The sequence below is a fragment of the Dama dama genome, chromosome 29 (genome assembly GCF_033118175.1).
Source record: "Dama dama isolate Ldn47 chromosome 29, ASM3311817v1, whole genome shotgun sequence".
NCBI classification, from domain to species: domain Eukaryota; kingdom Metazoa; phylum Chordata; class Mammalia; order Artiodactyla; family Cervidae; genus Dama; species Dama dama.
In genome coordinates this window covers 67823847-67930000 of record NC_083709.1, presented here as the reverse complement: position 1 = coordinate 67930000, position 106154 = coordinate 67823847, and the positions used below count along the sequence as shown (strand labels likewise).

At 46.5% G+C, this 106154-nt stretch overlaps 3 protein-coding genes, 1 long non-coding RNA gene, 1 other non-coding gene and 1 pseudogene across 11 annotated transcripts; 2 read left to right on the top strand and 4 right to left on the bottom strand.

The window, feature by feature from the left end:
* The first annotated feature begins 9419 nt into the window (after positions 1-9419).
* ZBTB5 (zinc finger and BTB domain containing 5) lies at positions 9420-46995 on the top strand. Of its 6 annotated transcripts, XR_009691153.1 has the most exons (4): positions 9420-9619; positions 42093-44307; positions 44700-44764; positions 45043-46995. XR_009691153.1 is itself a non-coding variant. In XM_061132879.1 (2 exons), the coding sequence occupies exon 2, from the start codon at positions 42097-42099 to the stop codon at positions 44125-44127; it is 2031 nt and encodes a 676-aa protein (XP_060988862.1). In that variant the 5' UTR covers positions 9420-9619; positions 42093-42096; the 3' UTR covers positions 44128-46995. The 6 variants fall into 6 exon arrangements, 2 of the variants coding, with proteins under 2 accessions (XP_060988862.1, XP_060988863.1); XR_009691154.1 differs by lacking the exon at positions 44700-44764; XR_009691151.1 differs by having other exon boundaries at positions 44700-46995.
* LOC133049055 (U6 spliceosomal RNA) lies at positions 22945-23049 on the bottom strand. The gene has a single exon (XR_009691211.1). It is a non-coding gene; the product is annotated as a U6 spliceosomal RNA (small nuclear RNA).
* On the bottom strand, positions 26963-30491 carry LOC133048985 (coatomer subunit delta). The gene has a single exon (XM_061132975.1). It carries the CDS (start codon positions 30371-30373, stop codon positions 28838-28840), a length of 1536 nt encoding a protein of 511 aa, XP_060988958.1. The 5' UTR covers positions 30374-30491; the 3' UTR covers positions 26963-28837.
* A 320-nt stretch (positions 46996-47315) lies between the features above and the next one.
* Positions 47316-56222, bottom strand: GRHPR (glyoxylate and hydroxypyruvate reductase). The gene is made up of 9 exons (XM_061132882.1): positions 56092-56222; positions 54072-54202; positions 53639-53711; positions 52974-53090; positions 51850-51938; positions 50701-50805; positions 49782-49917; positions 49137-49267; positions 47316-47654 (listed from the first exon to the last, which is right to left on the bottom strand). Exons 1-9 carry the CDS (start codon positions 56172-56174, stop codon positions 47533-47535), a joined length of 987 nt encoding a protein of 328 aa, XP_060988865.1. The 5' UTR covers positions 56175-56222; the 3' UTR covers positions 47316-47532.
* A 13033-nt stretch (positions 56223-69255) lies between these two features.
* On the bottom strand, positions 69256-75194 carry LOC133048444 (large ribosomal subunit protein uL23-like; annotated as a pseudogene).
* On the top strand, positions 72745-82948 carry LOC133048446 (uncharacterized). 2 transcript variants are annotated; one of them, XR_009691038.1, is made up of 4 exons: positions 72745-72897; positions 80311-80412; positions 80882-81797; positions 81965-82948. It is a non-coding gene; the product is annotated as an uncharacterized LOC133048446 (long non-coding RNA). The 2 variants fall into 2 exon arrangements; XR_009691039.1 differs by having other exon boundaries at positions 72748-72897; positions 80882-82948.
* Positions 82949-106154: the final 23206 nt, after the last annotated feature.

Here is a 106154-nt window from a genome sequence, read left to right as displayed (position 1 = left end):
GTTGCGTCCGACTCTTGTGACCCTGTGGACTGCAGCAAACCAGGCCTCCCTGTCCCTCACCATCCTGTGCAGTTTGCCCAAATTCATGTTCATTGCATCAGTGATGCCACTCTACTTCTCAGCAAGTCCTTCCAGCCCCTCAGCTATTTCCCATACCAGAGTTTCTCTCCTCATCCTGGTCACCACTGCTGGACACACCAATATCTCCGTATCGATCACACTGTGGGGCCCCACACAGATTAATACTTTAGCTCTGGGCTGGGTAACACTGAACAGAAAGGACCCATCACTTCCTTTGTGCTACTTACCATGCCTCTCCTAATGAAACCAATATGTGTTTTTGTTCAAAGCATCTGTACTATTCAGTTAACTTATGTAGGGTTAACAATAAACAAAAATTCTTGACTTTGCTTCTGCTAAGTCACATCATCCCTGCGATTTTTTAAAAACAAAGATACAGACCTTGAATGAAGGACTGTTAAATTTAATTGTGTTAACATTCAGTCTGTTCATTTTTGTTGTTTAGTCGCTAAGTCGTGTCCAACTCCTCGTCACCCCATGGACTGTAGCCCACCAGGCTCCTCTGTCCATGGAATTTCCCAGGCAAGAATACTGGAGTGAGTTGCCATTTCTTTCTCCAGGGGACCTTCTTGAGCCAGCGATTGAGCCCACATGTGCTTAGCAGGCAGATTCTTCACCATTGAGCCAGCCACCTGGGAAGTAATTTTCCCCAATAACATTTGTGAGATTTTAAACAAATTATCAAACCAATATATATTTGATGTCCAGTGTTGAGGAAAACACAAAAAAATATAAAGAATACAATTATAGTGACCCATGGTCCCTTGCCCACCTAGGGTAATATTGTTTGTTAGCTTTGTTTTATTTTTTTCTACATTTTCTCTGTGCATATATATATTTATATAACTGATACAATATTGTATCCAATTTTGTATACTCTTTTTAGAAAAATTTAGCATTATCTTGTAAGCATTTTCTCAAATCTCTCATGATATTACATTGAATGTTCTCACAGAGTTTATATATACAATCCTCTAGATGAACACTTGGGCTGTTCCCAATTTTTCACTTTTTTTTTTTAAACTTTGTTGGTTTTGTTTTGGCTACACTGGATCCTCATTGCTGCGTGTGGGCTTTCTCTAGTTGCAGCGAGTGGAGGCTCCTTTTCCTTGCAGTGGGAGGGCCTCTCATTGCAGTGGCTTCTCTTGTTGCAGAGCCCAGGCTCCAGGCACAAGGGCTTCAGTAGTTGCGGCTACTAAGCTTTAGAGCACAGATTCAGTAGTTGTGGTTCCTGGGCTTAGCTGCCCTTCAGCAGGTGGGATCTTCCTGGAGCAGGGATCAAACCCATGTCCCCTGCACTGGCAGGTGGCTTTTTAACCACTGGACTCCCAGGGAACCACCCCCCTCCCCTGTTTTTCACTCTTATCTAGAACATTTCAGGGAATTTTAAAGCATAAAATTCCTCTTTTGGATGGATTCCTTTGGATAGAGTTTTCAGACTTGCATTAATGAACGAAAGAACATGAACATTTAAAAAAAGATTTCTTGGGTTCAAAGCCCATTTGGAGACCCAGACATTCAGCTTACTGCTTAATTCAACATTAAATTCTATGATTGTTTTGCCCTATAAAAAATAAATAAAAAAGATTGCTAATACACAAATTTTTCTCTAAAAGATTTTTAGATGTTTTAAAAATCCTGTCTCTGTCATCTGACACTACCCAAGGCACTTTGGAAGAAGTAAGAATGAAAATATGCTATACCAGAATTTAACCTATCCTAGAAATTAACTTCCTATAAGGAACACAAAAATGTAAAAAAGCACAGTCAAGGGTACTGTTAAATCTCTAGAGTTTCTACTCTTTTATCATTAGAATTGTCCTCTATCTCTTATAATAGAACTTGTCGTGAAGCCCACCTTAGTTGATAGTCACTCTGGCTTTCTATTGGTTGGTGTTTGCATGATACATCTTTCTCTGTATTTATTATTGTTGTTCATTTGCTCAGTTGTGTCCAACTCTTTGCGACCCTATGGACTGTAGCACACAAGGCTCCCCTGTCCTTCACTATCTTCCGCAGTTTGCTCAAACTCATGTCCATTGAGTTGGTGATGCTATCCAACCATCTCATCCTCTGTCGTCCCCTTCTCCTCCCACCTTCAATCTTTTCCAGCATCAGGGTCTTTTCCAAATGAGTCAGCTCTTTGAGTCAGGTAGCCAAAATATTGGAGCTACAGCTTCAGCATCAGACCTTTCAATGCATATTCAGGGTTGATTTCCTTTAGGATTAACTGGTTTGACTCCTTGCAATCAAGGGACTCTCAAGAGTCTTCTCCAACACCACAGTTCGAAAGCATCAATTCTTCAAGTGCTCAGTCTTCTTCATGGTCCAACTCTCACATCAATACATGACTACTAAAAAAACCATAGCTTTGACTATACAGACCGTTGTTGACAAAGTGATGTCTCTGGCTTTTAATATGCTATTTAGGTTTGTCACAGCTTTCCTTCCAGGAAGCAAGTGTCTACATTTTTCACTCTTAACCTATTTGTGTCTTTATACTTAATAGGTTTCTAATGGATAGCCTGTCCTATGTTTTTTTCTTTTATAGTTTAGTTTTTAAAATATGTTATTTGATTTATTTGATAATACATTTGTGGTAAGAAGTTGGAAAGGTATTCAACATAATATTTTTCCCAAAAGAGTTCCTAGTTTCACCATCTCTTAAAAAAAAAACAAAACCAAAATTCTATTTCTTCCATTGATTTTAAATGACAACTTCTTCATACTTTAAATTCTCTTTTATATTTAGGTCTATTCTGAACCCTCTTGTTTTGAACCACTGATTGGTCTGTCATTCAGTACCAAATAGTTTTTTTTATCGTGGTAAAATACACATTATATAAGAATTTATCATTTAAACTGTTTTTAAGTGTACAGGTTCAGTGGCATTAAATACATTCACAATGCTGTGCAACCGTCCCCACCATCCATCTCCGTAGTCCTTTTCATCTTGTAAAATAATAACTGTTACCTGTTAAATAATAACTCCACTCACAACTCACCCAAGCCTTGGCAACCACCATTCTGTTTTCTGTCTCAGATGAATTTGACCACTCTAAGCACCTCATACAGGTGGAATTATACAGTATTTGTCTTCTTGTGACTGGCTGATTTCACTTAGTATAATGTTTTCGAGGTTCATCCATGTTGTAACCTATGTCAGAATTACCTTCCTTTTAAAGGCTGAATGATATTTCATTGTGATTATAACCACATTTTACTTAGCCATTCATCCATTGATAGACACTTGGGTCAATCATGTTTTAGCCATTATGCACAACGGTGCTATTGTTCGTTGTACAAATCTCTCTTTGAGACACCACTTCAGTCATTTTAGTATATATCCAGATGTGGACTTGCTGGATCATATGGTAATTCCATTTTTAATTTTTTCCAGAACCACTGTACTGTTTTTTCCATAGCAGCTGTACCATATTATATTACTACCAACAGTGGACAAGCGTTCCAATTTCTCCATATTCTTGCCAACACTTGTTATGTTTAATTTTATTGACAAAAGCCATCCTAATGGGTGTGAAGTGGTATCTCAAAGTTTTGCTTTGCATTTTCCTAATGATCAGAGCTTTTGAGCATCTTTTCATGTGTTTATTGGCAATTTGTATATCATCTTTGGAGGAATATCCATTCAGGTTCTTTGCCCACTATTGAGTTATGTCTTTTGGTTTTTTGATTGTTGAGTTTTAGTTCTCTATATATTTTAGATATTAATCTTTTATCAGATATATGATTTGCAAATATTTTCTCCCATCCTATGGGTTGACTTTTCACTCAGTTGATTTTGTCTTTAAAATTTTCAAGTCCAATTTTTCTATTTTTTCTTTTGTTATCTCTGCCTGTGGTGTCATAGCCAAGAAATTATTGCCAATTGTTACAAAGCTTTTGTCCTATGTTTTCTTCTAAGAGTTTTATAGTTTTAGATCTCATATTCAAGTATTTGATCCATTTTGAGTTAATTTTTGTATGAGATGTTATATAAGGGTCCAATTTCATTATTTTGCTTGTGGAAATCCAGTTTTCCCAGCACCAATTGTTGAACAGACTGTTCTTTTCCCATTGAATGGTCTTGGCACCCTTTTCAAAACTCATCGTATATGCAAAGGACCATGTATATACAAAGGTTTCTTTCTGGGCTCCATGTTTATGCTGGTACCACAGTTTTGATTCCTGTGGCTTTCTAGTAAATTTTGAAATCAGGCAATGTGAGTCCTGTAGCTTTGTTCTTTTTCAAGATAGTTTTGTCTGTTTGGGAAAGATTTCATATAAATTTTAGGATGCGTTTTTCTATTTTGGCAAAACACTATTGAGATTCTTCATAGTGATTGCATTGAATCTATAGATTGCTTTGGACAGCATTGACATCCTAATAAAATTAAGTCTTCCAATCCATGAACATGGAATGTATTTCCATGAATTCTTTCTTTCAGTAATATTTTATAATTTTCTTTGTACAAGTCTTTCACTTTTGGTTAATCCCGAAGTATTTTATTCTTTCAGATGCCACTGTAAATGGAATTTTCATAATTTCCTTTTGAGATTGTTCGCTGTTGGTATATAGAAATGTAACTGATTTTTGTGTGTTGACATACTTGTTCAGAATATTCTTGTAATTATTTTTATTTCTACAGAACTGGTAGTCCTCATTTTCATTTCTGATTTTAGTAATTTGCATCTTCTGTTTTTTATTTCTTAGTCCATCTAGCTGATGGATGGTCAATTTTGTTTATCTTTTCAAAAAGCCAACTTTCAGTTTCATTAACTTTATTGTTTCTCTATTCTCTATTTTACCTGTATCTGCTCTTTTACTATTTTTTTCCTTCTGCAGCTTTGAGTCTAATTTGGTTTTTCCCTAGTATTTAAGTTGTAAAGTTAGTCTGTTGATTTGAGATCTTTCTTATTTTTTAATGTAAGCATTTATAACTATAAATTTCCCCCTTAGCACGGCTTTGCTGTGTCCCATAAATTTTGGTCTGCTGTGTTTTCATTTTCAATAATCTCTAAGTAGTCTCTGATTTCCTCTGTAACTTGTAATTTGATCCGTTGGTGTTTTTAAGGGCCTATTGTTTAATTTATACAACTTTGTGAATTTTCCACTTTTGCTTCTGTTACTGCTTTTTAATTTGTACAATATCTTTTAAAATCTTTTGAGACTGAATTTGTGGCCTAAGGTGTGATCTATCCTGGTGTACCAGGTGCACTTAAAAGGTATATGTATACTGTTTTTATTTGATAGAATGTTTTGTATATGTCTCTTAGGTCTAGTTGGTTGTGTTAAGTCCTCTATTTCCTTACTTTCCTTCTGCCTGGTTGTTCTAACCATTATTGAGAATGCAATATTGAAACCTCCAACTATTATTATAGAAGTCTCTATTTCTCTCTTCAATTCTGTCAGTTTTTGCTTGAAAATCCCCAAAAGTCACTTCAGGTGGTGATGACGAGGGGAGTTTGAAACAACGGTGGATAAGGTGGATAATAGATGTCTACCTCTTCATCTGTACCTCTAAGATCAAAAGCAGCAGTCAGTGAACCCTCATATCTGGAGGACGAGGTCCTTTCTGCCCGTCCTGGCTCTAGAAGCGGGTGCAGATTCCTCCAGGCATCTGTGCACAGCTGCCTGCCACACTACTGAGAGGCAGGGAATCAGCATCTCCTACTCAATGGAGAGCTGACTTGGCCAAAATCAACTGCAATTTGCCATCCAAGCCTTCCCCTCAAAGTCACAAACCTTCAATAGACTTCAGAGCTCCAAAATAGTTAAACCAAACAGATTCTGCCAGTGTAGTTATGATCTGGGTAGAAAGACAGATTCTTGGTGCTTTCTACTCTCCCATCTTCCCAGAATCTCCACCTCCCATCTTTTAAAAAAAAATACATAATAAAGAATTATGAAATACACTTGTAACTGTGGGAATACCAGACCACCTAACCTGTCCCCTGAGAAACCTGTATGCAGGTCAAGAAGCAACTGTTAGAACCAGACATGGAACAACCAACTGGTTCAAAATTGGGAAAGGAGTACATTAAGGCTGTATATTGTCACCCTGTTTATTTAACTTATATTAAACTACATCACGTGAAATGCTGGGCTAGATGAATCACAAGCTGGAATCAAGATTGCTGGGAGAAATACCAACAACCTCAGATATGCTGATGATATACCACTTTAATGGCAGAAAGTGAAGAGGAACTAAAAAGCCTCTTGATGAGGGTGAAAAGGGAGAGTGAAAAAACTGACTTAAAGCCCAACATTCAAAGAACTAAGATCATGACATCCAGTCCCATCACTTCATGGCAAATAGATGAGGAAAAACTGGAAAGAGTGGCATATCTTATTTTTTGGGCTCCAAAATCACTGTGGACAGTGACTGCAGCCACAAAATTAAAGATACTTGCTCCTTGGAAGAAAAGCTACAACAAACCTAGATAGCTTATTAAAAAGCAGAGACATCACTTTGCTGACCACGGTCCGTATAGTCAAAACTATGGTTTTTCCAGTAGTCATGTACGGATGTTAAAGTTAGACCATAAAGGCTGAGTGCCAAAGAGTTAATGCTTTCAAACTGTGGTGCTGGAGAAGACTTCTAAAAGTCCCTTGGATAGCAAAGAGATCAAACCAGTCAATCCTAAAGGAAACCAACCCTGACTATTTATTGGAAAGATTGATGCTGAAGCTCCAATCCTTTGGCCACCTGATTCAATGAGCTGACTCATTGGAAAAGACCCTGATGCTGGGAAAGATTGAGGGCAGGAGAAGGGGGGACAGCAGGGGAGACAGAGAAGAAGGGGGAGACAGTGGTTAGATGGCATCACCGACTCAATGGACGTGAGTTTGAGGAAACTCCCGGGAGATGGTGAAGGACAGGGAAGCCTGGTGTGCGGCAGTCCATGGGGTTTCCATGAGTTGGACAGACTAAGTGGCTAAACAACAACAGTGGCTGCCTTGTTAATTTCCCCCAGATTTTTTTTTGGCTATTCTTGTAGTATTAGCATCTCTTATGAATTTAGAATCAATGTCTAGCTTCCAAAAGTATCTTAATTATACTTTTCTTGGGAAATTTACAGCTTAATTTAGGAATAATTTTGTCAATGAGTTGAAAACTCAATCTAAAATTCCTGGTTTTCGTAAGTACTATTAAAATAATAAAGCTCATTTAAAAATTAAATTGATACAGATGTATGAAAAGGCAAAAAATTAATAAGGCCTTCTTAAAATATTTCCTTATCACCTTCCCAACTTCCTTTCATTACCTTGAGGTAATTTTTATGAACAGTTTGATGGTATTTTTTCATACTCATCCATCCATACACAGCTTTTATGTGTACATCCACACACAGGTTTTTACTGGTTTTGTTTTGTATGTATATGAGGTCATTAGTGATAAAGGAGTCAGTTTACATGTACAGTGTATATCCATGTATTATAATCCTCTATAGATGCACATTCACGTTTTCTTGTGTCTGCCACTAATAAAGCTGTGCTCAACAATCTCGTACATACTTTTCCACATTTGTTTATTTAAGGAGAATTTCTAGAAAGGAATTGCCAGCTAGAAGGGAATGAACATACAATTTAAAATTTGAAGATACCACGTTATCTTCAGGAAGTAGCAATGATACTCCCAACTGCAATATAGGATGGGACTTTTTTCTCACACTCTTCTGAGAATTGAACATACGAATCTTTTAAATTTTTTGCCAGTCTGTAAGTTTGAAACAACATTTAGCTGATAATATGTCTCTAAGGATCACACATGTGAAAGGACTGGCTTATTGTCAGCATCCGCCCCCCAGCCCCTTCTTTTCCCTGAAGCTGCCCAATCTGGCAGTAAAATACATGCAAGGGTTATAAAATGTCAGAGAATCTTAACGAATACAATTTACCATCAGATTTCATTTGAGGCCTCAAAGGGGAAAACAAACAAACAAACACCAAAAGCAACATTAAAAACGCATATGGTCTGAAGGGATGGATCAGATGTAATGATAACTGGATGTTAAGTGCTGAAGTGGGATGTTCCCTTTTAAAAATAATACACCCCCCCCCAAAAACAAAACAAAACAAAACAAAACAAAAGAACTGCGTTCCCCAGCCTGCCTTTGTCTCGGGAGACACGGCGCGCTCCCGCGGAGGAAGAGTTTCTTCCTGCCCCAGGGCCCTGCGCCTTCGGAAGCGCCTGGGCCGGTGTCCGTCTGGGCCCGGGCCCTCCATCAGGCCGCCCGGAGCTAGCTCTTTTCTGACAAAATCCCAGCGAAGTCCGCAACCCTTCCCCGTTTCCAATTCTGTTCTCTTGAGGCATGGTTCTGGAGCCTGCAGGCTTATTTGACCTGCACAGTAAAGAATCTGCCTGTAATGCAGGAGACCGGGGTTCGATCCCTGGGTCGGGAAGATCCCTTTGAGAAGGAAATGGCAACCCACTCCAGTATTCTTGCTTGGAGAATCCCATGGACAGAGGAGCCTGGCGGGCTACAGTCCATGGGGTGGCAAGGAGTTGGACACGACTGAGCGACACACACAACACACGGAATGCGGCGCAAAGTGCCAGACTACTTAGGCGCCAGCGCTTCGCGACGTCGCCACCGGGATTGCCTGTGGGACTGTGTCGGACTCAACTGCGGTCAGATGGATCCATCCCATTTTCAGTTCAACGTCTTTAGCCTGGATTTTGGCTTAGTTCAACCTAAACAGTTTCTTGGAACTTATTTTATTCCAATATCTACGAGGTGGGCTCTCAACCTCGGACCCGGTGACTGTGTGAGCCCCGCGAAGGGAATTCGCAGCAGAGAGGGAGCCCGGGATCACCAAAGAGGGAGCCGGGCTCCGTGAGGATGGAGGAATCCTTCGGGTCCAGGCAGCGGTGGGGGACCCCTTACCTCGCGGGCTCTGCTCACACCTGGCTCAGATATCAGGCAGCAGTGGTTGTGATTGGTGGGATTCGGCGGAAAACCTGCTGGCCTCCACCACAACCGTTCTCGATTGGCTTCAGCACACAGTCGCTTTTCCGTAGTCCAAACCTAGGGCCGCTTGGTGATAAATACCGCCTTAAAAGGCGTTTGATAACAGTTCTACGTGTTGTAAGGCAAACGGTTATTGGTCGCAGGGCTCACGGATTCGGTCTGTAGTAAACACAGCGAGGCTCCTGGGGCCCGGGATTGGTCAGCGTTCCAGAGTAAATTCCTCCGGGTTCGGAGCATCGACTGGCTGCTCTTCTACCGCTGCCCCGCCCTCTCCCCTTCTGATTGGTTGCAGCTCGGGCGGAGAGGCGGAGGAAAGCCGCGGAGTAAGCGAGTCGTGTTGCGTCACTTCCGTTTGCTGTGGGCAGCCGCCGCGGCATTCTCAGAGTGCGGTGGCGAACGGGCTGAAGGAGCTGAAGGACTAGAGGCGGGGTGGGCGGAAAAGGGAGGAATCCCATCACGGAGGCGCCAGCCTGGACGTTTCCACCTCCTCCGACACTGTCGGGAGGGATCGGAGAAGGGTCACCGCCTCCTCCTTCAAGAAGGGGGGCGGAGCCCGGCTCAGGTGAGGCGACCCTGTCAACGCGAGCTGTGGTGGCGCGCGTGGGCGCGCTCACGTGGAGACGGTTGATCTCTAGGGGTGCTGGGTGGGCGGCGCGAGCGGGGTCTCGTCCTGGCGTCCAGACGCGCGCAGACGCGTACTGGTTGCCCTCCACACCCCGCCCCCGCCCACCCTGTCTGTCTTTCTGAGGGAGTATTGTTAACCCTCGGAACGGAGGGGCCAGGCTAGTGGGAGGCGTGTTCTGCGCAGGCGTCCCCGGTGTCCCGACGCCAGGCTGTCTGTCCGCAGGGTGGGGCGGGGGTTCTTGCCCACTTGCATCTGCCGCCGGGCGACGTTGGTTGCTGGGCTCGGGTGGGACCGGCTTGCCACCAACAGCCTGGCGAGGTGAATAGATCTGCGGGATGGGGTGGGGTGGCTCCCTTGCCCCCATCCTGGGTCTGTTTGAGCGACGAGATTTCGTTTCATCAGAGCAAGGCCAAGGCGGTCTGGAATCGGGAACCGGAGGCTGACCTGCACGGGTGGAGTTAGTGTTTTGGAATGCCCCAACTTATCGGAGGACTAAAGTGTTTATAGGCATTTATTGGACGGCCTCTGCTTCCAGGCTTCGTGCTAGGAGCTGTGGGGAATTCAGTGGCAAGAACAGCCTTGCCCCCCTCCTCCCCTCGTTTGGAGGACATAAAGATTTATACTACTTAGAGACTAACATTAGGCAGTAAATTAAAGGGGGGTCGAAGGTTAGGTTTTTTCCTTCGAGAGAAAGTCCTTTGTCATTAAGTCAGTCTGCCTTCTGGCATTGTGGAGGGTACTGTGGAAGCTAATTTCTGAATAGGACCCAAATTCTAAATAATTTGGAGGAAAAAAATAAAGGCGCAGCAAAGTCTTGAGTACTAAGTAGTATGCTTGAGTTCTGGTTAATTTTAATGAATGGAAGTAAGAAACCCCTCACCTTCAAGAATTGAAGCAAAAATATTTCCAAAATATGTTCATATACCTTTCAGTTGTAGTAGGTAGAAGATATTACGTACATTGGGATCTTTCTTTAGAGACTGAAGAGAATGCTGTGCCTTAGACATCACTGATGATTTGTTATCCTTGTACTGTCTGTTGTGATTTAGATTAATTTAAAGAAGGTGGGTTAGGTGTCTCATTGTTTTCTGGAGAAACTGCGTTCTGTTTTTGTGATTTCCGTGGTGAGCGTTGTAAGCTAAAAGATTAGCAGAGAGAGAAAGAGACCAGGTGGAGAGAGGAGAGAGAGAGGATTTTAGAAAAAAGCCCCTAAACCAAGGGAAGGTCGCCTCCTACTGCTTTAGTCTGGTCTGGAAATCCCAGGAAATTTGGGAAGACTGGCTTTGCCACCACTGTTGGCTTGGTGACCTGCCAGGTAAGACTTAACTGGTTGAGGGCTTGTTCTGGGCTCTTGTGTTTTGCTAAATAAAACGAACCAGGACTTTTAGAGTCCTGAAATCAACATGTTTTCTTGCTTTCCTTTTTCACTCCTAAAATTTGTGTCAAAACATGGTTAGCTGGGGATACTGGCAGGCTGTATTCTGGCTATTTAAGGTGTCTAGCAAAATTCTGAAAGTGATCAGATTTGGAAGAAAAGCATTTTAGAGTGGGGTGTTTTGCTAAACTTAGGGGGTCAGTGCTCTCAAAAGAGGCTTTGTCTTAAGACTACCACGAGAACTTGAAGTCATTAAAAACTTGGGTACAGAATGCATGCTTAGTATTTAAAGTAGTTAGTATGAATTATGTTGAACTGGAGTTCTTTAGTATGGGCAAGACTTAAAAATATCTTATGTACAGTGAGAAATGACAAAATTTGCTCTAGTGCTGTACAGAATCTTGAATCTGCCTCAGATTCTCTTTGGAATGGGGAAAGAAAAGCCCAAGGTATTGATTCCATGTTAGTCTTCAGGCTTTGTTTTTTAAAATATAAATCTATTGTAAACAAATACTTTTTCTGTCAGTTTTAAGAACATGAGTTCCTTTTTTTTTTTTTTTTTTTTACCATATTTAACATTTCTCAAATATGGATGCTGTCCAGTAGAGCCAGATTTTATGAGTGTAGCAGGTGGGATGGAATGTAACTCTACAAGGCACCTTTTGTCTAAATATAAAGTGAACTCAGGCTAAAAGACCAGCTGTTTCTGAGTTAACTATTGCTCTTACAGTTGTTTTCATCATTTCCATCACTGAATAGTGGCTTTTAATCTCCAGATTCCAATTTTAGGAGGTGCCTTGCATTTGACTAATTATACATCTTTTAAAAGCTTTGAGTTACCTTTCTGACAGCTCAAGTGGATTAGGAATTGTGTTAGAGTACTGACATTTTATTGTAATATAGATAGATTGCTGTTTTAGTATCTAAGATTATTTTATCTGTAGATAATTTTCCTTGTGATATTCTAACATATCTGAATGATATGTTTAAGGTTCCAGTATTTCCTTGATTCTAAACCACATTCTGTTCACATTTTAATATTGATGACCCAGGGGGTGGGGGTGGGGTGCCGTAAGTGAGCATTATGCCATAGTTTAATTGGCAGCGCTTTCCCCCCCAGTGTTACATGAAATAGTGTTGCCCTTTATAAGCACTGGCATCCTAGATTTAATGAAACATGGTACTATTAAAAGACTTTTGTATCCAATTAATTCCATGTTAATTGTAACCAATTAATTTTCCAAATCTGCCTTAGCACTTAGAAGAAAGTTTGTTACTGAAAAGAATCCCATTGGCAGTAATATTTTTCCTTATATAGATGGAAATTAGCAAACTGATTGTTTCTTAGACACATTTTAAAGGATGATTGAGTGCTGGGTCTGCTCTTTGGATATTATGCTTGGTGCTTTGTTACTTTGTGTACTTGATAAAGTTTACAAATGCTTTATTTCCTGCTTAAAAGTTTAAAATAATCAGGATGAATCGCTCCCCCTTTCTTCTGTACAAGATGTTGTTAACTTGGTGTAATTGATTTTTCAATACATCTTAATTAGTGAGTTATAATTTAAAATCCACTCAGCTGTCTTTCTTTAAAAATGCAAGACCTTCAATTTTGTAGTCCTTCCATTTTCATCTCTACTGCAGAGAGGATCTGCGAAAGGAATACGGGAGAAGAAAACACACTGTTTGGGGTTCAGTTTTGAGAAGAATCACAGATAATACAAAAATCTAAGCACATTTAGTAACATACGTATTTTATTTTGAATAGAATGTTAAAAGCAGCTCAGCAGGTGAAGTATCAGTTGCTTGCTGAATACTCTTGATTTGATAAATAATTCAGAAGTGAAGGGATATACTGCTTTGAAAGTAAACTTGGTATAAGAAATGAATTAAATCCATTTTTCATCTTCTTCCTGAAAAGGCACCATCAATAATAGTGTCTCTAGTGCTTCAGAATGGCTTTCTTCTTGATAAAAGTTTAGTTTTTTTTCTTAAGAAATATGTATCTTGATCTGTCAGGGGTAAAAGGCAATAAAGGCTGTTTGTAAAAATTGCTGAAAAGGTGTGTGTGGCAAGGGCAACTCAAATGGGCGTCAGGCAACATTTTCTAAATAATAGAAAATATGTTTAGACTTCTTAAAAATGTTAAAATATAGTCTCAAATATACAAGCAGCTAAAAGAAGCCACTGATGAATGGTTTCTATAGATATTTGCATACCTTTGTGAAGTTTGTACCATCGTTTGAGTGTTAAGTGGCTACAGATGTTCTTTTATCTGGATAATCAGTTGGCTGGCTAGTCATTGTAAGTTTTAGGAAAATGTAGCACCTGAGAAAGGAACATTTCTGGGACAATACAGTGCAGGTGTAAAGTTCTGAACAGGATAAAGCAGCGAAGTTTGTTGTAAATTATTTTGAAGTTGAAGTGCAATACTATCAGACTCTGTCCTGTCTTGGGCATGCCCGTCTTTCAGACAACATCCTGCTGGTGGGCCACCATCTTGGCTGACCATCTCCCTGACAGGTTTAGGCAGATCAAGATCTTCCCCTTTTAGCAGGTGTTCCTGCCACGAGGAATGCATTCTATCACTCAGCCCCCCTTCCCCCCAAAGCTAATGCTCTCTGATTCTTGTTTGGCACCAGCCTCTTGGAGGGCAGGGTTGGGAGGAGCCAGAGGCAAGGAGCAGTGGAAGGAGAAGAAAAAGCTTGTCTTGCATCCCGCTGACCTTCCAGACGAGGGTCTCTTGGCAGTGGTGAAGGCTTGGCACTGTGGTCTTTGGTGCTGGCAGTGTGTAGTATTGGCATTAAAGGAGGATTTGAGGAAAAGAAGAGCAGCCCAGGCTCCCAGCTATTTCAGAACCCTTACTCTAATTTTCACTCCTTAGCTGTTATTTTACACACCTTTCTTTTCACTCAACTTCCAATTCTTGACTCTGACCTTGCTTTTCAGCTTCATCCCTCCAATCTCCTAATCCTTATTCCTAGCCTTTGCTCACAGTCAATTCAGTTCAGTTCAGTTGCTCAGTTGCGTTCAACTCTTTGCGACCCCATGAACTGCAGCACGCTAGACCTCCCTGTCCATCACCAACTCCCAGAGTCTACTCAAACTCATGTCCATTTAGTCGGTGATGCCATCCAACCATCTCATCCTCTGTCGTCCCCTTCTCCTCCCACCTTCAGTCTTTCCCAGCATCAGAGTCTTTTCAAATAAGTCATTTCTTCGCATCAGGTGGCCAAGGTATTGGAGTTTCAGCTGCAACATCAGTCCTTCCAGTGAACACCCAGTACTGATTTCCTTTAGGATGGACTGGTTGGATCTCCTTGCAGTCCAGGGGACTCTCAAGAGTCTTCTCCAACGCTGCAACTCAAAAGCATTAATTCTTCAGCACTTAGCTTTCTTTACAATCCAACTCTCACATCCATACATGACTACTGAAAAACCATAACCTTGACTAGATGGACCTTTGTTGGCAAAGTACTGTCTCTGCTTTTTAATATGCTGTCTAGGTTGGTCATAACTTTTCTTCCAAGGAGCAAGTATCTTTTCATTTCATGGCTGCAGTCACCATCTACAGTGATTTTGGAGCCCAAAAAAATAAAGGCTGTTACTGTTCCACTATTTCCCCATCTATTTGCAATGAAGTGATGGGACCAGATGCTGTGATCTTAGTTTTGTGAACACTGAGCGTTAAGCCAACTTTTTCACTCTACTCTAGCACTTTCATCAAGAGGCTCTTTAGTTCTTCTTTGCTTTCTGCTGTAAGGGTGGTGTCATCTGAGTATCTGGGGTTATTGATATATCTCTTGGCAATCTTGGTTCTAGCTTGTGCTTCATCCAGCCCAGCATTTCTCATGGTGTACTCTGCATATAAGTTAAATAAGCAGGGTGAAAATATACAACCTTGACATACTCCTTTCCTGATTTGGAACCAGTCTGTTGTTCCATGTCCAGTTCTAACTGTTGCTTCCTGACCTGCATATAGGTTTCTCAAGAGGCAGCTCAGGTGGTCTGGTATTCCCATCTCCTTCAGAATTTTCCATAGTTTGTCGTGATCCAGGCAGTCAAAGGATTTAGCATAGTCAATAAAGCAGAAGTAGATGTTTTTCTGGAACTCTCTTGCTTTTTCGATGATTCAGCAGTTGTTGGCAATTTGATGTCTGGTTCCTCTGCCTTTTCTAAAACCAGCTTGAACATCTGGAAGTTCACGGTTCACGTACTGTTGAAGCCTGGCTTGGAGAATTTTGAGCATTACTTTACTAGTGTGTCACACTAGTATTAATAATTGCGTACTCTCTCTCCTCTGGATATTCTCTTATCAGCCACCGTGTCTTCCTGGGGGCTGAAGTTTTGTGGTTGGACCGAGGTTCATACCTCTTTTCCTTCACTTACTGCACTAGTCAGGTGATGTTGGCCCTAGACATGGGGATGACAGTCACTGCTTGACCACCCATTCATAAGAGAGAATATATGTGAAGCACCTCCAGGACCTGCTCTTAGTAGGCATTCTGCCCTTTCATCCAGCTGACTGAAGTGTAGTGGTAAGTGTGGTGCAGTGTTACTTAATTTGCACAGGTGCTTTGACTGTTTGCTACCATCGTAACAGGTTAAAAGGCATACTTCATGAGTGATCTTGGAAGGTAATATTGCTGAGAAAATGCTAAGTGATTTATTTTGTAAATTTGAGTAGCACACTGTATGTATAAATTGAAGGCTACCTTTACACTAAAGTTCCATTTATCCTATTTTTTAAAGTGAGATTCCACATACATGCATTTTCCATATATGTGAAACTTAACCTTTTTCAGTGATATTTCAAACTTTTTGAATTCCTTAGAATTCCTCTACGCGTTTAAAAAGTGTTGATGACTCCAAAGAGTTTGTGAGTTATAGCTATGATATTTAACATAGTAGAAAGTAATATTGAGGGGAAATTTTAAGTATTCATTAAAAATAATAAACCCATTACATGTTAACATAAATAACATATTTTTATGAAAACTATTTTCCAAAACAAATATCTAGTGAAAAGAGTGGCATTTAAAAAAAAATAAATTTTATTTTTTAGAACAGTTTTTGATGTATAGAATGTGAAGATAGTGCAGAGTCCCCATAAATATAAACCCACACCCTGTTTCCCTATTATTAACATCTGACATTAGTATGGTACATTGGTTATAATTAATGAACCACTATCAATACATTATTATTAATTAAAGTCCATTCTTCATTCAAGCTTTCTTAGTTGTTTACCTCCTGTCAATTTTCTGTTACAAGATCTCTTTACTAAATATAATGACATTACATTTAGTCATGTTGTCACCTTAAGCTTCTGGCTGGGACAGTTTCTCATACTTTCTTTGTTTTCAGTGACTCTAATAGTTTTGAGGAGTACCAGTCAGATACTTTGTAGGATATCCCTCAGTTGGGATTTGTCTGATTTTTCTTACAATTAGACGGAGGTTATGGGTGTCTTTGGGGAAGACCATCCTCATCATGGAACATATGGTACATACCAAGATGCAGACTATCAGCATGATTTATCACCGTTGATGTTGCCTTTGGTCACCTGGCTGAGACAGTGTTGGTCAGATTTCTCCACTGTTAACGTTATTCCCTTCCCCTCCCCTCCCTTCCCATCCCTTACCCTGGGAGGAAGTCACTATGACCTGCTCACACTAAGGAGTGGAGAGTTATGTTCCAGCCGCTTTAAGGGCAGAGTAGCTACATAAATTATTTGTAATTTGTCTGCACAGCAGATTTATCTCTTCTCTCTCATTTGTTTAATCATTTATATCAATATTGACCTATGGATATTTATATTTTGGGTTATAATCCAGTACTATTTATCTTTTTGTTCAATTGTTCCAACTTTGGTCTTTGAGAGCTCTCACTCCTATTGGGTAAGAGCTTTCACCTACTTCCATTATCATGTTTGTTTGTTTGAAGCACTTTCTTACACTAGAACTGTGAGATGCTACAGGCCTATTTTGTGTATTTCCTGCCCCAGTCCTAGAACTATCCACTTCTTCAAGGAGCCCTGGTTTCTTTTTTTAGAGAATTGTATTTGAAACCAAGTTGTAGGCACCAAGAATGCTTGGAATGGCAGTGTTTTACATTTTTTGCAAATCTCTTTAATGTCTAATAGAAGACAGGTGGATTCTCATACTTGCTTCTAATATTCTATTTGTTACAATATATTCTTTTTTATTTTTATTTTTGGCTGCACTGTGCGGCATGCAGGATCTTAGTTCCCCAGTCAGGGATCAAACTTGTGCCCCCTGCCTTGGGAGTGCAGAGTGTTTACCACTGGACTGTCAAGGAAGTCCCTTGTGTTATGCTCTTGATTAAAGCCTAAAAGAAAAATCCAGCATCTCAAAATGTGTAGTTGGAAGGAAGAGTATTTTAGTAGCTTTTTCAGATAAATTTGGATATTCTTTTATGATACTGTAGCAAACTTGACAGATGTAATTTTCTTAAGTGCTTAGTTGCTGTGGGATATGAAGCTGTATCATATTGTTGCATTAAAATATATTAGTTTATATCTTGCACTTTGAATTTTTTTACCCATATGTTATTTTGTAATATGATTACAACATTGAATGTTTGGAAAATATTGTTTCACTGAGTTATGCAGATCTTTCAAATGTTGACACACTTGTTATACGGTATTTTATTTTATTTTATTTTTTATACAGCATTTTAAAAATCACATGACATTAACATTACCAATGATCTTGCCAGAAGACTTTGAGTTTTGGGATGCTTTGAAGCCTATGGTGGCAAACACAAATTTTCCAAAAGGTTTGTATTCACCTGAAAGCTCAAATTTTATCATAGGCAGCAAATACTGTAGATGGTTTTAGTTGAAATGACAGGCTCATTTCATTTTCAAGAAAATGTCTGGCAGATACTCAAGCCTGAATAACCATAGTTTGTCTGTTGTTTGTTCTTCCAAGTAAAAATGGTGTTTGATGAAAATAGTTCAGCTTATGACTCAAAAACTATGCAAGTAGTTTTCCTTGAGACAACATATTTCAGTATGCAGTACAATTACTTAAAGTGCACTTCACATTTCATCTCATGTATTCTTAAAAAAAACCTGTTCAAGAATAAAAATTAGTGATAACGAAGGGAAAGGGAGATCAGATACCCTGTAGAGTCAGCTTCCTTGCACTGGTGGCTTGTCCAGCACAGAGACTGCGTTCTGGCCAGATGGTTCCTACTGCCCAATTCAAGCTTAGACGCCCAGCCTTCCCATCAGTTCTATGAGCAAACCAGTAACCTCTCAGCAACTTACCCTTATGCTGCAACCCAGAACCCTGACATACTGTGAACAGTACATAAAAAAAATTAGTAAAGTGCTTTTTACAAAAGTTATCTGAAAAAAAAAATGATGATAGTCTTCAGTTCAATATTGTATGCCTCTCATGGTTCGCTTTTCTGATGACTCACAGTAATCATTAATATCAGTTATGAGCATTCACTCTCCAGTACCTATCTTTCTAGCCTTACCTAGTTTCCAGCCAGAGTGAATACATTGCTTCCCCCACCTCAAACCTCTCCCTGCCTTTACCTCTGTCTAGAATGTACTTTACATCTACAGTTTATCCAAATCCAAACCAATAATTCCTAGCTCTGTTTTCAGTATCACCATGAAACTGAAAATACCCTTTGCCTTCTCTGAGCTACTGAGTACCATCATCTCTTAGGTGGCACTTAATGCTTTTCTCTTTGAGCCATGGTTATCTGTGTATGTCTTGTTGCCAGTAAGCCCCTGTGACAGTAAAGACTGACTATGCCTTAGAAATTGTCTGTTCCACTGCGCTTAAAGTAGGAGTTTTAAAATGTTAGATGAATGAATCTGTAAATCATATTCACAAGCACCTTCCTTGGCTTTTAAGATCTTCAGGTTTAACAGCCCCTCCAGTACCTGCTGCGGGGCCCCTTTCCCCCTTAGTGGGGCAGCTGTCCCTTTTTGCAGCTGTCAGCATGCAGCCGCCTCTGCTCCTCATTCTAGAATTGCTTGTGCCCGTCTTCAGTTAGTTAGAAAACTAGAAAAACTTGAATTTTGTTTGTTTGAAACAAAAGACTGTTGAGGGGCTTCAGGGACTTTCCTATGAGGAAATCTTTCATATATGTGTAGGCTTTGATCTTTGTTTTGGATTTCTGAGATTTCTTCTTTCTGACTTCTGGCTGATTTTAGGGATAGTTGTGACTCTCAGGAAAATGACTTGTTGGGTAATATGGTGTTACATTTCATCTATATACAAAATTCCAGTGGTTAAAATGCCTTGCGTCCAATGCAGGGGGCACAGGTTTGATCCCTAGTCGGGGAAGTAAGATCCCACATGCTGCCCTAGTGGCCAATAAAATATCTAAAATTACTTTACAAATACTTCCTTGAGTTTATATCAGGTACTTTGGGAGAGAGAGAGGAAATATAGTCCCTGGCCTCAACAGGAGGTTTTAGTAGAAGCATTTTGACTTTGCACTGGAGTATAAGTAGGGCGCTAATAACTTATTCAGACTGAATTATAAAGTTCTAGGTCAGCTAGTCCCTAGGGATTTTTCACTGGAAAGCAAGGTGGTGAAGTGGGAGCACTGAAGAGTAGGGTGAGATGGTCAGGGCTTCTGGCATTAGCTGGACATCCTCAGTCATGCTCATGTTCAGTCATTGATGGACTTCCATTTTAATAGACTTAATCTGTCCAATTTCGGCTTCCCAGGTGGTGCTAGTGGTGAAGAATCCACCTGCCAATGCAGGAGACATAAGAGACGCAGGTTTGGGTTGGAAAGATACCCTGGTTGAGGGCATGGCAACCCATTCCAATATTCTTGCCTAGAGCATCCCATAGACAGAGGAGCCTGGCAGGCTACAATCCATAGGGTCACAAAGAGTCAGACATGACTGAAAAGTCTTAGCACACAAGTCCAATTTCTGAACGAGCCCTGACACAACAGAACCAGAGATACCGTGAAATTAGTCATATCCAGTGGTTAAGAACCAGCCTGCTAATGCAGGAGACATGGGTTTGATCCCTGATCCAGGGAGATCCCACATGCTGTGGCACAATTGAGCCCTTGCAACATGACTGCTGAGCCAACATGCTGGGCTGCACGCCTGAAGCCTGCGTGCAGGCTAGAGAATCCTGCATGCCTAGAGCTCGTGCTCTGCAACAAGAGAAGACGCCACAATGAGAAATTTGATTGCTGCAACTAGAGAAAACTCATGCCCAGCAACAAAGACCCAGCACAGCCAAAAAGAAAGAAAGAAATAAGGCTGATGGATGTGGTGTCTGAAGCTAACCCTGGGCACCTGCGTGCCTAGCTAGTCTCACTTAGTTGGTCAGATCAGAATATGGATGAATTTTAGGATTCCAGGACTTGGAACCCCATCAAAATCCTAGCCTGCTTGACTGGGACCTTGCCTAGTTTTGTACTCTTATATATTTATTTTCACTTTTGTCATCTCTACAAGTAGAGGGAAAGTTCTATTTGTATTTCTGCTAGGGTTTTATCTAGATTAGGGATATTGAACATAAGAGTTCTTAGAATGTTAAGATGCTTCTTAGTGGTGTAGCCTTGCAGGTCCTCCCTGGCAGATGGGCAGCAGATCGCTTGCTATGTGGTAGATGATGTTTGAGTATGGCTTTACTTTTCTTTACCAACTAAGTATATTGTTGAGAAGCATGTGGGTAGGTCAGTATATATCAGTTTAAAATGTGCTATTAACTGGCTTGTTCTCCTAGAACACAAATGAACTTTTTTTATTAGTCTAAGTAAAGTGAATCTGTTGAGAAAACAGTTAGCTCTTGATCATGTTAATGTAATAAGCAGAGGTATAAGTGTATTTTCTTAATTATATTTAGTTTGGAGGTTACTAACAGTCTGTTCCTACAGATAAATATTGTAGTGTACACTTGCTTCAGGTCAAACACAGTTCAGTTCAGTCGCTCAGTTGTGTCCGACTCTTTGCAACCCCATGGACTGCAGCACGCCAGATTTCCCTGTCCATCACCAACTCCTGGGGTTTACTCAAACTCATGTCCATCGAGTCGGTGATATCATCCAATCATCCCATCCTCTGTTGTCCCCTTCTCCTCCCTCCTTCAGTCTTAGAAATTGGTAAATTATTTGAGGTATCTCCTGCCATATAGTCACATTTTGAAATCTTTTAAAAAGACATGAAGCTTTTTTCCTTGGTTGGAAGGCTTCAGACAGGCAGCTTTTCATAGAACACTTATCTTCTTAGCATGAGCTCCTTTATAGCTTTTAGACTGGATCTCTGAGTTTGCTAGAGATGCTTGTGAGTTTTGAATAAGCATGATCTTGATTCATGACTCCCTTCCATCACATTTCCTACCTCCCAAAGTGACTGAAGTTTTAAAATACTCTTTTTAGATCCCAAAATGTTTCAAGATAGCCATGTTATTTATATTTTTTATTAAGATTATGATTTGAGCTTTACTGTGTGACAGAGATACAACCTGAACCTGGTGAAGGTAAAAGGGGAGTTTGTTGGCTCATGAAACAGAAAGTCCCCGGATCATGCCGATGAGTCACGGCTGGTCCCAGGGTCTCGGTGTCGTCAGCGCGTTGCCTTTGCAACTGTTTCCTCCTGTGTGGGCTTCACTCTCAACAGGCAAAACTCGACACCCTCAGTGTCAGACTTACATCTCCCTCACAGCTTGCAATCTGAGTGAAGAGAAGATCTCTTTCTTTTCCTTTCTCTTTCTCACTCGTTTTTTTTTGTTTTTTGTTTTTTTTTTTGACATAGTCCTTCCTTTTTCTCTTCTCTAACATTGGTTCCAAACAGGAAAAGGAATACATCAAGGCTGTATATTGTCACCCTGCTTATTTAACTTATGTGCAGAGTACATCATGAGAAACGCTGGGCTGGAGGAAGCACAAGCTGGAATCAAGGTTGCTGGGAGAAATATCAATAACCTCAGATATGCAGAAGACACCACTCTTATGCCAGAAAGTGAAGAGGAACTAAAAAGCCTCTTGATGAAAGTGAAAGAGGAGAGTGAAAAAGTTGGCTTAAAGCTTAACATTCAGAAAACTAACATCATGGCATCTGGTCCCATCACTTCATGGCAAATAGATGGGGAAACAGTGGAAACAGTGTCAGACTTTATTTTTTTGGGCTCCAAAATCACTGAAGATGGTGATTGCAGCCATGAAATTAAAAGACGCTTACTCCTTGGAAAGAAAGTTTTGACCAACCTAGATAGCATATTAAAAAGCAGAGACATTACTTTGCCAACAAAGGTCTGTCTAGTCAAGGCTATGGTTTTTCCAGTGGTCATGTATGGATGTGAGAGTTGGACTGTAAAGAAAGCTGAGTGCCGAAGAATTGATGCTTTTGAACTGTGGTGTTGGAGAAGACTCTTGAGAGTCCCTTGGACTGCAAGGAGATCCAATCAGTCCATCCTGAAGGAGATCAGTCCTGGGTGTTCATTGGAAGGACTGACGGTGAAACTGAAACTCCAATACTTTGGCCACCTCGTGTGAAGAGTTGACTCATTGGAGAAGACCCTGATGCTGGGAGGGATTGGGGGCAGGAGGAGAAGGGGACGACAGAGGATGAGATGGCTGGATGGCATCACTGACTCGATGGACATGAGTTTGAGTGAACTCTGGGAGTTGGTGATGGACAGGGAGGCCTGGCCTGCTGTGATTCATGGGGTCGCAAAGAGTTGGACACGACTGAGCTACTGAACTGAACATTGGCATTGGTAAGGATCTCAGTGAGGGACTTCCCCGGAGATCCAGTGGTTAACCCACTCTGAGAGCAGGGAGTGTGGGTTTGACCCCTTGTTTGAGAACTAAGATCCTGAATGCCATGCGGCACAGCCCCCCCCAAAAAGGATCCCAGTGAGTGAAAGATATGAAATGCTTTATGAATCTGTGTCATCCTTGCACAGGGCCCATGCTAATCTTCTCTGTATGGTTGCAGTTTTAGTATGTGTGCTGCCAAAGCAAGCACAAGAATATCTCTTTTTTAATGGTACCAGCAGAAGTCCCTGGGGCAGACTCTAACTCTGGTATGGCTTGGGTCACATATCCATCTCTGAAACAATCACTGTAATCAAGGGAGGTGGTTACCAAATTAGCCAGGCCTCCCTGGATCTTCTGGAACTCAGAGGTTTGGGGGCATTCATCAGTTCCATGTGGACTAAGAATGGTTTAAAAGTGATTTTCCCCAAAGATATTAATAGACAGACACCCCTCCCCCCAAATATTAATAAAAAAATAAAAGTATCCCTTGGGGATTGTATTTGAATATTGATTTGTTGGGAGATGCAAAGTTTCACATTGTTTCAGTTATTTATTACTGTGTAACAAAGACCATCCCAAGAAAAAGAAATGCAAAAAGGCAAAATGGCTGTCTGAGGAGGCCTTACTAATAGCTGTGAAAAGAAGAGAAGTGAAAAGCAAAGGATAAAAGGGAAGATATACCCATTTGAATGCAGAGTTCCAAAGAATAGCCAGGATCACTAGAAAGCCTTCCTCAGCTATCAATGCAAAGACATAGAGGTAAACAATAGAATGGGAAAGACTAGAGATCTCTTCAAGAAAGTTAGAGAGACCAAGGGAACATTTCATGCAATGATGGGCTCAGTAAAGGACAGAAATGGTATGGACCTGACAGAAGCAGAAGCTACAAAGAAGAGGTGGCAAGAATACACAGAACTGTACAAAAAAGGTCTTCACGACCCAGATAATCACAATGGTGTGATCACTCGCCTAGAGCCAGACATCCTGGAATGTGAAGTCAAGTGGGCCCTAGGAAGCATCACTATGAAAAAAGCTAGTGGAGGTGATGGAATTCCAGTTGAGCTGTTTCAGATCCTAAAAGAGGATGCTGTGAAAGTGCTGCACTCAGTATGCCAGCAAATTTGGAAAACTCGGCAGTGGCCACAGGACTGGAAAAGGTCAGTTTTCATTCCAATCCCAAAGAAAGATAATGCCAAAGAATGCTCAACCTACCACACAATTGCACTCATCTCACACGCTAGTAAAGTAATGCGCAAATTCTCCAAGCCAGGCTTCAGCAATACGTGAACCGTGAACTTCCAGATGTTCAAGCTGGATTTAGAAAAGGCAGAGGAACCAGACATCAGATTGCCAACATCCACTGGATCATCAAAAAAGCAAGAGAGTTCCAGAAAAACATCTGTTTTATTGACTGTGCCAAAGCCTTCGACTGTGTGGATCACATTAAACTGTGGAAAATTCTGAAAGAGATGGGAATACCAGACTACCTGAGCTGCCTCTTGAGAAACCTGTATGCAGGTCAGGAAGCAACAGTTAGCACTGGACATGGAACAACAGACTGGTTCCAAATAGGAAAAGGAGTATGTCAAGGTTGTATCTTGTCACCCTGCTTATTTAACTTATATGCAGAGTACATCATGAGAAACGCTGGGCTGGAGGAAGCACAAGCTGGAATCAAGATTGCCAGGAGAAATATGAATAATCTCAGATATGCAGATGACACCACCCTTATGGCAGAAAGTGAAGAACTAAAAAGCCTCTTGATGAAAGTGAAAGAGGAGAGTGAAAAAGTTAGCTTACAACTCAACATTCAGAAAACGAAGATGATGGCATCTGGTCCCATCACGTCATGGCAAATAAGTGGGGAAAGAGTGGAAACAGTGGCTGACTTTATTTGGGGGGGGGGGGGGGCTCCAAAATCACTGCAGATGGTGACTGCAGCCATGAAATTAAAAGACGCTCCTTGGAAGGAAAGTTTTGACCAACCTAGATAGCATATTAAAAAGCAGAGACATTACTTTGCCAAGAAAGGTCCGTCTAGTCAAGGCTATGGTTTTTCCAGGCTATGGTCCTGTATGGATGTGAGAGTTGGACTATAAAGAAAGCTGAGTGCTGAAGAATTGATGCTTTTTGAACGTGGTTTTGGAGAAGACTCTTGAGAGTCCGTTGGACTGCAAGGAGATCCAACCACTCCATCCTAAAGGAGATCAGTCCTGGGTGTTCATTGAAAGGACTGATGTTGAAGCTGAAACTCCAGTACTTTGACCACCTGATGCAAAGAAATGACTCATTGAAAAGGCCCTGATGCTGGGAAATATTGAGGGCAGGAGGAGAAGGGGACGACAGAGGATGAGATGGTTGGATGGCATCACTGGCTCAATGGACATGAGTTTGGATAAACTCCGGGAGTTGGTGATGAACAGGGATGCCTGGTGTGCTGCGATTCATGGGGTCGCAAAGAGTCAGACACGACTGAGTGAACTGAACGGAACTGAACAAATCACTTGAAAGCTTAATAGCTTAAAACAACAACAACAAAAACATCTGAGTTCTCGGGGTTGACTAGGCCTCAGTTAGCTAATTCTCTCTTGGAGTCTGTTACGGGGTTGTGGTTGTGTTGTAACTGAGGCTGAAGTCATACTCATGTCTGGAGGCAGGTATTGACTGTCAACTAGATTTCAGCTGTGCTTTGTCACAGGATGGTGGTTGGATTCTAGGAGCAAACCAAAAAGACCAGGTAAAAGCTGTGTCACCTTTTATGACCTAGCTCACAGGTAGTCACATGGTGTAACGGTTGCCATGATCATAGACTTGCCTGGCTCCAAGGAGAGTAGGCATATTGTTGATGTCAGATTGTAAGAAAGCATGCAGAATGAGAAATCTTTATGTGGCCAGCCAACTGGGAAAATGCAATCTACTATTCATATTGTCTTTTATAAAGAACATGTAATATAAAGTAGGCTGTACCAGTTCTTGGATTGTTTGGATTGTCCTTATGCTGACCAGTTTCTTTGTGGCCTAGTGTATCATACAGTATCATTAAAAAGCTCACCAGCATTCTTTCTCCCTTCCTAATAGCACTTGGATTTCCTAGTTGTGAATTATTTCTATCAGCTTCACGTGTAATCTTGTTAGCTGGATAAATCAGCAGCCAGCTTTCTGTTAACAGAAGGAAAACTAGAAAGATCTTCCTCTTTGCTTCCCCCAGCACAGTCACTGTTGGGATGGGTGGGTCCCTAAGCTCAGCTATGTGGATCTTTGAATCTTGAGCCTGTGATGGTCCATACTGAGGGAACTGTTGGGAGTCCATTTATTGCAGGGGCAGTAGCCCAAGGCCACTCTTTCTCCTGTACCAGTGTGATTGTGGATTTTGCTTCTTAGCCTTTACAAGCTCACTCTCTGGTTCTTCAGACTCCCAAGTCTTTGAGCTCTCAGATGGCTTTCACTCAATAAACCAGAATTGGGTTCTGTTGGTTATATATAGGGCCTTAAAACTGATAGGCCATCATAACTACAGTTAGCTATGGTTTTTTGGGGTTTTTTTTTTTTTGCCTCCGTGTGGCATGTGGGATCTTAGTTCCTGACCAGGGATTGAACCTGTGTCCCCTGTGATGAAAGGGCAGATTCTTAACGAGTAGACCACCAGGTAAGTCCTAGTTTTGTTTTAATACTCAAATTAATTAAATTTTTTTAGTTGTCCTGAAAAGCTCAGTTGAGAAAGTACAAATGATAAATATTTTGTTAATGATTTTTGTTAAAACAGTGATTACTAACTTTTACTACAGTACGGTCTCCTAATGCTAAGTGGCCTCTTAGAATCAAAGAAAGGAATTGGGATTTCTCGTTTACTTAATAATAGTTTGGGGACAGCAGTGGGGGATTGAGAATAAAACATATTAAGTATATTTACAATAATATCCTTTACTAACAGTATGATCTGTTTATCCATATGGTTTCACATCACTTTATTCTTTAGTATCATCATCAGGTGTAACATATGCTGTCTGTGCTCTAATCAGATCATCTTGATCCGTGTTACCAATTCTGTGCACCAGTTATGCAGCTTTGAGTGAAGCTTTGCTTCTTAATGGCTTGTGTCTGTGACTCTTTTGAGGAACATCTTTTTTTTTTTTTTTCATTTTATAATACTCTTTATTTGATTAAAGAATCTGTCTTCTGTGTGTACACTGGAATGTTATATTCCCTATGTATTTTACAGGGTTACAAAATGTCTCTCATTTTAAATATTACCCCAAAAGTAATTTCAGAAAAAAAAGTTTTTGTGAAACTAAATCTCACTTTTAAAAAATCATATGGACAAGCAACTCTCAAACAAAACTGAATTAATAAGATTCCTTGTCTACGTAACTACACGACAGATTTCTTGTCCCAGTCCCCTTCCTCAAAAAACCTTATGTGGAAACCAAGCTAGAAATAAGGATTCTTCCCTGATGTGATTAAGGGGAAGGGAAAGGCCAGAAATTTCTTTGGCAAACAATTCCATCCATGGCCATTTGTGTGTGACTGCTTTCTTCAAGTACAGTACACTCTTTGCAGGGAAGGCCAAATGTTCAGAGTGGAGTGGTACTCTCCAACCAGCTGAGAGTGCAGGAGGGCGTCTACTGTCATCCATCTCTCCCACCCACCCACCCCCGCCCGTGGCTGCAGCCTGGCAACAACTCTACTGATCCCCAGTGCAATACTAGATTAAAAGACAACGCAAGGCTGGCTGATGCAGTCTTCTCCACTGAAGAAATAATGGATGGGGGGCTGAGAAACCACCGCTACATGATGACACTCAACAGAAAAGGCTTAGGGGAGAAAAAGGAAGGATTTCAGAGATGGGAAGGATAGGCTGCTGAAAAAAATGTTGAGGAGGCTAGAAAGGAGTATTATCAACAATTCCTATACAGCAATATAATCAGCTGCATCTTCAAAGGCTAAAAATCTGATGGTGAAACTGGAGTCTTCTTGACAGTTTAGGGCCAACGGCACTGGCAAAAAGACTCACTGAGGGTTCAGCCTCCAAAATCATAACCTTATTTCAGATGGAAAGGAAAAAACTGATGACATATAGAGAACATTCAGGAAGAGGGAGGTGGTGAATCTCAGGAATGTGAATGGATTACAAAGACCATGAGCTATCATGTATTAGCTGAAGTACCCAAAATGTGGAGAACGGAAGGCTGGGTAGCACCAGCAGCAGACATGATTACCTGCGGGTGTGAAATCCCTAACTGGACATGACCGTTCTCCTCCAGGACACTTTGAAGTGGGGGGCTATGCCATCTGAAAGCTGCTTCTCAGCTGTCTTTATTATTGACACAATAGGATTCACAGTAGTGTTCTAAAGCAGAGCGACAAACCTGAAAGGAAAATGGCTTGGCAAAGGAATGGAGGGATGACTAGATATAGGAAGAGGATATAAGACAACCTCATCTTTTAATGTGCAGACCTCATACCCCTCAAGCAGTTCACTTGTATAGTCCAAAAATCAAGACTGGATTAGATCAACCTGTTACGGGAGTGCCAGATACAATGCCTATATGCAGATGACCCCAGGGCTTGACTGGATATACAAAAGAAAAAAACTGAAGGTAAAGAAGTGTGAAAGATTAAAATCTTCTGCAGAGAATACTTTTTAAAAACAAAGTATGAAATATAATATATTTAAGGATTCAAATAAAAGAACAACTTAGGCAAAGGGAAAGAACGATTAACTGGGGGCATTCTCTGGAGAGCTTGCTTTCCTGCTGGCCAGGAAATCTGCCAAAGAAATCAGCAGCCTTTCCCTGTATGGTGTGCCACTGCTTTGCCAAAGAATGTCTCTGTGACACTGAAACACTGAGGGGGAGCTGAGGGTCCTTGCGCTCAGAGAATCGTGCACTGTATTTGGAAAAAAAAGGGTCTCCAATGGCTTGTGGGTTTGGAAAAAACTCTTCAGCCACTGCTGGCTTCTTCATTTGAAAATTTTCCTTTTCGGTTCCTTCTTGGTATTACAGAATTTCATACTTATCCACTAGGAAAGTGGTCTCTGTGGAAAATCTTACAGGGCTGTTTCCATCTACCTGGGTCACTTTGGTAACCTGTATGTTACAGTAATTTTTTTTGGAGATGAAGGAAACTTGAACAGGGAAGAAGTCATTGGGCTGCCCAGCAATGCTGAACTCAAGGCTGCCACTCTTATTTTTGGCATCAATCACTGGCAGGCACCACTCCAAGGTATTTCGTCGACTGTCATGTCGATACTCGCCATCAATCTCACCGATCACTGGAGCACCAACACCAGATGGGAGTGGAATGGTGATCACCACATCATTCAGTTCTAAATTATCTTCTTGTAGCTCATATTCTATGTTGACATCACAACCATTTCCACTTTCTGAGGGCCAGCAATTAATTGTCAGTGGAATAAAAGATTCTTCTGTGGTCTGTAGTCTCCACTTTAGCACCCCTACATCACTGTTGACTGGAAATGACTTCTCTGGATTCTTCAAACCAATTAGAGATTCTGCAGTGAAAAGTTTTTTATCCACATTTGGATGGGTCTGTAGCTGTACTCCTTTCTTGTCTTCATTTTCCACATGAAGACGAATTCGACCAAACTTATCATCTGAGATTCTAAGCATGATCATGCCGTGCAGCTCCATGTTCTGTAATCCTCCATCTCGGCCACAGGTTAATGTGATCTTTTCCTCAATCTTCATGTGCACACTCTCCATATTAATGGGTGGAGCATGCACTTTGGTTGCTTCAGAGGTACGCTTGCCCATATTGGAGGATATGATGTTTTCACCTTCAGATTTCAATTTGTCAACGAAGTTATCTACTTCCTTTCCTTTAGCTCCCAGTTTCAGAGCCTTGCTAGGGCCTGAAGGTCTGGCTGGTGCGGGTGCCACTTTTGGTTTATCAGTTTCAATGATGGTCTCTGTAATCATAGAAGTCGTGCTGCCTCCAGACACTGTGGAGCTTCCAAAGCCCCCAAATCCTGGTGCTTTTTTGCCCTGTCTCTCTGCATCTCTTCGGGCCTGCTGTAATTCCTTTGCTTTACGCCGCATCTCAGCCTTGGCTTCACGCTCTTGAGTCTCTCTGACTGCTCTGAACACCTTCTCCTCATGGGAATCCATTTCTGTGAAGGTTCTGATCTGTGCCAGGTTAACATTCTCCCGGTATCCCAAGGCAACAATTTCATCAAATGCAAAAATCAAATCAAAACAGTGCTCAGATATTTCATTCTCTTCTAAGGCTCGGCAATATTCAGGAATCACTCTTGAGAAGAGCCTTAGGGTCTCCAGATCTTCTAAGATGTTGCTGTTTTTGGTAGTGATCAGTACCATGTACAATTTCTCCATAGGCTGGTAAACATATCTGACACTCTCTGTTTCCACAAATGTATGCTGTTTTCCAGTGTTCATGAGCTTTGGAAAAGCTGCTAACAAGCCCTCAATCCGAGTTCGAGTCATCTCTACAAACTGTCGAGAAACAATAGCTTTTCCCGCTTTTGTACAGACTGCTGCTGCCAACAGCACCATGGTGACGGCGGTGGTGGGGCGCACCCACGCGCTCCGGCTCCACTGCGGCTAGGGCTGGGGTCGGGGGAAGGGGAGGACCAGCCGCTCCGGACCTGCTGCCCCCTGACAGGAGCGCCGCCGACTCCTGAGGAACATCTTTGAATGACTGGCTTCACTCTGTGCATAGGCCCGGAGAACCTGAACTACCTGGCTGTTTCCTTTTCCCTAAAGAAGCTCTTAGCTGTTGACTGACTAATGAGGGGCTATGAGAGACCAGTTTCCTTGCCTTGAGATGGCTCAAACTCAGTTACTTATACTCCAGAGTTCCTCTGCTGGACTAAGCAAGTTGTTTGCTTCCTTGGCTGCTGCTGCTTCTCTTTATTGCTTCCCATTCCCATTTCTCTTGGGAGCACTTCCTTGGTAAGTCACTTGCATTTGAATCCTTCTCTTAGGGTCTACTCGTGGGAAACCCTACCTGAGACAGTAAGACTGTAAGTCTTCTTCATACTCATAGTCTTTGGAATCACTTTGGGGCATCATAGTAATGCCCTGCTATTTCCAGCTCTTTCTTGGAATACTGACTTGTGGCACTTTGGAATGGCCAGAACATATACTAACAATGACATTAGTGAGCCAGCTGTAGTTCTCATTTTGTTTTAACTCATGGCTCCATTTGTACCTTAATTGAGTTATACATGTGTTACTGGATATTAAATAACTTAAAGTCAGTACACTCACAGTGGTAGGTTACCCTTCACTATATGTAGCTCATCCTCACCAATCCATTCAGAAAGATTGGTCAGTATTTACTATATTTAATTGCATTGCCTGGCATGTGATATATTAGCTGTTTAATTTATAATTGCATCATAGGAAGCTTTCTGTCCTAAAACAGTTTAAATAATGTAGGAATTATCTTTTCCATAGCATTCAATAGATAGTTCCTATAAAATTACTTGGTGGTAATGCTTTTTTAGGGGGAAGTAATTTTTTTGCATTTCTTTTTCTTGGGAATGGTCTTGATCACTGCCCCCTGTACAATGTCATGAACCATCCCCAAGAAAAAGAAATGCAAAAAGGCAAAATGGTTGTCTGAGGAGGCCTTACAAATAGCTGAGAAAAGAAGAGAAGCAAAAGGCAAAGGAGAAAAGGAAAGATATTTGAATGCAGATGATTCTAATCCAAAGAATAGCAATGAGAGATAAGAAGGCCTTCCTCAGTGGTCAGTGCAAAGAAATAGAGGGAAACAATAGAATGGGAAAAACTATAGAGATCTCTTCAAGAAAATTTGAGATACGAAGGGAACATTTCATGCAGAGATGGGCACAATAAAGGTGTCCATAAATAAAGGACAGAAATGGTATGGACCTAAACAGAAGGAGAAGATATTAAGAGGTGGCAAGAATACACAGAAGAGCTATACAAAAAAGATCACTAGAGCCAGACATCCTGGAATTCGAAGTCACATGGGCCTTAGGAAGCATCACTACAAACAAAGCTAGTAGAGGTGATGGAATTCCAGTTGAGCTATTTCAAATCCTAAAAGATGATGCTGTGAAAGTGCTGCATTCAGTATGCCAGCAAATTTGGAAAACTCGGCAGTGGCCACAGGACTGGAAAAGGTCAGTTTTCATTCCAATCCCAAAGAAAGCTCTAACTACTGCACGATTGCACTCATCTCATTTTGAGTAATGCTCAAAATTCTCCAAGCCAGGCTTCAACAGTATGTGAACCGTGAACTTCCAGATGTTCAAGCTGGATTTAGAAAAGGCAGAGGAACCAGAGCTCAAATTGCCAACATCCGCTGGATCATCAAAAAAGCAAGAGAGTTCCAGAAAAACATCTGCTTTATTGACTACGCAAAAGCCTTTGACTGTGTGGATCACAACAAACTGTGGAAAATTCTGAAAGAGACGGGAATACCAGACCACCTGACCTGACTCCTGAGAAATCTGTGTGCAGGTCAGGAAACAGCAGTTAGCACTGGACATGGAACAACAGACTGGTTCCAAGTCAGGAAAGGAGTATGTCAAGGCTGTATCTTGTCACCCTGCTTGTTTAACTTATATGCAGAGTACATCATGAGAAACGCTGGGCTGGAGGAAGCACAAGCTGGTATCAAGGTTGCTGGGAGAAATATCAGTAACCTCAGATATGCAGATGACACCACCCTTATGGCAGAAAGTGAAGAAGAACCAAAGAGCCTCTTGATGAACGTGAAAGAGAAGAGCAAAAAAGTTGGCTTACAACTCAACATTCAGAAAACTAAGATGATGGCATCTGGTCCCATCACTTCATGGCAAATAGATGGGGAAACAATGGAAACAGTGAGAGACTATTTTTGGGCGCTCCAGAATCACTGCAGATGGTGATTGCAGCCATGAAATTAAAAGATGCTTGCTCCTTGGAAGAAAAGTTATGACCAACATAGACAGCAATTTAAAAAGAAGAGACATTACTTTGCCAACAAAGGTTTGTCTAGTCAAAGCTATGGTTTTTCCAGTAGTCAATGTTTGGATGTGAGAGTTGGACTATAAAGAAAGCTGAGTGCCGAAGAATTGGTGCTTATGAACTGTGGTGTTGGAGAAGACTGGAGAGTCCGTTGGGACTGCAAGGAGATCCAACCAGTCCATCCTAAAGGAGATCAGTCCTGGGTGTTCATTGGAAGGACTGATGTTGAAGCCGAAACTCCAATAGTTAGGCCACTTGATGGGAAGAAGTGACTCATTTAAAAAGACCCTGATGCTGGGAAAGATTGAAGGCAGGAGGCAAAGGGGACAACAGGGGATGAGATGGTTGGATGGTATCACTGACTCAATGAACATGAGTTTGAGTAAGCTCCAGGAATTGGTGATGGACAGGGAGTCCTGACGTGCTGCAGTCCATGGGATTGCAAAGAGTTGAACTCGACTGAGTGACTGAACTGAAGTGAATTCTTTTGCAACTTTTTCTAATTGTGTATTTTAGGGTGGGAGTGATTATGGTCTCTTCAGGCTCTTTTTATAGTTTTAAAAATAAATTTTACCATAGATACATAAATGTCTCAGTAATTTGCTAAGTATACACACTTAAGAAGTCAAATAATCCAACAAGATTTGTTAAGATAAGCCCTGGCTCCCCTGCTTCCCATTTCCTCTTCCTCGAGACTCCCATTTTCAACTCTTAGTTAATTCTTTTGATATTTACATACATGTATGAAAAGCTATGCTTGGAGCTACTTAATTTTTCAGTTTAAACATAGTCTATTGACTTCCCCTGGTTAGAGATAGGAATTTTTTATGAGTCTGTTAATTTCTCCTTATAATTCTACTAGTTTTGCCCTGTGCATTTCAGTGCTCACTCCCCATTCCTCCGTCCCCCAATATACTTAGAATTTTCATTAGATCAGCAGTTCTCAAAGTATAGTCCAAGGACCAATAGGGGCCCCTGACAGTTTTTCAAGGAGTCTATGAGGTTAAAACTATTTTCATAATGATACAAAAACTTACTTTTTTCACTGTCATTCTTTCATGAATGTACACTTGTGTGTGATACTGCAAAAGCCTGATTGCAGAAGCAATATGAGAATCCAGCTGTCTTCAGTTAATGCAAAAATGTAAAACAATGCCTCTCTCATCATTATTATTTAATTTACTAGGTATTTTATCTTTTAAAAGTTTATATTTGGTATTGGGGTATAGCTGATAACAATATTGTGATAGTTTCAGGTGAACGGCGAAGGAACTCAGCCATACATATAATTGTATCCATTCTCCCCAAAGCCCCCTCTCATCCAGGCTGCAGTGTAACAGCTGTGTGTGATATTGCAAAAGTCTGAATGCAAAAGCAAATATGAGAATCCATCCAGCTGTCTTCTGTTAATGCAAAAATGTAAAGCAATTCCTCTCATTTTTTTGGTGGGAGATACTATTTTTCATAAATTAGTATGAATTATATACTGTTAATTTAAAATTAATTTATAAATATGTGTTTTTAAGTGGCCTCAGTTTTAAATTCCCTAGAGCTTTATTTCCTCATCATGGCCTGTGGAATGGCTCAAGAAATGCTGGTTGGACTACCCTGGTGGCCCAATGTTTGGGTCTCTGTGCTCCCAGGGGGTTTGACCCCTAGCTGGGGATCTAGATCCCGAATGCTGCAACTAATACCCAGGGCAGCAATATAAAAAGATAATGCTAGTTAAAGGTGTCTGCACTGTCTGTGCATGAGTGCTGTGACACCAGCTCTTTGACTTTCTGTTACTTTTCTTCTCTCTCTCTCTCTCTCTCTCTCTCTCTCTCTCTCTCTCTCTCTCTCTCTCTCTCTCTCTCTCTCTCTCTCTCGTTTTCAGGCTGATCCCCTCTCACCCCATTGCATGTACAGCAATGTATTACAAAGTCATCTGCACCCGACACACAGGGATAGGGGCTCAAATTGTCAGAGGAATGGTACAGTAGCTGTTTGTCAGTTGCAGCTGTCCAGAGTCTTTTGAACACACCAACCTTTACATCTGGATAGGCTGTAAATTGTGAGCACCATTTTTCAAGGTAGAAGAATAGCTACAGTGCAGATAGGAGAAGTGGGTTCCCTTGGTCACAGGTACCTGAGTGGGGTCTGGATGCAAATGTGAGCCATATGGAATGATTTGAGCACTTAGAATTACTCTGGCCAATCCAGTAGGCATTTGATTAGTTAAATAAAATTAAAAGCTCATTTCCTCAGTCACACTAGCCACATTTCAAGCGCTCTGTAGCTGCCAGTGACTAGTGGACAGCACAGCGACTATGCTGGCGGTTTCCGTCCCTGTAGAAAGTTCTGTTGGATAGTGCTAGTCTAGACGGTGCCATGACAGCTACTCTTCTGAGCGGCTAATCCAGAGCAGGGTCCATGCAAAGTTCCAGTGGCCGTGGCAATGATGATTTCCATAATGTGGTTGGATGCTCTGCTTCATTCCAGTATCACTTTTGCACCCTCCTGGAGATTTTGTGAGCTTCCTGACATCCTTTAATCATAAATCCCCTTCTCCTTAAATCAGTTGAATGAACTTCTTGTATTCAGTTAAGAGCTCTGAGTTATCCTAAAGTGCTTTCTGACACTCTAGATATTGGAAAGAACAGTTGAATAATCTAATTGGCCAGTTTTATGGCTAAAATTAGCTTTTATTGTAGTGGATTTGATTTCTATTGCTAATCTAAATGATCATAAATTGACTGATTACATGATATTGAGCTAAAAGAATATTATCATTAAGGAGAAATTAGTTTGGAGTTATCTCTAAATGGGTAATTCAACACAGTTATTAATTTATAGAGAATAAGTGTTTCTCCAGGTTTTGATCATCTCTAATGTCACAATTTAGTTTCACAACTTCTAGAGCCCCTTAAGAAGATAGGAGTCCTGGGACTTCCCTGGTGGTCTGGTGGTTAAGACTCTGCCTTCCAGTGCAGGGGTTGCAGGTTCGATCCTTGGTTGGGGAGCTAAGATTCCACATGCCTCTTGACCAAAAAATGAAACAGAAGCAATATTGTAACAAATTCAATAAAGACTTTAAAAATGGTTCACATCCAAAAAAAAAAAAAAAAAAAATCTTACTTTGAAGAAGAGGAGGAGGAAGAAAGGAATCCTGTACTGCCCTGACAGTAAGGCACCGCAGAACATTATAGTTCTGTCCCTAAGGTGCTTCGAGAAGAGCCTGGAGTGCTCAGGTTGATTTCAAGGACTGTTTGTCGGGGCATCTAGTGTAGGACTGACAATCTCTAAGTGATATCAAGTTATATGGACTGTTTACCTATTTTCCAACATTATTTAAATCTCTTGGTTTTTTTCCAGGGCATGTTTAGCCACCTCAGTAGTCATAGGTTTCTGAGCCCTGGGAATTTCCTCAGAATGGTACTTTTGAGACTACAATTTCCTTCCTACTTATGCCATTTCTATAGAAATGGGGTTGAACATTAAGTGTTTGACATTTTAGTGAATGACCTTTTGTGGAAAAGAGTGGTGGTTTCTTATACTCAAGATAACTGACATTTCAAAAAGTAAGGAGGCTATTTTTCCTCAGATAGTCATATTTCTGTTGCTTGTTGAAAAGAAAGGCATTGAACAGAATATCGTTATTATTTCAAACTGATATGTTGTATCTAAATACCACTTACTTGGGGAATTAGTCTTTTATGTTCCGCTCACCTGTTAAGTCAGATTAATAAGCTGTACCTGGCAGGGTGGTTTTGAAGATTAGAGATAAATAAGTGAAAAGCACATAAGATGGCACTTAAACAGTCACTACAGCATTGGTTCCGGTCTCCACATAGGAGAGAACGCAGTAAGCTCAGTGTCTGCTGCCGCCTGCTCTCACCTAACAGGCCCCAGCTGACATGGTCTCGCAGTTCTCAGAGTGACTCTGAGGCCAGTACAGCTTCCTGAGACAATTCCCTGTTTTATTTCTTTTGAATAAACTTGAACCAGAATGTTTCTTCCCTGTTACTTCTATAAAATAATCACCTCCTTGGAACTTGACACTTATATGTGTTTACTTTCCAAGTCAGGGGGCTGTCGACTTGTGAGCAGTGATTGCCTTTTGTCTAACTAATCTCCCCAAAGCCTTGAGCTCTTTGGTCCTGATTGATTGAGTAGCGGTCGGGGCACGTGTGCTGCTGCTTGCCATCGTTGACCCTTCACTCAACAATGAATATGGCCAACACATGGCCACTGCTTTGAGGCATTTTACCATCTGCAACTTTCAAGGTACAGCAAAGGCCTGTGGCTTAACACCCTCATGGCACTGTAGACGCTTGATTTTGCTGGATTTAGCGTTTGTCGTTTTTGTTACTTCCCAGGATCTGAAGGTGTGTGTTCTCTGTTACTGGTCATTTCACTCAGTCAAGGCTTGGCCTGCTCTGGGGTGGGCCTGCCATGAGAGCAGGTGGGCAAGCCTGGTGTGCAGCATGGCATCCATGCTGCCTTCTGCTTGCCGTAATCCTTGCGAAGTGCCATAGCGGTATCTGTGAATTTGGAGATATGCAAAGATCTCAGGGTGTGTGCCTTTAGAATGTCAAGGATCTATCATGTTTTTTAAAATTTCATTTTATATTGGGAATTCCTGGGTGGTCCAGTAGACAGGACTCCACACTTTTGCTGCCAAGGGCCCAGGTTCAATCCTTGGTTGGCCAAAAAAAAAAAAAAAAGCATTTAAGCATTTTATAAAAGTTAATGTGTGTGTGTATTTATATTTTAAAAGGCACATAGTTCCATAAAGTTTAGAGCTAAAAATAGCAGTCTTCCATCCCTTCCTTTTCCCCTCCAAATTCCCCCTCCTCAGAGGCAACCACTTTCACTTGTTTTAGTTTGTTTTTCCACTACTGACTTACTTATTTCCAAATAACATTCTCATATTACTGTTTCTTGAGGTAGTATTTCAGGTATTATTTCTTGACTGACAGGGAAGGTGGCAGTTTAACGTTCTTACGCCTCTCCTCTGCCCTGCCCCACAGTGCACACTGGCCTCCTCTCCTGCTTCCAGTATCTCACATGTGGCTCTGTGTTCGCATCGTTATGACTCTGTAAACAGACTACACAGGACATTGCAACTAGACAACCATTAAGGTTATAATTGTCCCATTTGAAATTCTTGTTTTACATGATGCCGTCACCTTTTCGCAGAACTGTTCACTTGTTAGCGCTCTCAGCCATGTGATGTGGTCTGCCTGTTCCTTCTTCCCTCTCGGGGGACTCTGTGGAGTCAGGCCCTCAGCTCCCTGCTCCAGTCTGCTCCCCTGCCCCGCTGCCTAGCTGTCCCCTTGGGCTTCAGCAGCATCTTTAAAAATTCTCTTTGCCTGTTTTCTAGGATAGGTCTCAACTTTCTGTATTGTCTTCCTTTTCTTGGTTTATTCTCAGCTTCCTTAAGCACAACCTTTAATAGCTTCCGGAGAAAAGGTATGTGGGAGGTAAACTTTTTTGGGTTCCTGTTTGTCTGAATATGCCTTAGCCTACCTTCATAATTGATTGATATGTTTGACTGGGTATGGTCTAAGTTGGAAATAATTTTCTTGGAGAATTTTAATGGAACTGTCACGTTTTACCTTCCAACATTGCTTTTGAAAAGTCTGATGCCAGTTTTATTCCTGATTCTTTGTTAATTCCCCCACTCCAAACTTTCCAGATCTTTATCCCAAGTGTTTTAAAATGTCACTGTGATGCACCAAACGTGGGGATTTGTCCATTGTGCTGATATTGCTGAGTACCTGGTGGAACTTTCTAGTTTGAATAAGTAACTTACTCAGTTCTGGGAATTATTCTTTATTGTTTATCATTCTCCTCACTTTCTGTCTTTTCCCTTTTTGTATTCAGACATTGGACTTCATTAATTCTTTTTTTTCCCTTGTTCATTCACTTTTATTTCTCCTTTGCCTTGTCTGCCACGTTTCTCCAGCCATATAATCTTCCAGCCCTTCTAGTAACAACAACAAAAATTTTTTTTGCAACTTTAAATTTCCAATAATTTTGTTTCTGGAATATTTCTTAAAAAAAAAAAAAAAAGTAAAAACAGGGGCTTCCCTTGTGATCCAATGGCTAGGACTCCATATTCCCAATGAAGGGGGGCCGGTTTTGATCCCTGGTCAGGAAACTAGATCCCACATGCCACAATTAAAGATCCCACAACTAAGACCCAGCACAGCTAAATAAATGTTTTTTTAAAAAATTAAAAACTTTCTCTTCTTGTTTTGTGGATATGGTATCTTAGCTCTCTGAGGATGTTAATTATAGGTGCTTTTCTTTCTTAGTTCTGTTTCTTCCAAATGCATTTCTGTTTGTTTAGAACTTTGTTGTTCATGTTAGAAGTTTTCCCCCTCCAGTTTCTGGTGTTCTTGAGTAACTGGAAGCTGAGTTAATAGGCCTTGAGGACTGGGGGCTTCACTGTGGAGAAGTTTGATGGGGTCCCAAGTGTTCTTCTGTTGGAGGGACTTCCCGGGCATATGAACCCAGCTGCTAGTCTTCTATTGGTGGGGAGTGGGGTGAGGGGAAGCGGCTCGCCCTCTGATGCTGACTTTAACTTCACGCTCCACTTGTGGGTGTACCAGCTCGTCCCAGCCTTGCAAGCACACGTTGTCCTGAGTACAGTTTCCGTGGTTCAGCCACCCAAGCCCAGCAGGAGTCTGCAGGCTTCTTCCCTGCCTATGCCTTCCCACACCCCCTATCAGAGGCAGGGGCCTCTTCATCCTTTCTACCTTAGCACTTGCAGTACTTTATTGTATTTGAACATTGATTAGTCTGTTCCCCCTGAGGGTAGAGATCTGATCTGTTTTGTTGATCATTTTATCTCTAGTACCAGGCACACTAGATGCTCTGTCTGCATGTGTTTGTAACCTGGAGTTTAACCACTAGACTGTGCTTCACCCCCTCCCAGAAGACCAGAGGGTCCTTCTTTGGAGAGGATGAAACAGGGTTTTATTTTTATTTTTTTTCCATTTATTTTTATTAGTTGGAGGCTAATTACTTTACAATATTGTAGTGGTTTTTGCCATACACTGACATGAATCAGCCATGGATTTACATGTGTTCCCCATCCCGATCCCCCCTCCCACCTCCCTCTTCATCCCATCCCTCTGGGTCTTCCCAGTGCACCAGTCCTGAGCACTTGTCTCATGCATCCAACCTGGGCTGGTGATCTGTTTCACCCTTGATAGTATACTTGTGAAACAGGGTTTTAAACTTTGTGGCTCCTTCAGCTTCTACAGAGTCTGTGGGCAGAGGGCACAGAGCCATGCCACTTGACCCTGTTTTCTAACCACACAAGTGTGTGTCCTGAGCACTAGTCAGGGACACAGACTTTGAATCAGCAGACACGTAGTTCCTGGGAAGTACAGCAGTTTCTTAGGAGAGGAAGCAAATTCTTGTTTCTAATGAGTCCAGGAGATGAAAATGTCTAGATATTTAATGATTCCAAACTCAGCTCTGGAAATTTTTCTACTTGGTGATGTGATCTCTTTTTTCCCTTTTTTAACATTTATGAAAAGTTTCCAATGTACGAAAAATAAACTTTGAAACAAATGCCAGACATCATGTCATTTCATCTGTAAATATTCTAGTGTTTTCGTTTTAAAAACTGTTCCTTCGGGGGAAAAAATCAGAATGCCATTATCACATGTAAGGGGTAAAAAAAAACCCAAACACTGGGTTTTTACAGTTTTCTGGGTGTAATTCCATAGTATTATCAAAGATATATGTGATGTTCTAAGCAGTCTGTTTGGTTTTATTTTTGTCTTTTTAAAATATATATATATAAAGGGGTAAAAAAAAAAAACCCAAACACTGGGTTTTTACAGTTTTCTGGGTGTAATTCCATAGTATTATCAAAGATATATGTGATGTTCTAAGCAGTCTGTTTGGTTTTATTTTTGTCTTTTTAATATATATATATTTGGCTGCCCTGGGTCTTAGTTGTGGCATGTGGGATCTAGTTCCCTGACCTGAGGGTGAACCCAGGCCTCCTATATTGGGAGCACAGACCACCTGGACCACCAGGGAAGCCCCTGGTTGGTTTTATAGAAGCCCTAAAGTTCAAAATGTAGTCTGAAATGGTGGTTTTAGAGTTTGCTCATCTCCTGTTTCCGCCCCCACCCCCACCCCCCGCCTTTTTTTTGAAGTTTAATTGAGTTTTACTTTGGTATAATGTACATACCATAAAATTCCTCATTTTAAGTGTACAGATCAAGTATTTTTAGAAAATTTAATGAGTAATCATCATATTAGAACATTTCCATCATGTCCCTGAAAGTCCCTTATTGCAGTCTTGCCCTGAGCCCAGCCCCAGAGAGCCATTAATCTGTTCTCTGTCTCTATAGGTTTACCTTTTCTGTCTCAAGTGTGGAACCTCCGTTTTTTTTGTTTGTTTGTTTTTTTGAGTAGACTTCCAGCCAGTCCTTTTATCTTGGCATCATCTTTGCTCCACTTCCTCTGGCACCCTGGCAGCCAGTTCTGAGCCTCTGGGTGGATGGGGACTTATATATAAGTCAGATTGTTTTAACCACTGCCAGTTTTATTTGTTGTTGTTTAGTCTCTAAGTCATGTCCAACTCTTTTGCGACTCCATGGACTGTAACTTGGGGTTCAGTTTTCTGGGTGCGCTAAGTCAGCACACATTTGTTTACCTGCTCATCAGTTTCCAAAATGCCCTTGATACCTCTTTCCCATTCTTTTTTCCCTTGTGGGTTTTTACCTTTAAAACAAAAAACCAAGAAACACTGCTGTCTTTTTAATGGGATTTCGGGAGTGTGTATGGGGTGGAGTGGGCAAACACGTGTGTCAGTCTACTACCATCTGGAACTGGACATCTTCCCAATAATGTCCATTTGCATTTTTCATCATTTAAGGTTGCCAAAAGTCTCAGTTTAGAGTTTCTTGGAGTTTGTTGTTCTCAGGAATGCAGAACTCTCGACTTCTCAGGTATAGATGTTGCATCACCCACATGTTGGTCTTTTCTAACAATGGCCCCAAGTGTTAAAAGTGGGTCATTTAAGAGTGAAGGGAAGCCTGTAAACAGCCAGTTGCTGATCTGTGTGTGCCCATGTAGATTTTCGAGGCTGTTAGCTGAGTCACCATTTGTTCCTTATTGGACAGGTGTTTCATCTGTGTGCCCCCTATCAGAAACACCACAAGCTTTGAAAGGTCCAGGCTTGGCCGTTCCTGCCTCTCGGGTCAGTGCCCGCTCTGTGCTCTGACTTTGACTTAAGCTGTTCTGCATGTTAATTCATTCATTCTTTGTATTGTAGGATCATGGATTTTCCTGGTCACTTTGAACAGATCTTCCAGCAGCTGAACTATCAGAGACTTCACGGCCAGCTCTGTGACTGTGTCATTGTAGTGGGGAATAGACATTTCAAAGCCCACCGCTCGGTACTAGCAGCGTGCAGCACGCATTTCCGAGCCCTGTTCTCAGTGGCAGAGGGAGATCAGACCATGAACATGATCCAGCTGGATAGCGAAGTGGTGACGGCAGAGGCCTTCGCCGCGCTGATTGACATGATGTACACCTCCACGCTCATGCTGGGGGAGAGCAATGTCATGGATGTCTTACTGGCAGCCTCTCACCTGCACCTGAACTCTGTTGTTAAGGCATGTAAACATTACCTGACGACACGGACGCTGCCCATGTCTCCCCCCAGCGAGCGTGTTCAGGAGCAGAGCGCCCGCATGCAGCGCTCCTTTATGCTGCAGCAGCTGGGACTGAGCATCGTGAGCTCCGCCCTCAGTTCCAGCCAGAGCGGTGAGGAGCAGCCAGCCCCCATGAGCTCCTCGATGCGCGGTAACCTGGACCAGCGGACGCCCTTCCCCATGCGCCGCCTGCATAAGCGCAAGCAGTCTGCGGAGGAGCGGGCCAGACAGCGCCTCCGACCCACCCTGGACGAGTCTGCCATTTCTGACGTGACGCCAGAGAATGGGCCGGGGGTTCATTCCCGGGAGGAGTTCTTTTCTCCAGATTCTCTGAAAATCGTGGACAATCCTAAGGCCGATGGAATGGCCGACAACCCGGATGACAGCACCATCATGTTTGACCAGTCTTTCGGCACTCAGGAAGATGCCCAGGTGCCCAGCCAGTCCGACAACAGTGCCGGCAACATAGCCCAGCTCTCCATGGCCTCCCGTGCCACTCAGGTGGAGACTGGCTTTGAGCAGGAAGCCACAACCGAGAAGAGTGGCTTCCAGTGTGAAAACGGGGAGGTGGGCCTTGGTGAGAAGGAGCACATGAGAGTTGTGGTGAAATCTGAGCCCCTGAGCTCCCCGGAGCCGCAGGACGAAGTCAGCGACGTGACCTCCCAGGCGGAAGGCAGCGAGTCGGTGGAGGTGGAGGGGGTGGTGGTCAGTGCCGAGAAGATAGACCTCAGCCCAGAGAGCAGCGACCGGAGTTTTTCAGATCCCCAGTCTAGCACTGACCGGGTAGGGGACATCCACATTTTGGAAGTCACCAATAACCTCGAACATAAATCCACCTTTAGTATTTCAAATTTTCTGAACAAGAGCAGAGGAAGTAACTTTAGTACCAATCAGAACAATGACGATAATCTCCCAAACACAACTAGTGATTGCAGGCTGGAGGGGGAGGCCCCTTATTTGTTGAGTCCGGAGGCCGGGCCTGCGAGTGGGCCCTCCTCGGCCCCTGGTGCCCATGTGGAGAACCCATTCAGCGAGCCTGCAGACTCCCACTTTGTCAGGCCCATGCAGGATGTGATGGGCCTCCCATGTGTGCAAACCTCAGGCTACCAAGGAGGAGAACAGTTTGGGATGGATTTTTCCAGGTCCGGTTTGGGGTTGCACTCCTCCTTCTCCAGGGTAATGATGGGTTCCCCTCGAGGAGGAGCCAGTAACTTTCCATACTATCGCCGCATAGCTCCCAAAATGCCAGTGGTAACTTCTGTCAGGAGCTCACAGATCCCAGAGAATTCTGCCAGTTCCCAGCTGATGATGAACGCGGCCACATCGTCATTTGAAAACAGCCACCCTTCACAGCCCGGTCCCCCACAGCTGACGAGGGCATCTGCTGATGTCTTGTCAAAGTGCAAGAAGGCCTTATCGGAGCACAACGTCTTGGTTGTAGAGGGGGCTCGCAAGTACGCCTGCAAAATCTGCTGCAAGACTTTCTTGACCTTGACAGATTGCAAGAAGCACATTCGTGTTCACACCGGTGAAAAACCCTATGCCTGCCTGAAGTGCGGCAAGAGGTTCAGTCAGTCCAGCCACCTGTACAAACACTCGAAGACCACCTGCCTGCGCTGGCAGAGCAGCAACCTCCCCAGCACTCTGCTCTAGCCCGACCTCGAGATAATGCCGATGCCAGAAGCAGGATCGGACTGAAATCTCTGGTTGGTTGGTGGTTAATGCCGTGGGGCTTAAGACTTCAGGCTGTGAGTGGCTCATGCAAATGTCGAAGACTAACAAGTGGAGAGTTAACAGCTGTAGTGCTTGTGCTGCCGCGTTTCTGAGTACGAGGTACACATTTCAGAGGAGGGATCCAGTCCCTGAAACCACGTTCTTCCTTAGGGTTGAGTAATGCAGTTGGAAAGTAGTCTCTAATTGATGTTAGAAGTGGCACATTGAACAATTAAAAATTGAAGTGCAAAAACATTTTTTAGCAATTTTTGTAAAACTGAAGCATTTAATTAAATTTCCTATATACCTTCTGATAAGAATATTATATACTTGTATACAGTGATGCAAAACGCACTTACATGTAACCAGTGGCAGCTTTGTGCCTGTCTAAAAGGAACACCCTTGAGGACACGCCTGTCTGCCAGAAATGCTTTAAAGTTTATCATGAGCTAGTTCTAGGCTTCAGAAAGTACTGTATTTTTTTTTTTTTTTTTTTTTTGTCTGATTTGCAGTCACAGATGCTGCACTTTGATGGTGCTGACACTGGGTCCAGAGCGAGCATTCTCTGGACTAACAGGTGTGTATATACTTTTGAAAACATGATCGTTAGATAGACGTTTTAACAATTTTCCCCAGTTTTAAAGACAAAGTTGTAAAAGGAGTGTGTACTTATTAATAGGGAGCGACGAGTAAGGTGTTGTTTCTGTATGTGCTGTTTAGCGGTGTTGTAGCCGACTTGTATCACACACGTTACAGTCTGGAAGCCAGAAGAGCTAATGTTCGTCTTTGTTCTGATGATGTGGAGTCCTGTTTAGTGGGATCTTTTACGGCGCATTTACCCTTTGTTCCGTGCAGATTTCGGGGGCCGGTCCAGCCTGACACATCTCACCCAACGACAAGCCCGTTCTCTGCTTCGCTTCTTCACACACTCATGCCACTTACAGCATCTTTCCTGGGCCTAGATTACTGTTTTCAGGTAAAAACCTAACCAAAAGTGAAGTCAACCCCCCTCCATCGTGGGCTTTATTACTGTTCTGTTCTATGGTTTTAAAGTACAGACCCTGAGCTTCGGTTGTTGCCCCAGCCCAATACTGAAGGTTTAAAATCCAGACACAGCAGTGGTCATGGGTAAATTTTCCCATCTCTGCAAGAGGATTGGGCAGCCCAGAACATAGAAGCCACCAGGCAGCATCTGAGACAGTCTGAGGAGACCTCTGAGTGACTGGCCTGGCCTTCTCTGGGCCGCCCCTGTGGCCTTCCCACCCTTTGGGCAGCATCAGCTAGGCTGAGCCCTGCTTGAGAACTTCCAGGGGAACAGCACAGGTTAATGTGTCTCTGTAGAGCTCATGAAGTCAGTTTAATTCGTACATGAGTTCATTTTTTATACAGCTCATTTGAGACACGCCAAACCATTGTGCATAACTGAGCAAAATCCTTCAGTTCTTGTGTTTAGGAAAGTAGTCAGCATGCACCTTCTCTTAATCTAGCATATGCAGTTTACACGTCTGTCTTGTGGATAAACTCATAATGCTGTCAGATTTAGCGTCTCCTATGACCTGATTCCCAGGGAGGAAAGGGAAGGCTTCCTTCCCAAAAGGGAAGCCTCTGGTCCCTCTCCTGACAGGGGAGGGGAGAGGTGGGGAGGCAGGCGGAGGCCGTGGGATCACCTGTGAAGCTCGGTGTGTGTGGAAAATTGTTAGTCGTCATGCTCTGACGATGTGATGAGGCTCTACATCCACCCCTCTGGGGAACCAGTGACTTGTGAGATCAACCCTGGAAGGCAGGTGGGTCAGCGTGGAGGGAGAGAGGCCCTGCCTGGCCTGGGAAGAGGAGCTGGCGGCACAGAACAGCAGTCGCCCTCCTCCCCTTCCACCTTGAGGAAGAGGTGCCGGAAAGTGGCCCCCCACCTGAGCTCAGGCTTCAGTGGACTTGCCTCGGGGACTGACACAGTGGCTGAAGCCCTGCCTCTCCACTGCCCGGTGGAGCCTGGAATCTCTCATCTACCTCTTAGTCAATCAGTTTCCATGTGTGAGAAGCAAGGCTGTGGGCCAGTGTCCTTGTACATGCTGTAGCACTTAAATAATTCAGAGGTTCCCTGGAAGACCAGTCCCAGGATTCCTACAACTGGTAGTTTCTACCTGAATTTCAAGTGGTATTGGGTACCTGGATTTTGATTGGTTAGCCTTAATTATAGCTTGGCATAATCATTTCTGGTGACCAAATCATAAAGTTCTATCAGGGCACCTGTGTCAGTGGTGCTATGCTGGTCAAAATTTGAGACTTTGAAATAAAAGCTTTGTCATATTAATGCCTCTAACTAATTATGTGTTCTTTTTCTTCACCTTAGGTTATTAAGGTTGAGACAAAGAGTGAAGTAGTATTGCTTTTTCTGCTAACCTGCTGTTACCAGTACTTTGTTTTAAACCAGGCATCTTAGAAAATAATACTCTCATGCTCAGTAACAAGCATTGGTCGTTAGACCCTTGCGCTTTTTGCCTCTGCACTGTGGACGGGGTGAGGCCGTGTCCTCCTAGAGGGCCTGCCAAATGGTGTACTTCCTGCTGCTCCCTCTTCTGCCTCCTAGGGGAGAAACCCCATTCTTCAGTCTGGCTTGGCTGCGGGGAAAAGCCAGAGCCGAGTCCCTTAGCAGGCGCAGGGCTTCAGCAGTGCTGGTAACCAGGCCTTAGGAGTGAGGAGGTGCTTAGTAAAGGGCATCAACCTGGGACGGGAGTGGAGGAGGAGAGGGACACGAGAAACAATGTGTGAAGGTGCTGAAACCAATTTTAAAATAAAAATGAAAGAAACCTACCTACCCTGATTATTCTTGACCAAAAAGTGAGTGTTGTGACCTTACCTAGTTCACTTCGCCACATGTATTTAATTTGCCTGACGGTCTAGGTAGCAGGTCCCATTGCTGTGGTCATCACTAGGCTGTGATTGTCCTGTCCTCAGTGAGGGAAACTTGGAGGCCTTTTGGCTGAGGCCAAGGTGGCTTGGACAGGTTCTAGGAATTCAAATGCTCGGGGTGGGGACGGAGGTTGGAAGCAGAACCTGGAGTCACTAGAGGCCCTGGCTTGGGAAGGCCAAGCAGACGCTCTTGTTGTTTCTCCCCGTTACATGCCCAGACGTCTCTCCGAGAATTATTTAATAGAATTACACACTCGGGGCTCGGAGGCTTCCAACCACAAAAGTGCAGCACATGTGTTAGCACCAGTCTTCCCTCTGCAGAGAGGGTACAGATCAGACTTTCTCCTCTGGCTCCCAGCCTGTGGGTCCAATCAGCCAGGGCGTGTCTGACAGAATCCCAGGGCCACTTGCTTTCTGGCCCCCCGAGTCCCCGTGTGGCTACAGCTTGAGCTCACTGGGCATCGGCTCCCCTCGCAGGCCAGCCAGCAGGTTGTCAGCCGCCAGCACAGACATGACGTTTCGGGTTCTGTGGGTGGCACTGCCGATGTGTGGCAGGATCACTGGAGAGGAGAGGAAGGACGGGAAATGAGAAGGGCAGTTTCAGAGCCATATGTCGGGCTGGGTGGGGTCTGCCAGGAAAAAGAACAAGGAGGACCCCCCTCACTTCTATTTGCCTTCCTTCCTGTCTCAAAGCACTCCTCTCCCCGGGCCACCAAACCCAGATGCAAGGGTGACAGATATGCATCCTGAACACGAGTGTCAGGGTCAGAAGGGGTCCCGGAGCCTCTCCAGACCCGCCCTTCAAATACCAGACAGTGACACCAGGTGCCACTTTACCTGCTCGTCCACACCGTAGGCCCCTCCCTGAAGGCCCCAGGCCCCTGATCTCCCGAAACAAGCAGATAAGAGGCTGGACTGCAGAGCAAGTGGGGTCAATGGTCCCCAGAGAGTGCCTTTTGAAAGCAGTCCCCAGGGCATGGTGCTGAGCGCCAGGCCTCGGGAATGGGAGTTTTCCCAGCTCTGGGCAACAGCCTGGCGGTCACAGCCAGTGCTCCCTTCACACAGGCACAGGGTGGGGACGGTAGTGCCTCCAAGGGCTGTGATAACAGGAGCAGTCACGGAGGGGAGGCAGCCACAGGCCTTCTCTTTGGTTTTCCATTCCAGAGGGTGAGCAAAGGGCAGGACTGGCCCAGACGGCCCGCGGCCCTAACAGTTATGTATTAGTCTGGAGACCGAAACCAGACCAGCTACCTGAATAGAGAGAACGTAATATAAAGAATTGTCAACTCAGCACAGAATTGTTAACAGTAACTGAGGAAGCTAAAGAATAACTGTGAGTACGTGGTTCTCACAGTGCTCCCAGGCCGAGTAGCAGCCACGTGCGAGATGTCAGACACACCGTCAGGCCCCGCCCGGGACCTACTGAGGCAGATGCCCGTGGGGCCGGAACCATGCATTTGGTCAGTCCCTCCAGGGGCACTAATGTATCACCACGGTGGCGATGCCAAACCTCCCCTGGGGCTAGGGAACAGGGGAGAGGAGTGAAGTGAAGTGAAGTGAAAGTCGCTCAGTCATGTCCGACTCTCTACGACCCCATGGACTATACAGTCCATGGAATTCTCCAGGCCAGAATCCTGGAGTGGGGACCCTTTAACTTCTCCAGAGGATCTTCCCAACCCAGGTCTCCCGCATTGCAGGAGGATTCTTTACTAGCTGAGCCGAAAGAGAAGCCCAACAATACTGGAGTGGGTAGCCTATCCCTTTCTCCAGTGGATCTTCCTGACCCAGGCATCGGAACAGGGTCTCCTGCATTGCAGGCGGATTCTTTACCAACTGAGCTAGAGGGGGTGGGGTGGTTAGAACTTAGAAGACTGAGGGGGGGCCTTCGGAGCAGTGCCTCTGCCTCTGATGACTGTGGCTTGTGGCTCTGAGGGGCACGGTGCCTAACCCGAGTGTTTGGGAGAACTGCCACTGACTTCATCAGCCGCGGTGGGAAAGAACCACCACTGGGAGAAGTGTTGCTGGCCAAGGGCGGTTCTTACCACAGTTCTTCAGGCTCAGGAGAGGGTGGTTAGTAGGCAGCGGTTCCGGGGTCGTCACGTCCAGTCCGGCAGCTGCGATCTGGCCGCTGGCCAGGGCCTGGTAGAGGTGATCCTGGTCTACCACTTCTCCCCTGGGGATGACGGTGGGTGTCCTGAGGCACTGTTAACACTAGGAAGGGACTGGAGTGGCTGAGAGGGGAGGTCTGCCCCCGTAACACACTTAGTGGACTAGAGGCACCCTGTGCACATTTGGAGGACCCAAGACAACCTGGGGTTTGGGTCTGTCTTTCCAGAAGTGTATGAGTCCAAGCTCACTGACAAACCCAGGCCCAGGGCCATGAAGGCTGGCCTCTAACGGGCTGTAAAGTCTGTCAAGTCCAACCCTTTGGGGTTAGAGGAACAAAATTACCTAATTTGCTGCTATGGTGCCTTCACTTCCTGAGCAAGGTCAAGGTACTGCTGGGAACCAGACCAGGCCCTGCTCTGAGCAGCTGGGACGTGCTCTGGGGAGCTCACTGTCCTTCTGAGGTGAGTGGTTGATTGGTTTATGGAGAGCAGTAGACTCAGCCTGAGTCTCATCGACAGCCCATGGGGGTCACAACAGCAGGGGCAGCCCCTCTCCAGGCTCGCCCAGTGACCCGATACCTGCTGATGTTGATAAACACGGCTGTCTTCTTCATCCACTGGAAGAAGTCCTTGTTGCAGAGCCCCCTGGTCGCCGGTGTCAAGGAGCAGGCCACGACGATGAAATCGGACTCGGCGGCCAGCTCGGGGGTGGACACTGGGGGAGCGCAGGGCTCCATCAGATGCTGTGCCCGGGTAAGGACAGCAAGAGGCTGGGGAGCCTGATCCCTCCCTCCCTCCTCCCACAGTGAGACTCCCAAGATGCTTCCTGACAGCGGTGTCTCCACCTGGACAACTCAAGTCAATGGCCACTCACAGGATCCCAATGTGTCACATCCTTCAGGCAGCCCCCTGCTCGAAAGGCGGGGAAACTGAGGCCAGAGAGGAGCAGAAGCTTATTCAGGGTCACACAGCGGGGATCCAGGCCACACTGCTTTCACCTCTTTCAAGAAGGCCTAATGTGCCAACAGGCTGGAGTGGTTGAAATCTGGCTTGCCTTCTGCTCACCCCGCTGTGCGCCTGCCAGGGGGCTGGATTCACCCAGATGCAAGGCTGAGGGTCAGCGCTCACCAGTTTACTAGGGAAACTATGAGTGAAGGTTCCCAGCAGTTCCTTACATGTATCATCCTTACATGCACCAATTCCTTACACGGTGTCACCATCTCTACCGCTCTAGGTACGTGGACCACAGTGAGGAGGGACCTGGCAGGACGGGAGACCCGGAGTCTCTAACACGAGGGGACTCGGTGTGGCCAGGCTGAGTCCCTGCGCTCCCCGAACGGGCCTCTGCATGCAGGGCAGGGAAGTCAGACAAAGCCTAAGGGACATCACAGGCCTTGTAGAGCGCCTGCACTCTGCCCCAAAGTGCTGCCATCACAGCGAACATGGAGAACCGCCTGGCCAAGCACAAGGGCCCTGCGGAAATCCAGGTTTTACTTACCAAACTCTGCCTGGAATTCTGCTGCTTCCTGAGGCCTGGGCTGGCGCCCTGTGTAGAGAAATCTCTGGACACCGAATGGTTTCAGACGCCGAGCTATGGCCTGGCCTGGCGGCAAGGAGTCAAGAGTCAGCGCTTGTTCCCAAGCCCCCAGACGGCGAGGGCAGGAACAGCGCCCAGTGGTTCCAGGGAGGGGGAGCCCCTGGGGGGAGGGCTGGGGGGCAAGGTCCTTTCCTCCGTTAGCTAATCCTGCCACAGGGCACCCAGCCGCACCACCCCACACTGCCCTCAGCTCAGGGGTCCATCCTTCAGCGACCACAGCTCCTGTGTGGCTGTGACTGGCCTGTGCTGTCCTCAGTGGTCTGGCCATCTTGAGGGCCACTTCTAACCTTCCCTGAGCACTGGACAGACCTGGCAGCCCAAGAGAGGTCTGACCACCCGGCCCCCTGCCTCCTCTGGACCCTCTGCTTCTGTTAATGCAGCCACAGGCCCCAGATGACTTTTTGATGGCACTGCCAACTCGCCCCACCTCTAACACCTTTCCACGTACACTGCTGCCAAGACGGGCTTGGGCAGCTGGATTTTCTGACTCAGAACATGCCCCAAAGCTGCTGGGTTCCTCCAAGCAGCTCCCTAGTGTGGGAGGCAGGGCTGCCAGCTAGCCAGACAAGTTATGCCCACTTCCCACCCTCGCCCTCGCCTCTGCTCCAGGCAGGATGCCAGACTTCTCCAGTGCTGGGGCCACTGGAAGAAAAATAGCTCTGCCCTGCCTCAGAATCACAGGTAAGCTCTGTCCACTGGACCCTCTGGTTTCTGTGTTAAGGCTTCAGGAGTCAAATGCCTTCTAGAAAGCAGGCCTCGGGGAGCAGGGCTCCCCAACCCCTCAGCCATCACTGCTTCATCTGCTCTGTACGGAGCTATAATCATAAAGAACCCTGGCAATAATGACTCGCATCTATCACCTAGTGACTTCTTAAGGAACTCATTTTATTTTTTGGCCTATCTTTTACGATGCTGTCTCTTCTTGCTGAAGATATCCCTACTGCACACAGGTATCCTTCCCAAAGGATTGTCAACATCCAGACACAGGGTGCTGGAGATTCTAACCAAGACATGTGAGCCAGGAAGCCAAACGGGTGGACGGAGCCTCACCTATGCGCCCCAGGCCAACGATGCCGACGGTGCTCTGTGAGAGGCCATGGCCACACATCCACAGGGGTTTCCATGAGGTCCAGCCACCGCTGCAGGGAGGGAGAGGGGGCGGGTGAGAGGCCCTGGCTCTGGGCAAAGATGAGGGCTGCTGCACAGACCCCACATTCCCAGGCAAGGGCTGTGGTCCAAGGGCAGGCCCCACCCTTCAGTTAAGGATGGAGGGGACCACTGGGGACACAGAATCTGAGGGCTGGAAAGCTGCTTAGGTGTTCTCCTCCCTTTCTGCAGACAGGGAAGCTGAGATCAGAAAGGGCGACTTGTGTGAGGTCACACAGCCAGGGCAGAGCAGCAGGTTGCAAACCTGGAACGTGGGATTCCCAAACCAGTGTTCTCAATGCTCCAGGGAAAACACAGGCCCACCCCGCTGCCCTGGACTGACGGAACACAGCCTATCTTGAGTCACCTCCGATGAAGGGGCCAACTCCCTGGGCAGGAGGGTGGGAGGGACACTCAGCACTGTGCCTACTCAGCCCCACGCAGCCTCGGCCCTGCCACACCCCCACCATGAAGCCCCTCTCCCGGTCCGCACTCTCTGAGCGCCTGCACCCACATGCCTCCTGGCCTCGGCTCGGGTCAGTCCCCTCCACCTTGGGTGCTTTCCCCGATTCTGGATGTACAGCCCACATCTCGATCCGAAACTCCCAGGTCAAATTTTTTAAATTTTCAGATTTTAGAAAGGGGGTCAAGTATATATGCTGTACTCCACATAAAACACTCGACAACATCTGGGGTGGCACCTGTATCAAGCCCGTCAGTGTATCTGCAGCAACAGGAAACAACCTTCAGTCTTCAGAGCCTTTTGGGTCCACATGACGGCAGACAGGGCCCTTTGAGGATGCCCACCGGCTACTTCTTCTGCAAAGCCTTCCCTGAGCCACACTGCACCCCTGCAATTTCCCTTCATGCCCTGTCTCAGCTCTGCTCTGCACTTTAGTATCTCGCCTGGATCTGTCTCCCTCATTAGCTGGGGCACAGCTGGGGGTGGGATCAGCTCTGGGCCAGGGGTGGCTCTGAGTGCTCAAGTGCCGAGCTGAGCCAACGTCCCCCCCGGGGCGTTCACTCACTTCTTCACCTCCTCGATGGCCTCCGGCAGCCGGCGACACGTGGTAAGCAGCAGGGAGACGGCAAGCTCGGCCGTGGCGTCAGTCAGGACACCCGGAGTGTAGCCCACACGGATCCCACTGTGAACCAGAGAGCTGGTGGTAACAATGGCTTCAAGCACCTTCCCAATTTCTACTGCTGGGACCCTGCTGTGATGCGGCTCTGCGCCTTCTGTGCTGCCTGTTGGGAAGCTCAGAGCTGTAAGTGGGCCCCCAGGAACAGCCAGCCCTCAATCCCCTCTTGACCATCTCCCGTTCTGAGAAGGATATAAGATGGAAGATCAGGCTCCAATGGGTGGCGCTCCAGTAACTATGATTACTTAATCTTTGTGAATTTCCTCATCTAAAGAGGGAAATAATAATACCTGCCTTTTCTACTTGAAGGGGTTGATGTGAGGGTCAAAAAAAAAAAAAGAGTGAATGAGAAAGGATATTACCTGGACATTGTTACCCACTGTTTCTGACTGCTTCTTAACTGACCTGTGCACACATGGGCAGATTTTATCACTGGCTACCTTACATTTTCAACAAATGGTCAAGGGATATGAAGAAAAAACAAATAGATACTCGGCTCCTCTTTTTCCCTCTCTGGTAGTCACCCTTCACTCCAGAGCCCAGGTTGCACTTACCGCTTCTTGATTTCATCCAAAGCCAAGTGGTCGACACCCACAGACATTGTGCTAATGACTTTGAGATTAGCTCCTGTTGGGCAGAAAAAGCCTTATTTGTATCTCTCATCATGGGATTCAAGGCCTTCCCACATACATAGACGGGTCCAGAAAAGGGAGGGCCCTACTAAACGTCATAAACCAAGCCTGAACAGAGCTGGACAAGGGCCCAGGGCCCTGGCTCTCCTCCACGCCATGGTCTTTGCTCTCTTAGGGCCTCCCTCCGGGGACTCAGAGCCAGCAGAGAGGGGCAAAGTGTGTGCCACGTGGAGCTGTGGTCTAGGACCACAGTGAACGCCCTCCGAGCCCGCAGAGCCCACTGAAGACCTGCTCGGGAACCAGCAGCAGCAGCCCAAGACAGCCGGGGCCCTCCCCGCCTGCCCAGCGGACGCACCTGCGGCGTCCAGGAGCTCCTTGTCCACGCGGTCAGAGAGGAGGCAGAACAGGCCGTGGGCCCCGGCCACCCCCCGCTCCAGGGCCTCTCTGGGGACGGGCTCGTCAGAGTCCCACTGCTCCACCTCACAGCTGCAGACAAAGGAGAGACCGCTCAGAAGTGGGGGAGCCCACAGGTGCCCACAGGCCCCCAAAGCCCTCAGACCGCACCACAGACCCTGTCAGTGGGAAACTGCCTTCTGCTTGCCCTGGCCTCAAGCTGCCTGGGGCTGGCTGAGGGGAGTCAAGGTCAGGTGTGGGCGGCCTCAGAACTGTCCTGAGAGGGTGGCTGAAGGGTGAAGGCGGTCACGGAGCAGAGCTCTCCAACAAGGACTGAAAAGGGCCTAAGCTGAAAGGAGAAAGTCACGGGGACCATTCTCAGCTCAACACAAGAAGAGCTTTCTTCTTTCTCCCCCACAGGAGGCCTCGCAGGCAACGAGCTCCCGGGCCAGGCTGCCTATTGCCAAGGCCAAGTGGGGGGCGCTGGCAGCACCGGGCTCGGATCCCTCATCCAGTTGTACATCCTCCCCTCTGAGTCATGAAGGGAGCAACTATTGTTTTTGACTTTGTACACATGCTGCGCTCTGCTCAGTCGCTCAGTCGTGTCCGACTCTGCGACCCCAGGGACTGTAGCCCACCAGGCTTTTCTGTCCGTGGGGATTCTCCACACAAGAATACTGGAGTGGGTTGCCATGCCCTCCTCCAGGGGATCTTCCCAACCCAGGGATCGAACCCAGGTCTCCCGCATTGCACGTGGATTCTTTACCGTCTGAGCCATGGACAAGACCAAAGCAGTTCAACATGGAGGAGTTTCAGGGGGCGCTTCCGGAGGGGCAGGTGGGCCCCAGGCATGTTTCCCAGCAGTGCTGCCCAGCCTCCGGCCCTTGACATTTAATTCAGTGCAGCCAAAACGTCTGGAAAATCTACACGCGCAGGACACAGAGCTGCTGGCACTTTCCAAAACTCCCTGCCCAGGCACCGGCCTCCTCTCGGCCTCCTTCCCTGGACAGCGGCCCAGCGCTGCGGCAGTGTGAGCGCCGCTCCTAGAGTTCTTGTCTTTGCCCTGCCCTCTGCCCCTCGATGCCTAGTACACTGCAAGTCTTCAGCGCAAGTTTTACTGCACTGAGCAAAAGAAACAAATCTCATTTCCCCCTGGCACTTGTTTCTAAGGCTGGGTCCACCTTCTCCTCGCCTGAGCTGGGACGTGAAAACCTGCATACTGCAGTGCTCAGACTGCGGCAGAGCAGATCTCTAATCCCAGCTGTGCCACCAATAGAGGCTGGCGAAGGTACCTGACCTCTCCCAGTTTCTCGGTCAAGTGGGAATCACAGCACTGATTTCACAGTGTTTAAGAATTAAGAGTTTACTCATAAGAAGCACTTGGCAAGGTGCAGAGTTCAGTTTAAGAAGTGCTACCAGAGGCCCACTGCTAACCGTCCAAAGGGACCAGATCAGTGACTGCCAAGGCCCCTGACCCGTCCAAGTGACCTCAGAGGGTGAAGGATTAACAGCCTGGACCTTGAGACATGGGCAGTCTCCCCTCTCCCCACGCCCATGACTGGGGAAGCCTCCAGCCTTCACCCCACCCCCACTGCAAGTGCCACGGGAACTGCGGGTCCCAGCGGCACAGCAACGGGCCTGGAGAAAGCTTGGCCCCTGAGGACTTTCTCTAAGGTTCCCCAGACTCCAAGACCTTTCCAGCCAGGCACGGGTTCGAAAGTTCGGCGAAGGCCCAAGAGCAGGATGCCGGTTCTCTCTGGCCCCCCGGACCGCTGTGTCCTCCCCACCAAAAAGAAGTGGGTGGCGGGAGGCCGCCCCCCGGCCCGCCCGGAGACGCTGAGTCACCCCGCGTGCAGGCTGCCCGAGGTCTCGGAGCGGTGCCCCGGGCTCCGCAACCCCTTCCCGCGACGCCACCCGCGGAACGCGCGCCCGGAGGGAGGGGACTCGGCGCGCGGAGCGGTCCGGGGGCGCCGGGCTCTTACTCTGCGGCCCGGGCGAGCGCGGCGCTGCCCTCGGGGGGAATCCTGCGCGTGATGAACACCTTCATGACTCTCACTGGCCTCATTGACCCCGCAGCCGCCGGATATTGGGCCCGGACGGGGCGGGCCGGAAAGGGGGCGGACCCCAGGAGGGGCGGAGCCGGAGCAGGCGGGGCGAGGGTGTGGATTGGCTCCGGAGCGGGGGACTCCGGCTCCGAGTGTGCGCCTTGTGCATTTCTGTTCGTGTGATCAAACCTTAATGAAACAGACTGGCTCTGGAGCTGGTGGCAGGCTCGTGCCCTTGGCTCCCAGGGCCTACCTCTGAGTGCTCACTGCCCCAGAGCCTCCGGTCGGTCTTAGGGGTTGGGATGGGTAAAGCGGCAGCCACGGGAGAGTCCTGTGTGAATGTGCGTGGGTGCCCGTAAAGGTGCCGACAGCCGTGAGGATGCTGCCTGCGCTGGGGGAGAAGGGTGTGGCCTGCGCTGGGGGAGAAGGGTGTGGTCAGGGGTCATCCCCGTTCCCAGGGTCTGCTGCGCCTTGACCATCTTCTCTAGGTCTGTTCCATCATGGTCACAGTGTTCCCGGCCGCGGTCTTTGGCCACACAGGCTGGACTCTGAGCCCGGCCTGTTGTGCAAACACAGGCGCCTGGACCAGGGCAGTCTGAATCCCAGAGTGACCTCCTTAATACTTGGTGCAGTTTCCCATAGGAAGCCCACAGTTGAAAGCCACCCAATTTGGTGGACACCTGCTGACTGGCCGGAAGCAGGTCAGGCATAGGGCCAGGGCCAAGATGCTGGAGCCATGCAGGGTCATGGGGTCATGGGCAGAGCCTGGGGTCCCAGTCAGGTGGACAGGGTCTGACTCCCAGCTCTGTCAGTTACCAGCACTGTAGTCTTGGTCGGTTCACAGCCTCCTCCTGAGGCTGTTTCTTCAGCTTCAAATGGGGGGATGAGCACTTACCTGAGTGTTACCGTGATCATTAAGCAGGCAACACTTGCATGGGCCCTGGGCCATGTTTGGTAGTCACCAAGCACCGAGGCCATGAGAGAGGTGAGGAGTTCAGGCTCCGGAGCCAGACTGCCTGGGTTTAAATCGCAGCTCTGTGACCCACTAAGGACAAGTCTTCACCTTGTACGTGCCTCAGTTTCCTCATCTGCAAAATAGGTGTAATAGTACTTACCTCCCTCGTGGCTTGTTGAGAGGCTAACTATGTACAGTCCTCACAAGCAGCAGGTCTGTTGGGCTGCACCCCTCAGGCCTACAAGCCTTGTAGTCGTCCAGCTTCGAAACTGAAGAAAGAGCCTGGAGACAGAGATATCAGTGGCTTATTGACAGGGGATCATACACAGAGGGTCCTGGAGCCACACCTTGCCAAACAGATGCTGGCAGGACGTTGCAACAGTCTTTACTACCCCAGGGAGAAGGGTATATTTACAGGAGGGAATTGGCATCAGGTGGGCTCATCGGTTACCAAGGGCTAATTAAGCCCTCTAATTAAGAGATTGGATAGTCATGTGAGTGAAGCAGGGACCAGTCAAGCAGCAGATATACAAAGAACAAGAGAATAGCCACTGTGAATGGCCTAACCATACAAGGTAACACATGTCACGGGTGCTTAATAAATAGTAACACATTCAAGGAACCCCATACCCCAGCGATAGCTGCTGGCCAGAGGTGCAAATGCTGAGTAAACAAGTGAGCGGGGCCCAGACCTGTCCCTCAGCTCTGCCGGCTTCATCTCTACCACAGGCTGTTCACGTACTTGCTCCCAGACTTGGGAGCTTCTAGAAGGCAAAAGCCCTACCTGTTGGTCTCTTCTCTGTGGATGTTAATCTGAATCCAATCTGCCTCCTCAAGTCCCACATAGGAAGGAGAGACAGGCCCAGAGAGGTGACATCTCCAGCCTGAGTTCACACAGAAGCCGCTGAAGGGGCCAGAGCTGGACCCTGGGGTCACCTGGGTCCCTGGACCGTGCTCTGTCCTGCCATCTCCCCCTGTACTTAACGTATCAATGTCTTACCCACAGACTGCGATCTGCGGTGCTAGGCCACCTCGAGGACAATTTGTGAAATACCTCAAACATTGAAACACGGTGTTTTTCTTTCCTCAGGCCAGGGCTTCTGGCCTTGTGGCTCCAGCATCCGTTAATCAGTGGTGATACCCGGGTCCAGCTCCTCCCTCACACTGGGACAGGCAAGGACACCGAGCAAGTCTGGCCACCAGAGGCAGGAGGGGCTGTGACATGTCAGTGGGCCCCTCCTCCAAGGCAAAGCACCCAGCAGGTGCTCAGTAAGGGTTACCGGATGGTGGCTAGGGATCCAGGGGATGGGGCCAACTGAGGGCCCAGGAGATGAAGCAATTGGGAGAGGATGGATCCGAACTGGAGGGGGATCCGGGGTTACCTGACCTGAGCTTCATGGGTTGCTGTTCTTGTTTAGTCGCTCAGTCGTGTCCCACTCTTTTCTGACCCCATGGACCACAGCTCATCAGGCTCCCCTGTCCATGGGGGCCTCCCAGGCAGGAACACTGGAGTGGGATGCCATTTCCTTCTCCAGGGGATCTTCCCCATCCAGGATCAAACCCAGGTCTCCTGCATTGGCAGGTGGATTCTTTACATTGAGCCACCGGGGAAGCCCCTGGGGACCATGGAGGTGGTGGACTCACTCCTCAGAGTCAAGTTTCCCTGCACCCCTGTCTGTCCTCTTCACCTAGTGTACCAACTTCAGCTGTTAACCCCTCCTCCATCCTTCAGGGTTCAGGAAGGCATTCTGGCAAGCAGAGCCTTCACTGACTGAGTTCACTCTGCACTGCTGTGTCTCTCCCAGGCTTCAAGGGTGAAACAAACTAACAGGCAGCTAAGATTCATGGAGCCCTTAGTAAGTTCCAGCAGCCTGGGAGATACCTGGGTGGGGTTTCAGGGCCTGAGGGTACTGAGGGTCTGGGGGTCAGGGCCACACCTCCAGCAGGGGGATGGAAGTTTGGGACATGAAAAAATTCAAAATGACAGTAAGAAAGGAGGTTTTTGTGGAGCTTTTATAAATTCACTTTTGCATTTGAATCTTGAATACATTTGGAGTATTTTGTGTTTACAGTTTGAGGGGGGGTTCTCCTTAATGTTTTTCCAAAGGATCAGCCAATTATTCAAGTACTATTTTTAAATGAGTATTTTTCTCTAGTTTTGGAATAGAGAATACTGGGTTGACCAAAAATTTCATTTGGGTTTTTCCATAACATCTTACAGGAAAAGCCAAACAAACATTTTGGCCAACCCAATAAATGCAAGATACACATCCCCAAAGGTATACAGGGTATAATGTGAAAACTGCCTATTCCTGGCCTGCCCCCACCACTCAGATCATCTCCAAAGAGGCAGTCACACCTTTCCAGAGATGTTTAATGCATACAGGAATATGCATATAATTTTCAGATAAATGGTAGCAAATACCCTCTGCCTCACCCCGTTTGTTTTCACTGAGCAGCGTATCCTAGAGAGTGTTGCAGATCCAGACACATGGAGGCGCTTCATTCTTTTTATGGATGTGGACTGTTTCACTGTAGGAGTGAACTGCCATGAACAGTCCTCCTCTAATGGACATTTAGGGCGCTTCCGTCTTTACTGTTACAGTGCCACCACAAAGAGCCTTTCATAAATGTCGTTTTGCGGGTGTGTAAATACATCTGTAAGATAAATTCCTAGAAGGAGAAGTGCTGGGTCAAAAAACATGTGCGCTGTAAATTCTGATAGATACCGATAACATACTTTTCAGAGAAGTTGTTCAGTTTACGCTCCTATCAGTAACATATGAAAGCACCTATTTCTTCAGTGTATTATTGTTTTTAATGGTATCTTATTGTAATTTTAATTTACAGTTCTCTTTTGAGCCAAGTTAAGCACTTTTCATACATTTAAGAGCCATTTCCTTTTCCATAAACTATCTATGGATAGTCTCTGCCTACTCAGGTGAACTGGGCATCTTTGCCTTAGTGATTTGTAGGTACTATTTGTACATTAGGAAATTAGCCCTTTGTCTATAATGAGTTGCAAATATGGTCTTTCCCCCAGGTTTTTTTTTTTTTTTTTGTCATATGATTTTGTTCATTATTTTTAATGAAGACATTTTTATTCTTGTGGCTTTTAGGTTTTGTCACATACTGTGTATCACAGTGTATCTATTGTATCTATTTGAGATAAATTATCTCAAAACATAGTGGCTTAAAGCAACAACTGGCATTCTCTTATTATCTCTGATCATTTTGGAGGTTGGCTGGGCTCAGTAAGAGAGTCTGGCTCAGGCTCCTTTTTGCTGAGAAGTTGGATGGTGGTCGGGCCGCAGGCAGCTGAAGGTTTCCTCACTCAAGTGTCTGGCTGCCGAGGCTGGCCATCAGCTGGGCCTCTGCAGGGCCCCCGGCCTGTGGCCTGCACGTTCTCACAGCCTGGAGCCTGGGCCAGTCCAGGAGACAGAACACGGAGCTCTCAGGCACTTGGGGCCCGAGCCGGGAAACGGCACTGCCTTGCTTCTGCCACGTTCTCTTGGCCGCACGGTCGCCGAACCCAGAATCAGGAGGTGACAGAGACCCCACCTCTTGATGGGAAGAGTATGGAAGACTCGGGGGCTATGTTTTAACGTTACCTTTTCACAAAAAAATCTTTTTCACATGGGGTTTTATATATATATATATACACACACACATACACACACACATATATACACACATATATATACACACTTTCTAGGCTTGGTACCTTTGCAGTTTAATTTTTTACTGAAATTTTGATTTTTTTTTTTAGATAGCTAGCAAATTGTTCAACACCTTTTATGAAATAAACCATCTTTTCTATCATATACTAAATGTGGGTCTTTTAGGATCTATTCCTAAATTGGATCTCCTGCTCTGGAACTTTCTATCTAGTTGTATGTGACTGGTCATCTGTGAGACAGTCAAGGGGTGTTGTTCTGGAAACCACTAGGTTTGTGGTCATGTTATGCAGCCTCGTACCCAAGGGTGGGTGAGAACACCCCTGAGGGCCTCGAAGCTGAGAGTCAGGCCTGTGTGTGAGGCGCTGTGAGAACAAGCCTGGCTCATAAGATCTGCCTTGGGCCGCATACTGGCCGGCCGGGTGGCATCAGGCAAAGCGCTTCTGTCTGATCCTTGGTTTCCAAACCACAGAATGGGTCAGCCCTTCCCTGTCATGGTGGCTGGTATGTGCTGAACCAGGGCCAGGGCCTCGGAGGTGCGCAGGAAATGCTGATAAACTGGACCAAAGTTCATCCTCACTCCTTTGCCAGTGGAAGAAAATGGGCCCCAGCCACGTTTATGTCCACTGTCCCTCAGCCTGCCTGTCCTCAGGGGCTCCACTCCCCACAGCTGGGGCACGTGCCCCCTGCAGCCCCTTCTCCTGCTCCAGCCCTGGCCCCCTCCTACCCTTGGTCAGGGGATGCAGAGAGCTCAGGTCAGCCTGGCTGAGGGGTCTACTTGGCCCTTGGGCCTCTGTTCTGGTCATCTGGCTTCTGCCCAATTTCTGAGGCTGCTCCCTATTCCTGCCTTCTGAAACCTGGAACTTTAAGGGCCTGAGCCAACCCAGTAGCCCTCCTGAACCCTGCCCAGCTGACCTGGGGGCATGCCTCCCTTTGTCCTCCACTCTTCCCCCCAGCCATGGTTAGAGTCCAGCCTTGGTCTTCTGGGCTGGAGTCCCATTGTGGCACCCCAGGGCTGACCTTGTAAACTAGCCCTCCCCACACCCACTCCAGGCACAGAGTAACACAGCCCAGCATGCATCCCAGAGACACCTGAATATCAAACTGCGTGGGGACAGCTGCAGGCTGGGAGGCAGGGAGAGTGCGGCTGCCTCGGAGGCCACAGCGAAGGGCTGCAAGAGGCGCCGAGTAGAAAAGTGCCCACCAGTACAGGTGTCCATGGGTGCTGATCAGATCTCTGATTCAGAATTGATGCCACTCAGCTGTTTATTCAACAAACAACTAGTAGTAATATTATTCCAACATGCTATGAGAGCTGACATTTACTGAGTGCCAGCTATGTGTCCACACTGTCCTTTACATGTGTTATCTCATTTCATCTTCACAGCAACCCTCTGTGGTGCAAAATTCACATTTTGCAGATGAAGAAACAGTTTCAGAAATGTTAAGAAGCTTGCCCAAGCATTCACAACTAATAAGTGGATGAGATGATGTTTAAATCTAAGTATGGATGACTTTGTGCTCTTATTCCCTCTGTTCCCCAACCAGCAGCTGAGAAGAGATAGAGCAATGGTGTTCCTAATTTTGAGAAAGGTTCAAGCTGCTGAAGGAGGCAGAGAAACTAACTGGGGAGAAACCAGAAAGTCTTTTTTAGGAGCAGACGTTGAGCAGGGCCCTGAATCACGGGGAGGATTTGGAGAGGCAGCTGGGGACAGAGGGAGGCCACTGCGGTCATTGGCCGGCTCTAGCAGGAGCAAAGGTCCTGACAGGGAAAGCACGGGCCCCAAAGGGGGGCTGCGAGTTGCTCTGGGCAGCTGGTCAAGTAGGGAGGGGCTGTGGCAGGCTGAGCTTTGCCCTGAAGCACAAGGACAGTGGGATCATGGATGCAGCAGAGTCGGGGAGAGCTGCTTCCTTTCCCAGAGTCCAGACCTGGACCACGGTCCTCTCTGCTGTGCCCTATTGGTACCCACACCCTTGCAAGACCCCTAAACTCCTACTGGAGACGCAGCAGGCAAGTACTTGGTGACTTGAGATAAGTCTCAACTGCTGGCCCATCCCAAAGCCTGAGAGCACCCCACAGGGTCAGGACCCCTCACTCTGCAGGTGGGTTATGGCCAGGAAAGTCTCTCTCCAGCTCCCTGTGCTGGCCTCTGAAGCCCTCTCCTTTTCTCAAGAGCCCAGGGTTCCCGCCCTTCTCAACAAAAGGCTCATATCAGCCATGCACACTCTACTAAAAAGAACCCACTTTCCATGTGTACCCGCATCTCATTCTGGGCTCCAAACCAGCTTCCTCTGAAACGGAAATTTCATTGAAATGTCTTTATTGTATCATAAATCAATCATGAATCTTTTCCAGTGAGGTTATCACTCCAAATCCAGAAAAGACAAAGGCAATTCAACTGCCCAAACCAGAGGCTGTGCAAACAAGACCTTACAGGGAATATGGAAATATAAACTGGGCTCCTATGAGCTCTGACAAGATACTGCCCTCTCTGGGCCCTGATTCTTCAAGGAGATGAACTAGAGCAGAGATCGGCAAAATTTTTCTGCAAAGGGCCCACTTGTAAATATTTTAGACTCTGTGGGCCATACATTACTGTTGCATTACTCAGCTGTGGCCATCGTAGCCTGAAAGCCACCACAGACAACACGTCAGCAAATGGGCATGGCTGTGTGCTAATACAACTTTACGTATGAACATTGAAATTTGAAGTATTGTACGTATAATTTTCCTGTGTCGTAAAATTCCTAGATTTCTTCTTTTTAAGCAAGACTCATTCTTGCCTGGGCATCGTACAAAAATAGGCGGCCAGATTTGGCCCATGGCTGCAGGTCACCCCCCGACCTCTGGCTGGAGCAGAGCTTCTCACTGTAATGTGTACATGAATTACCTGGGGATCTTGTTAAAATGCAGATTCTGATCCAGTAGATGTAGGGTTGGCCTAGGAAGCTGCATTTCCTGTAAGTGATGCTGCTGGTTCACAACACACTGTGGACAAGGGGGTGTCCAGCTCAGCCACTCGGAGACCCTGAGTGATGCTTTGATTACAGACCCCGCTGTTCACCGAAGAAGTGCTCATTCAAAAGTCTGGACACGGTGGGTCCCAGTGTTTTCTGTACAGCTTTCACCCGTGTCCTGGTTTTTCTTGCTTTATTTCCTTATTTTTTGTGTTTCTTCTCTCTCACCTCCTGTCACAAGAACATAAGCTCCTTGAGAGCAAGGACTTCGTTGTCATCCTACAGTCTCGCACGTGGCAGATGTTCAGAAATATCGGTTGAAGAAATGAGTGAATGACCCTGGACCTTGTTGGCCTCCCTTGTCTGGCCCATCTCCGCGGCGACCTTGTCATTCTATCTCCACCTAGTGGACACTTTGGTGTACTGCGGGCCAGGGGAGAACGACGCTCCACGTGCGTGACTGAACCCAAGCAGGAGGGACCCGAAGCCACCGCAGGCAGAGATCTGTCCCTTCTGATGCCGCTGTATCTGTGTTCTTGTCTGCTGGAACCGAGCTCCTCGGAGGAGAGCCTTCCTGGAGGAGGCAGCATTTGAATTGAACAAGGCAGCATTTGAATTGAACAATACGATCGAGAAGGGTTGGGAGTGAGAAGGAGGAAAGGCATTCCTGGTAGGAGGAACAGCATGAGCAGGGGCCTAGAGGCTGGAAAGCTTGGGCGTGTGCCAAGGGGAAGAGGCGTACAAGCAGCTGGGATGGGAAGTGGAAGGTGAGCCAAATAATGACACAGGAGGAGGGGAAGAGGCCCCAGGGAAAGGAGAGTTCCACTTGGTGTCTGACCCATGCCAGGCAGGTCATTTAGTCTCTGCAGAGCCCAGGGAGGCAGATTGTAGTCCCCCCACTTTACATACGAAGAAACTCAGGCCTAGATGGGTGAAGTGACTTGTCCAAGGTCACACAGCTGATAAAGGGCAGAACTGAATTGAGATAATCTGATCCTTTCCTCCCTGAGGGGAGTGCCTACCCCTGATTTGTGCTTGAAGTGGGTGTGTGGTGATGGGGCATATGCAGAAAGCTAGGAGCTGGGATTCCAGATACCCAGAGGCCTGGGCACTTAGCTTCTCCACATCATCTCAAGGCCTGACAGCTTCATAACCTGGGAGCCTCCCTCTGCTCACGCTCATGGTCCTAGAGCCCTGGTCTGGGGGCAGGATGCCTGGGTTCTAGTCTGGGCTCCCTTCATTTCTCTGGGCCAGAGGGTACAATGGCTCTAACGACTGGTGAAAGGATCTCAGAGATCTCTTACTTGCCCATTATACAGATATGGAAACTGAGGCCCAGAGATGGACAAGAAATCCCCTGATGATACACACCAAGCTAGGCTCAGTGTGGCTTCCATCTTGGCCTCTGTGTGGGTTCACATCTGATTGCTGGAAGCTAATATGGCCATATGGACCTGAGCCCCGGGCAGAGAGGAAGCAAAGGGCCCATTTGGGCCCCCTGGACCAGCCCAGGCCCTTGGATAATGTGTTTGAGTTTCAGCTCCCAGTGAGGTGTGTCTGGGGGATGAGGTGAGCGTGTGGAGCCACAGGCTGGCGGAAAGGGAGGGAGGCTTAGCAGGACCTGCCCACAGCCTTTGCAGGGGCTGGACTCACCAGAGCACAGAGGGATGGGGGTGACCCAGCTCTCTCAGCAAACCTCGGTCGCCCCTAGACTTTCAACCCTGCTGTAGCTCTGCTCCCAGCAAAGGAATCCTCCTGCCCCTTTCTCAGCCCTCAGCCTGCTCTTCTGGGGAGCAGAGGACCCCAGCCTGGGGGACTCAGAACAGGGAAGTCTCTTCCATCCATGCTGAGCTCAGCTCTGAGTCAGATTTGAGACAATGTACACTTCACCACCACGTGGGCCTGACAGCGGCACTGTTAGGGCTCCTCCAGAAAACTGAGGCTCAGAGAGGCAGAAGGACTCACCCAAGGCCATAAGTTGTCCTCAAACCCAAGACAGAGTGACACCACAGCATTTGACCACAACACCCACACTCCTCTGACCCAAGCCAGCAGCCAGGCCCTCCATGTGCTAACCTGACTCCAACCAACACATCCACTTTCCCTCTGACCCGCAGCGTCCTCCTTCCCTGCCCATTGTCCCCACAAACCAGGGGGAACACCAGGGCAAGGACAGGGGAGGACCCAAGGCTTTTGTGAGACCTCAGGACCCAGTCGGGGGGGACACTCCACAGACATCTTCCCCGTGAATGAGGGAACCCCCTGCAAGGGTGGACACCATCCCCATTTTTCAAACTGAGGGTCAGTAGGGGGCGGTGACCTGCTTGGGCCACCAGCAGCCTCCAAGCAGAGCACCGACCAGCCTGGGCCTCTTGCTGCCCAGACTCAGGTTCCCTCCATGGGACAATGTGACTTGAAGCCCCCCAGCAGCTGAACAAAGTCCTGTGTGTGTGTGTGTGTTAGACGCTCAGTCATGTCTGGCTCTTTGCAACCCCATGGACCCCATAGCCCGCCAGGCTCCTCTGTCCATGGCATTCTTCAGGCAAGAATACTGGAGTGGGTTGCCATTCCCTTCTCCAGGGGCTCTTCCCAACCCAGGGATCGAACCCAGGTCTCCTGCATTGCAGGTGGATTCTTTGTCATCTGAACCATCAAGGAAGACCACAAAGTTCTGCATGTGGACCCAAAAGTGGGCAGCATCCCTTAGATGCTGCGAGCCCACTGACTCGCAAACACCTGAATCTGCTTGGGTGGAGATGAGCAGGGGAATGACCACAGTCAGATTTGCAGGGCTCCCTGCAGCAGGAGCAGGTTATTTCTGCTGGGGATTTCTATCAGAGCCGTTTCTGCAACCTTTCTCAGGGCATGGCTGGGGTTTAGTAATGAGCTGTAACCATCCGAATACTGGGTTCTGTGAGTTGAGAACTGTTCATTCTTACATGAGGAGGGCTCCTCTTTCCTTGATGACTGAGTTCAGTTGTGGCAAGGGGTGGGGGAGGTTGGGAGGCAGGGATCCAGGACCAGAAGAACAGCAGTGCTCACACGGGGCTGGAGCCCGGCGCCACCTTTATACAGATGGAGCCGTGGAGGCCCAGGGCAGCTGCAAGGCTGGGGGCAGCAGAACTCCACATGCAGACTGGACTGTGGGTGTGGCGGGGCTGAGCATGGGGTGCCCCAGAAGCAGGCTCTTAGCTGAGGATTCCAATGCAAGTGATTTATCCAGGGAAGTGCTCCCAGAATGAGCCCGGAAAGGACTGGGATCCAGGAGGGGTGGAGGTGGGGAGGAGGGAGAAGATCAGTTCAGCCCAGTCGCTCAGTCGTGTCAGACTCTTTGCGACCGCATGGACTGCAGCACGCCAGGCTTCCCTGTCCATCATACATGGTGCCATTTCTGGTCGCCTCCTGCAGAAGGTAACTTCAGTCAGATCCAAGGGGGCCTGGAGTGCAAGTTACATGTCAGGGTTCTCAAAAGCCCAGGCAAGGGAGCTGGGCTTCCCTGTTCCCTGGAGCCATGAGTTTGCACCACCCCAGGAGACCTGAGTGCAGCTTCCTGGAGGAGGCGGTGCGGCCTTGCCCAGGATGTGCAGGTTCCGGCCCGGGCAGGTCACCATCCCCTACTGACCCTCAGTATTCCCGTCTGAAAAATGGGGATGGTGTCCACCCTTGCAGGGGTTCCCTCGCTGAGAAGATGTTTATTGAGTGTCCCCCCGGCTGGGTCCTGAGGCCTCACAAAAGGCTTGGACCCTACCCTGTCCTTGCCCAGGTATTCCTCCCGCTGAGGAAAAGGGCTTGACAGGGACGCCAGAGAGGAGCTCAGGCACACTGCCGGAAGGCCAGGGTGGCCATTGTCGGAAGGCTAGGGTGGCCACCTCGAGGACAGGCCAAGGGAAAGCGTGAACTCCATCCCTGGTGCCTCAGATGGTAAGGAATCCACCTGCAATGCGGGAGCCCTGGGTTCAGTCCCTGGGTTGGGAAGAATCCCTGGAGAAGGGAATGGCAACCCACGCCAGTCTTCTTGCCTGGAGAATCCCATGGACGGAGGAGCCTGGTGGGCTGCAGTTACAGTCCGTGGGGTCACAAAGACTCAGACACGACCAAGCGACTAAAACCCAGGAAAGAGCGTGGAGCCGGAGGGATGGCTCACCTCCCTGCAGGCTGCAGGTGAAGTACACTCAACTATTTCAGCAGAAGTCCCATAAACCACCTCCGGAAATCCCTCTCTCATTTGCCACTGTTTGCGGCCAAAACCCTGAACTGTGACGAGGAGGGACAAAAAGCTTAGGTGAGAGGTAGAACTCTCATTCAGCCAAAACCGTTCGGAAATGAGTCACTGGCCTTGATCCAGGCCCCAAGAGGCTCTGCCAACAAGACCTCCAGGCCCCAGGTGAGGTGGGCATCAGGCCTGGGCCCAGAGGGCAGAGCCATGTTGATGAGGGGAAGCCCAGGGAGGGCGGTGTGTTATTAGTGGGAACTCCCGTCTCTTTACATGACCCCACTTCCCCTCTCTCCATCCACCTGACCTCTGGGCCCCCAGCCTCCCCTCCTCCAAGCCAGTCTCCTGGAGTTGCTAGAGGTTCCCTCTAAATAGCAAATCTGGTCCCGTCTCCTCCCTGCCTGCCACCTTCCCTGGCTCCCCACTGCCCTCAGGAGAAAGACCAAAGCCCCATGTTCTCCTAGGACCTCTTCCCGTGAGGATATGATGCTTAGCCCGCAGGGACTGACGGCAGCAAACTTCAGGCAGAGATTGGGAGTTCCAGCATCTTCCCGGAGCCCACAGGCAGGGCAGCTCTGGCAGCAGCCTGGCTCTCCAGGAAGAGGGAAGAGACGCCCCGGGACCCACTCCCCAGGTCTCCCTTCCTGTCTTTGCCTCTGTAATTAATTTATGGAAAGCATCTAAATTGGGAGTCAACACAGTCCTGCAAATCTCATCTAATCCCTGCCTCCACCGGAGGGAGCAGCGCTTTGGGGGTGGAGCTTGTCTAACAGTGCTTACATTTGGTTTTATTTCTGGAAAAAAGCACGAAAACGAAGCATTTAAGGTCTAATTTCCCCAAAAACTTTTGGAAGGAGGAGGCTTCCAGGTGGTGTTCGGCGAGGTGGTCTCAGGGAGTCTTTCAGTCCTGCAGCCTCAGGAGGGCTTTGGGGGGAGGGGGGATAGACTCGAGCTCATCAAAACTTCTTCTTGGCTCCACTTTTAAGCTCAGCCAGCATCCGACCTCCTCTTCCTCTGCTGCCTCCACCCCACCTAAGCCACGGTCACCTCTGCGTGGTTTCCTGACCATCTACCTATTTCCACCTTGCCCCGCTCCAGTCTCTGCTCACAAGCAACCAGGGCCAAGCCATGGCTCCTCAGAAGCTCTCCAAGGGCTCCCTGCTGCCCCTGGGGGGAACTCAGGAATGCTGTCAGGCCCACTAAGGGCCACACGACGCCCTCCATCCTCACTCCCTCCCTCCTCCTGCCTCCCTGGAATCCCTTAACAAGGACACTCTGCCTCCAGCACTCCTGCAGGCTGTTTCCCCCGTGGAATGTTCTTCCTACTGATCTTATTCAAAAATTGGTCCTTTGCAGTTTCCCTGATCACACCTGTGCCCCATTCATTCTCTATTCTCCTCACTCCTTACCATTCACCACCAGCCTGAAATATCCTTATTTTTTTTTTACTTATTGTTTAGCTTCCCTCTATTCTTCATCAGAATGTCAGCTCTAAGAGCAAGGGATTTGTTTTAATAGTAAAAGTTTTGTATTTAGAATTAGCCAGCTGGACTCAGTTTAGATGATCCCAATTTTGTTGGCAATGTCCAAAGCATCACAGTCAGGAGCCAGTCGAACACACGCCTTCTTCACTCCATCAGGCCTGATCAGGGTGTTGACCCTGGCCACGTCAGTGCCACAGAGCTTCTTCACAGCCTGTTTAATCTGATGCTTAGTGGCCTTGACCTCCACAATGAACACAAGTGTGCTGTTGCCTGTTTTCTTCGTGGCTGACCCTGTGGTGAGGGGAAACTTGATGATGGCAGTGTGGTCAAGCTTGTTTCTCCTGGGGCGCTCCTCTGAGAACATTTGGGCTGCCTCCTAAGCCACAGTGTTCTGGGCCAACGGAAGGTGGGTGACCTCCGGATCGTCTTACTGTGGCTGTGGACACCTTTCAACACTGCTTTCTCAGTCTTCAAGGGCTTTACTTTGCCTTTGGCTTTGGGAGGGGCAGAGGCTTCCTCTTTACTTCCAGCACCAATTTCGTGAAAAGGAGCAAGGGATTTGTTTTGTTCACTGACGTATCTCCAGCACGGAGAGCAGTGCCTGGCACATGATACTCAATAAATATTAATCAAAGGAATGAATGAACTGCGCAGTGAGACGGCGGGTGGCAGAGATCCTGAGATGTTGGGGGGCTGTCCTCTCTGGGTGGGGGGAATCAGTCTGACCTTACCTCCTATAGGAAGTCTTCTGTCCGGGTTCTAAATGGAAGTCCTGGCTGCAGGGGGCAGCTCTGATCACTCAGTAGGACTGATTTTTCCTCTGGTGCAAACACCACCTCTTCCAGGGAGCCCTCTGAGAAGCCTTCCCAACCCTCAGGGAAAGTTGGTCCCACCCCCTCCTGGCCTGACACTTTCTCCCTTGTGGTCTCTTTGGGGTGTTGGTGTCAGGCTGGGGTCCCTGGCGGGCACCTGAGTCATATCCAGAGAACACCTGGAGGACCCGCTTCAGTTCACGCTTTACAGGGCCTCTCATGAGGCCAAAGTCACACCTTCTCTTCACTCAGGCCTCCCAACAACCCTCTGAGGCAGACATTCTCAGCCCCATCTTACAGAGGAGGAAGCTGCGGTCAGCGGCCACAGACATGACTTACCCAGTCCCACAGCTGTGAAACAGCGGAGTGGAGCCGGCTCCCTGGCCTCAAGGCCGGCTCCACGGCTGTCAGCATGGTGCTCCAAAAGTGTCTGGGGAATGACAAGCCTGAGTTCTGGGGCTCCCGAGTGAGTGATGAAGATGCCATGAACACAGCATGTACCAGCCCTCTGCTGGTCTGGTCTGTGTGGCCCGTCCTTGCTCAGCTGAGCGTTAAGATGGAGACTCTCCTGGTGTTCTGTGCAGGTAAAGACAAGACAGTGATTCTCCCTTCCAGGGCCCCATAGTGGGCAGAGGATGTGAAGAGGTTGTACCATGCCCATCCCTGGTCGTTAGCCTCACCCTGGCGGCAAAGACAAGGCCCGGAAGAGTTGAGCGATGAGCCAGAAATTAGGGACAGAACTGGGAGCAATGACTCTTGACATCAGTTCTATCTTGCTCCTCTGAGTCTACCTGCTATGTCTGTAATGCTCGTATCCCTAGGATCCAGACCTCGGTTTCCTCTTTTGTAAAGTAGGAAAACTCTACCTATTTAATAGTATCAAAGATTAAGTGAGGTAACACAGGCAAGAGCCTGGCACAGTGCCCGGCAGAAAGTAAATTCTTAATAATCAGAGCATATAGCTGTCAGCTGGTTCCAAGAGAGGACCCTATGTTGCATTTTCTCCTCCTTCCCTGCCTTACAGGTGGTTCTCGCAGGCTTGCAGCTGCAAACTTGGCAGTAGTTAGAAGAAGACCTATTTCTTTAGGGGAAAAAATAGCAATTAAAATAATAGTGCCCCATGGTGGAAATGGTGTGACAAAGCTAGCACAGCGTGGCAGTATTTTGTGAGTATCTTAAATCTGCAAGGTAAGTATTTTATGAATGTTACATATTAATAAAGTCTCATTTTGTCTGAATTCTCCCACCTTTTAAAATGTATGTCAAGAAACAAGCAACTTCGAAGCTCTGCAGTTAAGTGAGCTGCCAACTGGATTTACAATATGCTACGTAGGGCATTTTTTAAAACAGGTAAACAAATATAAACATCTTCTTTCATCTTTTGTCAGGATTAGTCTCGAATTCAGTGAATTTTGAATTATGCCCCAGCAAGACTAGACCCCTCCTGGAGTAAGGTGCAGAGGTCCTACACATACCACAAGGGCCAGCCCTTTGGAAGCAGCACGTTGATAGAAGCCATCAAGAATGCAAGCCATTCTTGAGCTCTGAAGGGAGCTGCAAGAGCCATTTACATACTTTGACCAGTTACTGAGTCTGGACTTTATCCTAGTGAAGTAATTCCAAAAGAGCAAAGCAAAATGCAAGCACATGAAGATGTTAATTGTCGTGTTGCTTACAGTTGAGGAAAATGGTAACCACCACCTACAACAAGAGGGGAGAGATTCTGTAAATTATGCTGGGGCCCTTGATGGTTCTTTGACCAATAAAAACTATCATTTTGAAGATCATGTGGGACTTCCCTGGTGGTTCAGTAGTTAAGACTCTGCGCTTCCACTGCAGGGGGCACAGGTTCATCCCTGGTTGGAGAACTAAGATCCTACATGCCTCTCTGTGTGGCCAAAGAGTTGAAAAGAAGAAGATTGTGTAACAACGTATATGGTGTTTACATTCAAGTGTTTCACATCGAAGGAGAAAATGCAAAGCTGCACTGGGACTCTGATCTCTGACACTGTCAGGGCAATCTTCCTTCCTCACTGTCTGATCCTCCCAGCAGCCCTCTGAGGTACACAGAACAGGTCATTAGTTATTCTCTCATAATCCAGGCGAGAAAAGAGAGACCCCAGAGACTCGGATTCTGAACTAAGGCAGCTCTTAACACAGAACCCAGTGCTGCCTCCGAGTAGCATGCCCCTGACTGGGGGCCCAGCAGCAAGCCCCCAGCTCCCGAGTGAGGACCGCGTCAGACAAACCCCAGTTCTCACAGACCCTCCCGTTTCATCCAGGAGGGGTGTCCCCTGGGCAACTGTTTCTGCCTCCTCAGACTGGGATTTCCCCTCTTGGGCAATTTGGAAGAACCCCAGTGCCAGGCCCCATCTTGCTCTGAGCTGGTCTTATAGGAAGCCCCCTCTCTGCACACTTGACCCATGAGATCATGTGGAAAAACCCTTAGAAACTTAATACATACCGCAGGTGCAATTGTTCCTATTATTTAAAACAAGTTGTAATGCGAACGTTTTCCATCATGCAAACATTGCTGGTAATAACATGACAAATGCTCCCCATCCACGGCCACCTTAGGAAATAAAACCTTACGGGGACACTTGGAGGCTCCTGGGTGCACTGATCCTCCGTCTCTGTCACACAGGTAACCCAAACCACAAAGGGGCGTTGATCTGTAGTATTAAGCAGTATTGTTTTGCACGCCTTTAAACTTTCAATATGTGGCTTCATGCTGTCTTGCATTCATTCAGCAAATTTCACTCAGCAAATATTTATTGGGTGCTTACTGTATATGGGGTACCCTCTCAAACCGTGTCTCTACTCTTGTGTACATTCCCATGGGGTGAGCCAAACAATAAGCAAAACTTATGAATTATAGATAAATTATATGTTAGAATGTGAGAGTTGCAAAGGAGAAAAATAAAGTCAGATAGGTGGGGGGGGGGTGCAATGCTGCAATTTTAAGTAGGATCATATCCTTCTATTTCCTGTTTATTTACTCCATATTATTTTCTTCTTTTTTATGAATGCACCATCTTTATTTGTTTTCTTGGCAATGAACATTTAAGATTTTTTTTGTCATTATAAACAGTATTGCCATAAGCATTCTTATAAATGTCTCTTTGGATACACTCAGAAGAGATTTGGTGGGGGGCATATACCCTAGTATAAATTTGCTGAGCCTAGGGCATCTTTGACGTAACTTAGATGGTACCAGTGACCCCCACAAGCAGCGTGTGAGGGGTCCAGTTACTCTGCTTCTTCTCCAACACTTGATGGTATCAGATTTTTAAAAAATATCTGCCAGTCTGACAAGTATAAAATACCATCTTTGGTTAAACTGAATTTCCCCGATAACTACAAAGGTTGAGCATATTTTCATAAATTTATTCATTATCTGCGTTTTCTCCTTTAATGACTAGGAATTTCATTGACTTTTGTCTATTGATTTTATACCCAGTAATCTTGCAAACTAATAATTGGCCTGTAGACTTTTTTGGGTTTTCTAAATAATCATATCATCTGCAAATACTGACAGTTTCTCTGTCTTTTCAAGTGTATGTCATTCATTTATTTTCTTCTTTATTAATTTATTTATAAACTTCTACCACTAAATGTAATTATTTAAGAAAAACAAATTTGTAACTACAAAGTTGAACAAAAAGTGTTAGAGTGGGCATCCTTATCTTTTCCTGATTTTAAAGGAAATGTTTCTATTGTTCACACAAGTAATATTTCCTTTGGATGTTTTTCTAGATATCCTTTATCAGGTTAAGGAACTTCTCTTTTATTTCCAATTTGCTTAAAAGTTTATCATTGGTCAGTATATATACTTTTATCAAATACCTTCTTCTGTGTCTACTTAGATTATATGCTTTCTTTCTCTAATCTATTAATGCAATAAATTACCTATATAGATTTTCTACTATTAAGCCACCTTTGTATTCTTGGAACAAACTCAACTTGGTTACTTTACATTATCTTTTTTATATACAGTTGAATTATTTTGATAATGTTACTTAGGATTATTACATCTAAATGTATGAGTGAAATAGACCTATAATTTTCTTTTTTTATGCTATACTTGTTTAATTTTTGTATTACGATTACCCTGGCCTCAAAAAATGAATTTGGGAATATTCATTATTTTTATATTCCCTAGAAGAATTCATGTAAGATTGGGATTGTCTATTCTTGAAATGTTGGTATAGTTCACCTATAAGACCATCTGGGCCTTGAATTTTCTTTATGGGAATATTTTCAATTATTGCTTCAAATTCTTTAATCGTTTTAAATGATTTAAGGCTATCCATAACATCTATTTCTTTTCAGTTTTGGTAGGAATTTATTTTACTAAGACTTCAAATTTGTTGGCATAAAGTTGTTGACAGCATTCTCTTATTACATTTTTTCTCAGTAATCTTTTATTGCAAATACAGCCACATGGAAAGATAAAATCTCCAGATATTTGTCTATCTTTATCTTGTTATGTTTTAAACCTGTTTTAACTATAGTTATGTTACTCTTTTCATATATAATATCATTTATTTGTATATTTTCTTTTTTTTCTTTGATCAATCTTCCCAGAGATTTTTATCTTTTCAAAGAATCAACTCTTAGTTTCACTGGTCTTCACCTTCCATTTTTTAAATTCTATTTCATTGATTTCCATTTTGTTTTTTTAAATCTCTTTCCTTATATTGTTTTGGGGTTTACTGTAATTTTTTCCAACTCCTTACACTTGACACTGAGGTCAATAATTTGCCCTGAGGGTATTTGCCCAGACAGCTGAACTGAGCTAAGCAACAGCTGTTTTGAGAGGACTGTGGGAGGAGGGAGTCAAAAGTGGAAAACCAGGTCCCAGGGGGGTGCTGGGGAGGAGTCCAATCGAGACTCTCCGCCGGGAAGCAGGACTCCCTCCGTACTTAACCTTGGTACCATACTGCTTTCTCTCCAAACTATCAATATAGCAAATTGACTAAAACAGAACAACCCACAAAGAGGAGGATAATAGAGGAGTCATCAGCAACCGCATTTTGGTAGCGGGAAAGTAGATGGACTTAAACAGGCCCAAGAAAGCCATATCCCAGAGATGAAGAAGCAGCCTGATTTATACCACAGAACCATGAAGAGGTCTCAAACCAGTCTCATCAAGTATGTCAGGATTGGGGTTAATATGGGGTGATGTGGACAGAGAAAAGATTCTACATGTCTGCAGAGAAAAAGAAGGTATATACAAAGGACTACAACTCAGAATGGCATTGGATTTTTAAAAAACAGCATCAGTGGAAGCCAGAACACAATGGAGTGACAAGTTCAAAATTCTGAAAGAGGGTTTGTGGTTAAACTGATGATAAAAATGAGCAAGCTAAGCCAATGATTAAAACAAGTCAGTTATTACTCCAGGGAAAACAAAATGCTGTGCAGAAAAAGAAAATAACAACATTTTACGCAGCTCATTGACAATAGATTTACAGCCAGAAAGGGCTTCTCGGGTGGCGCAGTGGTAAAGAGCCTGCCTGCCAATGCAGGAGGTTGAGGAGAGGCAGGTTCGATCGCTGGGTCGGGGAGACCCTGTGGTGTAGGAAATGGCAAGCCGTTCCAGTGTTCTTGCCTGGAAAATTCCATGGACAGAGGAGCCGGATGGGCTACAGTCCCTGGGCTCGCAAAGAGTGGGACACAACGGAGAGAATGAGCACACACACATTGCAGTAGGAATGAGGCAAATAATGAACATTGATCTAATCAGAGTGACGGCCATACTGGGAGGCTGATGACCGGGAGGCGCATGTGGGTGTGTGGCTGGCTGAGTACAGGTGTGTTTTGTAGCGGTTGTGTTTAGGGGCAGGGGTTGGTGAGAGAGTTAAATCCTCTCTTCATGACGAGAAATCATTAGATAATGCCCAAACCTGAACATTCAAGAAGTAGCAATATAAGCATGTTCTTTGTGGAAAATATGGTAAATATCAGAAAGATGGAAATCTGTATCTGTACAACTGAGAAAGACAGGGTAGGGTGGTGATAGGCTAAGGGGTTGAGGGAAAGGGGCTTCAGGGAATTGCTGATTTTCATAAGAAACCACGTAGAATTTTTCAACTTTTAAAATTACATGCATGTTTAACTTTGATAAAAATAAAAACTAAATTTTAAAAATTCCAGAAGTGGGATGGCTGGGTTAACAGGTATGCATATTTTAAGATCTTACTCACAGAGCTAAGTAGTGCACACATTTTACCCTCTTTCAGAAGTGAATTAGTCTCTAATTTCTAGTCCTTGCAAGTACCATTATCGATTTTCAGATCTCTGCCAGTTTGATTTAAAAAAAAAAAAAAAAGATATCCTATTGTGGTTTTAATTTGCATTTCTTTGACTTCCAAATAGTTTTACATAGTTAACATATTTAACCATTTTTAGTTCTTTTTTTATTCATTTCCTGTTACAGTTCTGTCCATTTTTATCTTGGAGTCTTCATGTTTTTCACCATTGGTTTATAAGGGTTTTAAAATAGTAAGCCTACTAATTCTTGATCTATCACACGTTACAAATATTTCCACCCCCCATGGGTCCTTGTGCTTATAATTTTTTCTTTTTTTTTTTTTGGCCACAGGGGGCTCAGACAGTAAAGAGTCTAACTGAAATGAAGTAGACTCAGTTTCAACCCCTGGGTAGGGAAGATACCTTGGAGAATGGCATGGCAACCCACTCCAGTGTTCTAGCCTGGAGGATTCCATGGCATGGGGTTACAAAGAGTCAGACATGCCTGAGTGACTGACACTCTCCCTTTCACGTGAGATCTCAGTTCCCCCGACCCCGGGATATTGAACCAGAGCCCCTTGCATTGGAAGCGTGGAGTCTTAACCACTGGACTGCCACGGAAGTCCTTAATTTTCTTTTTTTGATGTGAGGAATTTTTAATTTTTATGTAGTTCAGTCTGTCTTTTATGCTTTTTGCCTTGGGATCATGCCTGGAAAACCCTTGCTCATTTATGGGTTTTTACAAATAGAGTATTTCTTATTTTGTCTTGTATTCATAAGCAGTATTTCATCGAGTCTAAGTTTTCACATTTTAAATCTCTGAAATTGGGATGTGTTTACAATCACCAGTGCTGAGGTTGCAGTCATTGCCTGCGTGCCCCTCATCAAAATGTGCAGAAAGTGACCTAACAGTGGAGCAGACTTGAAGGAATGCTGCATCACCACCTGTCTCCTTTTTCTCCAGAGTTCTAGCCTTTAGGTGAGGGGTGGAAATGACATAGGGGCTTTCCTGCTTGGCCCAAAAACCTTCCATACCACCCTCTCCTCTCTCTCTGCTGTTGGAAGATCTAGCAGTGGTTCTCGGTGATGGCAGAACCAGAGGCAGAGGCGTTTAGGTCCATGAAAAGCCTAATGGGAGATGCTTGCTGACCAGGGGTCCTCATTGTTATTTGTGTGAATAAGAAATAAACTGTTACTGTGTTAAGCTCTTGAGATTTGGGATTTTGTTTGTTATAGCCGCTAACATTGCTGATATCCAACTGATAACCTTGTCTTAATTCTAACTCAAATGTGAATCCCTCTAGATTAGAGTGTTTTATCATTGAGTATGATGTTGGCTCCTGATTTTAGATAAATGTACTTTATCTGATGCTTTTAAAAAAATATATCAGGTCTTGGTATTGGAGTTACTCTAAGTATATAAAATTAATTGGAAATTTTTAAACATTCTTAAACTCTGGAAAAAGTTAAATAGCATAGGAGTTAATTATTATGTGAAACTTTGACAAGATTCATCCTGAGAACTGCCTGTAGCAAGAGTAGAACTTGATTATGCTTTACTTTCCTTCTTTTTCTTTTTCAAAATAACTTTTTAAAATTATTTTTTAAAAGCAGTTTTAGATTTACAACAGAATTGGGAGGAAGGTATAGAGATTTCCCACATACTCCCTGCCCCTACACATCCATTAGCAACATCTGCACTCTAGTATGGTACAGTTTTAACCAAGGATGAAACCTATATTAACATATTTTTATCACCCAAAGTCCATAGTTAACCTTAGGGTTCATCTTAGTATTATACATTACACGGGTTTGGACAAATATACAATGACATTTATCCATCATTATAATAACACACATCCTAAAAATACTCAGTGTCACACCTACTTATCTTTCTGTCACTCTCTCCCACCAACCACTGAAAACCACTGATCTTTTTACTGTCATCATAGTTTTGCCTTTCCTAGAATGTCTTATCACTGGAATCATATAGTATATAGACTTTTCAGATTGGCTTCTTTCCCCTAGTAATATGCATTTAAGATTCTTGATTCTTTCATGTCCTTGACACCATAAAATTCTTAGTAGTGAACACAGGCAAAACATCCTCTGACATAAACTGCACCAATATTTTCTTAGGTCATTCTCTCTCCTCCGCATTTAAGATCTATTACCTTTCACCAGACAGAACCACTCAAGGGGTTTTTTATCCAGTTCCTTCCACCATCTACCTATTTTTCAAGGTCCTGCTAAAATACAGCTCCTCCAAGGAAACTTCCAGCTTCCTAAGTCAGAATCAATTTTGCCCTAGACTTCCCTGGTGGTCCAGTGGTTAGGAATCTGCCTGCCAATCAGGGGACACAGGTTTGATCCCTGGTCTGGGGAAATTCCTCATGCCTCAGGGTACTAAACCCATGCTCGGCAGCTACTGAAGCCTGTGTGCCCATGTTCTGCAACAGAAGAAGCCACACAGAAACCAGAGGAGCCCCCGCTCGCTGTAGCTAGAGAAAGCCCACGTACAGCAACAAAGACTCAGAGCAGCCAAAAAAAAAAAAAAAAAAAGAATTGGTTTCCCCTCTCTCTGACCCTACACACTCTGTAGCAGGTGGTCTGTCCCTCTCCACATTGCATTTAAATGCCAGTAGAGGCAGTATAAGGTAGTATAATGTAGACAGAGCTAGGCTTGAGTCTGAGCCTTACCACTTCCTAACTGGGACCTTGGATCCCCTTACCCTCATTTAACCTCTCTGAGCATCAGTAGTCTCATCTGTAAAATGGGATAATGGTCATACCTGGGAGATCATACCTCCTAGATCACAGGTGCCTATTATCCTATTTGATATGTGAATGTGTCCCCTGCCAGCTCCCAAGGGCAGACTCTAGAGTGAGGGTCTTGGAAATCCTAAGAAACATTGACTTGAAATCCTGAGAGGAAGCCCTGAGAGGCCACCTGCTAGGTTCTGTGCAAATTCCCCTTCTCTGGAGAAGCCCTAGGCTGCTTTCTCACACTCGTGTGTTGCCTGGCTTGGCCTCCAGCCTGAGGAGCGGAAGAAGGCCAGAACAGGGATAAGTGAAAGTTGCTTCTGCTCAAAAAATTAAAAATAGAATCACTATCTGACCCAGCAATCCTATTTCTTGAATGTATACCCCAAAGAGTTGAAAGCAGAGACTTGAGATAGTTCTGTTCACTAGCAGTATTTACAATAGCCAAAATGTGGAAGCAATCCAAACATCCCTCAGCCAGACCTCCCTGGTGGTCCAGTGGTAAAGAATCTGCCTGCCAATGCAGCAGATGCGGGTTTGATCCCTGGTCCGGGAAGATTCCCCATGCCACGGGACAACTGTGCTCTGTGACGAGAAGCGGTCACAAGGAGAAGCCCACGCGCCGCAACGAGACAGTAGCCCCCGCTTGCCGCAGCTAGAGAAAGGCCACGTGCAGCAAGGAAGATCCAGCACAGATAAAAATAAACAAATAAATTAACTAATTAAAAATATCCCTCAGGGGGTGGATGGATAAACAAAATCTGGTCTATATTAATACGTACAAGAGAATATTATTTAACCTTAAAAAGAAAGGAAATCCTGACACATACTATTAATATAACACGGAGGACCCTTGAGGACATTATTTCAAGTGAAATAAGCCAGTCACAAAAAGGCAAATACTATATGCTTCCATTTACCTGAAGAACCTGGAATAGTCAGATTCATAGAGAAAGAAAGTTCAGTGGTGGTTGCCAGGGCCTGGGGAGAGGGGGCGGTGGGGAGTTATTGTCTAGCTGAACAGTTTTAGTTTTGCCAGATGAAAAGAGTTCTGGAGATGGATGGTGGTGATGGCTGTGTGACAACATGAATGGTGAACGTGCTTCATGCCACCGAACCGCAGTTAAAAATGGTTAAGATGGTAAGTTTTATGCTATGCGTCTTTTACTACAATTTAAAACATGTTTTGGGGTTCTGCAGTGGCCCAGCCTGGGGATGTGCAAGGCCCCACCTAGAGAACAGTGCCCAGGGGTGGCACACAGCCCTCACCCGCAATCCTCAGCAGACTTTGCCCACTGCCTTCTCCACATGGCTGAGGCCAGGCAGGAGATGGGAGCCCGTGATGTCCCTCCCGCTGCTGATGAGCTGAGAATTGGAGAGGATGGAAACCTGGGCTTTTAAAAGTAGATAGAGAATTAAAAATACAATTGAAAATCCCGCTCAGTTATTCCAAGATTAAAAGCATTCTTTAGAAACTGGGCTTTATTAGAGGGTATGCGTCCTGCTTCGTGCGGGAGGGAGGGAGCCAGGTCACCCGTGCTCTTCGTAGGGGGCAAGCAGGTGAAATGATTATGAAATATGTCAAATAAATGGTCCTTTTTTCTCCCCAGGAGATAAGGAAAGGTAATTTGGTCTGTCAGTCGCGCACACAGAAGACGTCATGGTCAACTGCATTAATACTGAATACTTTGTCCAGAGTCACAGAGCCAAAAGAAATTACAGAGTCTTTCTCCTGTGAATTCTGGCGTGACTCTCAGCAGACCTTTCCCCACCTGAATTCACAAAAGAGATGAATAATAAAAGGCAGGGTCTACGGTGGGACCCAGAGCTTGCCAGGCTGTGCCAGGCGAGGTGGTCGGAGCCAGCGCTTCCCTCGCACAACTGAGACCCTACATCCGAGCCGTTCCTGGGTCCTGTTTCAGCCCAAATCCCAGCTGTTTCCAGTGGGTCCCCGTGCCTCCCTGCCTGGGGCTGCTGCTTCTGTTCCTCTCTCCTGTGCTGTGGAAGCCCACCCAGCCGTTCTAACTGGACCCCGGCACCCTCCGCTCCTCTGACTGCACCTCTGTCTGCAGCTGTCCTGGGAACTTTGCATTTGCATCCTCTTTCCCTAACACCCCAGACCCGGGATCAGCCAGGCAGCCTCCCTGCCAGTGTCCAGTCCGGGGACTGGCACCGACCGTGGAAGGGATGAGATCCTAAGACCTGTGCAAGTTTTCTCCTTTATAATCGAACAAAAGGATGTGAACAGTGGTTTGGTTTTTTCTTTTCTTCCTTGGAATGGGTGGTGATGGAAGGGTGCTGTCAAGGCTGGGGTGGGCATTGGGCTGCTCTTGAAATCCACTGCCAAGTTGCTGAGTTGTAAGAGGCAGTCTTTACCTCCACCCCCTCCAGAAGGAGCGTCGGGGAGTCCCACACGGGAACCCTTATCCAGGGTCTGGACAAAGCTTCTTCCCTTTGCTGCTTTTGGGGACTTTTTCGGTCTCTGGAACAGTTAGGCTTCTTTGCAACGCAGTTATAGTCCCTCAGGTAATGAGTACTTCATTATTTTTAGGCTGCTTTACCCAATTAATTTTATCATCAGTTAATTACGTATTAACAGCTTAAGAAAATGAATATTTGTTCAGTTTCTTAAACTAAGTCATTATGTATATATTTATTCCTTTTTAAAGATGCATGTCCATTACCTCCTGCAGATGGAGAAGACCTGTCTGGGGCCACCTGGACCTCTGAAACAAGACCTTTCCACAAAGGTGCCTTCTGGACTGTATGGGCTGGGCTCACGGGGCTGGGGGGACCCGGTACGAGAGGTCCACAGCATGTGGCAGAGAGCAGGCGTCGCGGGTGACAGGGGAAGGTCTCCGCCAAACCGCTGCTGCTTGGCAGTATCTGGGGCGAGGCGAGGCGGGTGCAGCCAAGAGCCAAGTGCGTGAGGGCGTGTGAAGATGAAAGCAGCAGCTGGGGGGTTGCGGCTACAGGAACAAGGTCCTCTGGCCACTGCTGGGTGGTTTGGGGAAAGCCTCTCGGGTCACAGCACACCTGGTCCCCTGGGACCCAGACTCACCAAGGTGTGTGAGCTGGGGCCCGTCGGGAGGCTTAAGCAGTCTCAGCTCCTGGGTCTGTAGTAGGTACAGCCATGCAGTGCTCTTCTTATTCTGGCATGCCGCGAGCCCGTGGATCACCGGAAGTTGGCCCAGTCTCTGATTCACGTAGTGGGGGCAGGCGAAGGCCAAGGCTGCCGTTCCAGCTCCAAGACCCAGAGTCAGGGGGGAGATGCAACTTCCTTCCAGTGCCCCCTGTGGATGGAGGCGCCCAGCAACCGTCTACACCAGGAGTCAGCAAACTGAGGCCTGTGGGCCAGATCCTGCCAGGTTCCTATTTTTGTACGACTTGAGAGCTAAGAATGACTTCTACACTGTGAAGTAGTTTGGAAAACTCAAAAGAAGAATAATATCGTGTGACATGGAAATTATGTGAAATTACAGTGTCTGCATATATATGGAATTTAGAAAGATGGTAACGATAACCCTATATGCAAAACAGAAAAAGAGACACAGAAGTACAGAACAGACTTTTGAACTCTGTGGGAGAATGTGAGGGTGGGATATTTCAAAAGAACAGCATGTATACTATCTATGGTGAAACAGATCACCAGCCCAGGTGGGATGCATGAGACAAGTGCTCGGGCCTGGTGCACTGGGAAGACCCAGAGGAATCGGGTGGAGAGGGAGGTGGGAGGGGGGATCGGGATGGGGAATACGTGTAAATCTATGGCTGATTCATATCAATGTATGACAAAACCCACTGAAATGTTGTGAAGTAATTAGCCTCCAACTAATAAAAAAAAAAAAATAAAATAAATAAAATAAAATAAAAAAATAAAAATAAAAAATAATAAAATAAGAATTTGATTTCTAAAAAAAAAAAAAAAATTACAGTGTCTGTAAATAATGTTTTATTGGAGTGCCGCCAGGCTTATCACAGTGCCTTTATGCTACGACAGGAGGAATGAAAGTCATGACACAGACGATGTGGACTCTGCCAAGCCTGAAATATTTGCTATCTGGTTCTTTACAGAAAAAAGTCTGTTGATTCCCGATCTACCTGCAGCAACGACAAGGGGAATTCTCTTTACAACAAACTAGATGGGACATTCCAGTTGTTTGTTGTCATGAGATAGGACGATAATTCACTTAATAAACACCTAAGCAAGTTCTCAGTTGGGTCCCTGAGGAAAAAGAGATAAATCAGATCTAGTCCATACAAGGGAGGTGCCAGTCTCTGGGAGACAGGCAGGTGTGTGTGTATATAAATTGCAATATAGAGGGATTAGCTCCACAGTGCATTTTTTCACAAAACTCCTGGAAGCACTGAGGAGGGCTGACTGCCTGGGGAAATCAAAGAGGGCTTCTGAGAGGGGGTGATGCCTGAGCTCCATACTACTTTCAGCTGAGCAGAATGTGTATTATGTTGTATAAGTCCAGGATGCCACCTGTGGTTCCATAGTGCATGCCGGCACAATTGTACAGGGCAGCTGTGTTGAATGGACCTGGAAGCGCTCTTGGTTACAAGTGAGAGGTACCTAACTCACTTGAACCTAGACAATCAAGGAATTCATCGGTTCCTGAAATGAATTCTGGGCACCCAGGCATGGTTTATGTGGGAGCTCAGGCAATCAGAGCCTTGCCTCTCTCTGCCCATCTCTTGGCTCTGTTTGGCTTTCTTCTTTCCATGAGTTAGCAAAGATGGTGGTGGGCAGCCCAGATACAGAACCTCCCAGCAAAACAAGGCTATCTAGAGAAGGCTCTCTTTTTCCCAAGGATCATACAACAATACCTGAAAAGGATTCTGATTGGCTGTTTGAGTCAGATGCCCATTTCTGAATCAACCACTGTAATGATGGGCAGGGTGAAGTAGTCCTTAAGATTATCTGCTTCAGAGAGTCAGGGTTGGAGGGTGAAGCCATCATAATTGATAGCCTCATGAAGTTGAGGACTGGTTTCCCCAAGGGCACTTGCAAACAACACCATATATCCCTGGTGGTCCAGTGGTTAGGACTCTGAGCTCTCAATGCAGGGGGCCCAGGGTTTGATCCCTGGTCGGGGAATTAGATCCCACCAGCTACAACTAAGACCCAGCACAGCCAAGTAGATACATAAAAATAAAATAGTAAAAAAAAGCAGATCCACCACAAAGAGTCAGAAAGACACCTTCCGGCAGACTAGGCAGAAAGTCTATAAACAGAACACTGCCAGTTCTATCCCGAGTCTCCATCATGCCTAAAGCCATCATGAGTAGTGACCCTTAAGAAGGACCACTGGAAAATAAATGACCCGTGCAAGTTTGATACATGAAGCAGGCCACCCAAAGCTGGTGCTCTGGGACAACCCAGAGAGACAGGGTGGGAAAGGAGGTGGGACGGGGGTTCAGGGTAGGGGGGACACATGTATACCTGTGGCCAATTCAAGTCGACGTATGGCAAAAGCCATCACAATATTGTAAAGTAATTATCCTCCAATCAGAAAAATTAATTAATTAAAAAAAAGAAGTACCACTGGGCAGCCCTGCCCATTCCCGTCTGTGAGGACTGCTGACCTCTGAACCCAGCTGGGGAAGAAAAAGCAAGCATCCCCTTTCTCACCTCTTCTCGAGGCTGTCAGAGCTCAGAGCATGGTTGGAATTCACTTATTTGATCTGTGAAGCTCTTTAAAATAACAAGATCACCCACTGATTGGGAGACAGTATTTACCATAGACGTATCTGGTAAAGGACTGCTATCCAAAATATACAGAGAACTCTTTTGTTGTTGTTGTTTTTGGCCACACTGCATAGCACGCAGGGTCTTAGGTGCCCTCACGGGACCAAATTTGTACCCAATGCAGTGGAAGTGCAGTCTTAACCACTGGACCTCCAGGGAAGTCCCACAAAGAACTCTTAAAACTCAACAACAAGAAAACAAACTACTCGGTTTAAAAATGGGCCAAAGACCTCAATAGACACCTCATCTATTGAAGATAAACAGAAGACTAATAAGCATATTAAGTGATGCTCCACATCATACTCCATCAGGGAAATGCAAGTTAAACAACAAGGGTCTTCCCTGGTGGTCCGGTGGTTAAGAATCCACCTCCCAATGCCGGGGACGTGGACTCAATCCCTGGTCAGGAAACTAATATCCCACAGGCCGCAGAGCAACTCCCGAGCCCGCAGCCCTCAACTAGAGAGAGGCCTGCACACCACGGTGAAAGATGCCGCACCTAAGACCCAACGCAGCCAAAAACAAATAAATATTTAATTTAAAAAAGCAACAATAAGCTACAACTACACGCCAATTAGAATGACCGAAATCCCAAAAACTGACAACATCAAATGCTGCTGAGGAGGGGGAGCCACAGAAACCCTCCATCGTTGCTGGTGGGAATGCATACCCCTCACTTTGGAAGACAGTTTGTCTGTTTCTCGCAAAGCCAAACGAGCTGTTACTGAGGATCCAGCAATCGCACTCCTTGGTATTGACTCAAAGGAACTGAAACTTCTGCCCACGTGAAAACCTGCACAGGGATATTCATAATAGCCTTATTCATAACTGCCAAAACTTAGAAACAGCCAAGATGTCCTTGAGTAGGTGAATGAATAAACAAACAGTGGTACTTCCAGGCCGTGGGATACTATTCAGAACTAAAAAGAAACGAGCTCTAAAGCTATAAGACTAGGAGGAATCTTAAAGGTAAGTTACTAAGTGAAAGAATACAATCTGAAAAAGCTACGTACTGTATGATTCCAACTAGAAGACATTCCGGAAAAGTCAAAACTAGGGAACCAGTAAAAGATAAGTGGCTTTGGGGGTGGAGGTGGCAGGAGGAATGAATGGGCAGGGCACAGAGGATTTTTAAGGCTGTGAAGATATTCTGTGTGATCCTAAAGTGATGGATGCATGTCACTCAGCATAGAAGACAGAACACCAAGAGTGAACTCTGAGGTTAACTGCGGACTCTGAGTGGTCATGCTATGTCAGTGTAGGTTTGCGGCTGCTGCTGCTGAGTCACTTCAGTCACGTCTGACTCTGTGAGACCTTAAGGACTGCAGCCCTCCAGGCTCCTCTGTCCATGGGATTCTCCAGGCAAGAGTACTGGAGTGGGTTGCCATGCCCTCCTCCAGGGGATCGTCCCGACTCAGGGATCGAACCCGGGTCTCCTGCATTGCACGTAGACTCTTTACCGCTGCCACCAGGGAAGTCCCCAGTGGAGGTTCAGCCTTGGTTAAAAGTGTACCACTCTGCTACATGACGATGATCGTGAGCAAAGCCGTGCCTGTGTGCAGGAGAGCGTATACGAGAAGTCTCCGTACCTCCCTTTCACTTGTGCTGTGAATCTGGAACTACTCTAAAAAGATTAAGTCTTAAAAAAAATGATAACAAGAGTTCCTGAGTTAAAAGGACACACCTTTCTGTTAAAAGCTCCTTCACTCAGCCACCAACCATGGGAATTAAATTTTGTAGTGCATTTAATAGACGATGGACACTGAGCAAGGTCACAAATACATGCTGAGATTACAAGACAGGACACTGAGCAGAAGCCAGCAATCACAGGCAGCCCTGTGACGGCTGCCTGGCCTGGAGACACACATCTCACATCACCCTGGCGCGTGCCAGCCGGCATCTCGCTCACCGTCTCCTCTGCTTTATAAGCAGCGTTTCTTAAAGGTGGGTCACTGCCGGGCAGGAAGCATGACACCCATGTGCCTTTCTTATGTATTTAAAAATACATGCAAGGGAAATTCCCTGGTGATCCAGTGGTTAAAACTCTATACTTCCACTGTAGGGGGCATGGGTTCACTCCCTGGTTGGGGAACGAAGATCCCACATGCTGAGTGGCATGGCCAAAATTTTTAATTAAAAAAATAAAAATGCATGTGATATGGAGATAAGATGTATAGCAGTAGCCCGTGCACACCCACGCTTATGGAAAATTCTGGATGGAAACACACCCAGCATCTCAGGGATGATATTAATGGGTGCCCAGGGTAATTTTGCTTTTCCAAATTTTCTCAGATGGTCTTATGTAACATTTACAAAAATGCCTTTTTATGGAATAAAGTGCAGGTTGGTCTCACTTGGGACTTTTCTGCCGGAGGTGGCAACAGACCCAAGAACTTCTTTGGAGGAGTCCTAATCATTCATGCTGTCACCAGAACAAGATGCTCTTGTGGCCAGAGACAAGCTATTGTCACAGGCAAAACAATATCCTTTGTTCAGACTTTGACCCCACAAATGAGCAAACCTCCAAACCCTTTTTTCCCTGCTCCACAGTACTGGGACACCAAGAAATGTTCTCACGTGGCTCTCCTTCTGGACCACCTGCTGGCCTGGCCGAGTCTCCCACCCATCCTCCTCTATGATGCTTCCCCCCTTACCCGCCCCGCGTCCACCTCAGCGTATGCACATCCCCAAACACTGTAGGTGCGGCTCCAGTCCTGCTCCTCCAGGAAGCAGCTCTGGTCTCCCCACTGCAGACTCTTCACTTGGAGGAGCTTCGAGAACACCTCCCTGGACCACACTCAAGTCTCCTTCCCACCGAGCGGAGCTCACGCTCGTATTTCAGTTCTGTGTCCACACTTTGGGCTCAGTGAGGACAGAGTCACCCTGGCATCCTGGCTTCATCCGGCCCCACCTCAGGGGCTGCAACAAGGGCAGGAACAAAGGAGAAATCACACAGAGAGAGAAGTTTGGCGATGATCCATTCTAATCCTTTCGGTTCATAAACGGGGAGAGTCACGGCCTGCCTGCCCCGCATTTGGGGGCAGAGACAGAGCTGGGACTCGTAGGTGGTGAGCTGCATCCAGTGTTCTCCCCACCAGTCACCCAGCCTCCAGCAAGGCCGGGGATCGGGCTGGGCCAGCGGGAGGCAGGCCTGTGTGAAGATTCCCTTCCGGGCTGTCTGCACCTCCCGGCCAGCGGCCTAAGGGCCTGCGCTCGCCCCGCCGCCGCCCCGCCCCTGCGGGCCTGGCCTGCTGTAGGTTCCTCCGCGGGTGTCCTGTGATGCGGCTGCCCTGGATCTGGGCTGGCTTCACCCCTCGGCAGTCGAAGCGCCACCATGACACCTCCCCACAGACACTGAAAGGGCCCTGAGCAAAAACTCATGCATTTCAATGTCTAGAGCAGCTGCCTAGAGAGGTTTCAGTTCAAACGAGCTGCGGTCACCACCCATTTCCCCACTGAAAGGGGATCCGGTTTATTTGTTGCCCTTGTTTTATTGTGTTTCGGTTGTACCATGGGGCATTCAGGATCTTCCCCATCTAGGGACTGAACCCACGCCCACTGCACTGGGAGTGTGCAGTCTTAACCCTTGGACCACCCGGGAAGTCCTGTTCGTGGTGATGACATAACTCCTCTCTCCACACGCAACACAAGCACCATCTCCCACTGGGTGGACTTCATATAGGTCCAGGACGGGGAAATGGAAACATGTCTCAACACAGAGAAATCAGGAGTCTTCAGGAATGGAGGGTGAAGAGACAGTCTTCATCCCTTCAGAAATTGAGGTTAGATATTTTAAAGCCTTATGACTATCAAAGAACTTTCAGTCTTACCTGGGAAACAGAGTAAAATTTCAATTTTAAACCTATGTTACCTCTTTAAATGTATAAAATGCCTTCAGAATTTCCCAGGTTCCATTTATACTTCTGTTTAGAGATTTTTGTTTTGTTAGTGGGGTTAATGAACTTAGGAGACTCAGAAAAGCAGGTAGAGGCTGTAGGGATGGTTGAGGCCAGGTACGCAGGTCACTGCTGATGACAGTGAGACCCTGGGGCAGGGTCCTTGCCTCAGGTCCCAGACTCCCCAGCCAGGAGGAGAGAGTGGGGAGACAGCAGTTCTGGGCCTTCACACTTGGCCACTGAGTGTCTCCTCGATGCCGGGCACCTTCTGGGCATCAGGACCAGAGGAGGAGTGAAGGAAGCCAAGCCAGAAAGGGGACAGAAAGGGTGCAAGTGGGGGACTTGATGCCACGTAGTCAGTGAGGGTCTCCCTCAGAAGCTGACTTCTGAGTTGAAATCTGTGTGGTGAGAATGAGGGGAGCTCTGAGCCAGGAAGAGGGCGGACGAAAGGCTAATGGGGCTGGAGGGGAGTGAGGGAAAGGAGCGGGTGAGGGCCAGAGAACCAGCTGGTGGGTGGGGGAGGCTGAGGGACGGACCGGATCGCATTCCACACAGCACCACCAGCGCATTCCCAACTCTGAGGCCCCCTCTCCCCACAACAGGGCGGCCTGGGTTTTCCCAGGCTGGGGGAATTTCTGTAGAGAATGTGCTCTGTACAAACAGTGGTTGGAGAGGAGCCCTGGGAGGCATGTATACCAGGGGAGCCAACTTCAGGGGGCATAGGGCCCCGGGGAGACCTGCCCAGAGCAGAAAGAGCCCAGCAGGCTCTCAGGCCACCATCAAGGCCCAGCAGGCAGCTGAGGGACATGGCCCTGAGGGCAAGCCAGTGAGGGGAGCCATGGGGATGTGGAGTCCAGTGCATGCAAGACGGTTTTCTCAGTCAGAGCCACTCAACAGGTGCAGGGAAACAGTATGGCGCTTCCTCAAACACTTCAGCGCAGAACTACCACAGCAATCCCCCTTCTAGGTATATCCTCCAAAGAGTGGAAAGTACGGACTTGCAGAGGTATTTGCACACTCATGTTTGCTGCAGCATTATTCACAATAGCCAAAACGTGCACACAACCCAAGTGGCCATCAACAGATAAATGAATAAAATGCAGTATATACATGCAATGGGATATTATTCAGTCACAAAAAGGAATGCAGTGCTGACACAGGTTACAACAGGATGAACCTTGAAGACATGCTGAGTGAAATAAGCCAGGCACAAAAGAACAAACACTGCAGGTATGATTCCGCTTATATACTATATCCAGAGTGGTCAAATTAACTGAGACAGAAAGTAGAAGGATGGCTGCCGGGGGCTGGGGGAGGGGAGATTGGGAGTTAGTGTTCATGGGTCTAGAGAGTCAGTTTGGGAAGATTAAAAAGTTCTGGAGATGGATGGTGGTGATGGTGACACAACATTATGGATATATTAATACTCAATGGCACTAAACTGTGCACTTAAAAATGGGTTAAAATGGTATATTTTATGTTACGTATATATACCACAACAAATGATAAAAAAAGGTGTTCACAGTGACTTGGGCTGACTTGGGAAGCAGTGATCTGTCTGTCAGTAGAGGTGTGCAAGAGAGGCTGGACGTTTTCTGGATGCTGGGGAAGGAGTACGAGGCCAAGGGGGTGGAAAGCAGGTCATCCTGGACTTTGAGTCAGGACAGAGACATGGGAGCCAATGTGTTTTGAGCCCTCACTGCATGCGGTCCTGAGCTTCGGTTCACACACATTCTCTCTTTCTGCCCTGGGGCCACGAGGCAGGGTCAGGATTGCCTTCACTGGCCAGACGGGATGAGCACCAGAGAGCGTCAGGCACAGCTGCCTGCCAAGACCCTCTTCCATGGAGGCCCAGCTGCCTGGTCTCAGGTCACTTCCAAGTGACTTCCAAGTGACTGCCCAAGGTCACTTCCCTTCCCAGGCAGCCCATTATCTATGACTGACCTATGTGGGGCCACCGAGGCCTGGCCAGCTTGCTCTGTGTAACTCCGAACACCACGGACATTCCGCTTCAGGGGTCTCCCCTCCCTACTGAGCCTGTCTAGCAGGTAGAATCTTCTGTTTGCCCACGGCTGCTTCCTCCCTGTCCTTCCTCAGGTGTTGATCTGGGAACCTCCTCCATAAACTTCCTGCTTGCTGAACTCCTCAGGGTTCAGTTCAACTCAGTTCAATCGCTCAGTCGTGTCCGACTCTTTGCAACCCCATGAATCCCATGAATCGCAGCATGCCAGGCCTCCCTGTCCATCACCAACTCCCGGAGTTTATTCAAACTTATGCCCATCGAGTCGGTGATGCCATCCAGTCATCTCATCCTCTGTCTTCCCCTTCTCCTCCTGCCCCCAATCCCTCCCAGCATCAGGGTCTTTTACAATGAGTCAGCTCTTCCCATGAGGTGGCCAAAGTACTGGAGTTTCAGCTTCAGCATCAGTCCTTCCAATGAACACCCAGGACTGATCTCCTTTAGGATGGACTGGTTGGATCTCCTTGCAGTCCAAGGAACTCTCAAGAGTCTTCTCCAACACCACAGTTCAAAAGCATCAATTTTTCGGCACTCAGCTTTCTTCACAGTCCAACTCTCACATCCATACATGACTACTGGAAAAACCATAGTCTTGACCAGACGGACCTTTGTTGGCAAAGTAATGTCTTTGTTTTTTAATATGCTATCTAGGTTGATCATAACTTTCCTTCCAAGGAGTAAGCGTCTTTTAATTTCATGGCTGCAGTCACCATCCTCAATGATTTTGGAGCCCAAAAAAATAAAGTCTGACACTATTTCCACTGTCTCCCCATCTATTTCCCACGAGGTGATGGGACCAGATGCCATGATGTTAGTTTTCTGAATGTTGAGCTTTAAGCCAACTTTTTCATTCTCCTCTTTCACTTTCATCAAGAGGCTTTTCAGTTCCTCTTCACTCTCTGCCATAAGGGTGGTGTCATCTGCATATCTGAGGTTATTGATATTTCTCCTGGCAATCTTGATTCCAGCTTGTGATTCCTCCAGCCCAGCGTTTCTCATGATGTACTCTGCATATAAGTTAAATAAGCAGGGTGACAATATACAGCCTTGATGTACTCCTTTTCCTATTTGGATCCAGTCTGTTGTTCCCTGTCCAGTTCTAACTGTTGCTTCCTGACCTGCATACAGATTTCTCAAGAGGCAGGTCAGGTGGTCTGGTATTCCCATCTCTTTCAGAATTTTCCACAGTTTATTGTGATCCACACAGTCGAAGGCTTTGGTGTAGTCAATAAAGCAGAAATAGATGTTTTTCTGGAACTCTCTTGCTTTTTTGATGATCCAGTGGATGTTGGCAATTTGATGTCTGGTTCCTCTGCCTTTCCTAAAACCAGCTTGAACATCTGGAAGTTCTCGGTTCACGTATTGCTGAAGCCTGGCTTAGAGAATTTTGAGCATTACTTTACTAGCGTGTGAGATGAGTGCAATTGTGCAGTAGTTTGAACATTCTTTGGGGTTGCCTTTCTTAGGGATTGGAATGAAAACTGACCTTTTCCTGTCCTGTGGCCACTGCTGAGTTTTCCAAATTTGCTGGCATATTGAGTGCAGCACTTTCACAGCATCATCTTTCAGGATTTGAAATAGCTCAACTGGAATTCCATCACATCCACTAACTTTGTTCGTAGTGATGCTTTCTAAGGCCCACTTGACTTCACATTCCAGGATGTCTGGCTCTAGGTGAGTGATCACACCATGGTGATTATCTGGCTCGTGAAGATCTTTTTTGTACAGTTCTTCTGTGTATTCTTGCCACCTCTTCTTAATATCTTCTGCTTCTGTTAGGTCCATACCATTTCTGTCCTTTATCGAACCCATCTTTGCCTGATATATTCCCTTGATATCTCTAATTTTCTTGAAGAGATCTCTAGTCTTCCCCATTCTGTTGTTTTCCTCTATTTCTTTGCATTGATCACTGAGGAAGGCTTTCTTATCTCTCCTGGCTATTCTTTGGAACTCTGCATTCAAATGGGTATATCTTCCCTTTTATCCTTTGCTTTTCACTTCTCTTCTTTTCACAGCTATTTGTAAGGCCTCCTCAGTCAGCCATTTTGCTTTTTTTGCATTTCTTTTTCTTGGGGATGGTCTTGATCCCTGTCTCCTGTACAATGTCACAAACCTCCGTCCATAGTTCATCAGGCACTCTGTCTGTCAGATCTAGTCCCTTAAATCTATTTCTCACTTCCACTGTATAGTCATAAGGGATTTGATTTAGGTCATACCTGAATGGTCTAGTGGTTTTCCCTACTTTCTTCAGTTTAAGTCTGAATTTGGCAATAAGGAGTTCATGATCTGAGCCACAGTCAACTCCTGGTCTTGTTTTTGCTGACTGTATAGAGCTTCTCCATCTTTGGCTGCAAAGAATATAATCAGTCTGATTTCGGTGTTGACCATCTGGTGATGTCCATGTGTAGAGTCTTCTCTTGTGGAAGAGGGTGTTTGCTATGACCAGTGCGTTCTCTCAGGGAAATCCATCAGCAGTGCTTGTCAAGGTCACTCAGCTGGGTAGTGGGGAGGGTGGCTGGGGCCAGGGAAGGGTATCTGATGTTCTCGGACAGAGGAAAGCTCTCCAACCCTCAGGAGAGTGGGTCGGAGCCCCTTGGATGACTCTGACCCTCAGCACCCAGCCTCAGCACCCAGCCAGCCCAAGGCCGAGGGTGCCTCATGCTTGTGATATCCACAGTGCCCCTTGTGTACCAGCAAAACCACACCACAAATGACGCTGGTGCAAAATTCTAATAGACAGCCTGGCCCGTTAATGGTCTCTTATATATTTAAATTGGGCGTGATCCATTTGGGAATGGTAATTTTATTCACGGAGATTGCACCGTCTAATTTGAATACAGCAAACTGTGCCTAAGAGATATGGTGGCTCCACGGATTCTTCTCTCCCAATTCCTGTCCAGTCTGGTCTGGGGGCCCTGGCACCGTCACTTAGGATCTGTTTGTCTCCACTTAGTTGAGAAGAGAATGTGGGGCTGAAGCCAGTTGATACTGACAAGAAGTCAGACCATGGTCTGAATTCCACTCTGTGACCTGGACAAACCATGTAACCACTCTGAGCCTCTGTCTCCTCATCTGTCAGCGAGCAGGGCGGTAGGGGAACCGTACACCAGTGAATATACAGGGGACTCCAGGATGGAGCCCTACTGCCGTTCCCAACCTGGCCCCCCAGTGGCAGGACTGTCTGAGCTCTGGGGAGTGCCGGCCAGGCCCGGAAAAGCAGAGGGACAGCAGAGCCCGCTGTGGGGCCTGGCAAAGAGCCTGGTACCCGCCGAGGCACACTGGAGGTCTTTGGCTCTCCCGTCGGCCTCTCCCGCTGTCCCAGTGGGTATGCCCATCCTAGGCAGGTGTCCAACCCCAGCAGCGCGGCCAGGCTCAGTCCTCTCTGCTGTCAGATCCTTGGCTCATGGGGGCTATTATCACCCCCACCTCCAGGCCAAGTCTCTGAGTGAGGGATCAGGGACTTGGCTCCTTCTCAGCAGCCCTCCAGCATTACATTTTCATGCTTACCCTCCATTCATCTTCCTCCACCAGCCTGGGGGAGCTTTAGCTAGTCTTAGGGGAGGATGGAGGAGGGAAAAGCTGGCTTTTCTGATCAGTATTCCTTCTATCTACTGCTGATGGCATGAAGTTGATGTCCAAAGGCCTCCTGAGTTTCAGGCTTTTGGGGTGGGTGGTGAATTTCATAGACCTAGAGCGCCAAAACTTTGGCCACCTGATGTGAAGAGCCGACTCACTGGAAAAGATTCTGATGCTGAGAAAGATTGACGGCAAGAAGAGAAGGGGGTGACAGAGGACAAGATGGTTGGATAGCATCACTAACTCGATGGACATGAGTTTGAGCAAGCTCCAGGAGGCAGTGAAGGACAGGGAAGCCTGGAATGCTGCAGCCCAGGGGGTTGCAGAGTCGGACAGAACTGAGCGACTGAACAACAAGAGCTTTCAAGGGTTTTTTTTTTTCCTCCTTGGTTTCTTGTATCATCCTTTCCTGAAGCACCAAATATTGGAAATACTGGACAGAAAAATTAACATCAGCTTTTTGTTTGGATCACCTTAATCCTCATTTCTCTCTATGTAAGTAACAATAGGAGGCGGGGCAGAAAGGCAGTTTTTCTTTTTTCCCCCAATAATGGGATCATATGTATTGTCACATTTTCATTTTCATTTCATTTTCACTTAACAATATGTACTCTTTTCATACAAATATTTATAAACATCTTTCCACATAAATAAATATTTATAGAACAAATAATTCACATTACTTAATATGTCAACCACATTATCCACCCCCTACCCCTACACACCCCTACACACAAACACTGATCTCCTTCCTCAAGGGCATAGTTGGTTGTTTAAAAACAGGCTTGCACGTGTTGTCGTGGCTTCCTCATATTTCTCCCAAATTGTTCCTCAGGCCTCCCTGAGGTCCCCGAGGGAGGATGTGGGGTGGGGAGTGGAGGTCAGGAGGCCAGTAGGGGCCACAGGGCTCCACCACCGCCTGCCCAGAGCTGGAACTCAGCTGATCTGCCTCGGTGAGGGGAAAAGGTTTCTGGACTGTGCATTTTGCTGTTCTTGATAAATCTGATCATGTTCAAGTTCAATAAGGAATATATGAACTTAAGAGTCTTTCTCAGTGCACAATTATAACTGCATCTATTTTGGGATTCATAATGAAAATACAGCATTAGGAAGAAGGAAGACATCGGTGGGAGATGTTTGGGAGATGTTCTCGGCAGCTGAATCGGTAGAGAGGGGTTTTACCCAGAATCGCAACAGTAGAGAAGTGAAAGCGGAAGTAAAGAGTATCACGTCACCATAAAGTAATGAGGCTTGCAGGCCTACGTGACTCAGTGAAGACCTCTGTGAGATGGACCAAAGAGTGGCGAGCAAGAAAAGCGACTCGAAGTATCTTGCACACACAACATCGGGTATCAGAAGGTGTGGCGAGGGATGGGCCTGGCTGGGTGTCCTGCCTTTGCAGCCAAGTGAACCGCATCAGGGCTTCTTCAGACCTGGTTTCAAGGCCTGACTGGGCAGTGGCGGAGGTCAGCGGGGTGACCGGACCACTCAGGAGTGCTCCAAGGCGCACATGTCCTCGGGAGGCAGGCAGGCCCGCTCGGGGACACACGGCTGGTCTGGGACTCGGGTCCCCGGCCCCTGTTCAGGGCCTTCTCAGCACCGTCGCTTTTCCCATACCTGGCAGTCGTCAGGAGGTACTTCCTTCTCAGTTCAAGGCAGAAAAAGGCCGCTGCAGTGCAGGGAACCAGCAGGCAGACCAGGCCACGGGTGCCCTGTGGCCCACGAGGTGAGAGGTGCCCCGCAAGGGACACCCCTGCACCGCACGGAAAACGGGCTGATGGGTCTCCCTGCCGCTGCCTCCTTGCTTCTTGGGTGGGATAAACCGTTTGGTCTTTGGACAAGATTATTTTTGCACAAAACAGGATTGTTATCACGTAATTGAAAATAAATATCCAGTGAAAATTGAGCTCCACTTGTCTCGCTGGAAATAAAGAAGTGAACATTTTGGGCAGTTTCACTGATGCAAAGGCAGGTATTTTAAGAAAATGAAAGTAGTGAGAACAGACTGCATTCTCAGCAGGAAGCCTTGGGAAATCGCAGGGCCTCCCTTGAGTGGCTCCCATGGCTGGAAGACTAATTCACCCCCTGTCCAAGTCAGGGCTTGTTCCGAGTCTGTAGTGGAGGAGGGGTTCTGACAGAGGCAGAGTATCACTGAGTGTGGTGGCAGGGATGCAGGTGATCCCACTCAGGGGTTTAGCCCCCAAGGGGTTTTCCTCACAGACAGGCCCCGGACTCCTTCAGAAACAAAGAAATAGAGTCAGGGCGAGGAGAGAGAGCTGCTGACCTAGGTCTAACGCAGGAGCTCACTTCTGTCCTTCCCCACGCCCTTCAGCACAGGCTGCACCTCCAGCCGCCCAGAAACCTCAGCCAATCTCCAAGCGCTCAGAGCTGCTCCACCAGTCTCACCCACACACCCTGTGGACCACCAGTGCCATCTGCTTGCCTGGGCACTCCCTGGCTTGGTTCACATCCTCCCGTCCTCCCTGTATCAGTTATTGCTGCTGCAGCCCTGCTGCCTGACAAACAGCCGGGGACCTCTGTGGCCTGCAGTAACGGGGAGTTCTTTCTCATGGCTCTGCACCTCCACGGACCTCAGCGGGACTGACCCGTGAATGCACGAGCAGGAGGGGAGGGTGTGCTGCATGCGTCTCATCCCTCAGGATCACAGGCTAGCCGGGCACATCCTTCTCCTGGGGACGAGCAGGTAGAAACATGTGAAGTCTCCTAATTAAGGTCAAGTCTCAGAACTGGTATCCAGTCACTCCTGCCCCATTCCATCCGCGGACCAGAATAAGTCACCAGACCAAGCCCACAGGCCAGGACTCTTGGAGTACACTCCTGCCGTGAAGAAGCTGCGGCCAGACCCTGGGAGAAGGAGGGGAGCCTACCAGTCTAGTTCTCACCTTCCCGCTAGAATCCCCACTTTGGTCTCACCCCCTCTAGTCTATTCTCCACAGAACAGTTGCTGCTTCTACAATGCAAACCTGACTATATCACTCTTCAGCTTCAAATCCTAAAAATCCTTTTTTTTTTCCCTAAGAATAATCAAAATTCAACTGGGAAAGTGCCGTCCTTAAGGCTATCCTGAGGGTCCTGTGAAATGTGTCAAGGGCACAGCTGCCACGGGGGCCCTTCAGACCGCGCTTCCCTGGCTTCTCTCCCCAGGGGCGGCCCCGGCTGTGCATGCGTGTGTGCGGCCGTGTGCAGGTGACCTGTGTGTACCAGCGCACCCCGCAGGGACACGACGCGGACTCCCACGAGCGTGGGAGCAGCAGTGCGGGACGGGGCACCCTCGTGCGTGGCTCCCCAGGAGGGCCGCGACACAACTCCGGCTCGGGGGCAGGGAGGTTATTACTCTCCTTCCAAACCCAAGCACGGATCCACCCAAGTGGATTTCCCATAGACTCCACTCGTGCTCACTGAAACTGTCTAGACAAGTACTATTCAAGATGTGACCTCAGAGCAGCACTGCTCTGAATTCTTGGTTAAACGTCCAAGAAGGAGTAAGGAATCTGCACTGGAATGTACACCACTGTGACACCAGGCTCACTGTTTAGTTCTGCTGACTTTTCTTCGTAGCAAGACTTTCTCCAGGAAGGAAGCAGTGATTGACTCTCTGATGGAAGCTCCTTATCTAGTGTGGACTGGTAAACTAATAATTTGTGGCCTGGTCACTTTGAGACCTGATAACTTAGTTGTAAAGAATCCACTTGTAATGCAGGAGACCCTGGTTCGATTCCTGGGTCAAGAGATCCACTGGAGATTCTCGGGCTTCCTCTGTGGCTCAGCTGGTAAAGAATCTGCCTATAATGTGGGAGACCTGGGTTTGATCCCTGGGTTGGGAAGATCCCCTAGAGAATGGAAAGGCTACCCACTCCAGTATTCTGGCCTGAAGAATTCCATGGACTGTACAGTCCATGGGGTCGCAAAGAGTAGGACACGACTGAGCGACTTTCACTTTCACATTCACTTTGAGATGGCCCAGCTCTCCTTGGCTCCCAGAGACATGGATCTGAGGTGCTGAAACATCTTTGAATGGCATCCCAGAGTAAAATGATAAGCTAGTAATTAAAAAATTAACACAGTGCTGTAGTAAAAAAGGGACTCTAATATAACAACAGATGGTTGCCTAAATAAATTATATATGCTCCCTTAATGAAGTCAACGGCACTCATAATAGTTTGGGGAATTTCTAAGAGGATGAAAAAGGCTGAGGATATAATAGTAGTTTTTTTAAAAGCATGACACGAAATGGTGTGAGCAGTCCCCTAGGTAACATGTAGGTTTGGTAAATGTGCACACATTCACATAGCCCGAAGGAAGTGCATGAATACAGAGTGGATACGTTAGTGTGGTGTGAGGATACCCTTTTCTTCTTTCTTTCTCACATTTCTGAAGTATAATTCTGTTACTTTATGATGAAAAAAATTGGGCACCTGTTGATAACGCATTTCTAAGGCCTCTTCAGTCGGTCCTTTCTCTCACTGTCTCTTTGGTTTCTGATATTAACACATTTTTTACAAAACCATTAATTCCTTCCCTGGTGGCCCAGTCACCCCATTTTGTGTCATGCTTTTAAAAAGCCTTACTGTTAGATTCTCAGCCTTTTTCATCCTGTTAGAAATTCCCCCAACTATTATGAATGCAGTTGACTTCCTTAAGGGAGCATATATAATTCATTTAAGCAACCATCTCTAGTTCTATTGAAGTAGATTCCCTTTTTCACTACAGCACTGTGTTAATTTTTTAATTACTACCTTTGTCCCGGTGTCTTCCTTGGCGGTCTAGCGGCTAAGAACCCATGGTCCCAGCGCAGGAGGCCTGGTTGGGTTCCTGGTCAGGGAGTGAGATTCCACAAGCCACAACTAAGAGTTTACATGCCACAACTAAAGATCCCGATGCCGCTGCTAAGATGCAGCACAGCCAAATAAGTAAATAAAAATACTGAAAAAATCCCTTGATTCAGAAATATAAACTCAGAATTTATGATCACTCAGACTGGATTCTTGTTCATTCGTTCACTCACTCAACAAATATTTCCTGAGGACTCATGAGTGCTTCCGGCACTGTGATGCAATAACATCATGTCCTGTCTCAAGGCGGGTGCACTCTCCCCTTGCACTCTCCATGATTCGCTTAACAAACACTTGCCCACTTTGCACTGTGCCCTGGCCTGGGCTGGCAGGTCGGGGACAGAGGCAAATTCAGCCAGGGGAAAAGACACATCACACCCAGGAAACGTCTCTTCTTCAGAAACATCAGTTAAAGGCTTAAAAACCTAATACATGCTCATAATAAATTCAAATAATACTTCATATGAAACCAAACCCACTTCCTAGAAATAAGCAGGATAAATAGTTTAGAAATATACATCCTTCAGATTTCTTCCTATGAATACATAAAGACATATTTCTGGACTTCCCTGGTGGCCCAGTGGTTAAGAACTCACCTGCCAATGAGGGAGACATGGGTTTGATCCCTCGTTGGGGAAGATCCCACATGCCTCAGGGCAACTAAGCCCCTGTGCGGCAACTACTGAAGCCTGCATACTCTAGAGCTTGTGTTCCACAACAAGACAAGCCACTGCAATGAGACGCCCGTGTCCCAAAACTAGAGTAGCCTCCGATCGCTGCAACTAGAGAAAACTCATGCACAGCAAGACCCAGCACAGCCAAAGATAAATAAATAAAAGAAATAAATAAAATAATAAAAATAAATAAAATAAAAAATAAAGTATATTAAAAAAGACATATCTCTTTATATATGTGCATACATTCCCAAATGTTCTACATTCATATCTACATAAACAGTAGTTTTATTTTCATTTTTTTCAAAAAATGGATATTAGAATGTGTTCAGTCCTGCAACTTCAGTGCTTATTTTTCTCAAACAAAGCATTGTTGTCGTTTAGTTGCTGAGTCGTGACTGACTCTTTGTGACCTCCTGGCTTGCAGCCTGCCAAGCTCCTCTGTCCGTGAGATTTCCCAGGCAAGAATACTGGAGTGGGTTGTCATTTTCTCCTCCAGGGGATCTTCCCGACCCAGGGACTGAACCCACATCTCCTTCATTGGCAGAAACAAAGCGTACAAATGTGCAAGTGCTGGGAGATCACAGAGGACGAGCTACTGATGCCGGAGCAAGGGGGCCCTGACGGTGGCTGTGAGCGTGAGATCTTCACAGTCATCCTGAGAGGTCTTCCCGCCCTGAAGCCTGAGCTCTCTGCAGCCTGCTTGTCCAGCCAGGCTTCACTGAGCCCGCCCGGGATGTGGTAGGATTTTGCTGGACAGAGAGGTGGGAGGAAGGGGTGCTGGGAGGAAGGACTGGGAGAAGCACAGGCATAGAGGGAGATGAGGTAGCCCCTCTGCACTGCAGACCCTCATCTAACAATTGTGAGCATACACCCAGACCCAGGTAGGTCTTCACTTACGGCACTCTCTCTTTTCTGTCTTCCTTCCAGAGCTCCCAACCCAGCAATCCCAAACTTGCCCCTCCAGTCCCTCCAGCACCAGAAACTGGGGAGTGGCCTTGTTGGGAAAAGAGGGATAGTTTGCATTGGAATAGTGATACTGGGGTCTCAACTCATTACAAGAGCAAATGTACTAAAACATTAAGGAAAGAGTTGCATTTACAAAGTCCGTGTTGTTTACATGGTGAGGAGACATTAATTCACGGCAAGATGGAGAGTGGGGTTTGGAGGGGTCTCACTGTCCTCTGTCCACTAAACACTGGCTGGTGGGCAAACCCAGCATGTGCTTACTTCCACTTTGATACCTGGTCTTACAAAATGGGGACCCTTTTATCATGGGAATTCACCTAATACTAATCTGGATAATTAAAACAAATACAAAAACAAAAAACCCAAGCAAAATACCCAACAGAAATTCAGAAGGAACTGCTGCTAACTTGTACAGATAGGCTAGGCACATTTCTGCATCTTATTTGGTTCACGTTCCTGAAATGACTGGCTGGGGGCCTCCCTAGGTGACAGGGGCAGGGTTTCTTCTGAGGTCCTCCTGGTCCAGGTTGCTCTGAAGTGAGCTTGAGTGGGCTTGCTGGCCCCAGGCCAAGGCCAGGACCCCAGCAGGTCACTTACATGCTTGGCTCACATTGCCTAACCCACCCGCATGCCCCTTGCTTGCCAACTCTCTAGCCTTTCCTGGGCCTTAGTATTGTCCTCTGTAAATTGAGGTAAGGGTTGAGGGGACAAAAAGGTCATTACAAAATAAAACGAGGAGGAGGGACTGCTTTGGTGATCCAGTGGTGAAGAATCTGTCTGTCAATGCAGGGGTCATGGGTTTGATCCCTGTCCAGGAAGATGCTACATGCCGTGGGGTAACCAGCCTGTGTGCCTTAACTAGCGAGCCCACAAGTCACAACTACTGAAACCTGAGCCTGGAGCCCGTGCTCTGCAACGAGAGAAGCCACCACAGTGAGAAGCCCATGCACTGTGACAAAGAGTAGGCCCTGCTCGCTGCAACAAGGAAAAGCCTATGTGTAGCAAGAAAGACCCAGTGCAGCCAAAAATAAATAAATATTAAAGAAAAAAAAAAACCAAACAAGGAGAAAACAGATCAGCCAAGAAGCTGACCCAGTCTGGGTTCAAGGCCACAACCCAAGACCTTTTCCTGAGATCTTCTCACCCCATTCCCCTGTTTATCTTCTTTGGTACCCAAAGTTTAAGTTCCCAATCAGTTCCCTCCTCCCCTCCACACTCACAGACCTACAAAGCCTAGCCCTCCAGCCTGGGCCTGGCCCACTCATTTGTATCCCAAAGTACAGTGACTTGGGGGCTCAGCCACATCATCTAGACCCTTTCCTCCACCTCCACATCCCCCCACTCTCCCCTGCACCCCACAGCTGGTACAGCTGCCCAGCACCCCCCACCCCGGCCGAGATCACTGACAAAGCAGATCACTTGACCTGCCATGCTAGCAGCCTTCCTGGAATCAGCACAACAGACCACTCTCTCTGGTGACCTGTCACATCCCTCATCCTTTCCCACCCCCACCTCCCCACCCAAACGCACCCCCACTGGCCTCTGAGCCTGTGAACGAGAATATCTGCGACACTCAATCTCCACCATTCATTCTTTGAGCCTGTAAGTCTCAGCACAGGAGCCACCTCTCAGCAGAACCTTCCCTGATTCCACACTTCCAACTTAAGAGAAACTGAGCCTCCTGTCTCCGCCTTTCCCAGATCCACAGACTCTGTATCAGTCACGTGTATGTATCTATTAACTTCCAGCATTTTTCCATTTGCATTTCAAAACACTTTTAAAAACTGATGCCTAATTTATATGCAGTAAAGTGCAGTTACAGCTCAATGCATTTCTCCTATGTACACACCTGTGTATGGGTTTGGCACAGAGAGGTACAAGCTTGAAAGCTAGAAGACTCCCTGGGGATCCATGTGTGGTGAGGAGGGGGTGCTACCTGTAGGTAACTTAGGTGCTGGAGGCCAAAGAAAGTAGACACACAGCCAGCATCCTGGGATGGGGTTAAGAGACCTCAGGATGAGATCCTTGATCAAGATTAAGATCAATTAGTTTTCACATAGGTGAGAGATCATGCTGAATATACCACTTTAAAAATCTTGGCAACTTAATAACATCTTGCTCAGTTGAACTGATTGCTATCATTTATTCCTTCATTCACCCACTGTCAAACATTGCCAATAACTACAACTATAAAGAATATTCTATGGCCATCTCAGCCGAGAATTTTTTAAGGTCATTCCTGATTAACGTATAGGGTAGAGTCCCTGAAGCAGAGATACTGGGCCAGAGAATAACCCTTGTAAGACTCTTTACACATATGGCCAAAGAGCTGACGTGGAATGTGTTAGTCTGTTTGAGCTGCCATAACAAAATGCCACAGACTGGGTGGCTTAAAACAACAGAAATTCATTTTCTCACAGTTCTGGAGGATGGAAGTCCAAGACCAGGGTGTTGGCAGGGTTGGATTCTTCTGAGGCTTCTTTCCTTGGCTTACAGATGGTGGCTCTCTCGCTACCACTTCACAGGGCCATCCCTCCATGCATGTGGCTCTGCTATTTTGCCTGTCCTAATTTCCTCTTTTTATAAGAACCATTCTAGTGGCCTCATTTTAACCTTATTACCTTTTTTAAAGGCAGTTAGAGTCACATTCTGAAGTACTAGGAATAGGGCTTCAATATCTGGGGGAGCACCGTTCACCCCATAACAGAATTCCTCCTGAGAGGCTGCAAATGTCCTTTGGTGACTTGTGGCTTGGCTGAGGTTCCCTCGGTTCCTTCCTAAGCTGAGATGTACTTTTGTGTGACGCCCTGTCCTCGGCTCTCAGCCTCACCCGTTCCCCTTTTTTGTCTCTCACCCCATCACTGTCCACAGCTGTCAATCAGCCTGAAGTAGAGAGTCTCAGCTTCTGATGCACATGGGAATCTGAGAGCTTAAAAACCATTGTGGTGTCTCGGTCCCAACCACCAGATCCCCTGCACTGGGCTGAGGGCACAGCCGAGATACGAGACGTTTTAAAGCTCTCTAGGTGGCTCAGTGTTTCGCCGAAATGAGAACCTCCAAGTTGTTGGTCTCTCTGCTTTTGCAAAGCATGAGACAGGGCACAGGGGCTGTTTAATTACCATCTTCCAGAGTTAATTAAAGCTCCACATTCTAAAGCCTGTTTTTAACTTCCCTAAACAAGTTCATTTTAAAGCATGGTGGTAATTTGGCTCTTTTGTTAAAATTAAGTCCTTAGAGCCAAAATTAAAAGACAAAAATGGAAAACCACTGGGCATAGAAAATCCACCCTGAATTTAATAGAGTCTCTTAAGTCGTGGACTGCAGTGAGACTCTGGCTGCTCGGTATGGCTGGGGCAGCTCGCTATACATCGTGGTCCTTGAGGCTTATGTTCTGTGTAAGCTTTTAAAGGAAGAGGATAAAAGCTAATTTTCATGAGAGCCCTGCTTCTGTGGTGGGGTGATTAGAAAACTGTTGTGTTAAGTCTGGGCTCCTTCAAGTTTCACACCCCAATCCTCAGTGTTGGAAACAAAGTTTTTAAAAAGATTCTACCCAGGGGTGAATCTCACAGACACAGTGAGCTAAAGAAGCCAGAGATAAGAGAGTCCCTATTGGATGATTCCATTTAGATGAGGTTCAAGTACAGGCGAAACCGATGACGGTGACAGGAATCAGACATGGGTTGTCTCTGATGTGTGTGTTTCTTGGAGGACAGTTGGACACTGAACACTTTTCCAAGGCCTTGGTGACGGACAGATGGGCATATGGCTCAGACAGTTTTGGGGAAGACATCAGAGATACCGGCTCCCTTTCGAACCATGGCTTTCACAAGTGGATCGGGGCCCATCGTTGGCAGGACAGAGTCGCAGCCGACAGGCCCACCCCGGTGAGTCTGGCTCCTGCTTGCTCACTCTGCTCCCGCACCCTCAGCTCCACCCTCACAGGTCGTCAGCTGGGCTCCTTCCCTCCACCACTTTCGTGCACGTGTCCTTCCTGCCCAAGATGACCTCCCAATTCTGTTCACCCGGAATTTGGTCATCACACAGCAGGGAAGTCATTCCTCCGCCTCCAGGGGTGACATTAATCGCACCCTTGACTTGCCGCTGATTGTTTTTGCCATTAGACTGGGTGCTCCTTCAGGGGCAGTGCTGTCTCTGTTGGCAACGCTGGGCATGGTGCCAGGCACTAGGAGAGGCTTTAAACAGTGTTTGTCACTGAACTGTGCTAGTGTAAAAGGAGAAGCACAGAGTTTTAGACAAAAGTCTTTTGTTAAAAGACTTTGTTAAACCCATCTAGTCATAACAATATTTGAAATCAGGTAGAGAAACATGATTCAAGTAACTCTGGGAAAGTCAATACCTGGGGCTGGAGATCCGGAGACAGAGGTATGGGCTGCCCCCAGCTCCAGGGTACACGACAGAAAGCTTCTGCAAAATAGAGAGACAAGGATTTGACTCTGGGGTGGGCCACTGCTGGAGAAATGGAGGGAAGAGGTGGGGAAAGATGGTGAAAGTGGGGAGAAGGAACTGCAAGACAGTGGGAACTATGCCCTCTGTCAAGTGACACCTCCCTACTACCCCGAAACCCTCACTGTGGGTTCGTAAGCAAACTAACGAAATGCTTAATAGAAGTGTATTTGTGAGTGTGGGAATGTGTGCATGTGACACAAGTGTGTGCATATGTGAGCATGTGAATATGTATATATGTGTGAGAGCATGTGTGTGTCAGCTCGCATGTGTGGGGTATGCATATCTGAGCATGGGTGGATGTGTGCATGCATGAGGGGGAATACGTGTGTAAGTGTACAAGAGAGAAAATGTGGGAGTGTGTACATGTGCTGAGAAGCGCTGTGGGTTTCCTGCCGGGATTTCTTCAGGAGTGAGGCTGAGGCAACATGAGGACGTCCACTCTGCATCTCTCAGCAGTCATGGTAAGCTCAGAGCATGGCCCTGGAGCCAAATATCTGAGGGGCCAGCAGCCCCCACCTGAGAGATCTGAGTTGAGTATTTAATGAGTCACTAGTTGCAGTCAAGAAAGCTAACCCTGGTTCCTGGGTGGTTGTTGTTCAGTCACTCGGTCTGGCTGACTCTTTGCAACCCTATGACTGCAGCATGACAGGCTCCCCTGGCCTTCACCATCTCC

Bases quoted from the DNA above. Each gene is read 5' to 3' on its own strand.
- LOC133048985 (XM_061132975.1), bottom strand. From the start codon at position 30,373: ATGGTGCTGTTGGCAGCAGCAGTCTGTACAAAAGCGGGAAAAGCTATT.
- ZBTB5 (XM_061132879.1), top strand. From the start codon at position 42,097: ATGGATTTTCCTGGTCACTTTGAACAGATCTTCCAGCAGCTGAACTAT.
- GRHPR (XM_061132882.1), bottom strand. From the start codon at position 56,174: ATGAGGCCAGTGAGAGTCATGAAGGTGTTCATCACGCGCAGGATTCCC. The intron at 54,203-56,091 runs GTAAGAGCCCGG...CTTTGTCTGCAG, and splicing joins GCGCTCGCCCGGGCCGCAGA to CTGTGAGGTGGAGCAGTGGG. The intron at 50,806-51,849 runs GTGAGGCTCCGT...CCTTGCCGCCAG, and splicing joins CGTTGGCCTGGGGCGCATAG to GCCAGGCCATAGCTCGGCGT.